The following is a 128108-nucleotide window of genomic DNA, read 5'->3' as shown; positions in this document are numbered from 1 at the left end:
TTGCACAAAAAAAGAATTTCACCACCCTGGCCTATATGACAATAACGTTTCTGCCGACGATTGATTGACGAACCCACTATGGAGAATAATACACAAGAACGGTCGTGTAACTGTATAAATGTCCCCGCCCGATTTGTCGTTAAGTCACTGTAGTACGCTGGGTGCTACTGTGGGTTCTTGCCAACACGATTGATGAGACCGTTTTGTAATTAAAGCTTCTTGGGCTTTATTGACTACACACATGCACATGAACAACAACACAGAATTATATCGGTGCGCCAAGTCTATATAGCCCAGCTTTGCTGGGTCTGCTGCTTGCTATGCATTTAAATCAAAGTCCTTTATAACATTGCACCATTGAGCTCTCTCTCTCTCTCTCTCTCTCCCTTTCTCTCTCTCTGCTGGCTTCTCTGCTGGCTTCTCTCTGGCATTGTGTGCGTGGACCTGAACCTAGGTCCAGCATGCTACAATGAACAGGTACAATAGGAAACACCTGACCATCAATTAACCACTGCTCCCTTGAGTCACTCCCCCTCACCCCATTTCCACCCACAGAAGGGGGGAGGCTTTCTTGGTGTATGTGAGGGGTCAGTATGGGGGAACCTTCAGGTAGGACTGCTTGGTAAGGAAGATGGGGGTACACACCATACCCCCTGTATCTGTTACTTAAGCCTTTGCCCATTTTGCCCATTTATATTGTACCCTTAATTGAGTAATTGAATATTTCAGCATCATTTTCACATTGGTATTTGCACAGGCATAGATTTGCACAGTATTAATAATTGCACACCGTCATGATTTAAATATTAATTGAATACATTTTACTAAATATTTTAACTTTGTGTTCTTTGTCCTGCTGGATTGGCCACTCAGTGCTGGACAACAAGTTCAATTCTGTACGTCTCAGCTGGGGGTCAGAGTGAGACATACTAGATGCTAGTCCTTGTATGTTTTTGCGCTTCTGTTTGGCTTTGGTAGGTTCTTCAGCATGTCAGCCGTAGGGTGTATGTATGTATGTATGTATGATTGCGACAAGATATCTAGAAGTACAGTACTACACTGGTGGCATATCTAGCATTGTGGATGATCATGGGCCGAGTAGAGATTAGGATAAATCTATCCAATGATTGAAACTGGTACTGTGCTACACTGTGAGGGTATTAGGGTAAATGGTCACCTTAAGGCTTTATACTGCCTTTTTGTTTTGTTTTGCAGCTATCTCCACCATTTCTAAATGCCAGAACTTACTTGTAACTCTTCAAGAAGCAAATATGCTATACACCGTTGTGTGACAACGTATAAATTAGGTTATGCCAATTGATTCCTCCCCACACACAATTTGTGTGTTATCCTACTGACTCACTTACCAGTAGGGATCCCCCACTGGGAAGATGTAGAGCCTTTGTCCTACTCAACACTCCCTGCTGACAGGTGCCGCCTCAAATCGTAGGAATACATGCAGTGACAAATATCACCCTCCCCACCCGGCTTCCCTCCCCCAAACACTGGGCAATTGTGTACATAGACACTCGACCGGATGCACCACGGTAGATTCGAACCCACAAACTCTGTGGTGGTGGGTAGGCACTTTGGCACTGTGCCACCCGAGCGCTGCCATGTAGTTCTGAATGTGGTTTGACATGGCTCATGAACATCACTTAGCTGTAACAAGACTTGATTTTGTTTTTGTTAGATGATCTTTTCAGTGGATTTGATCATATTCCCTCAGACAAACAGTATTGTCAGAACTAGAAGGATGTCATATTCCATTAACTTACTGAGTTGTCAAACTGCTTCCCCACAAATTATCCACCAGTAAATGTATTCTTAGACTTTGATCTAAACTACATATAGTAAATAAGTTATTCTTTGGGTAAATGTATCATTTATTTTATTCTACCACAGCGAATTTCCCACATATTCAGTATGAATGTTCTAATCTGTTCTATTAATGTTGTTAAATTAACTCTAAATTCCCATTTTGAATGCAGCCGCATCAAACACTGCAGTCATTGCAATTCTTGTAATTTAGTAAGTCTGGAGCCAAAGCGAATCCGGCTCATTAGTGCAAGAGCTTGATCACACAAAATCTTGATTTTTCAACCAGGCCCCATTTCCATGCAATGAGATGTGTCAGAGGGAGAGAGAAGACGAAAGGAACACACAGAACACATCGAGAGAATCCTAACTTGAGCACCTATGGGTGAATGATTGGAACAATAGTGATGTAGTGGTAAGTGACTGTCTCTTGTCAGATACTAGGCAGCATTTGTAATATTCTTCAGGACCACAGCTTAATTAAGGGATTGGAGAACCATAGTAAGTTGGCTAAGAAACTGTTTTGCTGTTGGCTGGGATAGTGAGTCTAGCTCAAGCTCCAGGGAAGCCCAGGGCCTTATTTGAATAACGCACAACTCATTCACTCACTCAAGAGTGAACAGGTACTGTACATCTAGCTGTATATCTCTCCATTGACAGGCGGAGGCTCTCTGCTGCTTCATCTGCAACACCAAAGACCCCCACTCTCATGCTGCCGCTTTAGATTTACAAATGTGTTGCAATGTATAGATGTTAGGGGTCAGTGATGCAGAAGACAGAATTAATACTACCTGTTCTAGTCAACTCTCCTATCAAGACCAATAGTGGTGCTTTATTTTGAAAGCCACGGTGTTGATGGTATATAGAGTGAGCTCAGATGTAGTGAATTAGTGCCCATCTCAAGGACATGAAATCACACTTAATGCTGGACGCACAATGCTCCCCATTGTAGAGGTAAGACAGAGCTGGAAGGTAAATCCGTTTTAGTCCAAGTTTAGAATAAATTAGCATTATATCACTCAATATATGTGTTTCGAGCAGTTTGACTGAAACAGTAATGGCTCTATATCCATAGGAAGCTAAAACATGAAGTCATGCCTCTGAAGTCAGAATACATTATTCACTAATCTGTCACAACAGACCGCAAACCCCCCCCCCCCCCCCCCACCCCCCCACCCCCCACCATCATCAGGGTATTGAATCGATACAGTAGGTGTCAATCTAGAAAATATACTGTGCATTGCAACTAAAAATGACATCGAAATGAAAGACACTTCTCATTTCAGACATTTAAGCTGTAGGATTGCCTCTACACATACCAATTATATATACAGAATCGAATATACAGCACAGAGCAATTGATCTATTTATTTTTCTATTTAGCCTTTATGTTCAATATGGCCTGGCAAAATGCATTACAAACACATCCTGTATAAGACCCTTTCCCAAAGTTCCAACTGAGAATCTGGACCCTCCTTTCTCTTTATGCCATTGCTGTATGTTATAGAAGCCTCTGATCCTCAAACAGTTAAATACTGCATGGTCAGATTTAATGTCCCTCTGACACACCAAGGCTATATGGTGTGTGTTAGAGAATATGCAGCACATTAACCTGTCTCACAGCCACTGCTTATAATACAACCAATGATCAACACCCTCCTTAAAAGCGTATGGTTTTTAGACAGACACACACACACACACACACACACACACACACACACACACACACACACACACACACACACACACACACACACACACACACACACACACACACACACACACACACAGACATCCACGCAAACACACACAGACATCCACGCAAACGCACACACACACACACACACACACACACACACACACACACACACACACACACACACACACACACACACACACACACACACACACACACACACACACACTCAGACATCCACGCAAACACACACACACACACACACACACACACACACACACACACACACACACACACACACACACACACACACACACACACACACACACACACACGCATACATGTGCGTAAGGGATGTTATATGTACGTCCCTGCGCACACACACACACAAGGAGATTGCACCGAACAGTGGTGAGAGAAGAGCAGTGCTGTGCCTTCATGCAGCATGACAGAGGTGGAATGCAAAGAGCTGCTGAGGGCTAGAGCTTTCTGTAGGGCAAAAAAAAAAGCAAATATTAGAGGCATTCAAAGGTAATAGAAAACATATTCTTACCTCTTTCACTTCAGCAGGCATTGCTAAATCTGCTCTGATTATTATAGCCCCTCACACAGATGACAAACAGGAATATTAGTCCCCTCTGAGGTGCGAAAACTGCGTCTGTTTTTCCCCCCTCTCCCTTTGGCTGGTTTCTTCCTTCACTTTCCCTCCGAGTGTCAAGGCTGTTCAAACGTGAGCGGCCATCCCTCCACCCAGCGACCACTGCACATCAGCACACTCTCCCCCCTCCCCTCTCTCTCTCTCACTCTCTCTCTCCCCTTCCCTCTCTCTTTCTGTCTTCCCCTCCCTCCCTCTCTCTCTCTCTCTCTCTCTCTCTCTCTCTCCCTCTCCCCCCTCTCTCTCTCATGCACACATAGTACAAGTACACACACCATTCACACAGGCACACGTGCACATTCCCTCACACGTCCACCATCCACACAGTGAGCTGGGATGAATGCAGTACTTTGCCATCCTGAAAGAGATGCTGAATCAACAACTAAAATCAGGCAGCCTCATCACAACACTCAACCCTCTGATCTGTGTTGTCATAGCAACAGCAGCAGTTAATGTGCGTGCGCGTGCACGTGTGTCAGAGAGAGAGAGAGAGAGAGAGAGAGAGAGAGAGCGAGAGCGCTATTAGCGGGATGCTGAATCAAACTATCCAGTCGGTTTGGTACTGTACATAAGTGAGGAACCCTGCAAATCCTTGCACTATCCCTATTTTCTGGCACTTAGATCCGTTCCCTCTTAAATCTTAATTTAACTGTGGAAAGATTGACCTGCAGGGGTCCATTTTTGCACCCTCTGAGTTTACTTAACACTCCGGATTTTACGGTGCAGACTGAGAAAGGGGAACGTGCTCGTATACACTCTCCAGTTCCCTGTGGGCTCAGAAATAGATGCAGCTGGAGCATTGAGAAGCCCACACTTAGTTTAGTTCTGTCACCCACATTCAGGACAACAGGAGACTTAAGGAAAGAGGGATGGAAAAGTACAGAAATAGAGAGATATACTGCATGAAGTACCAAGACAATTTATCATAGGCTACTGCACACAAATATATTTGGCTATCAAATAGTACCAGGAAAAAATAATGTTATTCCCTGCGAGATACTCATCTTTGTCTTCATGAGACCTATTTACACAAGAGGCTGACGCAAGGCACGGCTAATGCCACTTATGTTTAATTTATACTCCATCGTACAACAGTGTTGCATGCCGGAAATAGCAGATCTACAACCACACAACACAAAGTATAAATCAGACTTAATGAGTGTTTGTAAAACAGACAAGCAAGAGTAATGAGATATAAACCAGGAATGATTATTCTCCAAGCATGTCTAAATCCCTCATCTGCCCTATAGAACCCATACCAAAACTACTGGAAGAAATATTTCATGTCCTAGTTTGCCTCAAAGCATGCGTAACTTCTCGAAATGGTAGCTATATTCTTGTGCTCAAATGATCCCCACATACAGTACACAGCATACACATGAGTCACACATACCATGACACACACATATGTACCATGAGTAGACATTTCTAAGAACCAGTTGAACACTGATGCTAAATGGTACTGACTTGGTTGCACAAAAACTAGAACATAAATAGTAAGATTGCAGTCTTCATCAGATCCAGGGTCTGAAGAAGACATGAGGGTCAGTATCATGTCAGTATCATGCCAGTATCATGTCAGTATCATGGTCAGTATCATGTCAGTATCATGGTCAGTATCATGGTCAGTATCATGACAGTATCATGGTTATTCGTGGTCAGTATCATGTCAGTATCATGGTCAGTATCATATCAGAATGTCAATATCACAGTCAGTATCATGGTCATCATGTCAGTATCATGGTCAGTATCATGTCAGTATCACGGCCAGTATCATGTCTGTATCATGACAGTATGCATGTCAGTATCACGGTCCGTATCATGTCTGTGTCATGTCAGTATCATAACAATATCACGGTTAGTATCATGTCAGTATCATGTCTGTATCATGACAGTATGCACTATGCAGTGTCAGTATCACGGTCAGTATCATGTCTGTATCATGACAGTATATGCATGTCAGCATCATGGTCTGTGTCATGTCAGTATCATGGTCAGTATCACAGTCTGTATCATGTCAGTATCATGATTCATGTCAGTATCATGTCAGTATCATGATTCATGTCAGTATCATGTCAGTATCATGTCTGTGACATGTCACTATCATGTCAGTATCGTGGTCAGTATCATGATCAGTATCATGTCTGTATCATGTCGGGGGAGGAGTTACTTAGTCTAGCAGAACAACTGACCCCGTTTTTTTACTGGATTGTAGCTTTTGCAACTAAATGTACATAATAGTTCACAGAAAAAAATATTAAAATGATGTATGTTATGATTGATTCACAGCTAAATACTAGTGACCAGGTTAAATATTTTGAAAATACAAAATAATCCTTACCTCCAGAGTTCCAAAAGGAAACAGAATGATACCATTTTATCTTGCATTTTATTGGGTGAAAACAGAGAGAAACAACCGACCCCACCACAGAACCACTGACCCCACGCTCCTACAATCTACCTCAGCTCCCTCAATAGCAGCCATTCCCTGCAGCATTTATGCTGAGGCAAAGGTGTACAGGTACACACAAAACGCACAGGCCTCCTTCCTGTTATTTGTGTACTGTTTTCCTTTCTTCTCTATTCTCTCTTAACCTATTACCTATAGTCTTCTTGTAACTTTGTTGAGAGCTTGTGCAATACAATTATTTAACCCACTCTTACTATTTGTAATCATGTGATTTACAATAAAGTTGATTCTGATTCTCATAGCTTTATCTGAATAATATAAATCTTTTTGCTACTGTATGTGAAGAAGTTTGTGACATACCTGTCAAAAGCCCTGTATACATAATATTGTAAATGATCTAACTTCATTCAAATAATAGATTGGAGAAACTGCTAAAAGCTGTAATTTGCAACATAAAGTCAATGATTCTCAGATAATGCTGTTGCCCCATGTTGTAGGCTAGTCAGAACTGTCTCACACCATTAGAACCGATAAGGTCAGGCTGTTTTTCTGCAGTGTTTATAAATAGTATGCATAAAATAAACAACTTTACTGCAGGTCAGTACGGCATTCTGTATGCTGATGAATTCAAAAGTGCCTGCATGGTGACATTTTCTCCCAACTATAGGCGTCAGCTTTAGGCGGCAACACTGCTGTCTTGAAAATAGTGAGGGCTTTGTGTTATAGTTGCAGCATCTGAATATTGAATAACCTCTAAGACTGACATATGGGATATATAATGAGGGGAATCTATAATCCAAACTGTGTGCACGTAAAAAAGAAAAAAAAACAGAACATGAATGTACAATGTTTCACATCATAGACTATGTGGGTAGCCACCCACACACAGCCACACACACACACACACACGCACGCACGCACACACGCACGCACGCACACGCACACGCACACGCACAGAAAGATCCATGTTACATTTCACTGCCGCACAGTAGTAATTGTGTGTAGTAATTGTGATTAATAACTCCACATTCTTTCATGCTCAGCATGGAATTTTACATCAATGCCCACATAGACTCGCTCACACAGCGGATCAGTCGAGTCAATGCAGGCCTTTCATCCATTGCCCCCACCCCTCTGTTGCCCACCAGCTCTGTTCTGTTAGAACCAGTGGTGGAAAGTAACTAGGAACGTTTACTCAAGTACTGTACTTAAGTACAATTTTGAGATACTTTGACTTTCTTCAGTATTTCCAATTTTCAATACTTTTACTTCCACTCCACTACATCTCAGAGGCAAATATTGTACTTTTTACCCCCACTACAATTATTTGACAGCTTTATTTACTAGTTACTTTGCAGATTTTGATTATTATCACAAAACATACATTAACCACCTCTTCAGCCCTATATATGTTTTGGCCATTTGAAAATAGCCGATCTACAAGCTCACAATGCGTCGCTATTTTCAAAAGATTTGTATACATTTTGAACTTGGGAAATGGGACATTCTGCACAATGAGTACTTTTACTCTTGGTACTTTAAGCACATTTTGATACCAATACTTTTGTACTTTTACTTAAGTCATTTTTTCATTCCGGACTTTTACTTGTAACAGAGCATTTCTACATGTGATATTGATACTTTTACCTAAGTAGTGAGTAGCCTACTTCTTCCACTACTGGTTACCCACCAGCTCTGTTCTGTTAGAACTGAAGTTAAAGCTACACAAGATATAAGCCTGATGTATACATAGCTGCATGATGGTGTCCCACGCCAAACATAGCCTATCGTGTTGCTCACAACGCCACACGTTGTGAACTTGTCGATCTGCTATTTTTCCATGGAGGGCACGGCAAATGAGTGGACAGGACAATATACGAGAAATTCTATGAACAGTAAAGTTATGTTACTGTATGTTGTATGCATGTCAGTATGTCAGGTTGAAGGAAGCTAATATTTCAAACATAATATAAAAACTCACATCAGCCCATATTCAAAATGAGGACCAATCTGTTTCCTGCTGGGAATTCCAGAAAAGGTCACCACCAAGGCAAGCTACAACACGTAAAGCTTGCTCTTTCGCCTTCACATCAGTTTATTCTAGAATGATATGAATCCATGGAATGTATGGATGAGAAGATGGTGTTCTATATTCAGGCAGTAAGACAGCATGATGTCCATGTTAATTCTCTGGCCCCTGGAAACTAGCCAGCCAGCCTGAGAGTCTGTTCCCAGACTACTAATGACAAAGCATGTCATCCTGACTTTGAAACTGACATACTTACCAGGGTTCTATTTACTGTGTGTGTGTGTGTGTGTGTGTGTGTGTGTGTGTGTGTGTGTGTGTGTGTGTGTGTGTGTGTGTGTGTGTGTGTGTGTGTGTGTGTGTGTGTGTGCGTGCGCGCGCGTGCGTGCGTGCGTGCGTGCGTGCGTGCGTGCGTGCGTGCGTGCGTGCGTGCGTGCGTGCGTGCGTGCGTTCGTTTGTGCGTGCGTGCGCGCGCCTCTACTTTCGATATGCTCCCCTCTGGTCAATTCATTTGTATCGCTGGTGGGGATCATGTTTAATCCCTGCCTCTGGTCAGACTAAATTAAATACATGGATTTCCTTTTGGGAAATGTAGACTGTCTGACATGTTTAATATTTATGTTTGATGATGTCACATTTTAACAATTTTTGTGCAAATTGGTCCAAAAAAGCAAATGTGCAAGCTCACAACATCGCAATGCAATGAAGACCTTGTATGCCCCCTTCTGTTTTGGGTTTTGATTCGTTTTTTATCAAACTCTGCATACTACTACTGTAGTATGGCGGTTGGCCAGCCTTGGTTGGCCAGCTTCATATAGGAACAGCAGTACTGTAGCTGCCAATCAGGATCATCTGCATCAAAAAGAAGCAGTGCCACATTAGAAGAATGTAAGTTCTAACAGTATAATAGATAATACATGACACACATCTCCCAGGATTGTGATAAATAATGGATGTAAAACACGCCGCCCTCCAAGGGAGCAAGGAGACAGGGCGTTATTTATACAGATCCTCCATGTCAAGTGTCACCACAGCAAGTGCTTAATCATAAGCACAGATCCTGGAGAGGAAATGAAATGCATCAATGGCACTGCAGCTGAAAATGACAGTCACCCAATCACCCATCTGTGCACAACATCAGGAGAATCATAGACAGATTTTTTAGGATGAAGATCTAGTTTGATAGCGCTCAGCCATGTCCTCAGAAATGATCCTACTTTTAATAATTGTTCAACCTTTTTAAACCCTATACTTAGTAGACCGTGTCCTCCAGTGCTCTAGGTCCGTTCCTTTCCCCCACCTCTACACCAAATCTCTTCGCCGAGCTTATAGATCAGAAAAGGGATGCCATGGGTTCATATGTGGCTAATATGTAATGTCTCTCAAGAGACATGAGATACTGTATAGTCTTTATTCCACAGACAAATACAGCAACCTATTGAGCCGGCTAATATTGGCTTAACTAGGCCATTCTAAGATCTACTGTGCAGTGAACATTCAAGGTGATCAGGCCTTTTATCATCTGGGCCTGTATTGTGTCTAACTGGGATTAGACTAGTACAGTTCAATTAAATATTTGTATTTGCTATGCAGAAATTGTGTATACGCAGCACGGTATAAGATGGAGGATAGTTCAGATAGCACAATCTGCATATCACAGTGGAGCTATATACTCCTCTAGCTTAACCAACTGCAATCCCTCTCCACAGCAGCTTCCCTCATTACCATTTTACTCCAGGCTAGGGAAAGAGAGAGAGAGAGAGAGAGAGAGAGAGAGAGAGAGAGAGAGAGAGAGAGAGAGAGAGAGAGAGAGAGAGAGAGAGAGAGAGAGAGAGAGAGAGAGAGAGAGAGAGAGAGAGAGAGAGAGAGAGAGAGAGAGAAACCAAGAGAGAGGGGCAGACAGACAGAGGCAGTGGCAGAGACAGAGAGACTCAGACACACAGACAGACAGAGAGAGAGAGAGAGAGAGAGAGAGAGAGAGAGAGAGAGAGAGAGAGAGAGAGAGAGAGAGAGAGAGAGAGAGAGAGAGAGAGACAGACAGACAGACAGACAGACAGACGCAGAGACAGAAAGAGAGATGAAAGACAGAATGGAAGGGTGTGAGTAAAATCTGTATCACTACATAAAGAATAAAATAACCATTATCAGGCCGTACTGTAGCTATAAAACCATGTCTCACACTACTGGAGATCAATATTTGATCAATGTCTTTGAAAGTAAGTACATTTTTAAACTTCAGTCAGTTCACATTTACTACATAATGTATATCGAAAAGGGACAATTCCTAATTTGTATTAATTTATTTGAGCCCAGTACAACTACGTAAGTTGTCAACCTGCAGTTAAAGAGATGAAAAGGCGGTTCTGCTGCCTTTTCTGCCTGGTTTGACACTATACGGACTGAAGGGGGACTAATACTACTGACACTATACGGACTGAAGGTGGACTAGTACTACAAGAACTTTTGTAAAGGTTGCTCTTCTGCACATTCTAAATTTAGTTGAGGACTATACAAAACGGAGGAACGAAGGACAGAAAATTTCTTTGACTGTTATTTGTAAACTAATAATTGGGGAAAGGTCAAACGCTTCCTGTTATATTTTGCTGTGCATTTTGCAAATTAGAGCCCAGTCTGTGCTTGCAATTGATGTTTCCCATGCTGCAGCACACTCTCGTAGCATTGTCACACTGTGGCTATGGCAACAATCACTGAGAGAAAAACACTGCACTCCAGCACTGTTGCTTCACACAAGCCACTTTACAGCTCAGAAAAATAATGATTTCACCAACCAAACCAAACAGACAGAAATGTTAATGTGCTGATTAGAAACCTAATGCTTGGCTAATGAATTATTGTTAATTGGTTCATCTAAACCAGTGGTGGAAATAGATTGTGCCAGGGGCCCCCATGTAAGATTTATGTCACATTTCTATTTGTTTTGAAAAGAGCAGATCTGCAAGCTCACTCACAGCGCATCGCGATGTGACGCATTGTGAGCTTGTAGATCGGCTAATTTCAAATAGCTCATGTAGCCTAACTGATTTTGATGCCACATTGACTAGATCCCCCTGGAACCTTTCAAGGAACCCTGGGGGTCCCCCAGACCCCACTTTGAGAACCACTGATCGAAACCTTATAATTCGTGTCTGTGAGATTCCATTTCTGATTCATGTACATGCATGGGCCCATTTATAGACACATTCTGACAGAACTTGTTGGAGGTGGAGGCCTTTGTTGATCTTCTGATCTTCCACAACACATCAATTAGGAGAAAGATGCATTATTATTTTTAAAAGACCAAAGCTGGTCTCCTATGCAATAAAAAAAAAGAGATCTTTACACTAACCTCTATGATACTACTGTACATTACCAAATCAACTGGATGAAAGGATTAGGTATCTCCATGTACTGGGTTATTGAATATCTAAATGCAGAAGCATATTTTCACAGCCAAGGATATTTGTCTGAAGTCATGAATCGTACAGTATATGGATTTTTCTTTTTCTTCTGTTGTCTCCTGTTTACATAAACTCATAAACAAAAAAATACAAAAAACAGAAATACAATACGGTATTATCTATGTCGATATGATGTGTATCTAATGTGTTCTTGGGAGGATTTCCAGTTGTGGAACTGGATCAAATTAATGCCAGTCATTAATATGCATTTGTGGGCACGCATTAAGATTCCAAGATTAATCAAGCATTAAACAATTAAATGGTCCAAAGAGAACCCTGGTGCTGGGAGGGCATCTTACTTATTGGTTGATAAGTAGGCAGGGCTACTTGTCAATAGCTCTCTTGGCTGACGTAAAATTAATGGATTGAAATGAATGGAACTTCAATCAACTTCTGAAAAAAACAAAAAAATAAAAAGAATTTGCAACCACTGTATTGGAGTTTGTACCAATACAATAGGTCATAAAATAAATACTATAGTATTATGGTTCCCTATGATATGCTATGAATTAGGCTGATTTGGACATATCTTTGTATATCTGATATCTGTCTTGACACTTTCTCTCAACAATTGTCACTAGAGGGCGTCATATACAAATATAGTACAAAACAGACCATTGGAAAGAATACACTAGATCAGGGTTTCTCAACCTTTTTGGACCAGTGTCCCCTCTCCAATATCCAAGTCCCTTACCGCCCCCCACACCCAATTAAAATGTAAACTTTATTTTCATTGTTTATTGTGTTTATGCTTATAAAATCTCCAAATATCAGATTTTACATTAAACTGGACTGTTACAGTAGTATGTTACCATGGTAACATGTTACCAGCCCTCTCACAGGAATGTCCGGCCCTGTCACATGGCTTTCAGGCCCTGAGACAAGGCCTGACATCCCTGTCACAAAATGCTGTGAGAAGGGCCTGACATCCCTATGACAGGGCTGTGACAGGTCCTGACACCCCTGTGACATGGCCTGACATGTGTGTTTGAAATGTAGTGGAGTGAAAGTTATAAGCATCCAATAATACAAACACTGAAGTACAAATACTTGAAAAATACTTAAGTAGGCTACAATACTCAAGTAAATGTGCTTAGTGACTGTCCACCACTGATAAAGACATTTATATCAGGTCTGTGATATTATAGAAGTCGGGGCAACTGTAATGATGCCACACACTTTAATCCTGACAACAGTTCCATTGTGCTTATCTACTTGAATAAAACCTAATCTTTGGATTTTAAATACTTGCTCCAGTGTGAGAGGATGTCACCTACCTGACACAACCAAAATGGTGTAATCGTAATTGTAATCTTAATCTCTTGGAATGGAATTTCATGGGGACTATTTGTTTATGTGTTTCTGTATTCTGGTGGTATTCTGGTGTTATACCTTGATGGCATGGGACTTGAACCTGCGAACTGTCTGTAGCAGAGGAAACCCATCAAGCACACCACACCATTGGGCCCTCAGCAGGTGTATCTCATACCTGCCAACTCTCCTGTTTTCACCAGGAAACGCCTGTTATTTGACCATTTCTCCTGTTCTTCTATTTCTCCTATTTTGAACTGGCTCAAGCTGCTCTCAGAGCCCCTTTTATGCCAGGTGAGTACAGGTGATGGCCCAGACCCCCACCCCTGCCTTGGCACTCCTGGTACCCCATGAAGACAAAGGCATACATTTGCATCACTATATAGGCGAGGGTCGCTCTGCTGAATGGATACGGTGGTGATTAGCTGCCTGCCCACGTGAATGGACGAGGAGGCGGGCTAATGGTCCGACAGCCACTATTCTGTTTGGATTTTTTTCACTGCCTCTTTTTCAGTCAGTCTTTTACTTCATTTTCTACGGTGGGTACGCCACTGATAGCGTCACAATCATTTTGAACAACTTAGCTTTGGCTATTCAGCGCACAGAGTGCCGCGCTATGAGCTTGTAGATCAGCTATTTTTGAAAAATCTTGAAAATGTGTGCATATTTTTTAAAATATATCTACATTTTTAACTCAAATCTTTGATTATGGGGGTCCCTGGCACAAAACATTTTCAGATGGGGGTCCGCGGCCAAATGTATATCAATTTAGGGGTCCTTGGCATGAAAAAGGTTGAAAACCACTGTTCTAAATGGCAGTGGTTCACAAACAGACATCAAATTTCTCAGAAGAGTCTTGAGTCGAACCAATTATCAGATCTGCGTTCTTTTAAAAAAAAAATATATATATATATATTTCTTTTTTAGATTTGACCCAAAGACCAAGGACATATGATTTTTCGAAGATTTAGACTCCCATCCACTTCCTTGTTAACTTAAAACTTAAAAATTCTGTATCTCGGCTCCTGAGTACTTTTATTTTTTCATTGAAAAAGTCTGGCAGTCTACTGTAGAAAATAAATAAATAATTCTGGGAGCCAATGTGTTAACAGAACAAGTCAGAACCTCTGTGGTGCAGTGGTTTAGATACAGGACTTGCAACCAGAAGGTTACTGGTTCAAATCCAACCAGGACAGGTTTCCATCCAATACCTGACTCTTGCGCCTTTATCTGATCTTTCACTAAAGAGTGTGAAAGAGACCATAGAAAGTATGTACCATGGTTTAGTGGTGGTGAAGATTCAGACCTTGCATACTGAAGGTCCTGAGTTCAAATACCGCAAGGACATCTTTCTAACTTTTACCTGGGGCTTTTACCTTTATATAATCTTTGAGAAAATTTGACCCAAGTCAACAGAACAGGTAAGGACCTCTGTGGTGCAGTGGTGTAGATACAGGACTTGTAGTCTCGCGTAGCCAGACCCCACAGAAAATGAAAAACAGCGACCTCTGCTTTTCTGATATTCTGTGGAGTCTGGCAGGAGTATAATGTTAGACTAGAGCGCAGGGAAACACCGGTTTCATGTCTGCCTATAGCGCATCACTTCCGGTTGGTGCGACCATGTTTTCATTCCCACTAACAATATTTCTACACGGAACACTAACACCACTTCTCCCAGAGAACATGGATGGTTTTGGTTATAAGCCCACTTGTTTCTATGATGAAAGAGTAATTTAAAATGTGAATATCTTTCCGTGGTTTTGTCCGCTCCGAGGACGCTATTGTTAAATTAGTTTCGGCTAGTTTCGAGGGGGGGAGGGTGGATCATGGTGGATGGACACGTGAATCCCGCCCACTACATTTGATTGGGTAAAGCGCGGCCCACTTCCTGATCTGAAGGCACGCCCACTTGTATCCAATGCGCACTGGTTAGGACGAACCGCTCCGACAGATTCCACCGCAGGTCGGAATCTGTTCTTGAGAGATTACAGGACTTGTAACCAGAAGGTTCCCTGTTCAAATCCAACTGATGCATGTTTTTTTTCTTTCCCAAGACTCAAGACCCAAAAGAATCTTGAGTCGAACCAATTACTCCCGCGGAGACATCAAATTTCTCTTTTGGGCCCTGAGTCCCAAGACTCAAGGCCCAAAAGAGAAATTTGATATCTCCGCGGGAGTAATTGGTTCGACTCAAGACCCAAAAGAGAAATTTGATGTCTCCCCGGAATCATACGAGGAAGTAAAATGTATAATAAGCAAGGCCGCAATAAATGGATCCAGGGAGAAAGCGTGGCAAAGTATTGCCGACAAATGAAATGCACAAGTCGTCCAAAAATATATACAATTTATATACAAGTCCATAAATATATAATTCAGTTAGGCTTAAACATGAGGAGTGTATAGTGAATATTGGAATTATCGCCTACTAATCAACAATGCCTATTATATGCGCCATGCACCAATATGTCTGAGTCTGTGCTCAGGAATGTGTCAAAAACAAGTGTGTGTAACATGGAGTGTGTAATTGATAGAAAATAAGTATTTTTTGGGTGAACTATTCTTTCATGTGTCTTGTTCAGGGACACTTTGACACATTTTGCCGAGGTCTGGGATCGACCTTGGAATTTATAGCTTGTCAAGCAGGTTCTTTAACCATTCAGCTATGGCCACATCAACAGTAGCCTAGATTCTAAGGCAGTTCTACTCTGTAACAGTAAAGGGGTTTCAGGGGAAACCAGCAAAACAAGGAATAATATAATAAAAGACTGTCTTGCTAATAAAGCGTCATGTCTCTCTTTTTTTTTTACAATGTATTTGATATTACCTTTATATTATGCGTGGTCAAGAGCCCCCCCCCCCCCCTGGGAAAAAAATCTCCTGTTATGTATTAGTGTGTATTAGTGTATGCAGATTCAATCATTCTGTCAAGGTTTCGCCTCCACACTTAGTGATTTTTTTGGATTTAACTTTCGTTTCGGTAGTGCCAAACTTTCGTTTCGGTAGTGACCCACTTTTTCGGATTTAACTTTCGTTTCGGTAGTGCCAAACTTTCGTTTCGGTAGTGACCCAATGGTGAAAAAAGAAAATTTACTAAGTCCAGAGCTCGATGAATGTTAGGGACCAAAAACAAAAGTCACTACAAAGCAATCAACTCTAAATTGCCTGAAACGTACTCCTAACAGGTTTTTGGGGGGACGATTTTGGCCTCCACACTTAGTGATTTTTTCGGATTTAACTTTCGTTTCGGTAGTGCCAAACTTTCGTTTCGGTAGTGACCCAATGGTGAAAAAAGAAAATGTACTAAGTCCAGAGCTCGATGAATGTTAGGGACCAAAAAAAAAAGTCACTACAAAGTACTACCAATCAACTCTAAATTGCCTGAAACGTACTCCTAACAGGTTTTTGGGGGGACGATTTTGGCCTCCACACTTAGTGATTTTTTCGGATTTAACTTTCGTTTCGGTAGTGCCAAACTTTCGTTTCGGTAGTGACCCAATGGTGAAAAAAGAAAATTTACTAAGTCCAGAGCTCGATGAATGTTAGGGACCAAAAAAAAAAGTCACTACAAAGTACTACCAATCAACTCTAAATTGCCTGAAACGTACTCCTAACAGGTTTTTGGGGGGACGATTTTGGCCTCCACACTTAGTGATTTTTTCGGATTTAACTTTCGTTTCGGTAGTGCCAAACTTTCGTTTCGGTAGTGACCCAATGGTGAAAAAAGAAAATTTACTAAGTCCAGAGCTCGATGAATGTTAGGGACCAAAAAAAAAGTCACTACAAAGTACTACCAATCAACTCTAAATTGCCTGAAACGTACTCCTAACAGGTTTTTGGGGGGACGATTTTGGTGAGAGGTATTAACTTCAAACATCTTTGTAATCAGAAATGCCTGGTGGTGCAAGAGAAAAGCTGAGGTTCCTCAGCTAGAAGATTGCGGGTTTGAATTTGGGTCCCGGTTAATATTTATTTTTGGTCAAAGAAAAGTTCAATATTATATTGCACATTTTTATTGCAAGAGTGTTTGAAAATAGCAGATCTACAAGCGACGCGTTGTGAGCTTGTAGATAATAGGCGATGCATATGCAGGTACGTTGCTTATAATTGTGGTCTTGTTTTCCTAGACCTGGTTGCTTATTTCTCTCACAAAATATGGCAACACTGACGTCCTTCCATACAACAACGCCGACACGCCGTTCATACGACGTCTATGCGACGTCCAGGTCAGACCTCAGAAACGACCAAAAAACCCAAAAACCAACCAGACATTTTACACTACGCCGATACGCCGTGCCTACGACGTCTACACGAGGTCCAGGCCAGACCTCAGTAAGTTTCATGTTGTTTTCACGACACCTGCTGGCTGAAAAAAATCAATGCATTGTTCTATGTCAAGGACCCCCATTTTAATGTATTTGGCCGTGGATGTGGACCCCCATAAAATATTTGTGTTTTTAAAATGTTTCTAAACTATTTAAATACAACACTGTTTGAGAAACTACTAGTTGAAAACTCTATAGCCACCAAATGTTTTAATCTGATGATCCAAAGTGACAATAACAGCCACTGTACTTGATTACAAAAAACTATAGTTCTGGTTGATTAAAACTGCTATAGTTTTGGTCATAAAACTAAGAAATTAGTTAGTGGATGTATTTGGAGATTCAGTCAACCTGTCAAGGTGAGAGGTGTTAATTTCCAACATCTAAATTATTAGGAATGACTGGTGGCGCAAGAGAAAAGCTGATGTTCCATAACCAGAAGATTGTGGGATTGAATCTTGGTCCCGGTGAATATTTATTTTGTCTGACCATGATACTGACATATGATACTGACATCTTCTGCCGTATAATTCTGTATTCCTTGCCTTAACTGCGTCATCTTGTATGAATTGCTCAGTGGTGTAAATGCACTTGAACTGCACGCCTTTAGCGCTCCAAACTCAATGCACATGACCTGCACTTATGCCTTTTGCGCTCCAAGTTCAATGCACTTTTGCGTTCTACTCAATTGAAGGTTTTCAGCCTTTATTTTAAAAAGTAAAAATTATAATGACCATATTCTTTTACCATCTGATAGAGCTCATAGAGACCTTTAAAATGATACAGTACTGTATATAAATCTCACAAAAGCCCTTTGTGCTCCAAGCCCTCGTTATGGTCACATGGACATTCACACTCTGATGAACATTGTAAGATAAATCAATAGGGGGGAAAAATACGGATAGAATTTACAAATGAACAAATCATTTTATTCATACAAACACATACAAAATATTACTAAATAGGGGATTTTTCTTTATCAAGACAAAAAACAAATACACATCGTTTCGCAAAAGCAATATTAAAAGAAACAAACAAACAAACAAACAATAAGGTCATCTGTATTCACCACACTGCTCCTCTGCTCTAACTGAGGTTATAGATACTGTATTTGTCTGCAAGAGGAGGAACAGCTATCCTGAGAATCACCCTTTTAAATTGCCTATTTTGTAACATAGTCTGAAATCACACATACTATTTAGGATGCCAAATTACTTTTTAGTATGTCCAAAAGTTTAGTAGCTACTAAATAGTACATGAGATACACACTAAATTCAGAAGCCCTGTCCGAAATCACATATTAACATATCATTTAGTGTGCCACATGACTTTTAGTGTGTCTGAAGTGAAGCCCTACTGCTCAGTAGATACTAAACAGTAGGCTGAAAATAGCCTACTGTGTAGTATGTAGTATGTTAGTATGTGATTTCGGACCCAACCCCAGACAGAGACCATCATTCAACACAGAGAAAGTTTATGTGCAAGATCCATTTACAAAAATGGCCTCTGTCACAGCACATAGATGTTTCTCACACAGCCTTGCATGCAGGAACAAACCTATTTACACTCTGTTGGGAACCAACCTCTGAGTATCTCAGTTAGGGCTGGGCGATGAAATATCACAATATCTTTACCCGAATACCTCAAGATCAATATAGTGATGATGTTTAAATTATTTAGATTTTTTTTAATGCTTTCAATCTAGAGAGAGCAATCTAGATCTTTTCAGACAGTTTATGAAAATATAAATAGGGCGTAAGTGATTAAAACCAGGAAAAGGCAACGCTTAAGTCATATCACAATATTATGATATCCAAAATCCCAGAGGATTTCTAGTCTCAGGTCACAATATCAATATAATATCAATTTATTGCCCAGCCCTAATCACAGCCTATCACTGCATACTGTAGTAGTGTCATTTTCACAAACATCATAACATAGAATGTTTCTCATTTCAGATCTCCCACAGGAGTGGAGTCCTTCCCTTCTGAGTTGTAGTTGAGAGAGGATCGTTTTGCGATGCCGTAGTAGGAGATGGCTGATGAGGTGGAGGTGGAGGTGGAGGGGATGCGGGGTAGGGTGGACGTGGACATGGGGAGCACTTGAGTCTGTCTGTCTGAACCACCGAAAGCCGGGGAGGAGGACCTGGCCTTGCTTTGCAAGCTGCCGCTGCTGCTACTCTGCAGTGGGGAGTTCGACGTCTTGGGGCCGCGAGGAAGAGAAGAGGCGGAACAACTGGAGAGCGGCGAACTCCTTATCCCGTATCCAAGGATGCCGGTGCTCATCATGAATTCCCGGGAGCCGTAAGCTGGGGGAGTCGGTCCACGAGAACCCACGGGACGGATGCCGTCTGGCGGCAGGCTGCGCCTAATAGGGATGTCATAAACACCTGCATGATCCGAGCCGTAGATAGCCTGCGACCTGGCTTGCATACGCAGCATCCTCTCCCTCTCCTCTAGTTCCCTCCTCTCCTGGATGGACGCCATGATGTTTTTTGTCAAAGTGTCATACCGAGCAGCAGGAGACTTCTGAGGAGTCAGGCCCTGTGGACCGAGTTCTCGGGAGGTCAAGCTCTGCGTCTGGATATTTCGCAATGTTAGACCCGGTGGGGTGTGGGCTCGTGAGGTTATGCCCTGCGGTGAAAAATCCCTGGGAATCAACCCTTGAAAAGACGGAGAATGGTCCCTCTGGATGAGACCCTGAAAAGAGGGTGAGTTGTCTCTAGAGGCGAGGCCCTGCAGAGAGGGTGAAGGGTCTCTGGGTTGAGGAGACTGTCTGCTGACCCCCATAAACACTGGACTATAGGCATGCGGGGATGATCGCTGCATTACAGTCCCATCTGGGCCCAGGGTCATGAAGTGGGTGTGGTAGGCCACTGAAGGTACCCCCCTCTGTGCCAGGAGATGAGGGTCTCCAGGGTTAATGAGGCTGTCATAGGACACGCTGTTGCTGCGGTTGGCCAGCACATTGGATGAAGGGAACATGCTTGGCATGGGAGTGCACACTAGACCCTCAGAATGCATAGTCGGCAACTGGGACTTGTTGCCATGGTGATAGCCATGTTTTAGTGAGAGGGAGCGTGAATTGAGGGTGAGAGAATTTACATGTAGTGGGCTGGAGATAGGGTTGGCCTGGAAAGGTTGCTGCACTAGCAGGTTGTCGTACTGGTTGACTCTCCCAGGGCTGTGTTTGGGTTCAGTGGTGAGGGCAGCACCTCTACTGTTCCCTTGTTGGTCTGATGTCTTCGCCAGCTGTACAAAACACAAGCATTACATAATAGTCAGATGCCAACAGAACAATCCCAAAATCTGATCACAAGAATCACATTAGATGCCAGATTTTTGGGTCCGATGCCAATCCTGATTTTGGAGAGTCCGACCAATATTTTGAACAATATTTTGTACAAAAAACTAAAGTTCAAAATGTTGATATCAATTTTAAAAACTTTCTATCTTAAAAGCAAGCAAATACATAAACACAAATAACTTTAAAACATTTAAATTAAGGTACAGTATATTAAGCTTCAGTATATGAAAATAACATTTAACTTCAATTACAGTATACAATAAATAAGAAAACTAGGTAGCACTTTACAATAATGACCCGTTATAAAGCATTTATAAACGTTTATAAGTAGTTTGTAGACTATTAACAAATCATTAACAACCTGTTTGTTGACATTTGTAAATGATTACTAAACCTTTATAACTACAGTTACAAATCATTTGTAAAGTATTAGTAAGTAGTGAACTATTCATGAATAAGCCATTTATATACATCTGTAAAAGATTATTAAATCATTTGTAACGACCCATTCTAAAGCATTTATAAACGTTTATAAGCAGTTTGTAGACTATTAACAAATCATTAACAACCTGTTTATTGACATTCGTAAATGATTACTAAAACCTTTATAACTACGGTTACAAATCATCTATAAAGGTATTAGTAACTATTCATGAATAAGCCATGTATAATACATCTGTAAATGATTATTAAATCATTTGTAACTGATGTTACATAATATATACAAGCTATTGGTAGCTTGTTCATGTTTAACATATGCTTTGTTAAACATTCCTAAAGTATCTATAAATCCTTAGTACATGTTATTATGTGCCCTATAGTAAAGTGAAGACAGTTCATCATTTACAACTGTCTGTTAATGTGTTTGTTCATGTTTAACATGCTTTGTAAAACATTCCTAAAATATCTATAAATCCTTTGTACATGTTATTATGTGCCCTACAGTAAAGTGAAGACAGTTCATCATTTATGACTGTCTGTTAATGTGGACTTTCTCCTTACCTGTTGCAAACTACCTGGCTTTCATGAATGCAGACACCAAACAATTACTAGAATTATCATTCATGTTAAGCAAATGATGCGTAAGACATTCGTAAAGAGTATGTAAACCATTTGCAGACGTTATCATGAGCCTGAGCCTAGTTGCTTCTTTTGGGCTTGTTTTCATAGACCTGTCCGCTTGTTTCTTTTGCAAAATCTGGCAACACACTGATTACCTGCATTACACCTGCAGTAGCCTACTAGGGAGGAAGTGAACAGTGATGCAGTTGCAGACTGGACAGAAATATGTCTAATTCATGTTTTATGTGTTTTAACTGTCTTGTTGCAGGTGATCGAGGTAACATAAAATGGCTAATCTTACACACATGAAGTAGCATTATGACTAGGGGGTATTTTGATGGTGGCTGTTTGTATCCACAATGTTTGTTTTGATGTGTAGGCTAGTAATGTCCTCCATGCTTAGCAGTTTAGCTTAGCAGCTAAAGCTAACTTGCACTGGGAGGTGGTGACTGCAGAGGCTCCAAGCTGCTACTCTGTGATTCTGTTGTGATTAATTTCTTTGTTTAAATGTCAGTGTGTGTGCTGTGGCCAAGAGTTGCTACATTTTATATCTTAATAAATTGTTATATACTTGTATACTATATAACGTTACTTTTGCCACTTTTTGATGTCACATGTTTTACTAATCACTGTTAAACATGAAATAATAATGCATAGTCTTCACTTTACAACAAGGCCCATGATAACGTTAGCAAATGGTCAACACACTCTTTACGAATGTCTTACGAATCATATATTAAACATGAAAGATAATTCTAGTAATTGTTTGGAATCTGCATTCATGAAAGCCAGGTAGTTTGCAACAGGTAAGGAGAAAGTCACATTAACAGACAGTTGTAAATGATGAACTGTCTTCACTTTACTATAGGGCACATAATAACATGTACTAAGGATTTATAGATATTTTACTCTACTCAGAGTCATAAGTTTACAAAATGTACTAAAGTACAGTGAACGTCTGTGCGGTTTGTCTTCATCACTGAAAATAACGTACATGTAAACTGATATAAAACTGCTGTCATGTGCAGTTGGGGTGAAGAAACACAACCATTTCACTCCTAATAATACTTATTTGATTTGACATCCTGACTTGCTGCTGTAGCTGAGGCTTGAACCTGTTACCTGCGGCTCACTAGTCAGTGACTCTATCCATTCACCTACAGCTGTTTCCTTGGAATCTGTGGTTCTGAAACGTTTTGTTGTCAACCCCCCAAATTGACATGTATTTGGGCAGTGGACCCCAATGTGAAAAGATGTAGTGTCAGGGCCCCCCATGAAAAAGATTTATATTTATGCTGTAACACATTTTTTTAAAGTTATTTGTCTTGTTTGTTGTTCAAGTCAAAGCACCAGGAAGGCTGTACTTGTCAGCCATCTGTTAGCTCAATGGGTTGAGACGCAGTTTACATGATCCAGAGGCCATGAGTTCAAATCCCATTGATGTCTTTCCTATGATTCTTTCCTTTGCAGACTGGCTTCCAGAAGATCAACTGAAAACTACCAGGAAGGCTGTACTTGTCAGCCATCTGTTAGCTCAATGGGTTGAGACGCAGCATTCATGATCCAGAGGCCATGAGTTCAAATCACATTGATGTCTTTCCTATGATTCTTTCCTTGAGTGGGTTCGATTCCCACTCCGAGTCATGTGTCCCCGGTAACTTGGGGCAACGGATAAATTGACTGATATCCTTCGTGATGCTTCCCTTTGCAGAATAACTTCTAGAAAAACAAGTTAAAACCACCAGGAAACGTGTAACTCTCAGCCAACAGCATAGCTCAACTGGTAGAGCGTCTGTCCAAGAAACCCCATTCAACCTTTAAAATGTTCATCTTACTGTGGACATGTTTGCCTGAAAGGGAATCTTTGAAATGTTTAATAGTTTTAGAATTGTACTCCTTTAAAAGTTCACAGATTTTAAGCGCCCCATTCATTGTCGATGCGGCAATGGACATTTAAAGGCAGGCTTACAACTACATACTTACGCCTAGTAACCTCATTCATACTTTAAAATGTTCGTCTTACTCTGGACATGTTTGCCTGAAAAAGAATCTTTGAAATGTTGCATAGTTTTAGAATTGTACTCCTTTAAAAGTTCAGAGATTTAGAATGGAGGCGGATGGAAGGTTAGGGTTAGGCTATAGGGACCTAAAAAAAACACGTTCACCTAGAAACTCCATTCACAGTTCAAAAATTCCACCTTACTGTGGACATGCATGCTTGAGATTTTTTCTTTTGAAATCATTTGTAGTTTTTGAGATATTTAACTTTAAGCGCCCCATTCATTGTCGATGCGGCAATGGACATTTAAAGGCAGGCTTACAACTACATACTTACGCCTAGTAACCTCATTCATACTTTAAAATGTTCATCTTACTCTGGACATGTTTGCCTGAAAAGGAATCTTTGAAATGTTGCATAGTTTTAGAATTGTACTCCTTTAAAAGTTCAGAGATTTAGAATGGAGGCGGATGGAAGGTTAGGGTTAGGGTATAGGGACCTCAAAAAAACACGTTCACCTAGAAACTCCATTCACAGTTCAAAAATTCCACCTTACTGTGGACATGCATGCTTGAGATTTTTTCTTTTGAAATCATTTGTAGTTTTGGAGATATTTAACTTTAAGCGCCCCATTCATTGTCGATGCGGCAATGGACATTTAAAGGCAGGCTTACAACTACATACTTACGCCTAGTAACCTCATTCATACTTTAAAATGTTCGTCTTACTCTGGACATGTTTGCCTGAAAAAGAATCTTTGAAATGTTGCATAGTTTTAGAATTGTACTCCTTTAAAAGTTCAGAGATTTAGAATGGAGGCGGATGGAAGGTTAGGGTTAGGCTATAGGGACCTCAAAAAAACACGTTCACCTAGAAACTCCATTCACAGTTCAAAAATTCCACCTTACTGTGGACATGCATGCTTGAGATTTTTTCTTTTGAAATCATTTGTAGTTTTGGAGATATTTAACTTTAAGCGCCCCATTCATTGTCGATGCGGCAATGGACATTTAAAGGCAGGCTTACAACTACATACTTACGCCTAGTAACCTCATTCATACTTTAAATGTTCGTCTTACTCTGGACATGTTTGCCTGAAAAGGAATCTTTGAAATGTTGCATAGTTTTAGAATTGTACTCCTTTAAAAGTTCAGAGATTTAGAATGGAGGCGGATGGAAGGTTAGGGTTAGGCTATAGGGACCTCAAAAAAACACGTTCACCTAGAAACTCCATTCACAGTTCAAAAATTCCATCTTACTGTGGACATGCATGCTTGAGATTTTTTCTTTTGAAATCATTTGTAGTTTTGGAGATATTTAACTTTAAGCGCCCCATTCATTGTCGATGCGGCAATGGACATTTAAAGGCAGGCTTACAACTACATACTTACGCCTAGTAACCTCATTCATACTTTAAAATGTTCGTCTTACTCTGGACATGTTTGCCTGAAAAGGAATCTTTGAAATGTTGCATAGTTTTAGAATTGTACTCCTTTAAAAGTTCAGAGATTTAGAATGGAGGCGGATGGAAGGTTAGGGTTAGGCTATAGGGACCTCAAAAAAACACGTTCACCTAGAAACTCCATTCACAGTTCAAAAATTCCACCTTACTGTGGACATGCATGCTTGAGATTTTTTCTTTTGAAATCATTTGTAGTTTTGGAGATATTTAACTTTAAGCGCCCCATTCATTGTCGATGCGGCAATGGACATTTAAAGGCAGGCTTACAACTACATACTTACGCCTAGTAACCTCATTCATACTTTAAAATGTTCGTCTTACTCTGGACATGTTTGCCTGAAAAGGAATCTTTGAAATGTTGCATAGTTTTAGAATTGTACTCCTTTAAAAGTTCAGAGATTTAGAATGGAGGCGGATGAAAGGTTAGGGTTAGGCTATAGGGACCTCAAAAAAACACGTTCACCTAGAAACTCCATTCACAGTTCAAAAATTCCACCTTACTGTGGACATGCATGCTTGAGATTTTTTCTTTTGAAATCATTTGTAGTTTTGGAGATATTTAACTTTAAGCGCCCCATTCATTGTCGATGCGGCAATGGACATTTAAAGGCAGGCTTACAACTACATACTTACGCCTAGTAACCTCATTCATACTTTAAAATGTTCGTCTTACTCTGGACATGTTTGCCTGAAAAGGAATCTTTGAAATGTTGCATAGTTTTAGAATTGTACTCCTTTAAAAGTTCCACCAGGAAACCTGTAACTCTCAGCCAACAGCATAGCTAAACTGGTAGAGCGTCTGTCCGAAGAGACCGAATTGGCCAGATTCGGTTTCAGTTACTAAGGTGGTGACTGGATTTGAACCAGGACACTCCTACAAGTTATTCTACGGATATCAGTCAATTTATCCGTTGCCCCAAGTACATACTTACGCCTAGTAACCTCATTCATACTTTAAAATGTTCATCTTACTCTGGACATGTTTGCCTGAAAAGGAATCTTTGAAATGTTGCATAGTTTTAGAATTGTACTCCTTTAAAAGTTCCACCAGGAAACCTGGTTTCATTCATTGTCGATGCGGCAATGGACATTTAAAGGCAGGCTTACAACTACATACTTACGCCTAGTAACCTCATTCATACTTTAAAATGTTCATCTTACTCTGGACATGTTTGCCTGAAAAGGAATCTTTGAAATGTTGCATATTTTTAGAATTGTACTCCTTTAAAAGTTCAGAGTTTTTGAATGTTGGCGGATGGAAGGTTTTGGGACCTCAAAAAAACACTTTCACCTAGAAACTCCATTCACAGTTCAAAAATTCCCCCTTCTGTGGACATGCATCCTTGAGATGTTTTACTTTGAAATGATTTGTAGTTTTTGAAATATTTAACTTTAAGCGCCTAATGCATTGTCAATGGCAATGGATATTTAAAGGGAAAAGGGTACAAAGTTTTCAAGGCTAAGTTAACAGAATAAGTCAGAACCTCTGTGGTGCAGTGGTTTAGATACAGGACCTGCAACCAGAAGGTTACCGGTTCAAATCCAACCAGGACAGGTCTCCAACAAATACCTGACTCTTGCACCTTTATCTGATCTTTCACTGAACAGCGTGTAAGACACCATAGAAAGTATGTACCATGATGGAGCAGTGGTTAAGATTCAGGCCTTACACACTGAAGGTCCTGAGTTCAAATCTCGCAAGGACATCTTTCTAACTTTTACCTGGGGCTTTTACCTTTATATAATCTTTCAGACAAATTCCACGCAAGTCAACAGAACATGTAAGGACCTCTGTGGTGCAGTGGTTTAGATACAGGACTTGCAACCAGAAGATTCCTGGTTCAAATCCAACTGGCACACTTTTTTTTCTTTCCCAAGACTCAAGACCCAAAAGAGTCTTGAGTCGAACCGATTACTCCCGCGGAGACATTACATTTCTCTTTTGGGCCATGAGTCCCAAGACTCAAGGCCCAAAAGAGAAATTTGATGTCTCCGCGGGAGTAATTGGTTCGACTCAAGACCCAAAAGAAGGTGAACTGACTGTAATGATTCAAAATGTCATATATAGAATAGAAACCCCATTCAAACTTTAAAATGTTCATCTTACTGTGAACATGTTTGCCTGAAAGGGAATCTTTGAAATGTTTAATAGTTTTAGAATTGTACTCCTTTAAAAGTTCAGAGATTTAGAATGGAGGTCGATGGACGAATTTGGGACCTCAAAAAAACACTTTCACCTAGAAACTCCATTCACAGTTCAAAAATTCCACCTTACTGTGGACATGCATGCTTGAGATTTTTTCTTTTGAAATCATTTGTAGTTTTGGAGATATTTAACTTTAAGCGCCCCATTCATTGTCGATGCGGCAATGGACATTTAAAGGCAGGCTTACAACTACATACTTACGCCTAGTAACCTCATTCATACTTTAAAATGTTCGTCTTACTCTGGACATGTTTCCCTGAAAAGGAATCTTTGAAATGTTGCATAGTTTTAGAATTGTACTCCTTTAAAAGTTCAGAGATTTAGAATGGAGGCGGATGGAAGGTTAGGGTTAGGCTATAGGGACCTCAAAAAAACACGTTCACCTAGAAACTCCATTCACAGTTCAAAAATTCCACCTTACTGTGGACATGCATGCTTGAGATTTTTTCTTTTGAAATCATTTGTAGTTTTGGAGATATTTAACTTTAAGCGCCCCATTCATTGTCGATGCGGCAATGGACATTTAAAGGCAGGCTTACAACTACATACTTACGCCTAGTAACCTCATTCATACTTTAAAATGTTCGTCTTACTCTGGACATGTTTGCCTGAAAAAGAATCTTTGAAATGTTGCATAGTTTTAGAATTGTACTCCTTTAAAAGTTCAGAGATTTAGAATGGAGGCGGATGGAAGGTTAGGGTTAGGCTATAGGGACCTCAAAAAAACACGTTCACCTAGAAACTCCATTCACAGTTCAAAAATTCCACCTTACTGTGGACATGCATGCTTGAGATTTTTTCTTTTGAAATCATTTGTAGTTTTGGAGATATTTAACTTTAAGCGCCCCATTCATTGTCGATGCGGCAATGGACATTTAAAGGCAGGCTTACAACTACATACTTACGCCTAGTAACCTCATTCATACTTTAAAATGTTCGTCTTACTCTGGACATGTTTGCCTGAAATGGAATCTTTGAAATGTTGCATAGTTTTAGAATTGTACTCCTTTAAAAGTTCAGAGATTTAGAATGGAGGCGGATGGAAGGTTAGGGTTAGGCTATAGGGACCTCAAAAAAACACGTTCACCTAGAAACTCCATTCACAGTTCAAAAATTCCACCTTACTGTGGACATGCATGCTTGAGATTTTTTCTTTTGAAATCATTTGTAGTTTTGGAGATATTTAACTTTAAGCGCCCCATTCATTGTCGATGCGGCAATGGACATTTAAAGGCAGGCTTACAACTACATACTTACGCCTAGTAACCTCATTCATACTTTAAAATGTTCGTCTTACTCTGGACATGTTTGCCTGAAAAGGAATCTTTGAAATGTTGCATAGTTTTAGAATTGTACTCCTTTAAAAGTTCAGAGATTTAGAATGGAGGCGGATGGAAGGTTAGGGTTAGGCTATAGGGACCTCAAAAAAACACGTTCACCTAGAAACTCCATTCACAGTTCAAAAATTCCACCTTACTGTGGACATGCATGCTTGAGATTTTTTCTTTTGAAATCATTTGTAGTTTTGGAGATATTTAACTTTAAGCGCCCCATTCATTGTCGATGCGGCAATGGACATTTAAAGGCAGGCTTACAACTACATACTTACGCCTAGTAACCTCATTCATACTTTAAAATGTTCGTCTTACTCTGGACATGTTTGCCTGAAAAGGAATCTTTGAAATGTTGCATAGTTTTAGAATTGTACTCCTTTAAAAGTTCAGAGATTTAGAATGGAGGCGGATGGAAGGTTAGGGTTAGGCTATAGGGACCTCAAAAAAACACGTTCACCTAGAAACTCCATTCACAGTTCAAAAATTCCACCTTACTGTGGACATGCATGCTTGAGATTTTTTCTTTTGAAATCATTTGTAGTTTTGGAGATATTTAACTTTAAGCGCCCCATTCATTGTCGATGCGGCAATGGACATTTAAAGGCAGGCTTACAACTACATACTTACGCCTAGTAACCTCATTCATACTTTAAAATGTTCGTCTTACTCTGGACATGTTTGCCTGAAAAGGAATCTTTGAAATGTTGCATAGTTTTAGAATTGTACTCCTTTAAAAGTTCCACCAGGAAACCTGTAACTCTCAGCCAACAGCATAGCTAAACTGGTAGAGCGTCTGTCCGAAGAGACCGAATTGGCCAGATTCGGTTTCAGTTACTAAGGTGGTGACTGGATTTGAACCAGGACACTCCTACAAGTTATTCTACGGATATCAGTCAATTTATCCGTTGCCCCAAGTACATACTAACGCCTAGTAACCTCATTCATACTTTAAAATGTTCATCTTACTCTGGACATGTTTGCCTGAAAAGGAATCTTTGAAATGTTGCATAGTTTTAGAATTGTACTCCTTTAAAAGTTCCACCAGGAAACCTGGTTTCATTCATTGTCGATGCGGCAATGGACATTTAAAGGCAGGCTTACAACTACATACTTACGCCTAGTAACCTCATTCATACTTTAAAATGTTCATCTTACTCTGGACATGTTTGCCTGAAAAGGAATCTTTGAAATGTTGCATATTTTTAGAATTGTACTCCTTTAAAAGTTCAGAGTTTTTGAATGTTGGCGGATGGAAGGTTTTGGGACCCCAAAAAAACACTTTCACCTAGAAACTCCATTCACAGTTCAAAAATTCCCCCTTCTGTGGACATGCATCCTTGAGATGTTTTACTTTGAAATGATTTGTAGTTTTTGAAATATTTAACTTTAAGCGCCTAATGCATTGTCAATGGCAATGGATATTTAAAGGGAAAAGGGTACAAAGTTTTCAAGGCTAAGTTAACAGAATAAGTCAGAACCTCTGTGGTGCAGTGGTTTAGATACAGGACCTGCAACCAGAAGGTTACCGGTTCAAATCCAACCAGGACAGGTCTCCAACAAATACCTGACTCTTGCACCTTTATCTGATCTTTCACTGAACAGCGTGTAAGACACCATAGAAAGTATGTACCATGATGGAGCAGTGGTTAAGATTCAGGCCTTACACACTGAAGGTCCTGAGTTCAAATCTCCCAAGGACATCTTTCTAACTTTTACCTGGGGCTTTTACCTTTATATAATCTTTCAGACAAATTCCACGCAAGTCAACAGAACATGTAAGGACCTCTGTGGTGCAGTGGTTTAGATACAGGACTTGCAACCAGAAGATTCCTGGTTCAAATCCAACTGGCACACTTTTTTTTCTTTCCCAAGACTCAAGACCCAAAAGAGTCTTGAGTCGAACCAATTACTCCCGCGGAGACATCAAATTTCTCTTTTGGGCCATGAGTCCCAAGACTCAAGGAAGGAAAGGAATCTTTGAAATGTTGCATAGTTTTAGAATTGTACTCCTTTAAAAGTTCAGAGATTTAGAATGGAGGCGGATGGAAGGTTAGGGTTAGGCTATAGGGACCTCAAAAAAACACGTTCACCTAGAAACTCCATTCACAGTTCAAAAATTCCACCTTACTGTGGACATGCATGCTTGAGATTTTTTCTTTTGAAATCATTTGTAGTTTTGGAGATATTTAACTTTAAGCGCCCCATTCATTGTCGATGCGGCAATGGACATTTAAAGGCAGGCTTACAACTACATACTTACGCCTAGTAACCTCATTCATACTTTAAAATGTTCGTCTTACTCTGGACATGTTTGCCTGAAAAAGAATCTTTGAAATGTTGCATAGTTTTAGAATTGTACTCCTTTAAAAGTTCAGAGATTTAGAATGGAGGCGGATGGAAGGTTAGGGTTAGGCTATAGGGACCTCAAAAAAACACTTTCACCTAGAAACTCCATTCACAGTTCAAAAATTCCACCTTACTGTGGACATGCATGCTTGAGATTTTTTCTTTTGAAATCATTTGTAGTTTTGGAGATATTTAACTTTAAGCGCCCCATTCATTGTCGATGCGGCAATGGACATTTAAAGGCAGGCTTACAACTACATACTTACGCCTAGTAACCTCATTCATACTTTAAAATGTTCGTCTTACTCTGGACATGTTTCCCTGAAAAGGAATCTTTGAAATGTTGCATAGTTTTAGAATTGTACTCCTTTAAAAGTTCAGAGATTTAGAATGGAGGCGGATGGAAGGTTAGGGTTAGGCTATAGGGACCTCAAAAAAACACGTTCACCTAGAAACTCCATTCACAGTTCAAAAATTCCACCTTACTGTGGACATGCATGCTTGAGATTTTTTCTTTTGAAATCATTTGTAGTTTTGGAGATATTTAACTTTAAGCGCCCCATTCATTGTCGATGCGGCAATGGACATTTAAAGGCAGGCTTACAACTACATACTTACGCCTAGTAACCTCATTCATACTTTAAAATGTTCGTCTTACTCTGGACATGTTTGCCTGAAAAAGAATCTTTGAAATGTTGCATAGTTTTAGAATTGTACTCCTTTAAAAGTTCAGAGATTTAGAATGGAGGCGGATGGAAGGTTAGGGTTAGGCTATAGGGACCTCAAAAAAACACGTTCACCTAGAAACTCCATTCACAGTTCAAAAATTCCACCTTACTGTGGACATGCATGCTTGAGATTTTTTCTTTTGAAATCATTTGTAGTTTTGGAGATATTTAACTTTAAGCGCCCCATTCATTGTCGATGCGGCAATGGACATTTAAAGGCAGGCTTACAACTACATACTTACGCCTAGTAACCTCATTCATACTTTAAAATGTTCGTCTTACTCTGGACATGTTTGCCTGAAAAGGAATCTTTGAAATGTTGCATAGTTTTAGAATTGTACTCCTTTAAAAGTTCAGAGATTTAGAATGGAGGCGGATGGAAGGTTAGGGTTAGGCTATAGGGACCTCAAAAAAACACGTTCACCTAGAAACTCCATTCACAGTTCAAAAATTCCACCTTACTGTGGACATGCATGCTTGAGATTTTTTCTTTTGAAATCATTTGTAGTTTTGGAGATATTTAACTTTAAGCGCCCCATTCATTGTCGATGCGGCAATGGACATTTAAAGGCAGGCTTACAACTACATACTTACGCCTAGTAACCTCATTCATACTTTAAAATGTTCGTCTTACTCTGGACATGTTTGCCTGAAAAGGAATCTTTGAAATGTTGCATAGTTTTAGAATTGTACTCCTTTAAAAGTTCAGAGATTTAGAATGGAGGCGGATGGAAGGTTAGGGTTAGGCTATAGGGACCTCAAAAAAACACGTTCACCTAGAAACTCCATTCACAGTTCAAAAATTCCACCTTACTGTGGACATGCATGCTTGAGATTTTTTCTTTTGAAATCATTTGTAGTTTTGGAGATATTTAACTTTAAGCGCCCCATTCATTGTCGATGCGGCAATGGACATTTAAAGGCAGGCTTACAACTACATACTTACGCCTAGTAACCTCATTCATACTTTAAAATGTTCGTCTTACTCTGGACATGTTTGCCTGAAAAAGAATCTTTGAAATGTTGCATAGTTTTAGAATTGTACTCCTTTAAAAGTTCAGAGATTTAGAATGGAGGCGGATGGAAGGTTAGGGTTAGGCTATAGGGACCTCAAAAAAACACGTTCACCTAGAAACTCCATTCACAGTTCAAAAATTCCACCTTACTGTGGACATGCATGCTTGAGATTTTTTCTTTTGAAATCATTTGTAGTTTTGGAGATATTTAACTTTAAGCGCCCCATTCATTGTCGATGCGGCAATGGACATTTAAAGGCAGGCTTACAACTACATACTTACGCCTAGTAACCTCATTCATACTTTAAAATGTTCGTCTTACTCTGGACATGTTTGCCTGAAAAGGAATCTTTGAAATGTTGCATAGTTTTAGAATTGTACTCCTTTAAAAGTTCAGAGATTTAGAATGGAGGCGGATGGAAGGTTAGGGTTAGGCTATAGGGACCTCAAAAAAACACGTTCACCTAGAAACTCCATTCACAGTTCAAAAATTCCACCTTACTGTGGACATGCATGCTTGAGATTTTTTCTTTTGAAATCATTTGTAGTTTTGGAGATATTTAACTTTAAGCGCCCCATTCATTGTCGATGCGGCAATGGACATTTAAAGGCAGGCTTACAACTACATACTTACGCCTAGTAACCTCATTCATACTTTAAAATGTTCGTCTTACTCTGGACATGTTTGCCTGAAAAGGAATCTTTGAAATGTTGCATAGTTTTAGAATTGTACTCCTTTAAAAGTTCAGAGATTTAGAATGGAGGCGGATGGAAGGTTAGGGTTAGGCTATAGGGACCTCAAAAAAACACGTTCACCTAGAAACTCCATTCACAGTTAAAAAATTCCACCTTACTGTGGACATGCATGCTTGAGATTTTTTCTTTTGAAATCATTTGTAGTTTTGGAGATATTTAACTTTAAGCGCCCCATTCATTGTCGATGCGGCAATGGACATTTAAAGGCAGGCTTACAACTACATACTTACGCCTAGTAACCTCATTCATACTTTAAAATGTTCGTCTTACTCTGGACATGTTTGCCTGAAAAGGAATCTTTGAAATGTTGCATAGTTTTAGAATTGTACTCCTTTAAAAGTTCAGAGATTTAGAATGGAGGCGGATGGAAGGTTAGGGTTAGGCTATAGGGACCTCAAAAAAACACGTTCACCTAGAAACTCCATTCACAGTTCAAAAATTCCACCTTACTGTGGACATGCATGCTTGAGATTTTTTCTTTTGAAATCATTTGTAGTTTTGGAGATATTTAACTTTAAGCGCCCCATTCATTGTCGATGCGGCAATGGACATTTAAAGGCAGGCTTACAACTACATACTTACGCCTAGTAACCTCATTCATACTTTAAAATGTTCGTCTTACTCTGGACATGTTTGCCTGAAAAGGAATCTTTGAAATGTTGCATAGTTTTAGAATTGTACTCCTTTAAAAGTTCAGAGATTTAGAATGGAGGCGGATGGAAGGTTAGGGTTAGGCTATAGGGACCTCAAAAAAACACGTTCACCTAGAAACTCCATTCACAGTTCAAAAATTCCACCTTACTGTGGACATGCATGCTTGAGATTTTTTCTTTTGAAATCATTTGTAGTTTTGGAGATATTTAACTTTAAGCGCCCCATTCATTGTCGATGCGGCAATGGACATTTAAAGGCAGGCTTACAACTACATACTTACGCCTAGTAACCTCATTCATACTTTAAAATGTTCGTCTTACTCTGGACATGTTTGCCTGAAAAGGAATCTTTGAAATGTTGCATAGTTTTAGAATTGTACTCCTTTAAAAGTTCAGAGATTTAGAATGGAGGCGGATGGAAGGTTAGGGTTAGGCTATAGGGACCTCAAAAAAACACGTTCACCTAGAAACTCCATTCACAGTTCAAAAATTCCACCTTACTGTGGACATGCATGCTTGAGATTTTTTCTTTTGAAATCATTTGTAGTTTTGGAGATATTTAACTTTAAGCGCCCCATTCATTGTCGATGCGGCAATGGACATTTAAAGGCAGGCTTACAACTACATACTTACGCCTAGTAACCTCATTCATACTTTAAAATGTTCGTCTTACTCTGGACATGTTTGCCTGAAAAGGAATCTTTGAAATGTTGCATAGTTTTAGAATTGTACTCCTTTAAAAGTTCCACCAGGAAACCTGTAACTCTCAGCCAACAGCATAGCTAAACTGGTAGAGCGTCTGTCCGAAGAGACCGAATTGGCCAGATTCGGTTTCAGTTACTAAGGTGGTGACTGGATTTGAACCAGGACACTCCTACAAGTTATTCTACGGATATCAGTCAATTTATCCGTTGCCCCAAGTACATACTAACGCCTAGTAACCTCATTCATACTTTAAAATGTTCATCTTACTCTGGACATGTTTGCCTGAAAAGGAATCTTTGAAATGTTGCATAGTTTTAGAATTGTACTCCTTTAAAAGTTCCACCAGGAAACCTGGTTTCATTCATTGTCGATGCGGCAATGGACATTTAAAGGCAGGCTTACAACTACATACTTACGCCTAGTAACCTCATTCATACTTTAAAATGTTCATCTTACTCTGGACATGTTTGCCTGAAAAGGAATCTTTGAAATGTTGCATATTTTTAGAATTGTACTCCTTTAAAAGTTCAGAGTTTTTGAATGTTGGCGGATGGAAGGTTTTGGGACCTCAAAAAAACACTTTCACCTAGAAACTCCATTCACAGTTCAAAAATTCCCCCTTCTGTGGACATGCATCCTTGAGATGTTTTACTTTGAAATGATTTGTAGTTTTTGAAATATTTAACTTTAAGCGCCTAATGCATTGTCAATGGCAATGGATATTTAAAGGGAAAAGGGTACAAAGTTTTCAAGGCTAAGTTAACAGAATAAGTCAGAACCTCTGTGGTGCAGTGGTTTAGATACAGGACCTGCAACCAGAAGGTTACCGGTTCAAATCCAACCAGGACAGGTCTCCAACAAATACCTGACTCTTGCACCTTTATCTGATCTTTCACTGAACAGCGTGTAAGACACCATAGAAAGTATGTACCATGATGGAGCAGTGGTTAAGATTCAGGCCTTACACACTGAAGGTCCTGAGTTCAAATCTCGCAAGGACATCTTTCTAACTTTTACCTGGGGCTTTTACCTTTATATAATCTTTCAGACAAATTCCACGCAAGTCAACAAACATGTAAGGACCTCTGTGGTGCAGTGGTTTAGATACAGGACTTGCAACCAGAAGATTCCTGGTTCAAATCCAACTGGCATACTTTTTTTTCTTTCCCAAGACTCAAGACCCAAAAGAGTCTTGAGTCGAACCAATTACTCCCGCGGAGACATCAAAATTCTCTTTTGGGCCATGAGTCCCAAGACTCAAGGCCCAAAAGAGAAATTTGATGTCTCCGCGGGAGTAATTGGTTCGACTCAAGACCCAAAAGAAGGTGAACTGACTGTAATGATTCAAAATGTCATATATAGAATAGAAACCCCATTCAAACTTTAAAATGTGCATCTTACTGTGAACATGTTTGCCTGAAAGGGAATCTTTGAAATGTTTAATAGTTTTAGAATTGTACTCCTTTAAAAGTTCAGAGATTTAGAATGGAGGTCGATGGACGAATTTGGGACCTCAAAAAAACACTTTCACCTAGAAACTCCATTCACAGTTCAAAAATTCCACCTTACTGTGGACATGCATGCTTGAGATTTTTTCTTTTGAAATCATTTGTAGTTTTGGAGATATTTAACTTTAAGCGCCCCATTCATTGTCGATGCGGCAATGGACATTTAAAGGCAGGCTTACAACTACATACTTACGCCTAGTAACCTCATTCATACTTTAAAATGTTCGTCTTACTCTGGACATGTTTGCCTGAAAAGGAATCTTTGAAATGTTGCATAGTTTTAGAATTGTACTCCTTTAAAAGTTCCACCAGGAAACCTGTAACTCTCAGCCAACAGCATAGCTAAACTGGTAGAGCGTCTGTCCGAAGAGACCGAATTGGCCAGATTCGGTTTCAGTTACTAAGGTGGTGACTGGATTTGAACCAGGACACTCCTACAAGTTATTCTACGGATATCAGTCAATTTATCCGTTGCCCCAAGTACATACTAACGCCTAGTAACCTCATTCATACTTTAAAATGTTCATCTTACTCTGGACATGTTTGCCTGAAAAGGAATCTTTGAAATGTTGCATAGTTTTAGAATTGTACTCCTTTAAAAGTTCCACCAGGAAACCTGGTTTCATTCATTGTCGATGCGGCAATGGACATTTAAAGGCAGGCTTACAACTACATACTTACGCCTAGTAACCTCATTCATACTTTAAAATGTTCATCTTACTCTGGACATGTTTGCCTGAAAAGGAATCTTTGAAATGTTGCATATTTTTAGAATTGTACTCCTTTAAAAGTTCAGAGTTTTTGAATGTTGGCGGATGGAAGGTTTTGGGACCTCAAAAAAACACTTTCACCTAGAAACTCCATTCACAGTTCAAAAATTCCCCCTTCTGTGGACATGCATCCTTGAGATGTTTTACTTTGAAATGATTTGTAGTTTTTGAAATATTTAACTTTAAGCGCCTAATGCATTGTCAATGGCAATGGATATTTAAAGGGAAAAGGGTACAACGTTTTCAAGGCTAAGTTAACAGAATAAGTCAGAACCTCTGTGGTGCAGTGGTTTAGATACAGGACCTGCAACCAGAAGGTTACCGGTTCAAATCCAACCAGGTCAGGTCTCCAACAAATACCTGACTCTTGCACCTTTATCTGATCTTTCACTGAACAGCGTGTAAGACACCATAGAAAGTATGTACCATGATGGAGCAGTGGTTAAGATTCAGGCCTTACACACTGAAGGTCCTGAGTTCAAATCTCGCAAGGACATCTTTCTAACTTTTACCTGGGGCTTTTACCTTTATATAATCTTTCAGACAAATTCCATGCAAGTCAACAGAACATGTAAGGACCTCTGTGGTGTAGTGGTTTAGATACAGGACTTGCAACCAGAAGATTCCTGGTTCAAATCCAACAGGCACACTTTTTTTTCTTTCCCAAGACTCAAGACCCAAAAGAGTCTTGAGTCGAACCAATTACTCCCGCGGAGACATCAAATTTCTCTTTTGGGCCATGAGTCCCAAGACTCAAGGCCCAAAAGAGAAATTTGATGTCTCCGCGGGAGTAATTGGTTCGACTCAAGACCCAAAAGAAGGTGAACTGACTGTAATGATTCAAAATGTCATATATAGAAAAGTTCAGAGATTTAGAATGGAGGTTGATGGACGAATTTGGGACCTCAAAAAAACACTTTCACCTAGAAACTCCATTCACAGTTCAAAAATTCCACCTTACTGTGGACATGCATGCTTGAGATTTTTTCTTTTGAAATCATTTGTAGTTTTGGAGATATTTAACTTTAAGCGCCCCATTCATTGTCGATGCAGCAATGGACATTTAAAGGCAGGCTTACAACTACATACTTACGCCTAGTAACCTCATTCATACTTTAAAATGTTCATCTTACTCTGGACATGTTTGCCTGAAAAGGAATCTTTGAAATGTTGCATAGTTTTAGAATTGTACTCCTTTAAAAGTTCAGAGATTTAGAGTGGAGGCGGATGGAAGGTTTTGGGACCTCAAAAAAACACTTTCACCTAGAAACTCCATTCACAGTTCAAAAATTCCCCCTTACTGTGGACATGCATCCTTGAGATGTTTTACTTTGAAATGATTTGTAGTTTTTGAAATATTTAACTTTAAGCGCCTAATGCATTGTCAATGGCAATGGATATTTAAAGGGAAAAGGGTACAAAGTTTTCAAGGCTAAGTTAACAGAACAAGTCAGAACCTCTGTGGTGCAGTGGTTTAGATACAGGACCTGCAACCAGAAGGTTACCGGTTCAAATCCAACTAGGACAGGTTTCCAAAAAATACCTGACTCTTGCACCTTTATCTGATCTTTCACTGAACAGCGTGTAAGACACCATAGAAAGTATGTACCATGATGAAGCAGTGGTTAAGATTCAGGCCTTACACACTGAAGGTCCTGAGTTCAAATCTCGCAAGGACATCTTTCTAACTTTTACCTGGGGCTTTTACCTTTATATAATCTTTCAGACAAATTCCATGCAAGTCAACAGAACATGTAAGGACCTCTGTGGTGCAGTGGTTTAGATACAGGACTTGCAACCAGAAGATTCCTGGTTCAAATCCAACTGGCACACTTTTTTTTCTTTCCCAAGACTCAAGACCCAAAAGAGTCTTGAGTCGAACCAATTACTCCCGCGGAGACATCAAATTTCTCTTTTGGGCCATGAGTCCCAAGACTCAAGGCCCAAAAGAGAAATTTGATGTCTCCGCGGGAGTAATTGGTTCGACTCAAGACCCAAAAGAAGGTGAACTGACTGTAATGATTAAAAATGTCATATATAGAAAAGTTCAGAGATTTAGAATGGAGGTTGATGGACGAATTTGGGACCTCAAAAAAACACTTTCACCTAGAAACTCCATTCACAGTTCAAAAATTCCACCTTACTGTGGACATGCATGCTTGAGATTTTTTCTTTTGAAATCATTTGTAGTTTTGGAGATATTTAACTTTAAGCGCCCCATTCATTGTCGATGCGGCAATGGACATTTAAAGGCAGGCTTACAACTACATACTTACGCCTAGTAACCTCATTCATACTTTAAAATGTTCATCTTACTCTGGACATGTTTGCCTGAAAAGGAATCTTTGAAATGTTGCATAGTTTTAGAATTGTACTCCTTTAAAAGTTCAGAGATTTAGAATGGAGGCGGATGGAAGGTTAGGGTATAGGGACCTCAAAAAAACACGTTCACCTAGAAACTCCATTCACAGTTCAAAAATTCCACCTTACTGTGGACATGCATGCTTGAGATTTTTTCTTTTGAAATCATTTGTAGTTTTGGAGATATTTAACTTTAAGCGCCCCATTCATTGTCGATGCGGCAATGGACATTTAAAGGCAGGCTTACAACTACATACTTACGCCTAGTAACCTCATTCATACTTTAAAATGTTCATCTTACTCTGGACATGTTTGCCTGAAAAGGAATCTTTGAAATGTTGCATAGTTTTAGAATTGTACTCCTTTAAAAGTTCAGAGATTTAGAATGGAGGCGGATGGAAGGTTTTGGGACCTCAAAAAAACACTTTCACCTAGAAACTCCATTCACAGTTCAAAAATTCCCCCTTACTGTGGACATGCATCCTTGAGATGTTTTACTTTGAAATGATTTGTAGTTTTTGAAATATTTAACTTTAAGCGCCTAATGCATTGTCAATGGCAATGGATATTTAAAGGGAAAAGGGTACAAAGTTTTCAAGGCTAAGTTAACAGAACAAGTCAGAACCTCTGTGGTGCAGTGGTTTAGATACAGGACCTGGAACCAGAAGGTTACCGGTTCAAATCCAACCAGGACAGGTTTCCAACAAATACCTGACTCTTGCACCTTTATCTGATCTTTCACTTTCAACTCATGGCCTCTGGATCATGAATACTGCGTCTCAACCCATTGAGCTAACAGATGGCTGACAAGTACAGCCTTCCTGGTGCTTTGACTTGAACAACAAACAAGACAAATAACTTTTAAAAAATGTGTTACAGCATAAATATAAATCTTTTTCATGGGGGGCCCTGACACTACATCTTTTCACATTGGGGTCCACTGCCCAAATACATGTCAATTTGGGGGGTTGACAACAAAATGTTTCAGAACCACAGATTCCAAGGAAACAGTTGTAGGTGAATAGATAGAGTCACTGACTAGTGAGCCGCAGGTAACAGGTTCAAGCCTCAGCTACAGCAGTAAGTCAGGATGTCAAATCAAATAAGTATTATTAGGAGTGAAATGGTTGTGTTTCTTCACCCCAACTGCACATGACAGCAGTTTTATATCAGTTTACATGTACGTTATTTTCAGTGATGAAGACAAACCGCACAGACGTTCACTGTACTTTAGTACATTTTGTAAACTTATGACTCTGAGTAGAGTAAAATATCTATAAATCCTTAGTACATGTTATTATGTGCCCTATAGTAAAGTGAAGACAGTTCATCATTTACAACTGTCTGTTAATGTGACTTTCTCCTTACCTGTTGCAAACTACCTGGCTTTCATGAATGCAGATGCCAAACAATTACTAGAATTATCTTTCATGTTTAATATATGATTCGTAAGACATTCGTAAAGAGTGTGTTGACCATTTGCTAACGTTATCATGGGCCTTGTTGTAAAGTGAAGACTATGCATTATTATTTCATGTTTAACAGTGATTAGTAAAACATGTGACATCAAAAAGTGGCAAAAGTAACGTTATATAGTATACAAGTATACAACAATTTATTAAGAAAATGTAGCAACTCTTGGCCACAGCACACACACTGACATTTAAACAAAGAAATTAATCACAACAGAATCACAGAGTAGCAGCTTGGAGCCTCTGCAGTCACCTCCCAGTGCAAGTTAGCTTTAGCTGCTAAGCTAAACTGCTAAGCATGGAGGACATTACTAGCCTACACATCAAAACAAACATTGTGGATACAAACAGCCACCATCAAAATACCCCCTAGTCATAATGCTACTTCATGTGTGTAAGATTAGCCATTTTATGTTACCTCGATCACCTGCAACAAGACAGTTAAAACACATAAAACATGAATTAGACATATTTCTGTCCAGTCTGCAACTGCATCACTGTTCACTTCCTCCCTAGTAGGCTACTGCAGGTGTAATGCAGGTAATCAGTGTGTTATATTTTGCAAAAGAAACAAGCGGACAGGTCTATGAAAACAAGCCCAAAAGAAGCAACTAGGCTCAGGCTCATGATAACGTCTGCAAATGGTTTACATACTCTTTACGAATGTCTTACGCATCATTTGCTTAACATGAATGATAATTCTAGTAATTGTTTGGTGTCTGCATTCATGAAAGCCAGGTAGTTTGCAACAGGTAAGGAGAAAGTCCACATTAACAGACAGTCATAAATGATTAACTGTCTTCACTTTACTGTAGGGCACATAATAACATGTACAAAGGATTTATAGATATTTTAGGAATGTTTTACAAAGCATGTTAAACATGAACAAACACATTAACAGACAGTTGTAAATGATGAACTGTCTTCACTTTACTATAGGGCACATAATAACATGTACTAAGGATTTATAGATACTTTAGGAATGTTTAACAAAGCATATGTTAAACATGAACAAGCTACCAATAGCTTGTATATATTATGTAACATCAGTTACAAATGATTTAATAATCATTTACAGATGTATTATACATGGCTTATTCATGAATAGTTACTAATACCTTTATAGATGATTTGTAACCGTAGTTATAAAGGTTTTAGTAATCATTTACGAATGTCAATAAACAGGTTGTTAATGATTTGTTAATAGTCTACAAACTGCTTATAAACGTTTATAAATGCTTTAGAATGGGTCGTTACAAATTATTTAATAATCTTTTACAGATGTATATAAATGGCTTATTCATGAATAGTTCACTACTTACTAATACTTTACAAATGATTTGTAACTGTAGTTATAAAGGTTTTAGTAATCATTTACGAATGTCAACAAACAGGTTGTTAATGATTTGTTAATAGTCTACAAACTACTTATAAACGTTTATAAATGCTTTATAACGGCTCATTATTGTAAAGTGCTACCGAAAACTAATACATAAATACACACATAAACCCAACTTTGTTTTATTTAACCATTTAACCAGCCCTATTAAAATATTCAATAATCATCTACAATCTCACACGCTTGTTTACAAAAATGGTGGTTGGTTAAAAAGAAAATGTAAAAAATCTGGACAAATCGACTGCATAATTGCAGATACCAATGTCATAAAAAAAAGTCAAATAATGGCTGACATATCGACCAAACCAATATATCAGTCAGACTCTAGCCACAATATAAGTACAAATTAGTAAAAAAACGATTGACACCTGTTCTGGAGGAATGGGGGATGATCCTCTGGATATTGCCTCAAGGACAGGTCGGAGCTGTGGCACAGTCGGAATAGACACAGGTATGATGGTTTTGGTATGGTGTCCCAAATCTGAAAAAGAAGTCACAAGTCACTTGTCACCCATGACAATAATATGACAACACATATGTTTATTGGAATAAATATTATTGCTACTGAATAAATTATAAGAATTTAAGTATCCTTAAGATTATATGTATGCATGCATGTACGCCATGCATGAATATTGGTAGATTCGGCTGTGTCTCTAGTTCTCAGAATCAGAATGAACTTCATGGTCATAACACCAGATTACAGGTGTAAAATAGTCTGTGGAATAATTTTCGGTGCAAGCTCTCCAACACTGTAGTTACAGGAAGAGTTAGAATAAGGAAAGAGAGCGTAGAGAAGTCACACAGCACAAAAAAAACAGGAAGGCACAGTCAAATCAAAGATACAAAGTCCAGTATCAGAATAGCAGTGACATGTTTACCATCCACGGCTGCTAGACGACTTTTCAGCAGTCCATGGTCTGGTTTGGGTGGCAGCGGTGGTGGGTTGTTCCGTCGTTTGATGTCTGGCACCTCAAGAGTGCCAGCCGAGGAACGCTGGCACAAGAAGAGACAGACACATCAGAGAACTTGTCCTGACCTTAAAATGCTGTGGCTCGGCATATGTGAGGAAATAGCAACCATGGCCCCGATAAAATAATATTTTGTGTACTGTATGCATACTTTATGCTGGAGATCATGACTCTGGATGCCGTTGTCCCTGACTTTCACTGGTCTCTCTCTGCCAGTATGTGGTCTCAGGAATGGTGGTTGAATATGAACGGTTGTTTTCTTATAGGGCCTTGCTGTATATCTGGGGGGTGTGGGAACAGAAAGAGCTTAGTAACAGTACGTTATTTGAGAGTATCATAAGATGCTGTATGAAATGTCTCTTACACTGGAGAGATGGGACTGCAAACCAGATATTCCAAATTGCTACAGCAACCTCGCGTAAAAGGATTTACCCCTCCTTGAAACTTCCCAGTTACCTGTGAGAACATGAGCAGGATGAGATAAATACGACTGTTGTGACATGTGGAAAAAATATCTGAGACACTGAAAAACAGTGGTGGAAAGATATTTATTTTTATATTTACTTAAGTACTGTACTTAAGTACAATTTTGAGGTATTTGTACTTTACTTGAGTATTTCCAATTTCTAATACTTTTATCTCAGAGGCAAATATTGTACTTTTACTCCACTACAATTATTTGAAAACTATTTTATACCTAGGCTATTTGAAAATAGCCGATCTGCAAGCTTGCGACGCGTTGTGAGCTTGTAGATCTGCTATTTTCAAAAAATGTAGTACTTTTACTTTTGGTACATTTTGATGCCAATGCTTTTGTACTTTTGCTCAAGTAAATTTTGAATTCCGGACTTTTACTTGCAACGGAGTACTTCTACATTGCAGTATTGATACTTTTACTTAAGTAAAACATTTGAGTACTTTTCCCACCACTGCTGAAAAATTGTACTTTTAGCGAAATGGTAAGTGTACTTTAAGCGAAATGGTGTGGCATTTCGCTAACCACAGCAATACAATACACAAACGATAATATATAAATAATACTGGATTGTTATAAAAAAAAACAAAAAACAAGATAAAGTATGATAATTTTAAAAAAGATTAAAAGTACTGGCAGTCTACCCTTCTGTACATAACGTATCAAACCCCTTCAAATCTTGCTACCACAACTCTCAGCACTAACTTACTAGCCTGGCGTAGCTAGACTATATCACTGCGTGGATATGAGTCTGGTGCTTCCATGAGGACGTTTTGTTTCCCAAGGGGCGGGATCAAAACAATGTCCCTCGACGCAATTGGTTAGACCTACAACCAACTACCAATTACAGTCGCCCATATTCGAATACTGGGCCCTGATTGATGCCCCACGTCTTCTGGAACAGGAAATGGATTCTCTATGGAGCGGTGCCAGACCCAAATCCCAGAGTGCAATTTTTTTTTGCACTCGCAGATTCGTCTGGTCCCAGGCTACTAACTTACATGAAGTCTACCAACTTAATATGATTGCAAAAATGAGTGTGCAAACATAATGGCCTTAAAGTGATGTTGAACTTTGGTAGAAGCTTGGATTGAATATTATCTACAGCGCCTGGGCAAGATAAAAGTCCAAATATTCTCAATCATCTCTAACTGTTACTTCATCAATGTATTTAAAGTTGTCATTCCATTCAACCTCATTATGGTGAAAAAGTTCTCGAAATCACACTTCTAGTACATAAACTAATGCAAACAGCTAATTATCATTGATGCAATGCGATGTGAGAGTGCAGTCTAGCCAACACCAACTCTGGACTCCTGAATCGCTGCCCTCCACACCTTCCTGTCTGGCATCAGGGTCTTGAGCTCTGCAGTGTGGTTAGCTCCGCTGTCACGCTGCAGTGTATCTACATAGGTGGTGTGCCTCTTTTCTTTTCTGGCTTTGCCCTGGGTTGGCTCCCACAGTGTTCGTTTGCTTGCCATCAGTTCTGGGTGCCTGACGCAGTGTCCAGCTAGTCTCATCCTCCCTCAACCTCCTAATTATCATCACTGATAACACGATAACCTATTGATTCTTGTAGCACCAGATAGCTTCCATCAAGGTTAATATAGAAAGAATGCCCTTTTTTATATTTTTCATATTCCATCCTGATTGGCTAAGATTGGCATCAAAAATTTGCAGGTGTGGCTCGTTTTGAACAAAATGCCTCAAATCATGAACGCAGCGTCCGATTCCTGTGAAACTTTACATTGGTCTGTTATAGCGCCACCAGGAGGACGATTTTTGGATATTGCACATTTGAACATATTGTGTCTGTGCAATAAATTCATTCAATGCTGGCTCACCATAACCTACCTGGTCTGACGGAGGCTCCGAGGAGCAAATATTTCAAGTTTACATTCATTTATGCGCTAAAAGTGTGATTCCTTTGTAGTAGGTAATTAAAAACATAGTTCTTCCAACGCCCAATATAACTTTGCTGAGTGATGTCTCAAGATTAGATATGTTACAGTATATTTGCCTACTGGAAATAGATTGAACCTTGCTGTGTTGTGTGATACTTTGTATATACTGTATGTGGAGCTAGCAGGGTGCCCCCTGCCAGTATTTCCAATTTATATGTAGATCAGACCAACCTGTTCATTGGTGGTACGTCCTCTGGACACCAAGTACAGATGAAACCCAGTCAGTCCCAGGACTGGGATAAGGAACAACCCTGATACACTGATCACCACCAATCTGGAAGCTGCTGTCAAGGAAGATGCTCTTTCATTACTCCATGTAAAATTCTTCATTCAATCTTTCCATCCATCATGCAAGCATGCATACACGCACACGCGCACGCGCGCGCACACACACACACACACACACACACACACACACACACACACACACACACACACACACACACACACAAATCCGCACAGCCAGTGTGCTCAAGGATACGTGACAGTGCAGTGCACCTGCCATAGGTCCTCCTGGTGGTTTAGGACATAGAGCAGGCCAAAGGTGAACACACCCACCATATGCACCGTGAGGGAGAGCAGAAACAGGAAGAAGTATCGATAGTTTCTCCTCCCAATGCAGTTGTTTACCCAGGGACAGTGATGGTCAAAGTCCTACAAAAAAAAAAGATAAAATTGCTACTGATGGATTCCTTCGAGGAAAGAGAAAAAAAAACACTGTATGTTTCGCTATCATTTGTCACTAGGTCATTATCAAGCATTAAATGATTCTCAGTGAAATCTCAGTGAAAGCTAAATGATTACCACATTTTGGTAATCATTTAGCTTTCACTGAGATTGAGTGGTTATTAATGCAGCAATAATGCAAGCAAAATGTTTTGGAGGATTAATTACTTTTCTAATATGCTTTGTATTATCTCACTAAAACCTTTTCAAATTTCATTTCCACAGAGACCAAAAAGGATCTACGGCATAGATAACATAGATTCTACGGGAAAGGATTGACCTGATTAATGGGATCTCACTGCCTCGCTCTGTTGTGCTTTGTCTATCATTCTCTCGCTCCTCCACGCTACAGAAATACCTTGTTATTTACTCCAATCTCCCATTATTTACTCCTCCCGGTCCCACTGCTACTTTGCTATACACTCTGGCTCACACATAAGCCCTACTCACTTTCATTTAAGCCACGATCTATACTTTGTCGCTCGACGGAGTCGTGCACAGAAAATAGAAAATCTACAGACTCACAATGTGTGGAATCCGCGAAGCGTTGTGAGCATACAGATCTGCTATATTTGTGGTGCGTGACACCGTCGTATGACGGCGCATACATTAAGCTTACAGTAAGCCTCTATTCACCCATTCTCCTATATTCAATTCCACAGCCATTTTCTTTCCTTTCATCTATCTATGCCTTACTAATTACATGCACAAGCATGGCCCGCTAGGGAAACAAGAAGGTCCCAGATTCGATACCCGGCCTCGGCTAAGTGTTCGAGGTGTCCACAGGCACGGCAGAACACTTAACCCCAAACTACTCTCCCTGTGCGTGTGTCCGCCCCTCCCTCCTCTAACCTCCACACAGTGATCACAGACGCTGCAGTGGGAGCAACGCGGGGGTCTGTAGAAATGACACGAGGCACACCACTTCATCCGCACTTGGACTCCTCTCACTTCCACGTTCTTGTACAGTGGGGCGCGGAAATCATCGTCCTTGTCCTCGTCCTCGTTAGCTGCAACACACCCACACCCACACGCACGCACACACACACACACACACACACACACACACACACACACACACACACACACACACACACACACACACACACACACACACACACACACACACACACACACACACACACACACACACACACACACACAAATGTAAAATAACAGCTACATTTGTATTTCTATACTTGTGGGGACATCATAATTCAGAATGCCATTATTGCAACAAAATGTGCCTTTTTTTTAAACCCTTACTCTGAAGCCAAAAATAGCCAGTCAATAAGCCTAATCCTAACCCTAACTGCAAACCAAAGTCGTTTTAAACCATAAAAACAACCATTTATCTTGTGAGGACCAGAAACATTGTCCTCACAACAAATACTATTATACTTGTGTGGCCCTCACATGTTTCACACACACACACACACACACACACACACACACACACACACACACACACACACACACACACACACACACACACACACACACACACACACACACACACACACACACACACACACACACACACACACGCGTAAAATAACAGCTACTAATAAACTTTACAGGAAGCACAACATAACTGTGTCTTCCTACAGTACTAACCCATTGGGAGTACACCTGCATCCATGAAGGTTGCCATGGTGAAGTTGGCCAGGACAAAAAGGAAGAGGATGGCACAGCATGGTGGCACACCGGGAGAGATCGTCACAGCAATCCACGGACATCTGAACACACACACAAATATATATCGTCAGTGTCGGGCAGGTACCTTGTACAGTATGTCCAAAACGGTTGCTTTTCAGGAAATGGAAAAAATAACCTGTGTTCAAATGGATCCAATGTAGTTATTATTTAGTCAAAAGCTCTTGTTAGATAGACAGACTTCATCAGTTTCATGGTCATTATCACTTTCACCATTTTTCCAAAATAGCAAAAATATCTACAAGCTCACTACGCGTTGCACCGTATACCATTACGAGAAACTTTTTACTGCACTGTTACTTATTCTAATCTGCACAGTATAGAAAAAATGTGTAATAGTGTGTGTGTGTGGGGGGGGGGGGGGGGGGGGGGGTGGTCAGCGTGGCTCTGTAGGAGGCAAGCCGTCTAGAATAAGGGTTCTCAATCTTTTCAGGCCGTGGCTCCCCAAAATAATCATATTTGAACTGGGAACCCCCCACCCTGACGAGCACCCTGACGAGCACTTAGAATTCTTGGAGTTGAGGCGTTACATTTTGTTTGACTCGGTTCCACAGATCAATATTGTAAAAAGAATTGATCTACATGATCAGCTATTGTTTAGTCATTTTTTATACAATAGCTTGTTGATTACTTTTGATGCAGTAATTGTCTTATTCTTTATTTTATTCTTTCATCTTAAAAGGTATTAAAAAGGTCTTACAAGTTCTTAAATGGTCACTTTAGAAATGTGCAGATACCCTCATACACTTATACTGTATGTTGGTTTGTTTAGAAAACAATGTTACACGTGTTCTTTTTTTGGGGGTTTTTTTTATGCCTTTATTGATAGGATAGTAGGTTGACAGGAAATTGGGAGAGAGATGGGGAGGGACATGCAGCAAAGGCCATGGGGGTGGAGCCTAGGTGCCCGGACCACTACACCAGCGATCCGGCCAGTGTGTGTGTGTTCTGAGCTAATCTCAGAAAATGCTGCACCGATCAGTGCCACATTTCTTGTGCACACTGAAAGTGATTATTTTTAATCACGGCAAATGTGAAGTTTCTTAAGGACAATGTTCATGGCATCATTAATTTAATCTGGTATGAGTGTGAGTAATAATGACACCAAGACCAAAAGACAGGCATGTAGGGACATACTCCTTACAGTGCCCAGGTGGAGATGACCTGCAGGTGCCAGAGAATGGCTGCCCCAGGCCATTCTTATAATTAAGAATGTTTTAATTGATTTACTGTAAAAAAGGTTAAAAGATAATAGCCAATTAATAAACGTATAAAATAATACTTCTTAAAAAAGTTATGACCATTTCCCCCATAATTGACATTGTTCAATGAATTTATTGGCTTTTCTTTTTGTCTATGCCAGGCCGAAGGCCGTAGCCGAAGACTATGTTTTCGCCCCTGTCTGTCTGTCCGTCCATCCGTGTGTGTGTGTGTGTGTCTGTGCCACCAGGAGGCCAATCTTTACTCCTACAGATTTTGTCCAAACAACACGCAAATTAGTACACATTATCTCTATAGTCATGTGATCAAGACTAAACATTTTGGCCAATAACTCTTGAACTGTAGCTCGCAAAATAAAAATATTTCTTTCCCTGGATTCCTTGGATTCTCACAATGCATGTTGGCCCGGCCACTTGTGCCAGATTGCATTTTCCGCCATTTTGCGTTTTCTTCAAAACACACTTTTTGCTACAACTCCTACAGATTTGGTCTTAAACTCACACAAACTGGTAAACATTAACTCTGCGGTCATGTGATCAAGATGCGTCAGTAGGCAATCCGGCCTGTCACCTGTGCTCTGAGGACCACACTTTTCTAGTTTGTAATGTTTTAATTCATATGCATAATAGTTGTTTGGAAAATAAATTATTTTAAGCATTTGCAAATACAGATCAATTCCTAAATTGTGCTAGAACCAGAGATGTGTATTGTATTTACAACTAGAAAAAGTGCTCCTCGGAGCACAGGTCTCCGCCAGGTCAGGTAGGTTATTGTGGGCCAGAAATGTTCAGAATTCGCCAATCAGCATGAAATATGACAATTCTGACGGGTCCGTCTTGATCACTTGACTATAGAGATAATGTGTACAGATTTGTGTGATGTTTGGACAAAATTTTGAATAATTATTATTCTCAGGAATAATGTAAAAAATATTGCGCTATAATTGGGCAATGTAAAAAACGTAGCTGGCGCTGTAAAAGGCAAATATGAAAAATGCAGGGCAAAGGTTTTTTTCTTGGCCTCTAGGGAGTGCGCATACAAAGTTTTACGCAGATCGGTGCAGCTATAGGTAAATACGCAAATCAGCTTGTTATAGTGCCACCATGAGACTGATTTGAAAAAAATCAAGTGGCATTTCTTCTACTGCCTAGTGGGGATGTGCGTGCAAAACACGGAACTCGCGCGCTGCATTCATTATTTGAGGCATTTTGTTCCAAACGGAGCACTCCTGCAAACTTTGGAAGCCATTTTAGCCAAGCAGAAAAATCTGAAAGACCTGTTTCGTTTGATGAATATAAAGATACTGTGTACCGATTTGGGTGATGCTTGGACAAAATCTGTAGGAGTAATTAAAAAAAAAATGTTTTGCAAAAATCTACCTCCTGGTGGCGCTATAATAGGCCGATATGAAAAATTGGGGGCTGAGGTTCTGTTCTGGCATCCAGGAAGTGTGTGTGCACAGTTTTGCTGCGATCGGCCCAACGGTGCCGGAGATGTGCTGCACGCACGCACGCACGCACGCACGCACGCACGCACACACACACACACACACACACACACACACACACACACACACACACACACACACACACACACACACACACACACACACACACACACACACACACACACACACACACACACACACACACACACACACACACACACACACACACACCTCAAAGCTTAGAAAAACATTATATCTTTACCCCAACTAAATTGCTGAGTGTGGCTAAAACTGCTGAATTAAACAGAATGAGAGTATGATTATATCTCTATAGTGTGAGATTAGAGAGTGAAGCAATGTAATCAGGTTATAGTGGTAGACGGGCGAGGGGTTCACTGGATTATATTAACGGCATTTGATTGAATGTTGCATTCTTAACCTATATATTCATGGTACTGAAATAAAAAGTAGAGAACATTATGAAATATTTTGTAGTTTAGTATCTTTCATATTAATAGATTTGTTTTTATTGTCCTGGACTGCTGAATGCAGACAGTGTTACTATGTCATGCCATGGACCACAGTCAGGACCAGGATCATCATGTAAAATTGATCCACTGCATGATGTTTGACATAAACACTTCATAGCTTCAAGGGGGGCACTACAATATGAGTAATAAATACATAATTCAAATATTATAGCCAAAGTAACAATTGTCTGCTTTAAACAGACTGATATTCTAGTCCCTGGGTTATGGGGGAGGGGCACCCCCCAGAGGAATGCCTGGTGATGCCATGCCAGCTGCAAACCCAGTAATCCCTGGATTATGAACTCTGGATTACAGACCACTCTGCCAGCCCGTTATTGCGGAATCCTCCCATTAAATGCCACACACAGAGAGCATACTGTACAGTCAGGACTCACCATACATCACAGATCACTACAATAGGACAATATGTACAATCAATTGTATACGTGTTGGTTACCTATACCGTCACTGCAATGGACTATAGGTGTCAATGATAATGCCTGTCAAATTTGATGTTACATTGAAATATCAAATGGTGGTGTAATGATGTAGCTAATAAACAGCCTACTTATGTACACGGACAGCAGTTGTAAAAGCCACAAAACAACACAATTCAGTGAGAGTAAAAAATATATAGGTACAATGTACAATATAACATTTCTGCCATTTCATAATTACAATACAATATACAAGAGACACCATTCATAATCATGGCATGGGTTGAGTTTCCTCATGAAAGAGTAATGGAAATAGAATATGCTTTTCATCACAATTCTGAACAAATCTATGAATTCCAAAAAATGTAACATTTTTATCAAATAATTAGTCAAAGACAGCTTTAGAAATGCGTTGCGGTTCATTTACAGTATGTAGATTAAGGGGCACATAATACGATCACCCCTAAAGCTGACATGGAGGATTTGTATCCAAGTCTTTTCATGTAAGAACATGCTGATATCAGTTACATTAAGCTGTGTAACATACGGCCATCTCTGTGTAAGTATACACCTATCAAGCATTCAAAAGATTGATTAAATCACAAGAAAGGGGTGCTCCACAAAGCGCATATCTCTGCCAGGCCTAGTGGTGTTTCTTTTTGTTGTTGTAAGAAATAGGTAAGTAAATTGGGGATAAGTCCCTGCGACGTACTAGCATCATGTCCAGGGGGGGTGTACATGTACATCAAGCTGCTTCATGTTAAGGACACAGGAGATAGATAGGCTCTTGACCTACAGTATGGCCCATATGGCTCAGGAAGTGTTGGTTCCAAACCTTTGGCTCCAAACCTTTCCAGTATCCCAAGAGGTTGCATGGATTATGGTCATCACGTCCCGTTGTCAGTCATTCAATTGAGTGATCTGTGTCAGTCAATAATAATGTGGGAACACAACCTGACAGAAATAAAAAAAAAGGGTCATATTAGTCTGCCTACTTACCCTACATTTACAAGAGCTCCCTCCACACAGCTGATTCAAATGAATGATCAATGGCTCTTGACACTTGCTCTTAGCAGTACTAGTAGCCTAACTCCTGTCCTGCGTTTCATTCTAACTGGCTGCTGTTGCTGCTGTGACACCTGAATCTCTGCATGGGGATTGTTAAATGACATCAGCTCTTGATAATAAGCATTGAACATTAATTTGAATCAGCCGTGTGGAGGAAGATCTTGTAGGATAAGTAGGCAGACACATTTTTTTATTTCTGTCAGGTTGTGTTACCACATAACTTTTTGACTAATTTGATCATTCAAATTTAATTGAATGACTGACAACAGGAAGTGATGCCCATAATTGACACCCCCCTTTTCCTCAGTAAGCTCCTTGGGAAAGTCTTCTTTGGTGTGTGTGTGTGTGTGTGTGTGTGTGTGTGTGTGTGTGTGTGTGTGTGTGTGTGTGTGTGTGTGTGTGTGTGTGTGTGTGTGTGCGTGTGCGTGTGCGTGCGTGTGAGCGTGTCTCCGGGGGTTATCTTGCAAACGCTGGACCAATCAGCGCCATATTTCTTGTGCACTCTGCCAGTAGCCCAAAGAGGTGCCTCCATGTCATAGATCAGTGGTTCTCAAAGTGGGGTCAGGGGTCCTTGAGGGGGTGTATATTCGAGATCAAGAGTTCTGTAAGGATGTGGTGCTCAAAGAACATGTGATGAAACTCACTGATAGTAATAATGAAGGCAGTGAGGCACACAAAAAAGTTATAAATTATTCAAATTACAACTCTTTTATGTATTTATTGTCTAGCCAGCATTTTACACACAGTGTTTCCACATGCTGGACATGTGGATTTTTTTGTATCTGCCTCCTCCAACTTTCCTTTCTTTGCAATATTACAAATGGTGTTGGAATTAGATTTGCCCCATACTAAAATTATATTGGTGTAATTATTATATGTTAAGTATGAATCATTCAAGTATGATCTAGATCCACTATCCATCTATAATCTCATCTGTAAAAAAGAGAATATAGTGATGTTAAAATTATATAATAGTATTCCAAACAGGAACCCCAGTCAAAATTAACAGGACAGAGCTCAGGTGACATAAAGAAAAATGTATGCAGGCTTCCTGCAAGATGTCTTTCGATTGACTCCAGGGGTCCCCTGCTAGGCTAAATGACTGATAGTTAGGACTTAGGACCTAAATGGACCCCTTATGGGCCTGTAACTCAGAGAGTGCACAAAGGGAACCAAATGCACCATTACAGGTCCATGTGGTTCCATCTGTACACTCTCAGAGTTAAATAAACACTAAGGTTTTAACAGTGTAGATTGTGTTCCCAGAGATAATAATCATATCAAATGGGCTCCAAGGTCTACTGCAGGGGTCTTCAACAGGGGGTCCGGGACACCTAAGGGGTCCTCAGAGTTATTACAAAGGGGCCGCCATATCTTTTTTTACATTAACCACTTGAACCCTAGTATCCCTATTCTGGGGGGAACATTAGCAGATCTACAAGCTCATTTTGCCGCTACTTTCGGCAAAGTGGTTTGGTGTAGAGGGAAAAAAGAGCAGACCAAGTACATAGGCAAAGGTCAGGTTTACTAAGTATTGAGGGTTTGTTTAAGTGGTTAAATGTTTGTAATAAACAATAACCATTAATTTACACTGATAGTCTTTGAAGCTATCTATGAAATCTATGAAAAAGTTTAATCTGAAACACAATTTTATACAATATGTAGTGGGGGTCCCTGCTTCATCTCTCTCTCAGCTAGGGGGTCCTTGTCCTGAAAAACATTGAAGACGCCTGGTCTAATGTATATCAAACTGGCGGGTCCATGCATTGGAAATCGGTTGAGAATCACTGGGGATTAAAGTGTGGATGCCTGTGCATGGACGGACAGCCATCCTCCCTCACTGGTTTGAGACCATCTGGACAGACAGGGAAGGACAGTTCATTACACTGCAGTGTGGTCAGACAAGCCCCACCTAATGAAACAGCCGAGCCAGAGATGTATTAAATCACACAGAATGCTAAGCCGCTCGACAATCTGCACATTGCCCTCGGCCCGCAGTGGGTCAGTGGCACAGCCACCACTTAGACCTGATTTATACTTTGAAAATAGCCGATCTACAAGCGCACAACGCGTCGCATAGCGACGCGTTGTGAGCTCGTAGGTCGGCTATTTTCGGTGCGCAACTAAGTATAAATCAGGGTTCGATTCGTCAAGCATAAGCAAGCAGCACGGCACTGCAAAGGCAGCCAAGGCTCCCTTCGGTGTTTTGTGATTTGTTACCAGTAATATTGTGAGTCACACTGAATGAAATGTGATAATAGTCTGATGAATGTCATCCCTATGATATAATTTATCTGAGATTTACTGTGCCAAACGATTCTGTACAGACCATCAAAAGGAGAAAATTGTATTGTCCAAAGTTGAACACACAATAATTAGGTTCAGCTTCTTGCCTGATGGCATCCGTCAAACATGCTGCAACCAGCATTTGCAGCAGCCTACCGGTTATGCAGTGCCTTAGTCTACGTCTATTCTCTTAATGATCTGTGTCTTCATGTTTTAATGCTTAATGTTTAATGTAAAGCACGTTTGAATTGCCTTGTTGTTGAAATGTGCTACACGAATACACTTGCCTTGCCTTGTGTCTGTGTCAGACTGTTATTTTTAGATATGTATTTGTGTCCTTTTTTTCTGTTGCACTACCATTTTCTCATGTATGCAAGTACACAAGAAAATGTCAATAAATGTAATATTGAATCTTGAATCTTTTGCAATGTTTGCACCTATTATCCACACTATTCTACTGTGTCCCCCCCCCCCCCCCCCTACAACGGAGACATTTGAAAACAGTGCTGACCACGTTTTGTTTTGAAAAATGAAGCATTGCTTTGTAAAAATGGACAGCAGGAACGGAGACCTTTTGAGAACGATGACGCACACACCTACGTTCGCTTCCTTATTGGGATCTTATCAGTCAAAAACGTATCCTTCCCTGATTTATCACATCCCTATCACGTGAACATTTTTCCGGAAGAAAAACAAACAATATCTCAACTAACACCAGTGTGATGATTAATTGAATTAATTAAGTGTCACGTACGTACATTAAGCTGTACCTACTGTATGTACAGTATATTCATACAGTATGTAGACAAGGCACAGTAATACACAACATAAACAACCGTCAGTACAAAATGACATGTCTGCAGAGAGCTTAAAAACGAATGTATACTTCATCGACCAACCATGTTTAACAAAAACTATATTTCCAACATGAAAAAAAAAATCAGTTAAAACAATTGTGTTGTTCTTGTCATCGTTTGATGAAACATACATTAGCTGTTGGGCGTAGATGACCTATCTAATAAACAATAGACAGCAGTGAAGTACAAACACAGACAAACTTTCAAGGCCAGAGGAACAAAAGCAGGAAGTTTCTGCTTCAGCTCATGAAACTCTAATGAAACCTATCAGGCAAAGGAAGTTATTTTTTGGCCAATCAAACCTGCAGTTGAAGTGAAAAATGGGGCACACGCACTCATACAAAACACGCACGCACGCACACGCACGCACGCACGCACACACACACACACACACACACACACACACACACACACACACACACACACACACACACACACACACACACACACACACACACACACACACACACACACACACACACACACACACACACACAGCTCTCTTCTGATGAATTTAGGAATTTTGTGGCTACCGAAGCTAAAACACTAGTGAAGGGGTAAACTTCGGCAACATAAATACTGGCTATAGGAAGATTTAATGCATCTTAGAGTATCCTAAATGAAATCTCACGTGGACCATCACCTGACTGGCATTCACTTACTATATGATTATGAATCACAACAGCTAGAGTTAAGTTAACTGATATTATGCAACCACTATGTAACCAAGGTGGAGATGAATAGAATGTGGCACCTGTCCATCTATGTACACCTTTTTGAGGAACAGTCAGTGCAAATGCTGACTTAACAGATGAGTATAGTATAGAGTATGTTCTGCTCATAACAGATCACTATTAGCAAAGGGCAGTTAACATTTAATTAACTTTTTGCCTCCTATTTGGTTATAGAAAATTATTCTAGCTTCCTGTTATACTAATCTGAATGAATCTTTGTCTCCATACCTCCAGATCTAAAGGCCAGACAGCCTGTGTTTTACAACTGTTATCTTGTTTAGGCTACTGTAACTAAGACAGATACTAGGGAAATACTAAACCTACAGACATTATGGCAGGAATGGGTGAGGTTTGGTGAGCTCATTTCCTCTCATGGGGGATCTCAGAGATACACTTTGATTTCAGCAGCAACACCAGAGCTGTCTCAAATTGTAATAAATTTGAACCAGATCAAGTTCTAAATATCAGATATAATACCACTTTACCGGCTCAGTTGCCTTGTGGTTATTTCGGGGTTCAATCCCTGTCCGAGTCATACCAAAACCTATAAATATGGTATACTGTACAATGCCTCCTTGCTTGGCACTCAGCATCAAGTGTTGGATTGGGAGTCAAGTCCCTGCAACATCCTAGCTAGCATCATGTCCAGTTGATGTGTGTATACATCAAGCTGCCTCACACTACGGAAACAGGAGACCTATGGGCCACATGGCTTTGGATTCACCATTTGTTCCCAAGGCTACTTACTTATCTACTTAATAGTATACTACATTTTCTAAACCTGCAAGATGATGTGATAGTAGGTTAGCATCACACTCCCAATTAAAAAGCATCAGATTTCAATCGATCACAATAGCCAGCCAAACAAGATAAACATAATAGAAAGCTTTCCCCAGCTTGTTTATAGTTTCCTGTTGCTTCAGCAGACTGTTGAGACATTTTAGGATTAAAATAGAGGTCAATCAATAGCAATCAACTCAACAGCCATAGCCGTTTTGAAGCCAAATGTGGGACGAAACAACGATTTTACCCTTTTGATTTATTTATCCACGTACTCTCTATCAGATATTAATATTGATTTATACTTGAAAACATCCCTGCATTCTTGACTGTAATGAATATGAGTATATTAATTTAATTGGGATGTTATGGAGGGTTATCTCTGTTCACCAATTGATAATAGACCAATTATTTGTTTACTAACATTGAGACTGGACGCACAGGTGATTGTTTCACGCAATCAATTCCCAACCTGTTGTTTTGGGGTGAACTGGTTTCAGCACACCCCAACCCCCTCTTGTGTGTTGGCTAGTGAGGCGCGTCCTAGCGAGACCTGACAGAACAGCACGCTCTATAGATCACATCAACAGTAAGTATGTCAATGTACTGTATTGTTGCTGTTCAAAAAACTAATGGGACAGTTTGCAGTTTTACCTGAATTTAGCCAAATCCATAAATAAAGTTGTCAGTTTTGTTTGATAGGAAAATCTGTACAAAACTGGCATCGTAAATAATCTCCCAGTAGCCTAAAAAAACACATGCAAACAGCTCATGGGAAATTCAAAGATTCCAGAAGCCATGTTTCCCAGATGAGGGATCATTGGTCAGGGGATCCTAATCCTACATTCAAAATCTGCTGGCAAAAACCAATTGAAACCCTGTTGGGTTAGAGGATACAGGGGAAACACAGATCTAGGGCAGATATGGTTGCAGCAGTCAAAGGTCAGTAGTCTTAAGCCTGATTTACTTTGTCGTACAACGGTGTATAAATTAAGCTATAGCATAGATCTGCCTTGGTTGGCCTCCTCATGCAGTCTATCAGTCTTTGATAGAGGAGGACCCTAAGGTATAGTTTAACACACAAAAGAGTTCACATGAAAATGGTTTGCTTTTGTCCACCGTAGTTCTCAATTGCAGTTTGAAATGGCAACTGTTTTAATATAAGCTGACAGTCAGATTTCTAGGCAATATACTACTAAGCGGTAGTAGGCATCAGTGTCACTAGACTGGAAGATATAAGGGGATTTAGTTATAAAGTGGGATATTATGATCACTTCCTTTCTACGAGTGTGTGTGTGTGTGTGTGTGTGTGTGTGTGTGTGTGTGTGTGTGTGTGTGTGTGTGTGTGTGTGTGTGTCACAAATGCGCACACACACACACACACACACACACACACACACACACACACACACACACACACACACACACACACACACACACACACACACACAATACATGTGGATATATATTACACACACACACACACACACACACACACACACACACACACACACACACACACACACACACACACACACACACACACACACACACACACACACACACACACATAAAGTGTGATATATACACATTATGTGGATATACTGTACAGTATATACACCACAGTGTGTGTGTGTGTGTGTGTGTGTGTGTGTGTGTGTGTGTGTGTGTGTGTGTGTGTGTGTGTGTGTGTGTGTGTGTGTGTGTGTGTGTGTGTGAGAGAGAGAGAGAGAGAGAGAGAGAGAGAGAGAGAGAGAGGGAGGGAGAGAGACAACAATGCACTGGGCTGGGGAAAGTAGGCTATACCATTGAATCAGTGAGAATATGAAATATGATGCCTGCCATAATGGTCTGGACATGGACTATACATACAGTAATGTATATATAAAGATTAGACTACCACAAAACATGAACAGGCAAATGTCCCTTTAATAATTGTATGGAAGATAACGGACGGGACAGACAACCCAATCAGATGATGCAATGAGAGTTGCCCTATAGTTTGGGACATATCAACAGGGAACGTAAATCAACTTTTCCTTTAGGCCATCATACGACTATAGTAGCTTATTGTGAGTTTAACTTACGTGAAGACAAAGAATAAAGAAGTTGATGCGATGAGGAGACTGGCTGCTGTCGACACTGGGATGAAGGCGCCGGGTTTCAATCTCTCAACGCCGCTGCTGCTGGTGGGCATCCTGTCGTTTCCACAGGCATCAGTATTTCCTTCTAACGAAAGGCAATAACAACAGATTTGGTAAGAAGTGGCCTACAGTCTGCGTGCGTTTCGCCTCCCTTCGTCTTCCGCAAATCAGACGAAAACGTAGGCATTATTCCCAAAGAAAGAAGGCAGAACACAAACTGCACTGCTTACTATCCTGTATCCTATCCGATGATGCGATGCACCCGGCCGGCAGATCAGCGTCAGACGTAGTGCTGGTCCGTTATTTTATTTGCTCCACTGCGCCCTCTACAGATCTGGTCAATATAAATTACCATTGACCAGGTCTGTAGAGGGCGCAGCGGAGTAAAATAAATGATTTCCATCTGGCGGATATATTTTATTTTATGCCCAAAAAGTGTATTATACAGAAAAGGTGGGGTGCTGAGAGGCTTTCCACCCTGGAGAATAGACTTTCAACAATACAAAACAGTCTTTGTTTTGGTGAGTAGCGAAGTAGTTTTGTTTATTTTTTACTAAAGACGGAGACCTCGCACGGCAGTGCAATGTTCTGTCTATGAGCAGAGCAGCGCTGCTGGCAGAGCGTTAGAGAGAACTCACTAAAACGCTCTGGACCAGGGCTACGTCAAACGGCACACTAGCTGATGTATCCTGGTGGGAGGTGGAGCTTTGTGACGCGGTACAGTATGTATGCTGAATCCAGTGGTGTAAAGTAATTAAGTACTTGTACTCAAGTACTGTGCCTAAGTACAATTTGAGGTATTTTTGAGTGGTGCTAGCCACTCCAAGGACTGACTGTGTGTGTGTGTGTGTGTGTGTGTGTGTGTGTGTGTGTGTGTGTGTGCGCGCGCGCGGCTGTGCGTGCGTGCGTGCGTGTGTGTGTGTGTGTGTGTCCATCCGTATGAGCACGGCCTCAACAGCTCTGTGTCCGTATGAGCACGGCCTCAACAGCTGCAGCTGATTGCAACAAGATGCAACCAGTTACACTAATTATTAATTCATCAAAGGTACCACTCTCTTCACACTGGGTGTGATTTTTACTTTACTGGAGAATTTCCTATTTTCAGTAGCCTACTTTTACTTCTACTCCACATCTCAGAGGCAAATATTGTACTTTTACCCCACTACAATTATTTGAAAACTTTATAGTAAACTTTGTAGATTTTGATTATTATTACCAAACCATTTGAAAAAAGATTGCAGATCTGCAAGCGCAATGCATTGCAATGCAAGCATATTGTGAGCTTGTAGATCTATCATTTTCTAAAATGAATTCCGGACTTTTACTTGTAACAGAGTATTTCTACATTGATTGCAGTATTGATACTTTTACTTAAGTAAAAAATGTGAGTACTTTTCCCACCACTGATGCTGAATCCCTTGCTTTAATTATGTAGCCGAATGAACTTGTCATGATTTTATTATGTATTTATTTATTATAAGTTAGATCGTTTGATAAGGCTTTGTGAAATTCTCTGCCTGGATATTGTTGCCATTCTCATGATGAGACATGTTTGCAAAACCTATCAGTTGCTGACAGTGATATTTCAACCCACTTTTCCTAATCATGTCTGGATTTTACTACTGATTCTTAGCTAGATGAAGTTGAAGAGTCAGGCACAATAAAAGATTAGTCGCCAAACCTTAAGTGATCCATCCATTCATTTGTGTAAAATTAAATGAATAAAATAAAATAAAAATATTAAAAACAACTACCCAGACACGTGGCTGGAGTTCTACAGTGTGATAAATAGGCCAAACCACAACTGGAAGGCCAGTGACATTATTCAAAAGGTTCAGCGAACAATTAATGACAGACACTCTTTAATCCAATTTAAAATCGTTCACAGGCTGCATTTTTCCCCAACTAAATTGAATAAGATATTTTCCAACTCTTCTCCCTTGTGTGGGAAGTGTTCTATTGAACAGGGAACTCTGTCTCACCAATTCATTACATGCCATAAATTGCAAAACCTCTGGAGTCAGCTGTTCGATTTTCTTTCCAAAGCTTATAAAAGAGACTTTCCCCCTGCCCCTTTGACCGCACTTTTTGGAATTGTGGAACCAGGAATGGTCCACAATAAATTTGAAAATCAGGCCATCTCACTATCTACCCTGTTAGCCAGGAAGTTAATTCTCCAGGCCTGGAAATCAGAGAAACCTCCGACAATCAATATGTAGCTAAAGGAGCTGGGAGGAGTGTTGCACCTGGAGAGGATAAGGTTCACCCTTTCTGATAGGGAGCCCCTATTTCAGAAGATCTGGGCACCTACTCTTGGGCTGCTCAATGAGATGAATTGAGTGAATATAGTGTTGTGTTGCCCCCTGGGGTAGTACCTGTTGTATGCCTTTATATTATAGTAGATTGTGATGTTGTTCGTTTTGCCCTCTGGGTGTGTGCCATCATCAGCCTCATGTTGCTTGTATGTCGTTTTGTTTAGTTAAGTTGTGTATGTTGTTGTTCTGTTATGTATGCCTCTGTTTTGTTTCTTGTTTTAGGTTGTTTTTGTCTAATATCTGAAAAATACCTGTGTGAGAGGAAAAAAACTACAATAAACAGATGTTTAAAAAAAAGAAAAAAAGAATCTAAGAGCACTCAATGTTTCTGTCATAGGTTAACAAATGGCTGGCCATCAGTTTCATGTTTCATCCCTCGATCAGCCCAAGTTCTCCACTTGACTCCACACCAATGAAGTCCTCTTCCAAAATATGTCTGTTTCCAACATCATCACAACACACAACTGGTTGACTTCCTGGAAGAAACGCAGTGATCCTTTGAGTGTGTTTTCTCTAGGCTCTTCATCAGTGTTCTGGTCACCAGAACACTGATGAAGAGCCTAGAGAAACCACTCTTCAGGAACCACAGGTTCTGGCACCAGAATCTGGTGCCAGAACCTGTGGTTCCTGAAGAGTGGTGGGGGTGCAGACTTGTACATGGACTCCTGGTGCCCTGCTTAGTGTCTGGTAAGGCAAGTTTATTTGTATGTATAGCACATTTCAACAAGGCAATCCCAAAGAGCTTTACACAAACCATTAAGCATCAAGACATTAAGACGCAGAGCACAAGTGAGCGCAAAAAGAAACATAAAAGGAGATTTAAAACAGTATAATTAGTCTACAGTGCAGAAGAAATGATTAAAAAGCAGCAGCAATCAGAAATGTATTTTAGCTTTGATTTAATTGAACAGGGAGCCAGTGTAAAGATCTATCTGGAGTGATGTGAGTCACTTTCTTTGTACTAATAAGGACTTGAGCAGCAACATCCTGCTGGCTGTGGCTGTGATCTTCAATATTCCACATTATTTCTTTGTCATAGAGCGTGTGAATGAGAGCAACAGAGACTGTATACATACACTGTCTCTCAACCAGTGGGCCATGGACAGCTAGTGGTCCATGGCATAATTGCAGGTGGTCCATGGGAAAATGTTAAAATAAATATCTATTGTACATTTCTTAAATGTATTAAAAATATGTTGAAATAATATTTTATTAGTCCATCAAATGTAACATTTTTTGTGGGGGGGGGGGGGGGGGGCACTAAAATGAAATAATTACTTTTAAGGGCTTGATATCTATACAGTAGTTAGTTGTGCTAGTTAAGATAATTAATGTTAAATATGAATAAATATGAAAGGAGATAGGGTCCGCACAGCAGTTTTAGGTAAAGGAATTACTACTATTACTACTATTATAGCAACGTTTCGATCTCACAGGGTCTTCATCAGGTCAGTATACTATAAATATTAATACATAATAAAATTACTGTTTTTCCTTGTTATATACTATTGCTGTGGGGAGGTGTGGTGTGGTGGTCCTTGAGGACTGGAAAATATGCTGGTGGTCCAGAGCTCAAAAAAAGGTTGGGAACCATAGATCTCTATCCTGATCCAGTTACCAAGCAAACTTACAAGGCATGACTCGGGTCATAGTACCTCCCATACCCCATGCACTGAAGCTACTGTAATGCAGAGAACAGAGTTGTACAACCCACCAAATTTTGGAAACTGAATTCTTGTCTGTCTCATTGTGTTATGAGTGCCCCATTCAGATTCTGCTTTGACAGTTCAAACAGTCAGTCAGCGTCCAGCTAAGCCCAGTTCAAGTATGCAAGTGAGGGCGGCCAGCCGGCCAAGCGTGTGGTGGCTGTAGCCAGTGTGTTCCTGGTCTATTGGCTGACTCATCTTATTTTATGCATCACCAACACTATCCACACTTCATCATTAATAGTGGAGGTGGCTAGCTTCAATCAGTATATTGCTGCAGCCTCCTATACCTGCATCATCTCTTACATATTTCTGCATGGGGTCGTTCTCGCAGAAGAAAAAGCTTTTATTGTTCACTTAAGCAGGATTATGTTAATAAACTTGATAGTCTGTGACCCCATACACCCCGATAGTCATCATGAAATTAAGCTTCCCCTCGTTCTACTTTTGCTCATCAATTCAAGCATTCAGATGGCCAACAATATACGTATACTGCAGCTGCTGTGTACTCAAATATTAATTATCACTGTATATCAAAGTAGTGATGGGCTGGTATCTATGACGGCATTATATTTTTTCTGTAACCACTTAAATCTTTCTGAACATTTTCCACAAAATTACTCAGGACCTTCAAATCCAAATAGCTTTGCTTACTTTACAGAAGACCAAACATGAAACATCATATCCTCTACTTTTGTGCCTGAATAATTAGAGAGGAGCCCCTCAGCAAGCAATTACTGCAATGTAGGGATGAGATAAAGCAGCCCTGAAGACTATTAATAATTATCTTCAATTAAACAAAATTACATCAACAAACACCAAGGATATTAAGTACAATTATGAACACAGAAAATATGCTTCCTGTTGATAAGCATTTGGGGAAAAAATGCAAAATAGTGCTTTGTCTGTGACTGGATACAAATTTTGTTCACAGCTGACCGGCTGACTCGCTATTTACACGGACAGATTTGAATGAACACAGTGAGGTAGGTTTTATAATTAATTTTGTTTGTTTTTAATACACATTGATAAAGTAAAAACAATGCCAAAAATGTCTTTGTAAAAAAAAGCATTTAATTAAAAAAACAATCACTGCTGACCAAAGTTCTCTGTATACAATTTGAAAAGCACCATATGTAACAACTGAATTTAGTTTATATTTTCTCTCTGAAAACACTTGATCACAAAAGCACCAGTTAATAGGCTGTGCATAACTGTCCTGAGTTTCGAGAAGGTGGCATACCTGCTTAGGTTCATTTTCCCATAGCTTCGGTTTCATTGGCTTAGCAGCAGATTTATTTATTTTTCCAGTTAAAATCTGCTGCAGAGCCAATGGAACAAAGCTAGAGAAAAATCTACAGGAAACGGGTATACCACCTTCTGGAAACCAGGGACTAACTACAGTTATGCACAGAGCCTACTAAGCTCAACAAAATGAAGGTATCAATGTGATCAGATAAACGTGGAAGAACAGAGGCAATCTTGAGTAAGCAGAACAAATTAAACTGAGTCAGGAAAAAAGTATACAGTTTCTTTGTCAATAATATTTGAATATTTAACTTTAAATCCAAATATCAAGTACAATTAGTTTAAATTCTCAATTCTATATTTATCTCTGAAAGTGTCAAATACATTTGCAATTGTCTGTCTTTTACAATCACCAATGTCTGGGGGGAAAAAAAGCTACTTCCAGCCAGCAGTATCATTCTTTCTAAGAAATATCATTGCAGTGATTAGACGTACAATAAATGTATACACAAATAAGTTACAAAACGTGTCCACTACAGCAGCCAAACCCAACACCAGTGAGGTCTGACAGGAGATTTTACTGTAGTGTATTCTGACAGCCACTTATCACAGCCAGAAAAAGAGGCTGAAGAAAAAAAGCCTGTTTTGGGGGAGAAAAAGATGGGGATATGATTTTCCAACTAGCTTGTTGCATATTACTGCATTGTAAAGCCAAGCGTCCATGACTATATGCAATTTAATATTACATATCGCAATATGCTGTAAAATATGGTAATCAATCTTCCCAATGTCTTCCCGACAACCAACCAATCAACCACGGCATGAGCGTCCAACCATCCAGACTATGGGATCTGGAGTCATCTGTGACTATGCCAATGACTATGGCCGCTGGCAAACACAAACTGAACAGTGCAGCTATTATCATAAATGTATAATATTGCTTTACAACAACGTGAACAATGAGGAAAAGAATACTGTGTTTTGGATGAATATAGACTGATGCTTGGACCCATTGTTCTGCACCAAAGCGTGTCTCATTTCCTAGTAAGTCTATATTAACTTTTTAGACTTATTCCTAATTGTAAAATTCTCTGGTCTGCCCAAACAATATATTTTACATCTAAGGGTTGAATAATGTTTATGCTTGTATACTGTAATATCTAACTGGTTGGAGACACAGCAAACAATCAACTAGTCCATTATGGCGTCCCTGCCCAACGGACCGTCCATCTGGGCTATGGGGTCTCGACTTGACAATGAGCCTTTTTGCATTCAACGTGCTCAACAGCAGCCCCGTTAGTAGTGGCTGAATGAGATATAATCGCGGTTTCACGGTACAAAAAAAAATGGGGTTTTAACTTTGTGCTTTTCTTGTTATGTCAACGTGTTCAGGGTGTATTGAGGCACAATATTTCTCAAAAGCTGAACAGCTGTTAAGCACATTGAATGCAGAATGACTCAATTTAGAGATTAACTGCAAAACAGCCATTAACACCAGTTCTCATAACAAGAGTCTATTGAATACCAGGAACCTCTGTGAAAGGGAACCGTGCACTTACGGTATATAATGAACACCGATTGACAATGTGTGTGACATGGGATGGGAATGGGTTGGATTTTTATTGTGGTTAATGTTCTGTTTAATGTATGCCAACTGTGTACGCTCCAGTGGTCTATCATTTGTCCTTGATGGTGTATTCATAGTTGCACAGAACCTCAGTGAAGTTTCTCCAGCTTGGCCTGCAAGGATTTGAAGTTGCCAATGTTTTGTTGCAAGGCAGAGTTTGGGCTGAGACCCTGCAGCTCCACCAGGTAACCACAGATGTTGTCAAGACACACATTGGTGAATCGCCGTCTGCAATAGAATAAGTCAATCAATTAGGACATTGGCAACATGACTTTGTTGAACTAAATGGTGATTTGACGGTAGATGTTTGTTTTGGGATATAACATTGTGCGTCTCCCAGACACATCGATATTAAGTTCAATGCATTCTTTTGGAATAATATGCCTCTGAGACGCGCAGCTAACAACATCACTGAAAGTGGTTATTAACCAAGTTAGAGGAAAAAGAGGAAAAAGGAAAGAAAATCCATGGCAATTAGGGAGCTGTGGGATCTATTTGATGAGAACATAACACTCCTCAAATGGAGACCGTTATAAACATAACTTGTTTCAAACACATGATGGTAAAGCAGCAACTCTCTCTTTAACTGGTTATGCCTTCTTTTAAAAAAAAGGAGAATTAGAACTACAGCTTCTTTTAACACATTAGCAGCCAAATGAGTAATCATGACTAATTCTTTTAGATGGGAAGTGATTTCCCGTCTGCCATGTAATGTAGGTGGCCTTTAATCTCCTCCTGTAGGTTTTTGGCCATTTTGAGAGTGATGAGTACCTGTCATATGTGGGTACTGTACTGGGGTCATCCACATATCCTGAGAGAAGCACATGGATACACTCAATCAGGTGGAGGGGCTTCTTAAGGCGTTGCCAACAGGGATCCTACAAATGAAGGGTCAGAGATGATGATGCCACATGAGACAATTTAATGTAAGGCTGGGCAATAGATCAATGTTATGTCAATATTGTGATATGAGACTAGATATTGTCTTGTTACAGTATATGCTAATAAGTAAACAAATATTGTTTTTGTCAAAATAGGATATCGTCATAATATTGAGGTATTTGGACAAAGTTATTGTGATATGTGATTGTGTCCATAGCGCCCAGCCCTATAATCTAATACTATTTAATGACTGATTATTTGACAGATGTACCCGTGTTTTGGAGAGTTGGTCATAGACTTCCAGGAGGCGAGGCAACTGTACTCCAATCTCCTGCATGGTGTGTGTGACAAAGCCCACGTCCCAGTGCAGCTTACACACCTCTTGCTCCAAAAACTTCACTAGGAATTCTAAGGAACACAGACAGGTAATTGTTGGCAATGTACAGTATAGAAATAGAGACATACCATAGTGACATGTTTACTACAGCAGACAGGTCTCACCACTGAAAATATAATTTAAATAAAAACATGATGGAGCAATGGGATCTAACACTGCTACTTTGAAGCAACACAAATGTATTGCAAGAGATCAAGTTTGGTTGTGGCCTGAAGTATCACCAAGTAATGGGAATGCAACTTTGCCACTTTATTGCCAAATATATGATCATCATATGTGCCATATGTCATCATATGTGCACACGAAGCTGATAAGAAGTGTATTCACTTTCAATCCACTATCATGTTAATCTGCTGCTGGCAGCATGTGGGTGTTTTAGTTAAGTGTTGTGTGGGAGTAACTGCCTGGGGTAGTCGTCCCATTTGGCTAATATAAATGGACATAGTGATCTTTATAAATGCTTCACGTCTACGTGAAAAACTATTTCACGAGAACAGTGTTGGTGTAAATAACACTCACTGAAAAAATATGATTTTACATGCAGAGATTATCAACTATAATGCAACTTTCACCAGATGGCATTTCCTGGATTTACATACACAGGATAACAGTGCTGCTTAATCTTTGGACCAATTATGTTGGCAATTAATTTAGAACGAATATTTGGAAATTCTTTCTAGCTAAAATGATTCTGAAGTCCCAATTCATTTTCAGTCCCATAGGTAACACAGAAGACTTAAAGCAGATCTTTATTAGATGCAACTCAAACTAGCCAAAACTAGGTGTGTGATTGTGTATGAATACTTACCAAGAGGAAAGTATCTGGGAGTTCCAGCATAGATCTTTCCTAGCGACACCAGTTTTAAATTGAGGGCCCTCATTCTGTCTGCAGGACTCATGGCTACACTGTCAGCCAGCTCTGAAACACAGGATACGCACATGATGACACATGATGCAGAGCCGGACCGATGCCAGATTCTGGGGTCCGATGCCGCTCAAAGTTGTGGACAGTGCTAGACCACAGATTACAAATAATTTAAAAAACATCAATTTGAAAAACTTAGATTTGAGAACATATGAAAACAACATTTAACTTTAATTGAATGAACAAGCAAACAAATAAAATACACAAACTGAACTTTATTTAAATCTCTTTTCAAAAATAGCCTATCTGCAAGCTTACAATGTACAACACACGTCGCAGGCAATGTGCCCCGAAGAATAGGCAGCATAAATGTCAATGCCGATACAGTCAAATGACGGCAGATATGACAGATATATACCAGAGTTAGTGTCGAAGTGTCCTTGAGCAAGACGCTGAACCCCTAATTGTTCCCGATGAGTAGGTTGGTGCCTTACATGGTTTCCTCTGCCATCGGTGTGTGAATGTGTGTGTGAATGGGTGGATGTAATGCAAAATCTATGTAAAGCGCTTTGGATAAAAGCACTATATAAATGCACCATTTATATCAGTCGTGCTTTACAAAATAGCATAGAAATGACACTTTATTTAGGTATAGATAGATACTGTAGGTATGAGTTAGGGCTGGCCCTGAACATACAAAGGTTAGTTTGACACACACACATATTTATTTTATCTTTTGCTTATTTTTTTCCTGGCTCACAGTTACTCACTCTGCACTTTGCTAGCCAGCCAGTTTAGAGAGGATACAGAAACAGTCTGTGTGCAAGCCTGTATGTGTTTGCAAATTGCCGGATACAGTAGGCGGACCTCTAGACTGGATCCGAGCAGAAAATAGAAACGCGGCTCTCCACATATACTGCGGAATGCCCACTGACTTGAATTATAAATGTAATGTTCGGGATATATCCTGGAATGGTTGGCAGATTCAGCCAAAGGAGTTCAGAGGTGGAATAACTGAATGTGGATTAACTGAACGTCACACTATCAAGGGGCATTTATCACAGACTGCAAGTGACGCTACTGTAGATGGTGGCTGGCGTTGTCTCCATACAGTCAAATATGTCAATCATCAAGGAATACAGAGTTCTTCTTCCCAAAGCCTATGCCTAAATAAAATGACTTGGCAACAGAATAATGAGATTCACAAAACAAAATCGGCGAAAGCGCACTTTAAGAGATTATACATGCCTTTCTCCATGATCTCCTGCCACAGTGAGTGCACTAGAATTGGGTCCGAGTGTCCAGCACAATGAATGATGGCCAGCTTGCACTCTGACAACTTAAAATGGTCAGCAAACTCTCCATAGAGCTACAACGAAGAACACAGTATAATGTTTATGACCATTTCCTCATTTGAAAAAGGTTATTAAGGAATACACAGCACTAGACTTATTTATATTGGTAACCGGAACAGTGGGCCCCTGAGGACACCATTTTCTTAAAATATTTTTCATAAATTAAAAATGTAAATTATACGTTTTCATTTTATATCTACATTTATTTTACAAATGAGGGGCCAAATATACATTTACGGTAAGATTTTTTTTAAGACATTTAGAAGGCACAATATTTCTACCGATGCTACAAAACCTGTGATATCCAGTCATTTTGGGGATAAACAAGAAGTTGATAATGTCTGATGATGAAGGTCTGATAATTAATTATTATTACATTATATGTATTTTTTTGACATTTAGGAAAAAACTGCCAATTTAACGTTGAGGTGCCCACAAGGTTTAGGTGTCCACTGGACCTGTATCCCTCCCTATTGATCAAATATTAGCATAAATACATTTGTATTGTGTAGTAACAAGCAACCAAGATACATTAAGGTAACAGGTACGGTAAAATAAGGTACACATAAAGATGGATACAAAAGGTCCATGAAAGACAGACTTCATATATAGTGCATGCATACGTTTATTTTTTACTCTTTCAATCCATGTGTCACCTCACCTTAGTGATATCCAGAAGTTCTGAGTCCAACTGTGAAATGGCATTCTTCACTGAGGGATGTTGGGAATACTGTCTGGACAATGTGTCCTGGATCTGTACTTGGATACGCACCACCTAGGAACAGGGAACATAATGGAACAGACTACCAGTTACTGTCTTGAACAAAGACTTATTTACGGTGTGGCTCTGCAGGAGTTTAGCTGTCTAGAAGAGGGTCTGTCTGTCTATCCGTCTATGTCCAGAGATAATCTCAGATCACGCTGAAACCTTGCCCAAGTTTAAAAGGAACTTTACCCGCGCCGTCTTGAACAAATGCTGATGTTTAATTTCACAGTCTGCGGATGTTTAGATCAGTGGTTCTCAGAAGTGGGGTTTGGGGACTCCCAGGTGTCCTTGGGTTAATAGTATCAATTATCGGTATCAGTTTAACAACTTTAACCCAATATACATTGGCTATTGTCAAATAGTCGATGACAAACTCACAATGTGCCGTGATGCGACGCACTGTGAGCTTGTAGAGAGCTGTTTGTTTTTTTGTTTTTTTTATCTTGAAAAATGTTTAAAAACTAAATATGTTTGAAACATTTTAACTACACAAATAGTTAGGTTACAAAATACATATTGACATGACATAATTTGGGAACCACTGGTGTAGATGTCCAGTAGTGTGGTCTCTATGTGCCCCTGCATACCTCCATCTTTTCTTCAAGCTCATGAAGGAACTCTCCATCAGCCCCCTGGGCGATGATGCAGGAGGAGCTCTTGGCAGACAGGATGGCTCTAGAAATGTACTCTAACCGCTGCTGCAGGGAGATCTCAGTGCTGCACGGTAACACAGAGAAACATACAAGCAAATAAATTCACCTTTCCTGGGCTTTACGTTATATTTTACACAATTTCTGCTTTCAAGCATTACCCACTTAAACCCTACTTACTCCATTGACCGGGGTCCCCCAGGGGTCACACTTGGTCCACTCCTTTTCCCTCTAAACCAGTTCTCTTCACCAAAAATAGATCTACAATCTCACAACAAGCTCGCTACAAAGCTCATGAACTCGATGTGTTGTGCGCTTGTAGATTTTTGGAGAAAATATTTAGTGTAAAAAAAGGACGGGGGCCAGAGAACCTGGTCAATTAAGTATTCAGTTTAAGTGGTTAACATATGAGACTGTGCCAAACCTGTACATGTCGGCAAGGCGTGCCAGCACATGGGCTGCCTTTCCAAAGCTGCGGCTCTTCTCGTAGTAACGCCACAAGAGGTCCATGTTGCGCACCTTACTCACAAGGTCTTGCTTTATCATGTGCATCAGGTGTTCCTCCAGGAATGGAGAGTTTACCTCCAGCAGCTTATCAGTAAGGTCAGCCTGGATCAGCCAGTTGTAGAGGGCTATGTGAAACAGCTCATCCTGAGACCTCTGGGCCAGACCTAGCATCTGTTCAAACTACAAAAACAAAACATTATGGGATACATTATTCATGCGGATCTATTACGCCAGAATTTCTGTAACTCTCAAGAGTGTTCCATTTGTACACGCTTTTCTTTTTACAATGTGGGCAAGAAGAGATGAGCAGCGAGATGAAAATCTGATCAAAAGAAACGTATTTATGTGTCCCTGAGTTCCCAGAACTCTAAAACACAACATTACTATAATACCACAACCTCATAAAGTAACGATGCAATATCAGAATTCAGATGGGGCTAGTAGCATTTAAAACAAGGTACATCATGTACTGCTCTAATGGTACCAGTATAGGTGGTGTCTTTGTTTATTCTCCCACTCTCTCTACTCCCAATCAAGTTATCGCTTATTATGTGTAGGACTCCACAGTACACTGGGTGCCTGATACTTGTCACGTGAAGGGGGCTTTAGGGTCAATGTCAAAGATTCAGAACATATCCACTAGCTAACCAACTGATGGCTTTAGCTTAAGTTAGCTTTGTAGCAGCAACAAAGCTAACTTATCTTAATTATTATTTTTGTGAATATGGATCCCAGGAAGACTAGACTTTGATTTTATGTCCCAAGAAGAAAAAGCTCAAGAACAAAGGTTTATTTGTCACTACTCATACAGGTACAATCGGTGAAATGCATGAACGCGAGGTACTCAAAAAATACTATGCCACAACATTTTAAAAAAAAGTGTTGTGGCACATAACACATTAAAAGGGAGAGTGCACACACCGATGGCAGAGTGTAAGTGTATACAAATGTGCAAAATAAGGCATAACATAAACCATGTGTATATACTGTAGCTCCTGCTCCATTTTAGCCAGACATACATTTCATTTTTTCTTTTCTTTTTTTGTACTCACATGGGCAGTGGCATCCTCGTTACTCAGCATATTGGGGTCAGATGTCAGAACTGGTGGTCCAGGCTGCTTGGGGACACTAGGAGACTGAGGGGCAGCCTTGCTCTGGTTCACTAGTTCCTGCATGGTATCTGTGATGCATTTATAACATGACAATCTAAGAGAGCGAGAGAGAAAAAAGGGTTAATAGTAGCAATCCGCTACTATAAGTGTCATAGTTAATACAAAGCTAATTATTCAACTGTTTGCCGTGTTACCTTTCCTGGCATGCCATCTGTCCAGCTCTGTCCTCCTCTGGCTCCCCGTTCTTATAGAAGTGGGGTCCCAGACGTTGGGGATCCTTCTTGTCTGCTGCTGTGAGGCACAACTCCAGGACTCCCTCGTAGAAACGGACTGAGGGAATTTGGGGGAAGATTTAAAGGGGAATTTCACTTCTGGGGTCATTTTCACACCTGTACACTCCAGGATGCTTGCTTCAGTATTTAGATATTTGTGTTTGATACTTGATTTTCCTGTGCAACATCCGACTCCATGTTAGACTCATTGTAAACACAGGTCCCAGCTTCTCATGACTGATATTTTCCTTCTAATGAACGTCGACCATCATTTTTCGAATAGTTATTTAACCATCCTAATACTTTACACTGTTTTGTTGCTTTCCTTTACTAATGCAGTAGATGTATATAATCGTGTGTCTTCTGATGTGGAAAGATGCCGTGATTACAAGGGACATTATGTTTTTGATCATGGCATTGTTGTGCCCTATAAATTAGAGTCCGGGATACACAGGAAGAGGGAGAAAGAGCCGGCTAATTTGCAGGCTGATCATGTGAGAGCGATTCTTGTGCAGGCCGAGTTTCTAACGGACATTTAAAATAAATAGATACATACATTCATTAGAAGGATAATATCAGTCATGAGAAGCAGGGCTGTGTGTTTAATGAGAGCAACGTGGAGTTTGGTGTTGGCATGTAATGGATTGGGGGGTTTTGCTCAATTGAATATCAAATATTGAAGCAAGCAACTTAAAAACTGTCTGGGGTGCACACGAAAGCGTGAGAGGGGGAAATTATCCCTGAAGTGTTATAAAGTGAAATCTCCCTCAAGTGTTGCAGTAGCCAAGATAATACAAAAGAGGCATTGAACCAATAAATACAAGCTTACAAGATAGACGGATCTAGATTAGAAGGAGCATGATTATTATACATACCAATTACAGCACATGAGCTAAAATAGCAGTGGTGTGTGTGTGTGTGTGTGTGTGTGTGTGTGTGTGTGTGTGTGTGTGTGTGTGTGTTTGTTTTCCTACCCTGCCTGTACTGAGAACAGACCAGGGGCAGGTCTGTGTGGTGGCTGATCTGCTGGTACAGTCGTAGTGACTCTCTTAGGGTTCTCTCTTTATCTGCCTTGTTCTGAATCTGCCGAGAGCACTGCAGCAACTCATTAGCCTGTGAAGGAGGGAGCAAGAGGAAATGGAAACCAGAGTTTACAGGGTTCATACTGTACTAGGCTTGGGCGATCCCCTCTATTTTCATATTGTGATTCATGGCCACTCAAAAATCGGTGATAGACGATCCAAACGATCGCCAGGGTACGGTGTGAGTGGGTGGCGGGGGTTTACACAGCTCAGAGCTTGCAACTTTCCAGTGAAATCAATGCCAGCATGAACAACTTTTAGGCTTAGTGTCATCCTTGTGATTGCTCTCTATCTTGATGGAGATCCTGCTATCAGGTGATGGGTAGTGTGTATGCGTACAGTAGCCTCTCGATCTCTGTCATTTCTCAGTTTTTCACACAGAACCAGGAGATAACGTGATCCAAAGATTTACAGCTCCATTCACTTCCTGGTTAAAGTATTTGGGAAATATTCTGTATCTCAGCTCCTGTGTTTTACTAATGTATTTTTGGCGAAACATGCTATTTTCAACGGCGTATAACACGCGAACGGGGGGTCGCGATGACATATTTTCTTTTTTCATGGAAGCACAGTGAAACCCTCCGTGATTAGCAACCATCAGGAGATCGATCATAGCGGAGATAAATATTCTGTGGTTCTTTAAAGATTAGTCAGAATGCTTAAAAATGCTGGCAGAAGCTACAGCCTGTTTTATAAAACCCCTGGCAGTGAATGTTTTAAGACAGATTTCCACGACCTTTCCAAAACGGAACCAAAATTTGCACTTTTTTCCCTTGACTGCAAGAACCCTGTATTTAATAAGGGTGATAAAAATGGACACTTGAAAAACCAGTGACTGTCATGAAGTTAAAGCATACAGTATGTGTGCTAATGTGTCTGACTGTGTCCCCTGGGTATGGAGACGTGTACTTACCTTAGAGCACACGCTGTCATCACTGCTGTACAGTAAGGGACAGATATCCCTGAGGTGATTACTGACTGCATCCACGGAGGCACTGTCTTTGATGTAAACGTTAATAAGCGCTGTGATGAGAGCTCCTGTAAGCTCTTTACCCCGAATCACCACATCCTTAAAACTCACTCCCTTCATCTGCTCCTGGAACTCCTACAAAAACACACAAACACACAACATTTAAGAACGAACTCAAGCCTCCTCTCCTCCACTGGTTGTCTTTGAGGGACAGCGCCAAGAGTCATTCAGTTTCCAGCCAATGCTGTCGATGACACTTACTGCACAGGCATTTCTATTCATAACATTAATTTAGATTCAGTTCTGCTGTGAATTTAGCTGTAAACCCTGTTTGTTAATGTGCATGTGGTACACTCACTCACACTTGCAAGAAAAGGCCATGATTCTTCACTAAGGAGAAATGATGTCTACTTCTTAACATGTTCATACATTTTATTATAATCTCCCACAATTTTCCAAATTCCGTGCAAATTCACGTTAATATATTTCATTGTCTTGATTCGGTCCGAGCTTTCTGCAAAAAATCATAAGAAACTAAAAATAAATTGTACACAGAAATTATGACAATGCAATGATGAGATTCATTGACGCAGATCCTCAGAGAGGGAGCGCAGTGCGTGACAAGTGACTCGGCAGACTGCTTCATCACACGTTCATTTCAGTTTCCTAAAGGAGGATAAGCCAAAATCAAGTCATAGGCACAAAAACAGTGTCAGTTATACTGAAAACTGCAGTGTTGAGAAAATCCCTAACTGCGACAGACCTAGTGTACACACACACACACACACACCAGGGCTCACATTTTATGCAAATTTCTTGGATGTATAAATATGAGGATTTACACTCCAAGCTAAGCCAGGGCATGAACACCAAAAAAGAGGGTATGTACGTGTACTCCACTCATCCTGCAGTTAAGTGAACATACGTGTGTCCGAGTGAGAACATGTAATACCTTGGGGAGCTCTGAGATAATGAGGCTGAACTGATGGTCACAGAGAAGCTTCCAAAGGGCCAGTGTCTGACAAGAACGATGAACCAGCTGCTGGATACCCTGCAGGGACATTTTCTCATAGACCTGTGCCTCCGCTGAATATGATAGAGACACACACAGACAGACAGACAGACAGAGACAGAAAGAGATAGAAAGACAGAATCAAATAACGAAAGGTTGTGGGTAAAAGTAAAATAACCCTTATCAGGCTGTACCTTAGCTATACAACCATGCATCACACACTGGAGATAAACTTCTGTCAGTCCACATTTATTTTTATACACATTATGACAAAGGGCCAGTGAGCGATTGATAGAGAGAGAGAAAGAGAAGATGAACCACAGATGAAAAAAGAGACAACGTAAGTATTTTGTTCGTACATCCACAGAAACTACCATTGAGTAGTTTCAGTAGTGCAGGTCAGGATAGAATGTGGGAGATCAGATCACCACTGCAGTATGGCAGATGCAACCCCCCCCCCCTCACACACACACACACACACACACACAACATACTGCAATGTATGATGCCCATCACTCACTGTGAAATTTCCTCTGGAGCTCCTGCTGTACTTGCTGTGAGCTGGCTCCATCAGGGCGCATGAAACCCAGCAGCCTCTGTTGCAGGTTGGCAGGGGAGCTGAAACTGTCAGCCAACAGAAAACATGTTACCCACAAAACCCAGTAGAAAAATAGGACAGGAGAGATGCTGTACGTGCATTTCCATTAAATGCTAAATCAGCCTATTGACTGAAAGCTAAGCCTATTAAATGGAATGTTGCTTTAAGTGTGTGGACAGCATTTCTCTTTTCCTACTGGCGTGTGGTAGATCCCACATACTGATAATCACATGTAGTGCAGTGAAATTATACTGACAAAAGTGTGGTTTGTGCAGATATCCCCTTTGCTTGGTTTCAGATTTCTCAGAGAAATTATTATAAAAGTAAGTAAAAGTAGCCATGGGTGTCCGTGGGTGTACTGCACACATTTTAGAATAGGAGCTTAGCGAAAACCTTTTTGTTTTGCATAATCTTTGTTTACATTCCTGGTGTATCTACTACTGGTTCTCAGACCACAAGCTGACAACAAAGCTACATTGGAAACCTTTTTCTCAAAGGATTATATCATTAAGAAACAAAACTGTATCAAATTAAAATGCAACACAATGAGTAGCACACTAAGGACAGACTAGCATTTTACAGAGAGTAGCTTTATATCTTCTTTCCACTGTTTTTATTCCTTAGTCTTAGTGTTTTTTCCCCTATTAAAGTTGTTTTTATTTGTTGTTTTCTCATGCCCCCAACCCCCATGTAAAGCGTCTTTGGGTACTCAGAAAAGCGCTATATAAATTTGAGATATTATTATTATCATTATATAGCCTTGCATGCATAAAACGTCCTCATGAACTCCGTTACCTGGCTGCTCCCAAAGCTGAGGGGCTGAACTGGGAGTTCTTATCAAGAAATTCCTGCAGACCCTTTAACTCCAGAAGGACTGACTCCAGACCACAAGGGCCAACACTGCTCTCCAGCTGGCAAAGGAAGAGAGGGGGAACAAAACATTGATTTGCAACCATTACCACCATTGTTAAAATCTTGGACAACACTGCAATTTAACTTTGAGAACATAAATGTGATTAAGGGCTATACAAATGTCGATCGACACATTATTATGGTACTTACAATAGTCATAGTCTGATTCCCTTTGTTAATTGTCTTCTCAACAGCAAGGCTCCCATCCCAGATACTCCTGTAAAAATTAATCAGCATCTGCATTGTGAACATACACCAGCACTAATGGTTCCAACAAAGATGAAGTGAAGAGCACTAGTAAATTATGACCCAGATACCATATTTAATTTATGCCAATGTGCCAAATCAGTGCAGACATTGCAGTTCAGTTACACAACTGACCCCAGAATACGGGTGAAGTAGATGCTGATGCCATTGTGTTTTCCTGAGAAGACCACCTCAGGGCCAGCTGACATCGAAGCAATAGGGGCAGCACCAGAGGGTATGGGGGTCGCAGCCACAAAAGGCGTCATTGGTAAAACACCTACGGAAAGAATGAGATAACGGCTTAGAGGGTTACAAAAAAGTAATTATGAAATACTGATCATACCAGGGTTGAGATATTTACCTGGTAAAGGAGAGCTAAACATGGGTCCAACATTGCTTGGAGATGTGATGGCTGAAGGGAATCTCATCTGTGCTTCTCCTCCATATCTAATAAAGCAATGAAAAAGTTCAAGGTATTAGATTTTTAATGCCCAAATTTAGTATATTATGATGTACATGATAGGTACATAATATCCACAATGCCTATTGGGCATACTTAGTCTTAGGCTATAGCATAGGTTGTTGTGTACCTTCTGTCCACTAGAGGGCGTTTCAACTATCTACTATTGTTCTGTTGTAAGTTAACATTACCAATAACCACTTGGAATTACCAACCAAGGTGATGCTTTCTTGCCAAGTAGCTAAAAATTAAGGCTTAGGCACAATATTTATTAATGACATTTATTAAAACATCACTGTTCTATCCACATTTTCTTACATGCAGAGCATTTTGTATTCACTGCATTTTATAATCCCATCTGTGGAGGCAACTGCATGGGAGAGTAAACAACACTGACCTGAAGAAGGCTCTGGTGGCCCACACTGAAACTTCTCTGTCACAAGCAGCATTAGAACAAGCCAGGATCAAAGCTGTGGCACATGCTTGCTCCTCCTGAAAACAGAGCGAAGAATCAAGCGTATGATACTTGAATAAAGTGTGATGCACATGTGCACATTTGTTTGTGTATAATCTGATGATGTACAAAATCTTACCCTGTGCAGCTTGAAGAATCGTTCAATTTCTTCACCTTCTCCTCCAGCACCGCTAACCAAGAGGTGGCGCAGCTGGTCAACCGGACGTAGCTTATGGAAGATGTGACTACCCTACAGTACAGGAAATAATATACGTTTAGGCGAATTATGGCAATAACTTTAATCAACTGCTTCAAACAGACAGACAGACAAAGAAATGTGCAAATCTTTATCTCTGCAAGAAGGAGATCATGCATTCGCCCGTCTGTTTGTGTGTGTGTGTGACCTTCTGCAGCTGATCTTGCAAACTACTAGGCCGATTCATTGTCATATTTGTTGTGCAAGCAGACAGTAGTCCAAGGACCTAAATTCCTGAATATTTTTCATGTATTTTTTACCCCATGTATAATTGCAGCGCAATTGAACTTCCTAGCTATGGGAGAAGCATCCTGCTACTAACTAGGCAATTAAAACTCTCCCTCTGGCTTATGGGATGCATGTGAATCGGCAATCGCAGACATTGTCAAAGCAGAGAGAATTTTTATCGAGCTACACAACTAGTACAAATAATCATGGGTACGTCTCCCTTGAATGTCTGTCTGCCAGCTGTGTATGAGAGTTGTGAAAGAACCTCACTGGTGCGGCCCCTCCCACCCAGTAATAACTGATGGGAAACTGACAGCTATCAAGCAGGAAGCCTACCACGCGATAAAGTGTCATCCATCAACTTTCAACAAAAGAGGTCCGACAAGAAATCATAAATAATCCACAACATTTGTGTCATGTCAAGACAATTGTAAGCATTTGACTTCAGCACAGCAGATTTCAAACTAAAGGCGTCATTAATAAATAAAAAACATACAGTATATTTGTCACGAAGTGTTCTAGAAGAGAAAATAGCGTTGATCCAGCAAGAAATATGTCAGCAACAAAAATACGATTAACTGTTTTAAGTGACAGAAAGTGTACTATGCCAGATGCACCCAAAGGAGTATTACTTGTTTTTCTATTACTGTAGCTTACAGCTCACAGTTGCCACTGTAAGCCTAGGTGGAATGATTTCTTTAATGTCCATTCACAATGCCGGGACAGTGATAGACACAAACGTGTTAATAGTAGTTTGTCACAGCCCATTTTACTTTACATGTAAACTGTAGTGTGAATTCCATAGTTGCATCTTTGTATGATTATTCACTCAATTTGTGATGGGGGCATATTCACTTCAAATATATAATAAAGCCTCATTTAAAAAAAAAAAACTCATAGTTGTACTAATGAGATTAATGAGAATTTGACAGTTCTCAACATATGTTCAGTCTCAAATAACCACATTTGGACTGATAGGTGAGGCAGAAGTATTCCTAAGCTCCAGAAACAAACCTTGCCATAGCTACAGAAATTACAAACTACAGTGTCTATGTGATAGTCACCTGAACTATTTGATCCAAACATAAAGCCTTATAAAAAGTATAACTGCATTCTGTAGTACATCACTATTATTACTATGGCTCTACTGAACACACATTTCAAGTAAAAGTATTGCATACTGACCTTAGCAGACAGAAGGACAAATCTTTGTGGAGCGATATTGTGTTGTTCAACAACCACAGGTGAGTCCGTAATGGGGACCAGGTCTTTGTTCAGCGGAGTGGAGCCCTTGGTGGGCCTCTCCTCATTAATAGCGCAGAGTGCCCAGGAATGACCGTCTACATTGGACATCATCTACAACACAATACAATTGATAGAACATTAAGAACATCCCATGGCACATAAATGCAAAATGAGTGTACTGCATCACACATAAGCTTCTACCTGCGTCTCCATCAGGGGTTTCTTGAAGGGGAAAGAGTCGTGATTGATGCACCACAGGATGTCGCTATCCTCTGTCTCAGATGCAGCCATTAGTAGAACTCCTTCAAGGATAAAAAAAAGCAATGTATTACAGTCAGATGTGACCACTTGACTTGTATTCAACAGGAGATAAGAGCAAAGACAGTGTAATACCTTTGCTATGCAGAGCCTTGTGGACCTTTGCAGGCTTCTGCAGGGTTGAAGATGCAGAAAACCCCGGTGGAAGACGGACATGCACCAAGGCAAGAAGGCTGGGTCTCGCAGCAATATGCTTCATTTGTGGCGGGGTAAATTGTGTGGTGCTAAAGTAGAGACGCACTCCTGAAAACATTTTTATAAATAAAAGGTATTAGTATGTCAATCATACAAAATTACACATCAACAACATTTTTAAGATTGTGAAATTAACAATCACTAGTTTTCCTTACCTGCATGAGTAATGGCAAGCAGGTGACAGTCTGAAGACTCAGATCTGTCAATCACAGAGATCTGGACAATAGGTTTGAAGACAGAACGATCAATTGTCCTGTAATTGGAGAAGACATGAAAAAGGGTTGAACAGATATCCAACTTCCTGCCATATGCTGGAAAAATATGTTTACACTTACTTGACAAACCTCGACTTACCTGGCAATGTTTCCAGCTGCACCCACAATGTAACTCTGTGACATACATGCCACACGACTCATGCCCATGCCATCAGCACCTAGGTCATATACCTGAAATACAAACAAACATCAACTTAACCAAAAGGTAAAGGATGAATCCTTTCAAGAATTTTAAGATCAGGAGTAACAAATACAAATTTCTGATACACTTAAATTCCACAAGAGACTCGTTAGCCCCGTTTGGAACCTCTCCCTCCGCTATATAGCTCAGAGATGAGGTCCCATTGTAGCCACTTACTGGCACCTGCCGACTAAATAAGCATCGGCAGGTTTTTTTTCCGCTAAATCCTCAAACATCTGTAGGTTTCGGGGACTACCTTTACTTTTTGGATATGATGTGGCAAAAAAGGTGGTCCACAGACCGTTTGGACGGATTCTACCACTGCCGGTACAGTGGCACCTCATCTCAGAGCTATATAGCGGAGGGAGAGGTTCCAAATGGAGCTGGAGACACGTTAGCAGTTTAAATACTGACACAACATCCAATAAATTCACCTGTAGGACTCCTTTCTCTGAGCGTGTGAAGAGTGTGTTGCGGGAGTTGTCAATGGCTATCTGCATAATGGGGTCTGTTGAACATAACAGCATGTGTCTGCATTATAAAAAGTTGTATTGGACCAGAGACATTTCCCTCATCATTTGAATTGCTTTCCTTACCATCTTCTGAGAACCAGAACTGGACCATGGAGGGAACAAGAAAGGATAGGCTGCTTTTGGAGTGGTTGATTTTTTGGCATCGCTGGCTAAACCAGCCTGCCTCGGCCTGGTATGCGATCTCATACAGGCAGCCGTCCTTGCCTGCCATGAAGATGCGTCCGTGGTCTGTGGAGGCAATGGCCAGGATGTGGGTATTGTCTGTCGGTATGGAGTAGAGTGGGTCCGGCAGCAGTTGCATCCCACCAGACATGCTGTCATTCAACCCTATAAGAGAAATTGAGAAAGGTCTGGACACTCCAATGCAGTAGGTACATGGGCTAAGAGGACACTGTGGGTAAACTAACCGCATCAACAACATCACACAAAATAACTAATATTTCGGTGCACAGGTCTGGTTGTGGGACTTCTCACCTGTATGGCCTTTAGGGAAACTGAGTCCAAGGATAACCACATCCACTGGAGTGGCTAGCACTAAGAGATAGTGGATGTTAGGCTGGAAAATCCCTGAGAAGAAAAAAGGAAATCTTAATGGGGACTCCAAAAGAATACATGATCCAATTTTAGTGGCTTAAGGTGAAGTGTCATGTCTACCTGGCTTTGGTTTCACGAGACCCACTGACAGGATGGTTTCAATGAGCCCATCAAAATATGCCACATCACCACTGCAAAGAAAATGTTCAAAATGTCAATACATAAAAATGTTATATCCCTTACAGGTCTCTATAATGGTTCAACAAGGCAACTGCTTAAAATTGAAATGTACGCAGTACGCACCCATCTTCATAGTTCCACATGAAGATGTCATTGTCTATGGTGAGCCACGCTCGACTTATCTCAGGAAAGACTCCCATCATGCAATTACACTGCATATCTATAAAGCTTAGTTAAGATCAATGCAAATAAATTGGGCACATCATTTTGTATGAGAGGAAATCTAACAAAAAAAACTAAACTAAAACAAAAGAGAAACACGAGTATACATTTGTGTATGTATGGCAGGTGTCAATGCACAAGCCAATTAGTTTATTTTGACAAAAGGATACGACTGAATTGCTCCACCAGTTCAGGAGGTAAGGGTACTCTGCGGACTGCACTAAGCTCTGGGAGGTTTGGAACACTAAGTAGCCCCGCGCCCTGGAGGGGATAGTCCATCTCTGACATTCCAGAGAGTGATGGCATATCTGCAAGGAAAGGAACAAAATAACAGCAACACGCAATGTTAATTATTGTCATATTCACTGATGCAGGCTACAGCAACAGAATTGACCACGAAGTGTTATTAATACTTCCAATGCATTGGTTCTCAACGTGGAGTCTAGGGACTCCTATGGGTCCTTGAGGAGGTTTCATGGGGAAACTAAATGGATGCTAGTAGGAACCAAATGGACCCTTGTGGGTTTGTAACTCAGAGAGCGTACAACTATTTAAGTTAAATTAATGGAGTTATGGCGTAGATTAAAGTCTCAAAGAAAAGAGTTGTATCAAACGGAACTCAGTAGTCTATGCATATCAAACTGGGGTGATCCGTTCAACTGTGCATGAAATGTCATCACTTACTGTGAGAGGGAACCGACAGCAGCTCTGACAGATCAGGAAAGCAGCGGTCCTCTTGCAGGTGTCGGTCAATGAGCCGACCAGAGCTCTCCAGCGCCTCGGCGAGCGCAGCAGCTGGGCTGCTGGGTCCAACGCTGGACGGCATGATGACGATGCTACCACCACCACCACTGTATGAGACACATGAAAGTAGATGTTAATCCACTTAAGCTCTATATGTCAAAGTTTGTTTAAACAGCAGCAAAAGTCATACATACACCATATCGTCGCTGTCGGGTGGAAACGTATATTAGCCCTAGAATGACTGATATTGCATACATTTCATGTATTCCAGAGATACAGCCATAGATCACTCCCATGCCCTCCCGGGTAGCACATTAATTGTGGCAGCATTTAAAGATGTGGCTCTGCCTGCACTCACCCAATAATTAATTGCTGTGAATTTGAGTCAGATATTGCCCTCTAGTTTCATATCCATTTGAAAGTTGTGGCAGAAAACGTGTGTTTAGTAAAATATCTCCACTTTTCCACGAGCTGCACACAATGAACAAATGAAAACTTCCTTTGGTGAGCACATACTGTAGGTATGGGGCATACAATTGACATGTGTGTTGCGATTGGTGCGGGGTAATTCATCGTTTGCATTTGTTCAGTCCTGCAATCATTTCGGGTCCTGTCGTGGGCAGAGAATGTTATGTGTGTGAAGCTGGTGGAAAAGTAGAGTTATTTCTATTAAACACGTTTTCTGCCACAACTTTCAAATGTATATGAAACTGGAGGACAATATCTGACTCTTAGTCGCAGCAATGAATTATTGGGTGAGTACACACACAGCGCATCAATGAATCTCCCTACCTGAGAGGGCATGATGGGGGATCTATGGCCGTGTATCTGGAATATATGAAATGTATGTAATAGCACAGCCATTATATGGCTAGAAATGCATGTCTAAAAATCGTTCCTTTTTATTATTTTAAAAGTTAAATAGTGAAAATAAATCTATAGGCTCACAACGTGTGATGAGCTTGTAGATCTTCTATTTTCACTCATTTTGTGCAACACTCTTGTATGATGAAGCAGGGAATCAATTTAGGGAAAAAACTAAAACATAAAAAGTTTAAATATGGAGATACAAGGTTTCTGCCTGACATCAACAATATGCAACTCCAAGTGTTGACCAGGCTAAAAATGTGTGATCTACAAGCCCACAATTGCGATGTGACTGTTGTGAGCAGAGCTTGTATAGATCTGCCATTTCCGCTATTCATTGACACTTTTCGCTCAGGTTGACATAGCCCCATATAGTACCTCTCCCTCCGCTATGTAGCCCTCGGAGCTATACAGCGGAGGGTGAGGTTCCGATTGGAGCTAAGGTTGACAGTGGTTAACTATCAGATAATATTACCAACGTCTTCCCTTGACATAAAACACCAGGATGCCGTTGCAAAAACTGACAGACAAGTGACTAAACTAAGTAACTCGAGTGGGTTAGTTGTACAAGAAGGACCATTAATTAACAACAACATTAACAACATTACTAAACCGAAACGCTAGCTATATGCTAGTTAGCATGTAGTTAGTTGAAGTATTATTGAAATGTTTGAAAATAAACCTGAGTACCTGTATTAAAAAATATGTCGCGTGTTTCTCGCCGATGTGGCTGTAGAGTCGGTTTTTCCAGGACACCAATATGAATATGAAAATTAATATTGTCTAGAAATAAACAACCAGCTCAGACTAGCAGCCCGCCAACAACCTCATGCACTTCACCACAGCACAGTTGAAAGATGACAGAGGATGAGCAGGTGACGTATTTCCGGTGAGGATAGACGCACCACTGGCATGTGGTACTGCTGCCTCCTACCGGTCACAGAAGGAACACCAATACTGTTGTACAAAGAAATAAGGGTGTTCAGGTTTAATATGCCGTTTTCAACAGTGGTGTAAAGTAACTACAGTAAGTACATTTACTCAAGTACTGTACTTAAGTACAATTTTGAAGTACTTTTACTTTATCGGAGTATTTCCAATTGTTTATACTTTTTCTACTCCATTACAACTCAAGAGGCAAATATTGTACTTTTACTCCACTACAATTATTTGAAAACTTTAGTTACCAGTTACTTTGCAGATATAAATATATTACATTATAAAACATACATTAACCACTTTAGCCCTATTTTATACCTAGGCTATTTGAAAATAGCTGATCTACAGTGAGATTGTAGATCTGCTTTTTTCAAACATTTGAGTAGTTTTTCCACCACTGGTTTTCAACCAAGCAAATTAATGTGTTGTCATACTCATGAAGACAGGAAATGTCAGGAGAGAAAGATGGGGAAGGACGTGCAACAAAGGGCCTCAGTCGGATTCGGACCCGGGTCAGCTGAACACTGTACTTACTGTACTCACCATGTACACAATATTTTTGAGGCTTTATGCTGTATACTTTTTTTATCCTGCACACATATTCATATCTTAACTATTTTGCAACAATTATACTGTTTGTTTAAATAACAGTGCTCAATCATGTTAATTGTGCACTGCACCGTTTTTATTCAGTGTAAATAATCACAGTACACCAGTAGGCTATGTAGTGAACATGCAGTTGGTACTGCTCTGCAAACTCACACATAACATCTAGTGTCGAGTGTCTGACTAAAAATCCTTGTAAAATGTATTTTTATATTGGGAGTTTTTGCATATTATCTTACTATTCCATCTTTTGTGGTGCATCATACATTTTCTACTCTTGGGATAGAATGCCACTGAGATAATAGCCTATTTTCTACAGGGTATGCAAATAGAAGATCTACTCACAATAAAGCTAGCTTGATGCTATCTGGTTAACATTATACTGAGTGTATAATCTACAAGTCTGTCCCTATTTGCATCTTATGTAAATCTTGTTTGGTCATGATCCCGGGAAAAAGAAAAGAAAAGGATGTGATAATGTGCTACCTTATGCATTCTGAAACTCAAATCCAAACAAGACAAGTAACAAACAGAAGTAAAAAAAGTTTATTGTATTTGCTCCACCAGAAGTGCTGGGGATCCCTTATCTCCTTGTGGGGTGACCTGTTGAATATCAAAACCAAAAGAAATATCCCTGTATACAGGCACAGATACTGCATTGCTTTTTACAGAATAAATTATATCAAAGTGACTCCATTATACAGCAGAGGTAAATAAAATGAAGTAAAACAGGACAAAATTGAAGTTTCAAGTTGCTGGGACTAGGCTAAACTGAAGAACCATCCGGTGCTAGTTTAAACTCCAAGAACACTTTATTAAGAACATCAACAGACTAATTTCCAACATTCAGTTTCATTTTACAGAACTTTGTGAGAGGTATAAACATTTTTTTCTAGTTAAACTATGATACAGTGGGAGTAAAAATCTAACAACCAAGTTGCTGCACAACAGCAAACACACTCCCAAACAATGTTTTCCAAAACATTTCTTATTTGTGTGTCTGTCTTTTGTTCCTGCATAACTTTTTTTCCTGAATCAGATTCTATCATTGACCATTGTGCACAATATCCTCCCGTTAGGTCCTTGCACTTCTTGTTTTAAAGCTGCATTGTGCAATGTTTTTGATTTATTGAGACTTCACAGTCAATGTTTTAGTTTCCCCTCCTTCTAAAGAACCATTTAGACCTGGAACACCTCTACATTGTTATATCTTTCAAGCCGGGAACACCTCTGTGTCATTTTAAATACAAATTTGAAGTTTTTCCAGAAATCTTAGGTCAGGATTTAGAAGCTGTTTTTAGAATCTCTAAATGGGTTAAGACCAGGCTCCCCCCTTCTGAGCTCCTGTCATTTATTGACCTCCCTCACTCTTTAAGGTCTGCTCACCTCCCCCCATACTTCCCACTACTGTGTTATGGCAGATTTTCCAGCATAAGATTATTTCTAACCAGGGCCACCAACAGAGGGGGGACAAAATTGTATTGCAATTTTGTCCCAGGCCCTGGATCAAGGTCAAAGGGCCCTCAAACCTCTAAATAATCTGCTGTCATAATTTGTCAAAAATACATATTTGTGAAAACTGTATATAGTATTTGTGAATCACATAAAAGCTTGTTATTTTTTATCTTCCTAATTTTCCTTGACAGTGGTTGAAAACAACTATAATGCAAAAATATTGTTTGGTCTGTCGTGTGACGCTACTTTGGCAATCATTTTGCCCTGGGCATGAGCAAGACACACGGTGGACCTGCTTCTAACAGCACTTTTGATGAATGGGCCGTTACAGCGAACCAATATCTGTGCAAAAGGTACAGGCTAACCATATTACATTGCTATATACATTTCAATCAGGAGAGATGAGGATTATGGATTTGAAAAAGAAAAAAAAGCTTTAATTAAAATCTAACAGAAATGTGAGCCGGTTTTGTTGATACTCCAGCTGAAATGGTTCATTATGTGGATGGATGTGACTTTTGCAATGGTGACATTCAAGAAGGTCTCCAACTGACTAAGGCGGTTTATTCGAACAAGCACCTAAATTTGCATCCATGGGAAAGAACTGTTTTCCTCAAATAAACACAAAATAAACATCACAAGCGGTTCAGATCCTTCCACTTATCCACACTATGCAATCTTAGACAGAGTCCAGTAAGGTCAAAAGCCTCTGGCTCCTCCTATTACTACAGTTTAATCTAATTATTTACATCAAAACCTCTTTTTGCAGAGGCATGGAAACGGTGTAAACAAACTATAGCCTTAACCATATGTAACCGGATAGTTTTTAATGTTTCTGTCATGTATTTTGCTCCTGTGGTGTGGGTGTGATTTCGTGGGATTAGAGTACTCAGATTAATGAATGTAAAGGCATCCAATTTCCTGCCTAAACTAGATTCCTCACAGCAATCTGTTTTTTGGTGTGCATGTAAACATAGGTCAGACGGCAGCAGCAACATGCCAGACAGAGATTAAGCAAGGGTGAATATACTATACTGTATAAGGCCAGGTATCATTTGAGATTGGATAGAGGTGTGACAGAAGGTGTTGGTCTTAACTGAGTGGTTCAATAAGCCTTCCCGACTGAACTTTCACTAAGCTCCATTCTAACTACCACCCTCGTCACCTGAAACTGCCAGTACTAGCTGAGTTCGATTTGTCTTGCTTTGACAGCCATACACGTAGTCTGTTGGGTGCAGTATTGCTTTGATAGACCAGGGATGGGGAGCCTGGAGGAACTTCTGCAGTTGAAGGGGAGAGCTGGATTATTTGGATACAATGGCTTATTATTGTAATTCCCCTCATTTATCAGTAGGGGACACTTTTTCCACAATGCAACTTTAATGAAACTCACCGTTTGGAAAATATTAGATCCAATACCATATCCATCTTTAAGTTGGCTGAAAATGTTTTCTGACTAACTTGGGTTGATTAATGGGACTTCCCCTCCTTGGCTGCATACAGTGCCCGTAAAGTTTGTACCACTCCGTTTGTGAGCTTGTGTCCACTTGTCAAGGCTATTTTCTTGTAGATTATGTCTGACTCCTTGATAGTATCCACCCAAGGCACCTTTTTGCGACCGTCCCGCTTCTTTGCCTCGGCCCAGGGGCCAGAGTAAGACCCAGCCATCCAGTGTATACTATAGCCAGTGCTGGTCTTCCTGATGACCCTGGCGATCTGTGGCCGCTCTTTGACCTTTGAGCAGCAGATGGCGATAACATCCCTAGCCTCCACTTTCGCATTCATGTGACCAGATGCTTCTGGGGACTTTCCACCTTTTTTTGGACGACGCTGTAAAGATGATGGGCAGAGTTTTAGTACTGATAATCATTACAAGCATCCCTGCAAACTATTGCTCTCCACCCAGAGACCAGGATCTGTAATCAACTGGTTCTCAATGTTAGGTCCAGGGACCACCAGGGGCCCAAATGGACCCTTGCAGGTCTGCAACTCTACAACTACAAATGGAACCAAAACAGACCCTCACAGGTCCATTTGGTTCTACAGTATATGTACACTCTCAGAGTTAAATTAACAGGGTAGATTGGGTTCCCAGAGATAACCGATAACCTATTGTACAATAACGGAGGTACAGACCCATAAGGGTCCATTTGGACCGCTAGTGGCACCTGATGTTGAAAACCGGTGCTGTGATCTACTTACTGCAGGGGCTCTGTCATCATCGCTCTCATCATCATCATCATCATCATCGTCATCTGTCTCTGTCTCCCGTCTCTTCTGTCGGTGGTGGTTGTGGTTCCGGGGCGTAGGACCACCCAGCAGTGAAGTAATGGCTTTGTTTCTAGCGTTGGCGCTCGCTTCAGCCTCCTCATCTTCTTCATCAGGGTCCAAGTGCTCCATCAGTAACTTAAACTTAAAAGACACATTTATTTTTTTTATCAGTCCATCGTTTATTAACACCATTTTAAAATCTGATTACAAAAATAAACATTTAATAGAGTAATATAAACCTCTGACCAAAGGTTTGAAGCAGATAGTGACAATCACTATTTTTTCTCAAATTCATTGTAAAACTACTGATCAATAGTAGATCAAATCAACTTTTGACAATTTGTAAAGCCAATCAATATATGTACTTCTATTCACATATGTGTTTCAACACCACTTCTGTAGGTACTCCAGATATATGAAATTTCAAATGTTTTTATTCATACACTTTGTAACTTACTAAGAGAAGGTGAGTTTAACTGGAGTTTAACTCCAGAAAGATAGTGCTTTGCCTGTATACAAATCTAGCAGGGAGTTTCACGGCAATCTCAGACAGCAGGGAGGTGAATTGGAATTCCATCCAATTGAGGTGCAGAGAAACAACCAATAACAAGCACAAATAACTGGGCCAGCTAAAGATACGTGGCTGGCTGGATTCTATCCAGAGGTATGTCATTTACACACAAACAAAAGTAAAAGCATTAGGTTTGTGTTGTTGTGACATTGCATGCTTACATCCAGGTACTGTTTCACAATATTCTTCTTGATTTCATAGCTGAGATCCGAGTTGGCTAGGTCACTGTTCAGGAAGTCGAGCGTCTGCCGAGGGTTGAAGTGCACATTGGATTTCCTATTCACAGCCTTGTCGTACACCTTGGCAACCTCTGTTGGTGAATACTTCTGGATTTTGCTACAGTGAAAGGAGAGATTAAGTTTTGATCAGTTTGTGAACAATTGCTCAAATTCACAGACAGCACCTATTTTGCCCTTCCGTCATACTCTAGGCCGGGCATACATGGGCAACTGGCACCTTCACTTAATGTGGCCCGTGGGTCAGTATCCGAATACTGATATATTATTGATTTCAGCTGTTCCAATTCCAAACATGGAAGTTTACATGCCCCGTTTTGAATTACTTCAGTCCATTGTATTGTATTTTTAACCCATTGAGACCTGAAGCCGATTCTACATGTCTCCTAAATCCCAACAGTTTTCTGAAAAATGTATGTTTCTATATCAGTGGTGCTCAATCTTTTTCATGTCAAGGACCCCCAAAATTATATGTATTTGGCCGCGGACCCCCATCAAAATATTTTGTTCCAGGGACCCCCAGAAGCAAAGATTTGAGTTAAAAATGTTTGCTTTAAAAATATATATATTCAAAGATTTGCACACATTTTCACGAATTTTCAAAAATAGCAGATCTACAAGCTCAAAGCACGGCACTCGGTGCCGCGCTATGAGCTTGTATATCTGCTATTTTTGAATAGCCCAAAGTGTAAAGTAATGCTTTTTAGCTCAAATCTAAAAATGACACAGTTCCAAGTCTTATAATGGGTTAATGTCCATGTATTAGCATTTCCGATTGACCACGTTGGCGGCCCCCACTTTGACAAACCACTGCTCTGGCTCACCTGTCTGAGAACCCATAGAGGCCCTTCAGATGCTGCTTCAGCACCAGGAGCAGCAGGATGCCCTGGGAGGCGTTGGCAAAGTCCATAAGAGGCCCAGGGTTGTCTGGCAAACGGTCCATCACTGTATCCATGTCCTCCATGTCAGAGTCAGAGTCCGAGTCCGAATCAGAGTCTGAAACTTGAGGCTTCGAGGACTTCTTCACAACCTCGTTGTCCTCGTCGCTGCTGTTGGATCTGCTACTGTTCCGCTCGTCCTCATCCTCAGAGCAGTATTTCCTCTGCCGAGTCTGCTTCTTCTGCTCCTTCTTCTTCTTCTTAGCCTTCTGTGAGAGGCCTTTGCGCAAGGACTGCACAGAGAGCAAAGTCAGTCAGAAAAACTGTTGCTAAAAAGTTAAACCAAAGCTGTACATATCTATAAACTAAGACAGACTACAAGAGGAAAATACATCTTAAAATAAATTTATATAAAAGAACAAATAAGAGCATTACTGTAAATTGAATGTGAGAGCTGGAGTGATGTTTGAAAGTCTGTCACATGACGCTGTGAATGTTTCTCACCTCCTTGAAAGACTGGAGCAGGTTGCTACCAGAGACAGACAGGGTGATGTCCATGTGGTGCATGATGAACAGTGGCTCATCCTGGCTCTGGTAAGGGAAGTGGGCCAGGTTGTCTGCTATGAAGAGCAGCATATTCACATCTGTCTTCTGCAGGTAATAAGAGTGTATAGCATCCATTATTTAATCTTTTGCCTCTTTCTTTTGCCTAATAAAAATTTCAATCAATCAATCCGACTGATCATCACTAGGTTCTATGCTTTGTTACACAAGAACCTTTCATACAATCTGTAAAGGCCTGCCCACCCCAAGAATTATCACTATAAAAGATAGCTATAATGATGTGAGCATCCACACAAATGAACGACAACGTCTGTAAACATGTTGAACCAGTGAATTGGAATGAATTTTGATTTTGATTGTAGACAGCCCTTTAAGTTTAAGAGACTACCCCCAGCTGAACTTACAGAGCTGTCATCAAACAGGTTGAGCAGTGAGAGAAGAAGAGCCCGTCTGTATGATCGGTTCCCTCGGACCATGGCGTAGAGATGGGAGCAGAGAGCTGAGCTGGATTCATCCTGACAGTAACCTCGCACCAATTTAGTACCTTTAGTTATGGCGATGGCCTGCTGAACCTGGTAGGACATCTTCATCCCTGCTACAGCCTTCATCTAAATAAAGACAGAGAGCCAACACATTATATACAATCATCAACCACTTAAACCCTATCAACTTAATTGACCGGGGTACCCGGTCAATTAAGGCCCCCTCCTTTTTCCATTTACATCTCTTTGCCAAAAACAGCCAGTCTACAAGCTCAGGACGTGTCGCAACGCATTCTGGGCTTGTAGATCAGCTATTTTTGCTGAATGTTCGCCTATTATGACAGAATATAATAGAATACTGTTCCTGGTCATCATATGCCAGCCAGCACACAGCCACTCACATGGATGAAGCCAACGTATTTCTTGTCGATCTCCAACAGCTGATGATCAGACTTGTTCCTCATGGTGGGTTCAGGGTCCGTCCCCATGGCAATTAAGTAGGGCACACACTGAGAGACAAAGGGTTCAAATATGAATACCTCATAATCGTTTAATTATCAACTTGACAATAGACACTTCACAGTGATTTTAATTTATAATAAAATGAAATAAAATAAAATTATGGAAGAAATTTGTTCTTGCTAAGCAACAAATTTATAATAGAAAATTCTCATTTGAACTTCATTAGAATATGCTGGGGTGAGCTTCAAAATGTTGGGTTAAATTGCTACCACGGTTATCTACAAGGTAACACAATTAGAGTCTTTTTTGCGCATATCCCTCAGATTAACATAATTTGGATGTCCATGGATGTTCCACACTCCCACCCAATCCTTGGTAATGTCATCGTCAGACCAGCTAATCAAGCTCACGATATGAGACTGAGATGAAGAAAGAGAACATACCTGCACAGGATGGACGAGACCCTGGTTGAGTGTCAGTGCAATGACACTGAGGGCATAGTGCCTAACGCTGGAATCTGTATGGAAGAACACCTCCAGCACCTGCTTCAGGTAGAGCTGCATGATGGAGCTGCTCATCCCAGATGAAATGTCCCCCATCTCTTTGAGATCCTCCGCCTTCCCTTGCTTCTTCCCTGGAAAAACAAACACAAGAATCCGTTGGAGGAAGCTCTTTTAATACATTCACCTCGTCAGACACCAAATATTCTCACGTAGCAAGACGATTGGAGATCTCTGCCTTCAGGGTGGTCCTTCACATTGGGACGGTGATGTGCATGGATTTCAAAGCACAACGCAGTATGGGTAGGTTTGTCTGTGGCCGTTTTCTCCACTGTTATGGCCCATACATTGAATTTAGATGTCACCAGACGTATCAGCAAGCGGAGATCTTAGAATGTTTGGCTACGCGAGTCTAGAAGACATCCATCACACTCAGGACAGGGATTTGTTGGAATTCAAGCTTAAACCAGCAAGCCTTATGTTAAACTCACACTCGCGATCAGCTTCCTGCATTCTAGAGTCTTCCTCCTGGAGGTAGGACTGCAGGTTTTTCAGTACTTGATTCTTCAGGGCAACCGATTTCTTCACGTCTGCCAGGATGTCATTGTATAGAACCTTCACTTCCTGCTCAAACATCAGCGCTGGGTGCATGATGAACTGGAAACCTTGAGAAGGACAACAAGAGAGAGAGAGAAAAAAAAACGACTGTTATAGAACAATTAATGGGGTGCCTTGGTGGCTGAAAAACAGACCTATATACCATGGAGCAGCTAAGTTTTCTTTTTTATCTGAGAATGATAAAGCAGAACAATATCAACATGGAATGATTATATAACCCTCAAACATAAGAAATAGGGAGGTCATAAAGTGAAGAGAAACATTGTGAATACATCTTGTAATAAAGTTGAGGTATGGTTATACCTAGACCCATGATGGCGTTAACCTGAACCTGCTCATCTTCGTGCGTGGTAAAGTACAGCAGAACCTCCAACACTTTGTCCTTGATGACAACCTAAGGAAGAAGCACAGTAAGAGCAGCAGTGGATAAGTCAAACTCCCTCTTAGTTGTGCAAACAAGGTTCAAATAATCAAGTTGTTTCTTACCTTGCTGGTACCCTTGAAGTCCTCTAGGTCAAAGTCAAAGTGTCGGCAGAGAGCCCCAACAGTGAACAACGAGCGCAGCAGGGAAGGTTTGTTAGCAGCCAGAGAAGGGTGGTTGGAGTCCTCCTGGTGCTGTGTCTTAAGCTTGGTCAGAGCACCTTAAGATATAACACACAGCAAGTTAAAAAGAAAGTTGCAAATTGCAAACCACCAATATTCATGTTCTGTGTCTCAAGTCAACAGTGAGTTCACCAAATAGACATTGGTTATTTGACATTGTACTCCCATTGTTAGGGATGTAAAATAACACAATGATTGTGACGAAGTGCAAACTGTCAGCTTTAATTAAATGGTGTTTCAAAGTAAAACAGATGAACAGCTAAAGAACAAAAGCCCTATGGGGACATGGTACTGTACCTGCATTAGTGTGTCAAGGTACTTGACATATTACATATTACATGACAGATTAAGCTAAAAACATACCGTAGTCATTTTCAGTTGAGCTAAAAATGTCTCACAAATCAATGAAATGAAATGCAATGAAATCTTGATGACTGACACCAATAAACATTACCGCAGCATTATTTTCAGGTTCTCTATCCAAGTGTAATTATGAGTGTTCTCTGATAGTGTACATTACATTGTTGGTATAAATAAGGATTTAAGTTATCAATTAACTGTTCTTCCATCAACCAGTCCTGTCATTAATGAAAATGTTCTAACACCAAAGTTACCGAATGCCACATAAATATATAAATAGAATGTATAGTATATACTTACCATAGAACCGATTGAAAGAAGCCCAAACAAACTTGTAGTTGTGCGTGACCTTGTTCACAACGGCTCCAAGGCAGCTTACACAGTGTTGCACAACCTGATGATGTAAATGAGTACAACAAATGAATAATGATTGTTCATCTTTAATAATTAATCATTTGTTGCAAATGATTACATCAAATGAATAATAATTATAATAGTATACAATATTACATACATCTTTCAAACACAGATTATTTACAGAATTCAAAACAAAGCAGGATAAGAAACAAAAGTAAACCATAGAAGAGAGGTCAACTACAAGATTATTACTTACATAAAAGAGCTCACAATGCGTCGCAACTTGACACATTGTGAGCTTACATCGACCATTTTTGGCGAAGAGATTTGGTGTAAACGGAAATAAGCAGTACAAGCACTTAGCCAAATCAGATCCAGTTTACAAAGTATAAGTGGGTACGTGAAATGAGATAAAAGTGCTATTGTAATCCAAGAATATAGTTTTGTCTCATTAATTGCATTTGTGCCAACTGTCACTCATAGTTAGTAAGCTGCACATGAGACTGACCGTCATGCCATGTTTGATGATAAGCTTCATTAGGTCCTCTTCTACAGTGGTGAGAAATGTCTCACTGGGCTGTTCCATCAGAGGCACAACCAGTTCCAGGATCTTGGCAACATTACAAATCACCATGAAGTCATTCTGGGTCTGAGGACAGGACACAAACACTTGATTAGACGGTCCAGTGGTTGGAAATAACCCACTGAATGGCTGGCAGACAGCCAACCAAAGCAGTTATCTGTAAAGGTTGCTGGTTAAATAACCAGCTCCAGGATGTATCCCAGTGGTGTGCTGGCATCTAGCTGTTGCTAAAGTTATGATGGTGTGTTTTTGTGTTTAACACTTCGGTTTTCAATGGTCTGCCACTAGATGGCACTATCACTACATATGAGATCATTTTCTTTGTTTTAATGTGTTTGTTTACATAAAGTGGGCTAGGGGTCTTCACAGGTCCAAAATGATACCAAACCCTAACAGACCCGGGAAATTCATTTCTAGATTTAATTGGTGCAGACAGGTTTTATAAAATGACAGACCCGAACCCTATTCCACCCATGAAATTTGTTCTGAGTTCCAACTGGGATACGAGACAAGACCCGACAAACCTAATATTACCCGGGACACGTGGTAATAGCGGGGCCGAATCATACCCTATATAGAGTATATAAAGGGTACGGTATGTTTTGTTATGGTCTAGTATAGACCATAACAAAACATACCGTACCCTATATAGACTATACTATAGTATAGAGACCACAACAAAACATGGGAACGCAAACCATATGTGTCTCGGGTGTTATGTTGGGTATTCTGTTCGGATGGACCAGTGAAGACCTCTAATGTGGGCCCCTTTTTGAGCACATTGTCTGTCAGGTTCAAGCAAATTTACTAGTGAATAGTGGAAAGCCTTGAGACAACTGTTATGGTTCTTACATTGCACTTTGTGGTCAGATATGGCTGCATGGTCATGGCATGTCTGACTGTTAACTGGGCTCTGATCTTGCTGAACAGGTAAAGGGTAGTGATGCAGGCAACTAAACGGGTAGAGTCGAACCCTTTGCTCTCACAGTCTGAAACACACAAACACCTCAAATTAATATTAAGCACAATAAAATGTAATGCATTTACTATGATCACTTGGCACAATTGTATCAATAGGCATGAATATATCTACCCTCTAATGTTGGTGTCTCCTCATATTTGATCATGTGCTCCACTAGATTATCCACCAACTGAATGCAGGCTTTCTTGGCTGGTTTGTGTGAAGCACCTTCCTCTGACTTAAAAAGCTGAAGAGTAAGACAATATGATGATGAAAAAAGGCACATTATGAAATATTGTTCTATGAGATATTGCTCACAAAAAAAACAAAAACAGAAAACAACAAAAAAAGAAAACTCACATTTTCCAGAAGCTGCTCAAACCAATCATAGCCTGAATCTTTACAAGCGGACACCTGAGATTAAATCAAATCAAAACAAAACATAACGCAATTAATATCATGACAAGGTCACACTGTGTCACAGTCCAAAATGTTTCAGATTTGTGCATCAGTATATGACAGCTTAGATTTGTGGCTAAGCTGGAATTGCCACTCACCACATCTGTGATATTGAGGACCTTTCTGGTCATAGCATCTTCATCGTGACTGGGAGTTGGAGTGAACCAGAGTTTCTGGAAAGTCTCATTTACCAGTTTCTGCAGGTGCCAATATATCAATTTGTCTTTAGTGCATGCATTCAGCATCAGCAGTCAATTATTGCGTGTGAAAACTGTCAACAACCGGTCAGCTGTTTAAACTTTACACCACTAAGAATAGGTAGGTTCTAAGTACATTTAAAACAACTTGAGCTGCTGGTACTAATGGACTTTAAAAATGTTTAAGCTTGCTACAATAATAAGCTTACTAACAGCTGTTTCTCTTGTTGTTTATGTCATTTCCCATGCTAAGGGTTATAAACAGGAAGTTTACAAAGGCAGTTAAATTCAGGCCAGCTGTTATTGTTAACATCCTGGAACAGTCTTTTAACCACTTCACCCTGGCGTCCCTAATTTGATTCGTTATAGGTGAAAATTGTCAAACACTTTCAAAGAAATTTAAAAATAGCCTATCTACAAGCTCACAATGTGATGCAACACATGGTGAGCTTGTTGATGATTTCTGGATAGGGCTTAAGTGGTTAAAATCCAACAGTTATTAAGCTGTAATTGTGTACAACACACACACACCTTGATTCCCTCCTCGTCATTGACCCTTCGGATCATCCTGACACACATCTCCGTGACCTTGTGAAAGTCAGGATGCTCCAAGCAGATGTCCCGCAAGATCTTAATGACCCTCTTCCTCACACTAATACCTGTGTCCTGTTGAAAGACAAAATCAGATGGAGAGTATATTCAGTCCACAATAAACATACAATACGTGTTTGAATATTGTTTGGTAACAATATTGAACATAACAAACAACTAATAGCCAAAACTTTCAGAGAGACAAAGTAATACACAAATCTAAAGGGCTATATTTTTCGTATAATTTTTTTTTCCTTCTGTCATCCAATAAAAATCATTACACTTAGTATGTGTATAATCCTATTTGTTTCAAAATGTTCACAGAATGAAACAAAATTGAGTCATCAAGCAGTGAGGATTATGTTTTTGTGGTCATCTCACTTGTTAAAAACAGATACTTGGATGATAGGCAATGGTGTACAGCATCAAAACACAACAAGATACAGACAAGAGGATGGATGCGAAAAAACATTGAAAATGGAACCTAATACGAAATGATCTTGAATGAATGATTAAAGTTTCTGAGGCGTTACTTGTGTAAACATGATTGACACGTGAGGTTGTATTTTTTAACGAGCAACAATTTCAGACGAAAGATACAGTCTCAGTTTGCAAGAGCCATAATAAAACTTTAAACACAACTTTGATCTCAAGTTTTTTTCCGAGGCTTGCAATTTTCTTTTTCACCACCCAGTGGCAGTGTGGAGAGAAAAAAAACGTTACCTCATCTGAACTTTTACACCCAGAATGAACTTTCAGCTAGAGTTGGCCAATGTCTTTGACAAAGTATCATTTCACATTGTTCTGTGGTACTTATGGCTTATTGCCATAAGTAGACCTCAGTTGGGTCATAGAAGTGTGCAAATTAGTTATAGTCTCTTCACACCTGATATTGATAGTTTCTGTTAAAGGGCAGTTCCTGACAGCCAGTGAGCAAGTGAACGGCTGATGAAATTGTTAGATATGTAGTGTCACCTGTCATAACGAGACTAGCCTGAATCAATCAAATTACCGTAAGTACCGTAGTGGTGTAAAGAACTCCTTGGGCAAGGAGAGGATAGGAATATCTCTGGTGCATCAAGCTACAGCGCACACGTGCACGGGCCACGGTCGCACGCACACACATACACACAGTAGTCTTCTTTCGATATTTCCTCCATATATGCATGCACAAACACATGCACAGACAGGTCTCCCTTAAACATGTGAGACCTAGCCCCTCAAGTTCATTCAGTAAAAACAAACAACCAACCACTATTTGAACAATCCTGAAATATGTGCATCAGGAGCAAAGTGACAGTGCAGCAAGAGAGGTTACTGCATTGTCTGCCCACTATGCCATTTCAAATTACAATTTCCTTCACCCTTAAATGAACCATTTTCCCCATTTTCAATCTTCATATAATCGGTCCTCACTAATGCTCATTATAAGTTGGTACCATTTCTGTCTACTTGGAATGGGTGCCAGGACTGCGGCCAGTCCAGAAACCTGCCTGGTAATTTCAAATAAGATTTCAAAGTTTAAAAAACATATATTAATGCAAAGGCTGTAGCTTCTGTTAATTTGGAATCCCCGATGATGTCATTGGTAGGCGGGTTTCTGAACTGTCCACAACCCATCAAAGAGACGCAAAGTGAGTAGACGGAAATTGTGTCATTTCAAAATAAGCATGAGTAAGGACCAATTGTATGAAGGTATGGTTGAAAATGGGCAAAGTGCTCCTTTAATTAAGTCGTAATCTTATATTTCTCGTCATCCATGTTGTAATATAATCATAAATAGCAGTATTCCAGGAACAGACGCAAAGCAACATGCATTTCTCAACCAATAATAGCGTTTGGGGTCGGGACACTGCCGAGATAACTTACTCAACCAGAGAAACAGTGAAAGAATGTTGAGGGGAAATGTCATTGCAGCTCAGCGAGCGGACACTCGCAGGAGGTCAAGATAGTCCGATTGAAAAAAATACATTTTAAGAAATTCAGGCATCCGGCAGGTGCGAACAGATTAAGAAACGTACCAGTATCCTTTCAATGAGCATGCCATAGTACTGCTCAATGAGCTGGGGTCGGCTCAGCACGAAGCGGCCCAGCAGCTCCACTGCTGCCTCTCTCACACTGGTGGAGTTGTCCATCAGACGGCCGTGGACACCGCGCTGCATGTCCAACTGCAGAGCACATCAGAGAATATATACAAAGGTCAGACAGAGAGACAATTTAACATTGTTGAGGAGAAGCCCATATGGGTGCAGACTTACCCGGGCCAGAATACTAGGATCCGCAGCCACCACCTCAGACAGACATTTCATGGCTTTCGTTCTGACAGCAATAGCATTCTCACCCAATACTCGGAGGATCTATGAGAGTGTGGAAGATATAGAGTATTACTATAAAAAAAGATCCCATTACTCTACTACCATTTCCACCTCCTCACGGTAGCGCTTACCTGTGTTAAATAAATATCGGAGCTCTGTGCTAACGGCCTCATAGAGGCCAAATATCTGACAATTAGACAGGAGTCCTCATAGTCCACAGTGTCAGAGTTCATCCTGAAAGGAAGTGAAACATGAAAGGATATTATCAAGAGAAGTGTAAAAAAGTATTCTGGCTGGTGTTCAGATGGGTCGGCTGTTTAGATATCATAACCCACAGGGATGAAGGCATTCTAATGGGCTGTTCAACATCTGCAAAGCCATAAGTAATAATGATCATTATACATTTATGCTAAATAAAGAAATACGATGATTAATTAAGACTGCTAAAAAACAAAGCAAGCAGCTTATGTATGTAAAATTGGTGGGTCCCAGGTGGCAAAAATAACATGTCATGGGAAAATCTAAGTATTCAATTCACACTGTCATGTGAACAATGACAAAATTATGCCTACTGTACCTCAGTGCTTGTAATTGTGAGGGTGAAGTCTTGATGATTTTGCGGAGGAACTTCTTCCGTGCCTCACCCCGCTGCATGATTTCACCAGTGGATTCAACATCCTTGGAGTGGTGCTGACCATCTGACGAGTCTTCATCCTTCTGGTTCTGAGACTTCATGATTTTTTCCTTCTCAGTTATGGTGTCCCTGAACCACTGGGCAATGTAGAACTTCCTGGCAAACTGGATGACGCAAATGAATGTTAGCGAAGGGATATATGGCAAGAGATCTCTATCTTATAAACAAATATTGAGAGTAAGCAATTACAGTGCTCAAAAAGTAATCACTTTTATGAGATTCCCTGATATACAGGTCAGTGTGTGCAAAACAACATGCTTACAACTAGAGATGGCTCTGTCTCCGTGTTCTCATCGAGGTAGTCCAACAGAACCTTCTGAAGCTGCTGTTTCTCATCATTGCCTGACGTCTGAATTGGGATCAATAAAACAGGAGCATCAGTAAAGCCGTTAATAGAACCATACACCTGCTTAAAACTAAGGTCTTAAAAGGTATTTTGACAGCCGATCTACCCCTTTGAGGATGCGATCAATGGCGTTTTGGTCCATCTTGCTGGTGACAGCATCTTTGCGCAGGCGTGACGCGACAGTGCCCAGGTAGTCTAGTGATGCCACCCTGAGGGCCATCTCTGTCCCCTTGTTACTGAACTGATGCACCTGGAGTTAGAATATGAGAAAGAGCACTTCAGCTGAAGAACTTTGGGTCCACAACATGCACAACTCTTCTCACAAACAACTTTTAACGGTTCCTCCTTAGACTGAATGATAATTACAATAATTACTTACCAACAACCGTCCCAGTAGAGCGAGCAGCAGTTCAGCTGCTGGCCACTCAGGTTTATTTACTGAAGATAGCAAGTCCTGGACGAAGTTCTCAAACAAAGGACGGTAGTCGTCCTCTCCTTGTTTACTACCACACCTAACACAGGGAAAGCAGACCATAGGTAAAAATGTTCCACTGTTAACAGATTTACATCAAAGTTTAACAAAACTAATCGTTGAAGAGTGAAGGGGTACCCACACTGTCAGAGACCTTTGTCATGCCTGACGAAGTTCTATGATAGTGTGTGTGACTCCTTCACTCTTCAACATGTAGTATCTTTTGTTCTACACACCTACCCTACACCATTTTGTTCAGGTGTGCAAAACTGCCATAGTCATTCTTATTTACTACAATTATAGCATTAAAAACAACATCATATATTTCTCAATTATTTTTGAACAAAGCTTTCCAAAACCAGAAAGTATTGGAAAGGGTTGAATATGATTTTCCAAGTTTGTTCATTTCCACAACAAGGCAATTCAAAGTGCTTTACATAAAACATTAATACCGTCTCTCTCTACACTATAATTAAAGAGGAAATGCCTAGAAAAGGAAAGTACAGCAATGCCTTCTTTTCTTAGTTATTGATTTGTTCTGGATAGGACAGTGGAGACAGGAAAGCCAGGCAGAGAGGACAGATGACATGCAACTGAAGCTCCTAGCTAGGAGCTGAAGCTGGGAAGTTGCAGCATTATGGTCGGTGTTCTTACAGGCCAAGCCACCAAGATGCCCCCAATGCCTTACTTCTTGAGAAAAACTGACAAGAAGTTCTGAGCTGTCCTCATGGCAGTTTCATACGAGCTTGTGATTAGGACATCTTGATCCACCTGGCAACACAGCAAGAAAAATGGAAAATACACCCCTTGATATGTAAAAATACATAAATAGAACTTAAAATAAAATATAGTGTTTACAAGAAAGGTTCTGCTAAATAGGTCAGTTGTTCAGATAATACTAAATGTTGGACATTGTGTATTTCATATTCATTTAACTGATGTTGACGATTTCTGGTTGAGTAATGCAGACGTTTAGTTTGGTGGGTCCGCAATATTCTATTTCTAACAACTTGTAGACTAACCTGAAAGAACCTGAACCCGACTTCATTAAGCAGTAAATAGCAATTAAGCTATTTACTTAATTAAGCAGTAAATATATTTTTATTTTGATCAGTAATGGCTTTATTAAGCCTGATTAATTTCCGATCATTGGATATACTATATTTGTATATAATGTACAGTAAACAGACATTATCCACAATTTGCAACAATGAGACTGAATTGTGTTTACTATTAACTCATTCACTGCCTGAATTATTTCTGGCCGCGTTTGCCCACTGCCAATATTTTTCATTGAAAAAAAAAAGTACTCCGAGATACAGAATTTTTAAGTTTTAAGTTAACAAGGAAGTGGATGGGAGTCTAGATCTTCGAAAAATCATATCTCCTTGGTCTTTGGGTCAAATTTAAATTAAAAAAATGTTTTTTTAACAGTCGTTTTAGTCGTTCTAGGCAGGCATGGCTTATGGGACAAAAGTCGTTTTAGTCGTTCTAGGCAGGGAATGAGTTAAGCAGCAGCTTTGGGCCTCATTCTCCAATCTTTTGTCCAAACTCTAATCAGATGATGCAGTTTATAGTGCCATTTTTCAGTTGAAAAATGTATCATTGAACATTTTATATCCAAGAATTTGCATAGTCATTACCAATGACTATCCCTGTAACAAACTGCGCACAATTTATCGTGTTTTCCCATGTCCCAACATAAAGGCCAGTAAATCTGGCCATAAAATGGTGTGACATACCTTCTTCTTGTCATGCTCATCCTGTAAGTCCTTTTCAGATGGAAGGTGCACCACGCACTGGATGAGTTGCAGAACCAGAGCTGTGACCATCTGGATATAAAAGGCCTCTCCATCACTGTCGCTGCTATTTAGCCTATGAGAACATCAGAAGCAGTACAATCAGTACAGTTTGAACAGTGGTGTGTCCAAAGCTGTGCTAATTTTGTCGACTTAAACTATGACTATGCTACTACCTTTTTTTCACTGACAAAAACTAAGCTATGATGACAAACTATGACTAAATATATTGACAATTTAGTCCACAAATAAAAACTAGACTAAAATGTTAAGGAGGGAGTGGAGAAGAGATCCAGTAGAACTAAGACTAGTCATTTTATGTCGTGCTCCAAAAAATCTACAAGCACTACACATTGTGGCTATTTTCGCCACACAGCTAAGTAGAAATCATGCATTACGACAGCATCACGGCCCACCAAAATAAAACATTCTATTAAAAAGGCTAAGACAAACTAAATCATTAATTTCTGTCAAAATTAACAATAGTCTGGACAAATTAAAAAGTGTTTTCAACTAACTGTGTGGGAGCAAGTTAGTTTGCAATGTAATTACCTGAAGTTTCTGAGGCTGCGTTTGTTAGTAGACAGTCTGGCCAGAGACGTGAAGATCTCCTCAAAAATTAGCTGCCTGTGTTTCTCATAGCGAGAGAACACCTGAGGAGGAGCAGAAGAACAAACACCACATAAAAAAAAAAACATTATACAAGCTATACAGCGGTATGTTATCTTATAAAATATGATACTGCAATAATGCTACATAAAGCAATGCTATTAAAATGACTCTTAATACGGCTAAAATCTAATTAACAGTGCTTAGGGACCAGTCGAAATTTACAGAAGGGGGTCCCTGGAGGAAAATAGGGGAGGGTCATGCCTTTCTAATTTTAGTACAAGGGAGGGTCAGCTAATTTTACTTTGAATCCAAGTGAGGGTCATGCAATTTTGAATTGATAAAATAGTCAGTTTTTTTATATACATTTTTAGTACAGCAGAACAGTGGTCAATGACCCCCCTCCATTTCAAATGATACAAAGGATTCAAATCCAGTAACATCTTGGTCTATTTAGAATCAATGACGGTGGTTAACAAGCCATCGACGCATCTTAACGATGGTGGTTGAACAATTAAGCAACACTTCAACAGGTGTAAAGCATATTAGAGAGATGCTTTATCTCAATTTCCAACACAGAGATATCCTCTTTTAAGTGTGTTTTTGTTGCTCATAGAATTACATATACCAGGTAGGTTACTATAGACCACCGAAGTCTGACGTAATTTACACATCCTTGGTTTGTCTACCTGGTTCGCGGTTTTCCACCCCCATTCTGAATCCCATAGACGTCTTTAATATCGCATCAAATAAGAACTGTGTAGTTACATTTTCGCCAGAAACAGACTGTATCAAATATAAGTGACTGACTATCATAAACGATACAGAACCTCCTCCCTGACAATTATGCCGAGACAGTTTGTTTATTTTTGGACCACAATTCTTATATGAGACGATTCTATGATGACCCAATGTTACTCTCCATAGCGAAATTACTTTACGAACCTGGGGATGAACGAGTGACGTCAGGACTTCGGTGGTCTATGACCAATTTATAACTGGATATTCATAATCATTTGAAGTAATTCTGTGCATGTGATTAATTTGGATCTATATGGACAGTTGTGCATAGATGCCAGCCTAGTTCCACAAGTAAAACCAAAATTATAACCTAATTGTTAAGACTTAGACAGGGGCCATTTTCGAATTGCATAAGTACATGCGATTGATATGGGCACATTTCCTACTAATGATGACTCAATCAGGTAAATCGGTACAGTTTCCCTTGAAATTCTAACTCCCATTTCTGTGGAAGTATTTAAAGGAGGTTTTAGTACATCAAGGTAAATACAGGCTTTTATTTGATGTATGATGACGCATCAATGTTGTCAGTTACTTGGAAGTCGGAGTACATCAAGGTAAATACATGCTTTTATTTGATGTATGATGACGCATCAATGTTGTCAGTTACTTGAAGTCGGATGTCTGACACGGAGTCGGATGTCCGACTTCCAAGTAACTGACAACATTGATGCGTCATCATACATCAAATAAAAGCCTGTATTTACCTTGATGTACTAAAACCTCCCTTAAATACTTTGCGCTGTGTGCGTGTGTAAAACGGTCATCCTTGAGTTGAATTTACTTTCTTCACTTTCCTACATTACTAAATGCATGGTCAGGGACCACATGCAATACCTCCACGGACCACCAGTTGAAAACCCATGATGTAGGCAACAGTGTAGTCACCGTAGTTAATAATTATGGGATTCAATGGGTTTCCCACATGTAAGTTTATAACACTGTCCATTTTGCTCCCACTACAGACACTACACTGTGCATTTAGCAAGACTGACTACATTAATGTTCTAATCAATGTGGAAAACAAAACATCGGACATATTATCAGTTTTAAATGTCATGTTGTTGTATTTGATGGGGAGGGTTAGGGGTGTCAAGTATATAAATACATTTGTGCAACTTAAGGGAGAAGTGAAGTTCTCACTAACTATAAACCCATTGTTTCAGAGGACAGATAGACACTAATATAACACATATATGTTATATTATAACATATATGTGTATTATAATATAACACTGCATAACTATAAATTCCACAAACCTCATATGTTTGTCATCTGGACTTTACGAACCAAGTGCAGCCTAGTTATTTCCAACAGCTCAAAAAAATCTATAATACCAGATACAGTATAATACCGTAAACAATTTTAGATTAGATGTAGGCCTATTTGAGAGTGCAGACTGGCATAACTGCTTTGTGTCACATTAACGAGCGTCAACAAGCATCAGCTGACACACAACACCTCCCCTCTGCAGTGCTGAAAGTGACTGGAGTCTGTTTCATTTCTCTCCAAAATATCTTGAATATGATGGAAGACATGATTCATAATTACTGTGATTATGATAAGCTTTACATTTCGTATCATACACCATATAGTAAGAACTCCTATAACTTTCACCGGCAAAAACAATATTACAATACAGTATGACATCTTGACAATACCTATCGTCACATTTTAATACCACAATAGGCTATATCGTGGGACAATATATTGTGACACTCCTATAGGCGGGGAGGGTTAATCTTTTTTTTTTATCACTTGGGGAGGGTCATTGATTTTCTTTTTTGGTCAAAGGGAGGGTCATGGCATTTTAGATCAGGGCACATACTTTCTCCAGGGGTCCCCTTCTTTAAAAATCAACCTGTCCCTTACATGAATAGATTCTGACTGGCTATTGGAGTGATTATGTTTATTTTGTTTCACAGTTAAGGTATCGTGTCTGACTTTGATTATAATGTTGTTTTAAATATATATATATTTGATTTGATTTTAGATCAGAAAAGCCTCCTGTCCAGTGGATAGGTGTTGAACATTAGCATTCGTGCTATAACTCTTAAACAAGGCATCTGGTTCGTCCAATGTAATGACGATGTCCATGTCAAATAAAATAAAGAGTAATAAAGAGTATGGCTTGCGACTGTTGTCAAATGCTTCAACAGTTTTATTTAGACAACCATTTTACTATATTACTACATGATGAAGACGATCCCAATGAGGAATAAAACCATGTGTACAGCACTTTGGTTCAACGCTTATGTTTTGGGTGTGCTCTATAAATAAAGTGGAGTGTATTGGATCTAACCAAAACTGTTAGAGAATGCGATAACAAGTTGCAAGACCTTCTCTGATACTTGGACACCTGTGGTCCACACTGGTTGGCGCCCCAGAGAAGGGGATATGCACAAGAATTAACACAAACATACAACAATGCTAAAATAGAAGCCAGGATGTGGTGTGATCTTGCCGTAGTAGACTGACTTACCGCTGTTACAACATTGATGGCACACAACTGTAGCTCACTGACACTCTCAACAAAAAATGGCGTGATGCCCATGGAAGACACCTGAAATGAGGAAGCACAAGTTATGTCAATCAGCGTTCCAAGTGCTCGTGGAGGGGTCACAACCCCATGAGTGACCTCAGACCAAGGAAACACCATCTCACCTGGAGAATGCTGGTGTCTGTTAACAGCTGGATTTCCAAGAGCTCCGAGATGTTGCTGACAATGTCACACACTCTGTTGTACAGCGTGACTATCACCTTCTGTTTGTGTGTGGAACCCTTTCCCCGTTTGGCCTTAGTGCCACCTTGGAGAGTAGCAAATGGATTATAAAAAAATTATTACAAAAATTGAGAGGATCGCTGCCTGAATACACAGTAAACCATTTGGTGGAACAAGTGGCTGGGACGTGCTCTTTGGTAGGGGAAAAAATCAATACAACGGGAAAAAACATTAAAATGCCTTTATAAGAAAACTCAGACACATTTAGGTTACATGGCCTTGGTCAGGAGTGTGCGGGAAATCAACAAATGGACAAAAGAGACAATTTTAAGAACAATGATTCAGTATATCTGTGTCTCTTGATAGCACCTCTATTTTATATTTCTATCGCACTCATGCACATTACAAATAAAGGTGTATTTAACCACATGAGCCCTAGCGGCCCTATTCTGGTCATGTCTTAATAAGCGAACAGTCAGCAAAGATGGGTTAAACAGCCCATCTACAAGCTTGCAACGCATCACGTTGCGAGCTTGTAGATCTGCTATTTCTGCTATTTGACGCACAAGGAAGTGCATTGGGTTTAAGTGGTTTGCAAGTGTATAAACTCCTGGAGGGATGGAACAAAGTGGTGTGCTGCTTACCTCCATGCGGATCCACTCTGTAGGCAGCATCATACTGAGGGTAGAGCGTGTTCTGCAGGTGGAACTTGGTGTACTGCACCACCCTCTCAATTACGTCCTCCAAGTAAACGGCCTGGGGCATGCGCGGAGACGTCATGACATGGAGAGCAGTCAGACAGGCATCAGCAGACTTGGTCACACGCTCCATGATGAGGTCTCGCCACATACGCTCTTCGTCCATTCCATCGTTACCCTACAGGACAAGAGGAAGCCAGTCAAAACAAAGACGACTTCAAAGCTTCAAAAACAACGTGGGCAAACTAGAATTGTGCATAGTCAAGCCATGTGGTTCAGCGCCAGATAACCTCAGTGTCCCTGACCACTAAACTGCACCATATGTCAGATATCGAGTTAGAGATCCAATATACCGTCGCTGTCGGATGGAAACCTTGTATGTCCTAAACTATTACTTTTCAGAAAATGGAAAAAAGATGGATACAAAGTAGATATTTAGCCATAGTCGTAAGCCCTCCATTATTCATTTTCCCTAGTCCACTTTATGCAGTCCCAATGATTTTTCTGCTAACAGCAGAATCTGTCAGCACCACTGCCCTAAAGATGTAGTGTTGTTGTTAGTAGGAATAAACACAGAAGCACCCGGGTGGAAGTGGACTAAGAAAGGGGAGGAGCCAAACCAAGCTCCTGTTTCTACACAAAAAAGGAAGTGGTGCCCCAGAGGCAAAAACTAAGGGGAAAAAATATTTTGTTCTTTTTTGTTAACCGAATGGGTTCCCAGATCGTCTTTTTGTGATGTGTGTTCTTTTACAAATGTTCACAGGCTCATTGAGGCAAGACGAAAATCTCAGTTTGCATATAAGTGATTCAATGTCTCCTAGGAGACATTCACTTCCTCCACCTACTCTTGCAGAAATGGTTATGACCCATTAGCTAAATCCCTGTGTATGGAGGGTTTTTGCATTGCCTCATCTATTTAGACATCACAATACAGAAATACAATCTTACATATTTACATTTTTGACATAATAATCATAGTAATCACTTTCCAGGCATGCAAACAGCCCCGAGGTGAAAAAGGTGACAACATGTTGTTTTCTTTCGGGTCAGGTGTCACACAATTGCCCTATTTGGGTTCAAAAAGGTGACTGTAGCTGAAAAGTGACACTTTTGCATGTCTGACTTTCAACTTGGTGTCCCTATTTTGGGTATGTCATTTTTGAACTTTTTCAAAAAACACAAAAACGAGCTCACTCAGCTTGTAGATTGGCTTATGGCTATTTCCGCTACTTTTGCGTGACACTGTCAGTGTCATACGGCCACGTGTTAAATTGGGCACTCATTTATGAAAAACATTCAAAGATGAAAGATACAAGGTCTCTACCCGACAGCAACGATATGGAGCTTCATGGCCTTCTTGTTGATGATGATAAAGAGGAGAGTCGTTGTGAGCAGAGTGGCATACACACACACAGACAGCCTCAACAGTTTCACAATCGCTTCACAGCGTCAACAAAAACTAACAGGAGGTGGACGACTTACATGGTTCATTAATGTGGACAGTTTGGCGCCATCCTCAATGTTCTTCTCCAGAATGCCCAGAATCTTTACCAATTTTGAAGTTGGAACCTGTAGATGAAACATGATGGATCATGCCTCCATTTTTCTAACATATCCCTATTATCCCACAGTGCATACTAGCCATGTACCACTTACCTTGGAAGTGATCCCCATGGCCTTCATTTTAGCAGAATCACTGCTTAGCTCACGCAACTGCTGCTTCCCCAGCAACAGCTCCTCCGGAATGCCATCATCATCATCATCTGAACAAGAATCAGAATCAGCTTTATAGTCACATTTTGCAGAACTAAAAAAGTGAAATTCATTTTCGTGCAAGTTTGTGCAAGTACAAGGTAGGGATGGAGCTCGTTAATTTTTATTGATAATGAGCACCTTATCGAGCCTGCTTATCGAACCGAGCTTTTATCGAGCCCACTATCGATCTTTTTCTATTATTAAAAAAAAAGACGTGAGACGAAAATTTCTGAACAGAACCGGTATCTTTTTTATTGGCCAGTTGTGACAGTGAGTTTGTGGCTGACCACTATCTAAAATTAAATGAAGATGACAAAAGTTAAAAATATTTTTGCCTATCATTAAAACAACCATTCATATAATGTGCAATAAGTGTTAAATGGCTTTATATTATGAATAGTACTGTAATAATTACTATAAAATCTCCATGTCTCTTCAACTTTTTATAAACAAAAAATGCATAGTTATTTTTTCTATACTTTTTTCTTTGTTTTAACCAAAATATATCACTTGCACTACATTTTACTAGGGCCTTCAAATACAGTACTTTTCTAACAGACAGAAGGCAGGTGACCTTTTTACTTTTGGAAAATAATATTGAAGAAACGGTTAATGTGTGTACTGTCACTTTAAAAGCGCAATGTATAATTCATCGTACGACGGTGTCACGCACCAAACATAGCCGATCTCCAAGCTCACACTGCGTCTGTTCGCACCACGTTGTGAGCTTGTAGATCTGCCATTTTCGGCAACGATAGACTGAGGGACGGACACGCTCAAGGAACACTAGTTATTCATTCACAGGGAGATCCTAAACGGATTATTATCAATTGGATTATTAAAATTGTCAACGGAGACTTGCTACCTTGGGTAGAAGTGGACGAGTGAAACTTTTGAGCGTTTCACTCATTGACGCCATTGTTTCACCGCTGCACCGCACATGTAAACACAACGTCGCAACCCGAGTGTACAAATGGAACCAAATGGACGCTTACAGCCCCCTTAAAATAGTGATGTAGTGAGCCAATAAAATTCATCTTCCTTGTTTCACCGGGCAGCGCTGTTTGGCACAACTTCAGCAGCTATCAATACACTTTTAGACCAACATGTTTGTGCCAGCGTGGGTGATTAGATTTATTTCTTGATCGCCTCTTGTTTTGATAGTTTAGACATGACGTCATCATGGGCCGCTACACTCGATAACAGGCTCGACAAGCCTAAAGCTTATCGAAAACCGGGTCTCGATAAATTCATGCCCGGGTATATAATGGACCCGGTTTTCGAGCTCCATCCCTAGTACAAGGACAAAGAAGCATTTTAGGTGCTCAGAAAAGGCACCAACCATCATGTCAGGTGATGAAAACTTAAGGCTTATTTTTTCTAAAATAGCGGAAATAGACGATCTAGGTGATGCAATGCGCTGTGAGCTTGTAGATATGCCTTTTCTTTTTTTTTCAAAACTTTTGGCTATAATGACACCCCCAAAACAGGGTATGCCAGTTTCAAAGGTTGAATTACAAATGTAAAAGGAATTGCACAATTACCTGTTGCAGTTAAGTCCACATCTTCCAGGTTCTCCAAAATGTTGTCCACACTTGCCATGAATCCCTTAAATGTGGAGGAATCCATTAGCTCTGTTGAGTAAACACACACATACAGTCAATTATAAAAAACTTATATCATCTTTTTTTATTTCTTTTATAAAAAGATCTAGAAGTGATATTACCCTCTGGAGTCTGCTTGGGCATAGAAGCCTTCTTCTTTTTATGTTTCTCCTTTTTTCTCATCTTTGTGGCAACTAGACATGGAGACAGGAATGAAGACAACAGGCACTTTACCACTGCGCCACCCGAGCGCTTCACAAATACTCAAACTTGATATTTATTTTGCAGTTTTGCTTATTGCAGAGGGTACTCCAATTTTAACTTTACAACACCGCAGCAAGATTGAGATTTTCCCCTTTAGGCTTCACTATCACCTTCACCTGAAGTGGGAGGCAGTCATCTACACGGAAGAGCTGTTACAACATTTGTTTATGAACATTGTAATTTGTCCTATAGTCAGTGTAAGCAAATAATCACCTAATCCTATAAGCCCCATTACACATTATGAACAAGTGAATACAGCTCCAATAACTTTTCATTTTAATTGGAATGCACAAGTCAATCACATTCTTTCTCCTTTATTTGTTAAAGCTTGTGTCAGTGAACATAGCTTTGCTTTGGAATGTAAGTGTGTCAGTACACAGACTTACCATCACTCATGTTTGAGTCTTCATCAGACTCTCCTGAGCTGTCCAAGAGCCGGCGGCGGCTCTTGGAGTCATCGCGACCGCCATGGGCTGCCCCGACTCGACGTTGGCCTCCGGAGTGTCTCTTATCCTGATGCTCCCATGTGTCGTCCCGCACTTTCTTCTGCTTCTTCCGTACTGCTGTAATGATACAAAAAGAAGTCAACTTTGTTTTTGCCTTCATTTCAGCCGTCCAGTCAAACCTTACCAAGACCAGCAGGTACATGACCCCCGTCACAGGATGGGATGCCACACAATTGTTGAAGCATAAATGACAATTTACACATGCTAGATGGGTAAAGTGAGTTTCTCACCCTCATTCTGATCTTCATCTGACTCGGACTCTGCATATTTGGCTGGGCTGCGTTTGCGTTTCATTTTCACCCTCTCATTCAAGGGCATGGTGGATTCATCCTCTGGAAGCAGATAAGGTACAGTAAGAGGTTATATTATCATTAGGAGAGAAAAACAAAAATGTTGTTTCACACATTTCTTTGGTTTCTTCATTTCAGAACTCTATGCCAAATCTATGGTAATAGCCGTAATGACACCCCAAAATAAACGAGTATGTCTATTCCTTAGCATTTACTTTGACTGAATGATACTTCTAATGACTCGAACGTATGTAAAAACAAGACAAGGTCTACTCTAGCCCAAATATGGAAGGCAGATTTGAGATAATTAATTCACAAAAACAGTTCAAGCTGTCATCAGGCTTCATAACATTTTTGCAACATAAAACAACTAAACAAGTAGCAAGTGCCATTCTCAGCTGCCCTGCAATGCAAGTAACATTTGTACTTTGCAATATTATTAATATGCAGTAGTCGCATAACATACAGTAGCAACATTTAATTCAGGGAAAAGAGTGCCCCAGATGCGACCAAATTTGATCTGTGAGGTAAAACACATCCTTTCCTGGCTCAGCCACAAAATACTTGAGCTCAGCCCCTAATGCACACATGGGCAACATACGGCCCGAGGGCCGGAACTTGCCCGCAGACCATCTCAATCCGGCCTGCGACATCCTCAAAGGAAAACAAATAAATAACCCCTTCCTGTGGATGTCAGCAATCTGTTTGATGATGCCAGGTTGACTGTCTACAGTCTTAAGAGTTTCTTCTGTTCTGGAAAGGCAGAATTATTAAATGAATGGATTTTGAGGTAAATTAATTTAGCTCCATTCCAATTATTGGTAAATTAATATTTACCGTTTGAGTACATTTCCAAAGGGTAAATATGTTCCATTGAAGCAGGTATGTACTCAAATGGTAAATATTAAATGTTTACCATTATGAAACACTCTGCCTTGTCTTGCCTTGTCCATATTTATAAAATAATGCAATGAGTTTCATCAGAGTTAAATCAGAAACTGAAGTGTTGAATATCAAACAACTAGCTAGATATAAATTAATGAAAAAAATAATTTTAAATTGATACTGCATTGAAGTGGCTTGTTATGTGACTAATCTTCATGTAAATCAGACTGACACATAAGCTGAAAAGTCAACATTTTGTAATAGAAAATTGTGTTGTGAAGCAAGTACCAGGTCTTCTGGTTTGGCAAATAGCCTATTGGAAAAGAATCTGTTATGCCTACCAAATACATAAAGTTTTAACATAATTCAGCCCTTGATGTTTCACGTTTCAATTGTCCAATTTGTGGCCCTTCACTCACTTTATTGAAATCAGTATGGCCCTCTGTCGAAGAAAGTAGCATTGCTCTGTGCCATCTATAATATTCAATCAATTCAATGGTTGTTATGCAGCAGGGCAAATATTTCTTCCCCTACCGCATCCTGTAGAGATTATTCTTACCTTTCCCTGACTTGCCAAAGGAGGACCTTTGTGCTTTCCTTCTTTCTTTCTCCTTAATGAGGTCCTTTAACTCATCTGGGGTGAGTTTCTTAAGCATCACCACAGGCTTAGCAGTTTTTTTCATGGTCTCTGCCAAAGAAACTCTCTCTAGCTCGACAATGGGCTCGCCCCAGGTCTCCATCACCTTTTTTTGGAGATCCTCACCCTTCTCATCACGCTTTAGTTTGGGAATCACAAAGTTCTTAAAAGTCCCTGTCTTGCACCCCAGGAGGTAGGCGGGGAATTCCCCAGGTTTGCCCTCAGCAGACTTCTGTTTGTTTCCATCACTGCTACTCCTGCTGCCATCCCCAGCCCTTCGTTCCTCCTTCCCTCGGTGGGACTGTAGGCCAGAAGAGTCTGTCCTCTGATGGCCACTGGGGTCCACTGGTCCTCCACCATTCTGCTTCACTCTAGGGCTGTCAGGTTTTCTGTGCTGCTCGAGAGATTGCTTGTTACAGTGTTTGCCGGACTCTGTCCTGTGTTTTCTGTCCCTGTCCTTTTCATTACCATTTCTGGAGTCACACTCTGCCTTGGTGGAGGATTTGGAGTTCTCTGAGTGATGGCTGCGGGACAGTTCCCTGTCTCTGTGCTTGTCCTCTCTGTGGCGCTCTTTGTGTTTCTGCCGTTGTGCATCAGGCCTTTGACCATCTGGGCATCCCTTGATTTTTTCAGGTTTTCTATCCTCTTTGTGGCGAGTGCTAGACAGTTTTTCGTGTTTCTGCCGTTGTGCATCGGGTGTTTTGCCATCAGGGCATCCCTTGCTGTTTTCAGGTTCCTCTTTGTGGCGAGTGCTAGACAGTTTTTCGTGTTTCTGCCGTTGTGCATCGGGCGTTTTGCCATCAGGGCATCCCTTGCTGTTTTCAGGTTCCTCTCTGTGTCGAGCGCTAGACAGTTTTTCGTGTTTCTGCCGCTGTGCATCGGGTCTTGGGCCATCAGGGCATCCCTTGCTGTTTTCAGGTTCCTCTCTGTGGCGAGCGCTAGCCAGTTTTTCATGTTTCTGCCGTTGTGCATCGGGTTTTGGGCCATCAGGGCATGCCTTGCTGTTTTCAGGTTCCTCGCTGGGGCGAGCGCTAGCCAGTTTTTCATGTTTCTGCCGTTGTGCATCGGGTTTTGGGCCATCAGGGCATGCCTTGCTGTTTTCAGGTTCCTCGCTGGGGCGAGTGCTAGACAGTTTTTCATGTTTCTGCCGTTGTGCATCAGGTTTTGGGCCATCAGGGCATGCCTTGCTGTTTTCAGGTTCCTCGCTGGGGCGAGTGCTAGACAGTTTTTCATGTTTCTGCCGTTGTGCATCAGGTTTTGGGCCATCAGGGCATGCCTTGCTGTTTTCAGGTTCCTCGCTGGGGCGAGCACTAGACAGTTTTTCATGTTTCTGCCGATGTGCATCGGGTCTTGGGCCATCAGGGCATCCCTTGCTGTTTTCAGGTTCCTCTCTGAGACGAGCACTAGACAGTTTTTCGTGTTTATGCCGTTGTGCATCGGGTCTTGGGCCATCTGGGCCATCAGGGCATCCCTTGCTGTTTTCAGGTTCCTCGCTGGGGCGAACGCTAGACAGTTTTTCGTGTTTCTGCCGTTGTGCATCGGGTCTTTGGCCGTCTGGGTGTCCCTTGCTGTTCTCAGGTTTTCTATCCTCTCTGTGGCGAGTATCAGACTGCTCTTCGTGTTTCTGCCGTTGTGCATCGGGTGTTTTACCGTCTGGGTGTCCCTTGCTGTTTTCCGGTTTTCGATCATGTCGGTGCTTCGAGTCCCGTCTCTTTTCATGCTTGTTTTTGTGGGTCTCTGGTTGGCCACCTGTGCCAGCCTTCCTGTTGATTTCAGCATGCTGTTTGATGATGTCAGGTCGACTGTCTACGGCCTTAAGAGTCTCTCTGCCTTTTTTGGACTTGCACTGTAGGACCGCAGAGGATTCAGGGCCTTTTCCAGGCCCCAGGTGTTCCTTAGGCATGCGCTGTACCTCTATTGGTCTTTCACCTCTGCCTTGCTGCAGGTCAATGCTGACCATCAAAGCGGGCCGACTAGCACCATTACTTGCAGCACTAGCTTCCTTGGGTGTTAACTTGCTTCCAGCACTTCCGCCTCCTACACTAGGCCCTCCATTGGCCCCAGCTGTGCCCCCAGCTCCAGGTTCCTGAGGATATGAATCTTGCTTCCGTTTCTTCAGTGGCTTGTCTGTAATGAAGAACACTGTAACTTAGTTTCTCTGCAAAAACTAACAGATCGAGCCTATGGCAAAAAATCTAGACAGCACAGGGTAAAGGCGCACACACAGACATTCACCTTTATCCTGAACTTCCTTAGAGCATCGTTCTCTCTCGCTGGCCGATTCCCGTTCTACCCTCTCAATCTCAGCAAGCACCTCCATCTCACCATCATCGTATACTACCCCATTGGCAGCTCCAGCCCTCTTGGTGTTTTGGAGGACTGGTACCTGCTGATATCCAACCTGTTCCCCAGCACATAACCTGATAGATGGGTCCTGGGCTATCCTTGAGCATTGGTTGCTGGAAACTAAAACAGCATCCTGGACGGAGCCTTCATCAGCCCCATCAGGTGCCTCTGTAGACTGATCCATCTCTAAGGAACTGACTCGACCAAGTTTCACGTTTAACTTGGTAGAGCCTTTAGACGGAGAGCTGACAATATCACGCACGCCATCTTTGTCCGTCTGCTTGTATTCCTCTTTGGCCAGCATTTTCTGCTTCTTTTTGTGGTCAGCTTTCAGGAGGAGTTCAGGAGCTGCATCGTGTGGTGGTGTATATTGGGGAGGCGACTGCAGGATGTGAGGAGGCCTTGACCCAGCTGAAACATAAATATCAGAAGAGTGAGCATTAGTGCGTGTTTAAAAAATAAATAATCAAAGAGGTCTAATTTTGGAGTCCTCATCATGAATCAGTATTTTACAGCACTACAGGTGTTAGCATACGTTTTGAAGTCGCTTCAGTCCCAGCAGGAGAACTAACAGACGGTGGCGATCTAATTGGGAACGAGGGGGGTCTCATGGAAGGGTCATTCTCCTGGTGAGCATAAGACATTACATTTTAGTGCCAATTGGTAACAAAATGGGCACAAAGATGAATAATGACGAAGTTCAACTCAACATAACTTTCTCAAAATTACCTCATTTCCCAGTCTGTGGACGATGTTCACATAATCTTCATTAGCATCTGAGCTTGTGTTATGGCCATTCAAAACACCACCAGAAACCAACGGACTTGAAACTGAAAATCATACAAAATTAAATCAATTTTCTAAGATATGTTAAAACTTAACTGGTGGACTGAACTCAGCTATGAGTATGTGCTAGTAAAGTTAATAGGTTGGACAACCATTATAGACCACAGCGCACTTCTGGTTGGCTTCCGCTCTATCTCACCACACTGCAGCAGTAGCAAAGTTGAACCTTTCTCTACTTTGCCATCATTAGCTCAGAATCTCACCTATTTCTCAAGTGTGACAAGTGATTATGGTAGAGAAGATCCGCTTTATGAATCCAGAGATTGTTAGCCACAAAATTAAGACAGAAATAATAATAACAATTTAAATAGTTTCACAGATTTGCAGACAGATTGGTCATCAAATTTTCCTTTGTACTCACCTTCCTGGAGCTGTTGGTTTTGTGAATAACTGGGTGGGTCACTGTACTGCATATAGTTTGCAGGGCTTTGAGGGGTGTATGGACTGGGTACTGGACTATTCTGCTGGGGAATGAACCGTGTTCCTGACACAGACTGTGGAGATGCAAAGCCACTGTAAAGAAGGAAGGTAAGAGTTACAGAAAATTAAGGATTTATATTGTACCGAAGAGTCTTGGTAGAAGCTTCACTACTTCGACCATTGAAAACCAAATTCCCATACCTAGTTGGACTATGTGAAACAGTAGATTGCTGGTAGTTTGTTCCTGGGCTTCCATGCACTGGATTCTGAGGCATTTTGTACTGTGGCATCATTGGCTGCTGCATTATACCTAAAACATAAAGAAAGGACGCCTGCTTAACAGCCGATCTACAAGCTCAGAACGTGTCAATTTATAAAGAATAAATACATAAACCACTGATGTAAGAGACGAGAGCCCGGCGATGTATAAATCCTGAGCTGCTGTACTGGTAAATGTTTTAATACTATTTTCATAATAACCATGTCTTTTAAATTCTCAGATAAAACACGACAAAGGCAATTGATAGAGTTGAGAGTGATGCAGAAGAATCTACTGGCAAAAGCATGATATCTGAAACAATACATTAGAGCAGTGGGAGGCTGGGAGCACAGCGCGGTCTTCAGAACACAAATTTGATCATACTTCCAGCAGACAGTCCAGCGCATCTACAGTATATGCCTCTAACAAGAAAAATATAATTTGCCCAGAGATAGTCGTGGTTCGATCCGTGTCCGGACCAGAGTCCAACTATTGAGGATCACTGGACTATATACTTATGCACAAAGCCTATATCTCCATGTCTCCTTCTTACCACCCTGAGCCCTGTATATTCGGGTATGCATACTTTTCTCCCTGAAGAGGTTTGGGTTCCTAGACAGCACCATCCGCAGTAGCACCGGCATATCCCCCTCCACGTCTTCACTTCCCAGGTTGTCCTTCAGTTCTCTGAAATGCAAGGGGAGGTGAAATTAAAAAGTATATACTTTGTAAATGGGATGATTGAGAAAGTGATGGTGTCATAGTTCTTTTCGATTTTGGTCAGTCATGCACATCCCTCGATCTTGCACTGCTTTATATGCACCAGTTGGATGTGTCGTTTCTATCCCAATCCTTTCTAAAGCACGTTGTAAAAATCCAGCCTGACTCCAATCTCCTCCTCAGACACTGCGCCCTACCCCCCAAAAAAATCCCAGATCTGCTGAAAAACCTTCGCATCTCCTTTGGTCTTTAAAATCTGCTCACCACCTCCCATAGACCCATACACCCATGCTTCATAATATGGTGGATTATCCCGCACAAGTTTGACAACAGCAAGAGCATGCTTCCCCTTGTTTATCGCTAGGGACCGTGTAATGCACCATGGGACTTTAACTATTTATGGATGCCCCTTAAGGTTTCTAATACTCTTAAATGAGATTTGCAGCATCAGTGCTACCAAGTGTAAAAGCAGGACTCATTTATTTCACCGGATGGAATACTTGCTGCCAAATTGTCAGGAAAATATTAGCTTCACCAATTCAAAACTCACTTCATATTAACTACAACTATATTTGTTATATATCATTTCACACAAAAGTTAAGGAGGCGTGACACTCGCTTCATTTGGAAGTATGACGTCTCTTTTGCTTTTCAGTAAGATGTGTATATCCAAATAAATAGAGAAAATACAAAACATACTCTACTATTCTACTGAATACAATGTAGTCACTATGTATTATTACATAGTACCCAGCGGACAATAATTATCTACTCAATTGTTATTACAGCCTGTGAAGTACTCACATATGCTCGGTGGAGACCTGGTTAAGGCTGTGTGCCAGCTGGGACACCAGGTTCTCGTCCCGGCATGCCAGCAGGCAGCTGACCTCTTCAGTGATCCTCCCATTGTACAGCAGACTCTTAGCAGTTGTAGCCGGGAGAGGAGAGGGCAAGGGCAGCTGGTTCAACACTAGAGGGATGGTGAACCACAGGTTAGAGATGAGTGTCTGCTAGGTGATTGTACGTGGGTAGCATAGGACAATGTTTAATATACTGTATATGCTCAAGGGCAGTGTGAAATTCTGAGAATATTCAGACACAAAGTGTGTTTTAAATGCAGAATTGGTCTCCATTGTTTTGTATTTGGCAAATGGCATTCAGTGGTAAAGGTTCTTTCAAGTAGTTCACTAAAATCATGAGTACATTCAGATATTTGACATTTAAAAATGCAAAACTGTCTTTCGGAACCGTTTTCAGCAGGAGACAGCACGCTGCAACTTTGTGGGGCTGCATTCTAATGTGGTTATGTTTTAGCTGCAACAAGCTTGTGGAGGCTTCCAGAAGGACAGAATATGGTCAGGTGGTAATGCTTTGCATTGACCTTCAAGCCTTGCCTGTTTTTTTCTGGCCATTACCTAAACCTAACCTTATCCTGAGCAAATAGTTGTTTCCATCTTTTTAGGTTCTCTGGTAGCTGTGAAATCTGTCTCTATGTAAGGTACAGTTTACACATCAATCACCCAATACACTAAGTAAGCTAGTGAACCAAGCAACAAAAAATAAGTTGTGTACGAAACAAACTCATCTGGGATATATGCATTTAGGCATAATTCAACTTAAATGCATTATGCCCTCATAACACAAGTAGTGGAACGTCCTTATCAAAGAATACCTACCGAAAAGGTACTGCCCCTAAAGTAACCTCACAGTAATACAATAATCCACAAATGTTTAGAATATCCTAGCAACTAAAGCAAATATATGATAACGGCATTAAATATATAATTGGTCCTCACTAATGCTGATGATAATATGGTATAATTTTTCTCTACTCGGTCTGTGTCTCAGAGGAGGGCTGTGGACAGTTCAGAAACCCGCCTACCAGTGACATCATCATTAGGCTTTTCTTTTACAAATTTTATTTTTATTAACGCGAGAACAATGGCTTCCATTATAGCATGCCAACTTTCCAGGAATAGAAAGCCTGCAGTTTCTATTATCTTGGATTCCCCTGGTTCCAAGCCTGGGGAATCCATAGAACCTGCTAATAAAGTATTCAATCAATCAAAATCTCATAGACCACCAAAGTCCTGACGTCACTTGTTCATCCCCAGGTTCGTAAAGTAATTTCGCTATGGAGAATAACATTGGGTCATCGTAGAATCGTCTCATATAAGAATTGTGGTCCAAAAATAAACAAACTGTCTCGGCGATATTGTCAGGGAGGAGGTTCTGTATCGTTTATGATAGTCAGTCACTTATATTTGATACAGTCTGTTTCTGGCGAAAATTTAACTAATTTGGCGGAAGTAACATTAGCGTTTTCTCACCGTCAGTTGATGCTTCATATCCATAAGAGTAAAACCGCCGGGGTCATTTGTTTATTTTTGGAACACAGTTCTTATTTGACGCGATATTAAATACGTCTATGGGATTCAGAATGGGGATGGAAAACCGCGAACCAGGTAGACAAACAAAGGATGTGTAAATTACGTCAGACTTCGGTGCTCTATTGTTGTTGTAATTAGGGGTCTTCAAAAGATTCAAACATATAGCAATCAAGACCAAATCAGATTCCCAAGCATAACCAAAAAAGCAAAACCGTAAAAGGCATAGAGTACCTGCTAACGTCACTCCCACTACCCCTGGGTCACGGCGTCATTTTTTGTACTGGAATTCCAGTTCCAAAAATAAACAAACCACACCGGCGATTTTGTTAGGTGTGTGACTCTGTGTCATTAATGATATTGAGTTTTATGATATTGAGTTACATTTGATAATGTCTGTGTTTTGAGGAAAAAAATGAAGTCTTACTCTTTGGATAAATTAGTACTTTTTCACCGTCAGTTGATGCTTTATTTACATATGAGTAAAATCGTCAGGATGATTTGTTTATTTCTGGAACACAGTTCTTATGTTACGCAATCTAAGATTCTCCTAAGGAGTCTAAGGAACTCCAATACAAAAAATAACGCTGTAACCCAGGGGGATAGCACCTAGTGCTCTATACCATTGGTTCTCAACGTGGTTCCTGGGGGGGGGGGGGGGGGATTTGAATTCTCCTACAAAAAGCAGTTGAGCCTGATTTGTTTGTACTCTATTGTGTGTCTGTGTTGTGCACCAAAAAGCAAAAATAGCTAATAATATTAGCTATTTTTGCTTTTTGGTGCACAACACAGTGTGCATCGCAACGTGTTGTAGATCTGCTATTATCGGCCTATGACACTGGCACACAATAATGTATAAATTAAGCATTTGTGTGTTTATCATATTGCAGCAGGGTGTCCAACTCTTAAGCAACATCTCACAAATCTTCTTAAAAAGGAAAAACAAATTAACATTGTACCTGTGTTTGTGTGTACTATGCGACCAGGTGAAAGGGGTTGCGTCAAGGTGTTGTACTTACAGTCTGTCAGGCTAGCAATCCCAGCAAGAGTAGTAATAGGAACATGAGGCATATCCCCATTCATGCTGACGATGGAGGTGAGGTCTTGTGTCGATGCACAGGTTGCTCAGTGTTGCAAACTTCTCACTTTTTCTTACATCTCCAAAAGGCTGTAAAAAATATTGTTTATTAGAGAGGAAATACAACAACCTCATTGTCCTAGTTAACAGGGCCTACCATTATTAACATAGCCAACTCTTAATTTAAGAATTTTGCCGATTCAGAGATCATGCATTCATTTATCACCCTGTGAAGTCATGGTGGCACACTTGAATCAATAGGTTACACGCAGTGGTTCATGTCAAGGACCCCCAAACCTATATGCATTTGGCTGCGGACCCCCATCTGAAAAATATTTTGTGCCAGGGACCTTCATTAGCAAAGAATTTAAAATGTTTGCTTTAAAAAATATATTATATATTCAAAGATTTGCACATATTTTCACGATTTTTCAACAATAGCTTGTGCCGTGCTATGAGCTTGTATATCTGCTATTTTTGAATAGCCAAAGTACCCCCTGGTACCCCCTCAAGGACCCCTAGGGGTCCCCGTACCCCACTTTGAGAACCAATGCAGTGCTTAGGATTTGGGTCAGGATCACGGGGATAGAGTTGATATCAACCACTCAATTGGCTACCTAGGACAATGGTTCTCAAAGTGGGGTCCGGGGACCCCAGGGGTCCTTGAAGGGGTTCAAGTGGGTCCCCAGCAAAATCAAGAACAGTTTAACCCTATTTTATTCTTCAGCTATTCAAAAATAGCCGATCTACAAGCTCAAAACGCATCCCGATGCATTGTAAGCTTGTTCCATTTTCAAAACATTGTTGTGAAAAATCTTGAAACATTTTGAATACTTTTGAAAAGATTTAACACAATTCTAAGCCCCTGAATATTTTTTTTTCCAGATGGGGGTCTGTGGTCAAATACATATTAATTTGGGGGTCCTTGACATGAAAAAGTTTGAGAACCACTGACTGTATGGGCATGCCTAGTCATCATAACATATATCACAAATCCTTTGTTTTGTTAAATAAACAAGGACACTGGAGCTCTCTAAAGCGCTGGCTCTCAACGTCAGGGGTCAGTGGTCCTTGGTGGGGTTCCGGGGGGTCCCCACTCCCTAGCTAAATTATGTGTATAGTTAGGAACCAAATGGACCCTGGTCTGTAAACCTCTGAGAGTGTACAAATGGAACCAATGTGGTCCCATGTATACACTCTCAGAATAAAATCAACACTGGGGACTTTGACAGTGTAAATTGGGTTCCAAGAGATACAAAATGTTATCAAATGGGGTCCATCCATCCGTGGCCTAATGCATATCAAACTGAGAGTCCTTGAATTTCTTTTAAAAAAAGGTTGAGAATCATAGCTATACAAAAGCAAATGGTGTATACGTTGCCTGTCTGTTAGTTAGTCCCTCAATGATTATTATCATCATCATTATTATTAGTTAGCTTTGCTAAGATGCGTGTGGAGTTGAGATACTGTGCTTTCATCAATCATCACGTCGTGTTAATTTATGAGATGATGGAACTGCTAGCTTACAATCTGTGAGCATCGCTATGCTAACTAGCTAAGCAGCTTTTTATTCACAACTTGCTTTAGCCAGAGGGGCATGGATGGCATCCTGCGTTAAACCCTGCTTGGTGTGAGTCTGTGTGAGTGTGTGTGTGTGTGGGTCGCACACAACAAGACAAGGGGGTCTTTTTCGTTGTTGTTCAGTGGATTGCTAAACCCTACATATCGCCGTGGATCCTCTGATGATGTGGTTTCACTGGCCTTCCTCCTCCATCGACGTTATGCTTCTAGCTTGGAAAAGAAAGTGGACCTCGGACTCGCCCTGGAGGAAGCAGCTCAACCCCCCCGACCCAAACTCTGCTATAATGGAGCAGTTAACAATGCTAGAGAAGACTCCATCAGAAGCTCCATCAGAACATCAGAAGCTCCATCAGAACATCTCATAGTTTAGTTAGACGTTGTTGTTCCTCAGTGTGTGTTCATTTGCCTTCCGTGTATTTGGCGTGAATCACTTAGGTATCACCTCACGGCTAAACGAGCATTACGAATGTGTTGTTCAGTTGAATAATGGTCGTTATTTGTTTACCTCGGGGTGTGAGGAATGATCAAAAACCTTAATGGTTCCAAGGGGACTGCAGGAGCTCCCTCTCCGTCCTCCTCCTTCCTCCGAGGAAATGAATATAACAACAACAATGATCCTCCTCCTCCTCCTCCTTCTTCCTTCTCCTCACACTGAACAACATAATATGTGCTGTTGCTGGGAGGAGGGTGCAAACATCGTTCTCCTTCAAAACCAAACAGTAAAAGGCTTAGGCGGGTGGAACATCCAGTTGCTTTTCTATATAAATAATAAAATGTGAGTAATAAAAGCGTCCGACCCACCGGGTGATAGAAAGGGATTCGACTCGAGTCAGACCATAGAGACACAGACAGTGTTGCCAGGTTCTGCGAGAGAAAGAAGTAACCAGGTCTAGGAAAACAAGCCCAAAAGAAGCAACTAGGGCAATAGCAATAGACCATTGTGAGCACTTTAAACCACTGGAAATAACGCGTCGCTTGAGCTTGTAGATCTGCTATGTAAAAAAAAAAATATGGAATATTTATATTTGGAAGATTTGTTAAACATTCTGACACTAGCTGTAGTTTACAACCCTCGTAGACGTATTTGTAAATACGTCTACGAGGGTTGTACTACAGCTATGACAACACAAATCTGGTACAGGGCTCCCTGGCACAAAACATTTTCAGATGGTTAAAATAATGTAAACATTGTTAAGTAAGCCCAAATAAGCAACTACACTTTAGAAACAAGCCCAAAAAAAACACAACCCGCAACTACAGATATTTTCAAGCAACTTAACCGAAAAACAAGCCCAAAGTCGCTTATAAGCAGACATGGCAACACTAGCCATTGGACTCCCCCCCCCCCCTTCATCACATCATCACAGAACAAAATGCCGACCAGAAGAATAATGCAAGAGCTCCATCTGCCGGCGTGGCGTCAAACCGACTAGTTTCTAATCTACACACAGTACACAGTGAGTTTCCAGAAGTAAAAATCTCATTGATATTCTGCATAGATTATTTAGATGTAATGTAACCATCCATGGCAGAAATAGCACGAGATATGAGATTGAAAAGTTTCTATATGAAATCAGATACAGGTCGAGAGTGGGCGCCTAACCATTGTGGCTATTTTTTACCCCAAATGTAAAAGAAAGAAAGAAATAATGATTATATTAAAAAACATTATGCTGTGGAAAATAGTCTGAAATAATGTTATGTAAAGCATACATGATTTGAACATGCACGGTACTGTCGGTATACATCATTATCACCAACATTTACCCTTCAGCTTCTTGTTTATGCCCCCAAATGGCTGGAAATTTGTAGCAATTGTAAAAAATATTAGGCGTTAAATGTCATATGTATTTGGCCCCCATTTATGAAATAAATGCAAATATAAAATAATATAGAATATAAACTAAATGAATATTTCAACAAAAACACTGTAGCCTTACCTATTAAATCTATACCTTCTTTAAAGAAAACAATCCTAAATTGTAAAAGTCTCCGATTGGTGGAGCTTGCTGTTACCATGGAAATGGTTTTATTTATTCAAATAAATGCAGGGATTGATTGATGTACTTTATTTAGTAAGACATGAGAACATCAGTAGGCTACATGGAAGTACAAATTCACAATACAAGGTCTACTAAACTGGGAGACTCATTAAGCACTGAGCTTGTTTAAGATGAGATCCCCAAAAGGGTTGTAGCTTTCAGTGACTGTTCTGTACACCATGGCCTTAGGTGGCTCCAATGACCTCACCTTGCCTAGCTCAGTCTCTGCAGATTCTCCTCACAGCAAGTTCTGCAAGTTTATAAACAAGCTAAACTTGTGCAAACAGGCTAAACTTCTTGTCCGACACTGTAGGGAGGGAATAGGAATTGGTTGAAAACACAGGTGCTGATGCTTGCTGCCAGCTGTGCCATTATGCAGCCAACAAGTGCAAGCTTATATCCTTTCAGTGAATTTAGTCATATTATCACTCCCCCCAACCAACAAAACTGTTTTTTAAATGTATGTTTTAATCCATTGTACTACTGTACTGTTGCAGACTCATATCCCATTCCAGGAATATTCAAACAATTAAGTCTACAATTGCACATCAAGGCAACCTAGAAATGCACCATTTTCAGCACTCACTGGTGGAAATATATACATACCCCCCCCCCCCCCACACACACACACACACACACACACACACACACACACACACACACACACACACACACACACACACACACACACACACACACACACACACACACACACACACACACACACACACACACATTCCAGAATGCAAACCTTTCAGAAAAAGATACAAACATTGTAGAATTCTGCCTGTTATATTTATCTAAAAAAGCAAAAATACACAAATCAGTGCCATGTTTTCGTTTGAATCCAAATTGGTTATCAGCAGGCAAGATCAACTTCTCAAGTCTACTCAGTAGAATTGTCTCAAGCACTTTGGACAAAACGCTGGTCAAGGCTATTGGCCTATAATTATCTGAGCTGTTTAGCTTACCCACTTTGTCTTTAATGA

At 40.4% G+C, this 128108-nt stretch overlaps 3 protein-coding genes across 5 annotated transcripts; all 3 read right to left on the bottom strand.

Moving 5' to 3' along the window:
* Positions 1–18768: 18768 nt before the first annotated feature.
* Positions 18769–60364, bottom strand: zdhhc8a (zDHHC palmitoyltransferase 8a). Its single transcript, XM_084046519.1, has 10 exons — positions 60079–60364; positions 48533–48654; positions 47768–47925; positions 46671–46843; positions 46361–46463; positions 44115–44206; positions 43902–44031; positions 43661–43775; positions 43148–43260; positions 18769–20947 (listed from the first exon to the last, which is right to left on the bottom strand). The coding sequence occupies exons 1-10, from the start codon at positions 60186–60188 to the stop codon at positions 19646–19648; spliced, it is 2418 nt and encodes an 805-aa protein (XP_083902645.1). The 5' UTR covers positions 60189–60364; the 3' UTR covers positions 18769–19645.
* A 4779-nt stretch (positions 60365–65143) lies between these two features.
* LOC311037754 (nuclear pore complex protein Nup155-like) lies at positions 65144–86187 on the bottom strand. Its single transcript, XM_084047040.1, has 33 exons — positions 86040–86187; positions 84423–84589; positions 83909–84046; positions 83640–83736; positions 83457–83527; positions 83277–83369; positions 82866–83129; positions 82704–82777; positions 82168–82259; positions 81969–82066; positions 81694–81861; positions 81502–81602; positions 81241–81411; positions 79711–79821; positions 79515–79609; positions 79019–79104; positions 78793–78934; positions 78562–78628; positions 78295–78410; positions 77422–77525; positions 76842–76975; positions 75833–76024; positions 74812–74950; positions 73760–73895; positions 73506–73659; positions 72371–72633; positions 71884–72013; positions 71192–71305; positions 70424–70544; positions 69119–69229; positions 68185–68321; positions 67803–67909; positions 65144–67259 (listed from the first exon to the last, which is right to left on the bottom strand). The coding sequence occupies exons 2-33, from the start codon at positions 84562–84564 to the stop codon at positions 67121–67123; spliced, it is 4107 nt and encodes a 1368-aa protein (XP_083903166.1). The 5' UTR covers positions 84565–84589; positions 86040–86187; the 3' UTR covers positions 65144–67120.
* Positions 86188–87421: 1234 nt separating this feature from the next.
* Positions 87422–125940, bottom strand: LOC311037149 (nipped-B-like protein B). 3 transcript variants are annotated; one of them, XM_084046251.1, is made up of 47 exons: positions 125583–125940; positions 123438–123586; positions 120836–121001; positions 119898–119998; positions 119254–119362; positions 118994–119145; positions 118516–118616; positions 118322–118412; positions 117676–118197; positions 115363–117567; positions 113859–113960; positions 113509–113685; positions 112981–113052; positions 112799–112888; positions 111156–111262; positions 110982–111068; positions 109446–109677; positions 108744–108886; positions 108562–108642; positions 105221–105321; positions 104612–104744; positions 103558–103640; positions 102777–102909; positions 102504–102647; positions 102314–102400; positions 101935–102155; positions 101489–101591; positions 101301–101399; positions 101064–101210; positions 98983–99117; positions 98353–98451; positions 98156–98209; positions 97928–98042; positions 97687–97823; positions 96760–96900; positions 96195–96288; positions 95418–95572; positions 95235–95325; positions 94805–94978; positions 94257–94447; positions 93753–93860; positions 93274–93477; positions 92810–92956; positions 92252–92598; positions 91353–91527; positions 90552–90761; positions 87422–90179 (listed from the first exon to the last, which is right to left on the bottom strand). In XM_084046251.1, the coding sequence occupies exons 2-47, from the start codon at positions 123499–123501 to the stop codon at positions 89820–89822; spliced, it is 8790 nt and encodes a 2929-aa protein (XP_083902377.1). In that variant the 5' UTR covers positions 123502–123586; positions 125583–125940; the 3' UTR covers positions 87422–89819. The 3 variants fall into 3 exon arrangements, with proteins under 3 accessions (XP_083902377.1, XP_083902379.1, XP_083902378.1); XM_084046253.1 differs by having other exon boundaries at positions 113509–113682; XM_084046252.1 differs by lacking the exon at positions 125583–125940 and adding an exon at positions 125219–125323.
* Positions 125941–128108: the final 2168 nt, after the last annotated feature.

Source organism: Gymnoscopelus microlampas (genome assembly GCF_963454915.1).
Source record: "Gymnoscopelus microlampas genome assembly, chromosome: 21".
Classification (NCBI taxonomy): Eukaryota; Metazoa; Chordata; class Actinopteri; order Myctophiformes; family Myctophidae; genus Gymnoscopelus; species Gymnoscopelus microlampas.
The sequence above is the reverse complement of the archived record's forward strand: the minus strand, read 5'-3'. Positions and strand labels throughout refer to the sequence as shown.

Coding starts and splice junctions, on each gene's coding strand:
- LOC311037754 (XM_084047040.1), bottom strand. CDS start 84,564: ATGCCGTCCAGCGTTGGACCCAGCAGCCCAGCTGCTGCGCTCGCCGAG. Junction 81,862..81,968: donor GCTTGCCATTACTCATGCAG/GTAAGGAAAACT, acceptor AAATGTTTTCAG/GAGTGCGTCTCTACTTTAGC. Junction 72,014..72,370: donor CGCCTTGCCGACATGTACAG/GTTTGGCACAGT, acceptor GTTACCGTGCAG/CACTGAGATCTCCCTGCAGC.
- zdhhc8a (XM_084046519.1), bottom strand. CDS start 60,188: ATGCCCACCAGCAGCAGCGGCGTTGAGAGATTGAAACCCGGCGCCTTC. Junction 47,926..48,532: donor TGCAGGTGTACTCCCAATGG/GTTAGTACTGTA, acceptor GGTGTGTTGCAG/CTAACGAGGACGAGGACAAG. Junction 44,207..46,360: donor GACGTACCACCAATGAACAG/GTTGGTCTGATC, acceptor ATGTTCTCACAG/GTAACTGGGAAGTTTCAAGG.
- LOC311037149 (XM_084046251.1), bottom strand. CDS start 123,501: ATGAATGGGGATATGCCTCATGTTCCTATTACTACTCTTGCTGGGATT. Junction 94,448..94,804: donor GCAGGAAGCTGATCGCGAGT/GTGAGTTTAACA, acceptor TTGTTTTTCCAG/GGAAGAAGCAAGGGAAGGCG. Junction 93,478..93,752: donor AATACGTTGGCTTCATCCAT/GTGAGTGGCTGT, acceptor GTCTTTATTTAG/ATGAAGGCTGTAGCAGGGAT.